General features: G+C 41.7%; 2 protein-coding genes across 15 annotated transcripts in view; one reads left to right on the plus strand and one right to left on the minus strand.

Moving 5' to 3' along the window:
* The first annotated feature begins 30,491 nt into the window (after positions 1 to 30,491).
* LOC136830818 (serine-arginine protein 55-like) lies at positions 30,492 to 118,526 on the plus strand. Of its 9 annotated transcripts, none has more exons than XM_067090759.1 (10): positions 30,492 to 30,582; positions 44,811 to 44,956; positions 57,470 to 57,540; positions 57,715 to 57,792; positions 67,760 to 67,832; positions 70,646 to 70,719; positions 89,493 to 89,681; positions 90,144 to 90,188; positions 99,924 to 100,043; positions 115,256 to 118,526. In XM_067090759.1, the coding sequence occupies exons 2-10, from the start codon at positions 44,831 to 44,833 to the stop codon at positions 115,347 to 115,349; spliced, it is 870 nt and encodes a 289-aa protein (XP_066946860.1). In that variant the 5' UTR covers positions 30,492 to 30,582; positions 44,811 to 44,830; the 3' UTR covers positions 115,350 to 118,526. The 9 variants fall into 9 exon arrangements, with proteins under 9 accessions (XP_066946860.1, XP_066946863.1, XP_066946867.1 ...); XM_067090762.1 differs by having other exon boundaries at positions 90,147 to 90,188; XM_067090760.1 differs by lacking the exon at positions 30,492 to 30,582 and adding an exon at positions 30,673 to 30,764.
* A 15,868-nt stretch (positions 118,527 to 134,394) lies between these two features.
* LOC136830820 (serine-arginine protein 55-like) overlaps positions 134,395 to 144,179 on the minus strand; it is a 193,762-nt gene continuing 183,977 nt past the window's right edge. For all 6 annotated transcript variants that reach the window (XM_067090769.1, XM_067090771.1, XM_067090773.1 and 3 more), the window contains 2 exons: positions 136,232 to 136,324; positions 134,395 to 135,866 (listed from right to left, as the gene is read on the minus strand). In XM_067090769.1, coding sequence (XP_066946870.1) covers positions 135,770 to 135,866; positions 136,232 to 136,324 — 190 coding nt within the window. In that variant the 3' untranslated portion in view covers positions 134,395 to 135,769. The remainder of the gene's footprint in view (positions 135,867 to 136,231; positions 136,325 to 144,179) is intronic.

A 144,179-nucleotide genomic window follows, 5' to 3' on the forward strand; every position in this document is an offset into this window, starting at 1 on the left:
CAATGGGCAACCCTTTATGGCCCCTACTCCTCTCAAACTTGTACATGGAATTCTTTGAAAAACGATATATACCTCATATCATTTATACTCCTTTAAAGTGGTATAGGTATGTTGACGATATTTTAGTTGTTTGCCTGCTGGTATTGATGTAAATGATTTACTCTGTAATTTGAATAACCAAGTACCATCCATTAAGTTACGTTAGAATTAGAAAAAGACAATTGCCTCCCTTTCTTAGATGTTTTAATACATAGAGAACCATTTCAATGTAAATTCAGTATTTATAGGAAATCAACCAACAACTTAACTTATGTCCATTTCTTATTCAGGCCATCACCTCAACATCAAAATATAAATTTTTTCCTCTATGTTTTTACGAGCCGTGCGCATTGTCAGTCCCCAGTATTTGGATAAAGAAATTGAATACATAAGAAAAATAGGGACTGATTTATGTTATCCTTCACATATACTAGATATTTGTTATAACAAAGCCCACAAAAAGTTTTATAGTGAAAGTAACATGAAGAAAGAAACTCCTAAGAACATTCTTAGCTTGCCTTATTTTAGTGGTTTTGAAAAAATAAAATCATTATTAAAACCTTTTAATGTAAACCTCGTTTTTTCTTATAATAACACACTCAAAAGAATGTGAATAAAAAATAGCCCTAAAGAAAACAACAACATAATATATAAAATTCCATGTTTGGATTGCCCCTCTTTTTATATTGGCCAGTCTAGCAAAGTTTTAGATGTACGCATTAAGCAACATAAGTATTCAGTCAAAACTGGACAAGCATCCAATGCTATATTCATTCATTTAAGTGAAAACTCTCACAGGATAAATTGGACTGAAAGTTCAGTGATTGCCAGATCGAAAGATTTCTCTTCAAGAAATCTATTGGAGTCTGCTATTATCCAGCTTACTTCCAGTTGTAATTTTAATCTTAGCCCTGGCATGTATTATTTGGACCCCTGTATTAGAAAAATGTTCAAGAATGACCTACAAGATAAAATCACTGACTTAATTACAAGGTAGCTACTTGATATATATTTTCTATATATCCGTATGTTTAATATAATTTTTTTATTTGTAAAAATGTTCATCTTGCAAAAAGTTATTGTTTAAAAAAAAAAGAGAATTATTATGATGTACTAAAAATTTTTAGGTGGTCAGTCACGAACCTGTATAATCTTTTAATTGTCCTGTTCCTGCTCCTGAACGGTTGATCCTAATCCTTTGTAAAAACCTCTTAAATATTTAATCCTGTTTTGGCAGTTGTACTAATTCTTCAATTGTGTTGGATTCCAGGTACATATGTTTCCTTTATAATCCCCATCTGTCATTTATATGAACTTTCTTTGTAAACATACTTTTATATTTCTTCATTCTGCTAAGTAAAGGACTAGTGTCGAAAGGCCTCGCAGCACTCCAGTGTTTCCGTTTCCTTCGTGGATTTTATCTTTATTTATATATTCATCACGTTCCATATTTTCGTGATTCAGACATTATATATATATATATATATATATATATATATATATATATATATATATATATATATATATATATATATATATATAGAGAGAGAGAGAGAGAGCTAGCTTTATATATATTTTTATATATTTAGATATTTTTATATATATATATTTATATGATATATATATTTTTAAATGACTATATATATATATATATATATATATAATATATATATATATATACAAGTACTTGTAGTGTTTACTCTTAAGAGCTCATATTATAAGTTTTCAGTGGATAGTTTTTATGGTGACAGTCCGAATTTTTAACTGCAACAATTTGCCTGGTGGGGAGGGGTAATGCCGTCAGTGCACCTAATGGTGCAATGTAGGCATTACTTAGAAGTGCTCTTTGCAGGCGTCCCCTCGGCCCATAGCTGCAACTGATTTCACTCCTTTTACTGTACCTCCGTTCATATTCTCTTTCTTCCATCTTACTGTCCACCCTCTCCTAACAATTGATTCACAGTGCAACTGATTTGAGGTTTTCCTCCTGTTGCACCTTTCAGACCTTTTACTGTTCAATTTCCGTTTCAGCGCTGAATGGCCTTAGTTGCCCCAGTGCTTGGCATGTATGCCTAAAATCTATAAATCAATCCATCAATCAATCAACAATTTGACCTTTAGCAACATCTGTATGGTTTGCGATTATCAGCTTCTTTGGAAGTTGAGAGATTGATGAAAGTGATTTGAGAGAGAGAGAGAGAGAGAGAGAGAGAATTACAGGTGGGTCTGCCGCGTATATGTTAGACTCCACTTATGAATTCTTAACGATTCTATTGGAATGACGTTGCTATCCCTTGTGAATGCAGAGCCTTTTGAATGTCCTATTTTTTCCACTGCTCCATATCAGCCATTCTCTCTCTCTCTCTCTCTCTCTCTCTCTCTCTCTCTCTCTCTCTCTCTCTCTCTCTCAAGGCTTTTCGTTGATTTAACTTTTTGTTTTCTCGTTCTCTCTACCACGTCCATTTTTGAAGATAGTGATTTTGATTATGATATTAATTATTATTTCATTCATGATGTATTGTTTGTATCCCGATGCTTTCCGCAGGTTAGCTGTTTGGATAAATTTGATTTTTTTTATTTACTGTATTAACTTATTCATTATAGACTTTTTTTTTTGAGCTGACGGTAAACATTCGCATCTGACTTCAGTGAATCTGACTGACTTTGGCGGAAAGGAGAGACTTGGCCGAACTGTTTTTGTAAAGTTCAACCTTTGTTTTTTCATCCTTAGTTCTTGACTTTTCACTGCTACTTGTACTCGTCCTACTGGACGAGGATTTCGTTTTGAAGAAGACGATGATTCATTAATGATCGTGATTCGTTTCTGGCGATGTGTCTTGGATTCATTTTTGAAGTGTTTTCTTTTTCTTTTCAAATTTTTGTTAGTTTTCCTTTTCCTCAGTTTAAATTGGTTCGCTTGATTGCTTTTTTATTTATATATATATATATATATATATATATATATATATATATATATATATATATATATATATATATATATATATATATATATATATTATGCTTAGTGCATTTGTACATGTACATAATGTAATCTTGCTGTTTTCAGTTACAAAAAAAATATTTATAATTGCATGCTTTCCTCGTATTTTAAATCTACAGCGTAAGAAAATTCAATGAAAATTTGCAAGTTGGTTCTTCTTATTTGTGAATGTCATGCAAATTGAGATTGCCTTTGACAAGTGAACTTTTTCACTTATTTTGTCTTTTAAAGTTTGTGATACCTTCTTGAGGCCACATCGGACATAAACTTTGTCTTTCAAAGTTTGTGATACCTTCTTGAGGCCGCATCAGACATCAGTTTTGTCTTTCAAAGCTTGCGACACCTTCTCGAGGCCACATCAGACATCAACTTTGTCTTTCAAAGTTTGCGATACCTTCTTGAGGCCGCATCAGACATCAGTTTTGTCTTTCAAAGTTTGCGATACCTTCTCGAGGCCACATCAGATGTCAACTTTGTCTTTCAAAGTTTGCGATACCTTCTTGAGGCCGCATCAGACATCAGTTTCATCTTTCAAAGTTTGCGATACCTTCTCGAGGCCACATCAGATGTCAACTTTGTCTTTCAAAGTTTGCGATACCTTCTTGAGGCCGCATCAGACATCAGTTTTGTCTTTCAAAGTTTGCGATACCTTCTCAAGGCCACATCAGATGTCAACTTTGTCTTTGAAAGTTTGTGATACCCTCTTGAGGCCACATCAGACTTCAGTTTTGTCTTTCAAAGTTTGTGATACCTTCTTGAGGCTGCATCAGACATCAGTTTTGTCTTTCAAAGTTTGCAATACCTTCTTGAGGCTGTAAGGTGTCAAAGAAACGAGCAGGTAAAGGTTACTGCTACTTTATTACAGATCCAGGCAGCTTATATTGCGGCCGACTGACGCCGGGCCGTGAGAGACAATGGAATTGACTGTGACCTGAGGTCGAAACAATAAACAATAATATGCAGTGAACGAGTACAAATTACAATACAAAACATACAGAGCTACAATATAGATACAGTCTTGATGCCTGTGAATGAAGAAACATGTGATACACAATGTGTGACATTCGTATAAATACCATAAAGTAAAAATGATTAAAATCGTGACCTGGCAGCTTTTAGGCGTGACTAATTGAGCTTGAAGAAAACGGGAAGTCACCAAAGAAAACAAGCTCAGCGGAGACTTAATTAATGGCGCCGCCGAAACACTATCCTGGCGCCGAATTGGTGACTTTACAAATACTCCCCCCCCAAGACGAGGGACGCATCTGATTAATCCCTGTACCTGGTGGGACGCTGAAGGGTGCCGCGGCTCCTTGAAGATAACTGAGGGGCCTCCCGCCTGTGAGGCTGCTGTTTGGGCGGTCCCTTCCTGGGCGGCGCCTGCGGGGTGAGGGCGTGCTGGAGTGCGTTTGGGCGGAAGGGTGCTGCGTCGTTGCCGGGACTCTCCGACAGGAAGGCGGGCTTTAGCCGGTCTATGGAAACCCAGTCGTTCTTGCCTGGGAGTGCCAGCCGAACGCCTTGCTGTTCCGCTCCAGCACGCGGAAGGGTCCCCTGTAGGGCTTAGTTAGTGGTGGACGGACGGCGTCGACTCTGGACGAAGACGTGGGTGGCGGATGACAGCTGTGGCGGCATGAAGGTGGTTGCTCTGTCGATGTATGAGCGCCTGCAAGGGCGAACTTGCGGCCACGTCGCGGAGCCTCTGCAGAGATGGGAGTGGCGATCATCCGTCACGAGCTCTCCCGGCACCACGAGGGTTCCCCATAGGTTTGTTCAGCTGCGGATGGGGTGCCGTCGGCTCTGGGGCGGTCCTCAACCCGAGGAGGACCCACGGCAGCTGATGTTTCCAGTCCTCAGCGGTGCAGCGGGCCATGAGGGATGACTTTAAGGACCTGTGGAACCGTTCAACCAGGCCGTTGGCGCTGGGTTGTACGCTGTGGTGGTGTGGTGCGTGGTTCCCAGCAGTTGAGCCAGGGCAGACCACAACTCGGAGAGGAAAGCGGGGCCCTGTCGGTTGTGATGTGGTCCGGGACGCGGCGGCTAACCCAACTGGAGAGCAGGGCCTCGGCGCACGCGCGCTGGCGGTGGCTTCTTGCATGGGCGTGGCTTCGGGCCACCTCGTCGAACGGTCTACCACCGTGAGGGGAGGTATCTGGATCCGCCTGATGGGGAAGGGCCCGACGACGTCGATGTGGATGTGGCGAAGCGGCGCCCTGGCTGTGGGAACTCGCCTACCCCCGACTGTGTGTGACGACCCACTTTACTGGTCTGGCACTGCAGGCACTGTTTTGCCCAGGCTGTGGCGTCTTTTGCACCCCGTGCCAGACGAACTTTTTGAAAGCAGTTTGGCGTGGTCCTGCCGGAGGGTGTGAGAGGCCGTGAATGATGTCGAATACCTGGCGGCGGCGTGAGGCTGGAACCAAAGGGCGGGGCTGGCCTGTGCTGATGTCACAGAGCAGGCTGGGGCCTCCGGGCGAGGGTCACGTCCCGCCACTTGAGGGATGTGATGGCGGTGCGGTATGCTGGGGTTTCTGGGTCAGCGGCCTGTTCTCTGGCAAGGTCCTGGTAATCTACACCAAGCTGCACTGCGTTCAACTCGACTCTGGAGAGGGCGTCTGCTACGGGATTTTTCTTGCCGGGAGGTACCTGACGGAACAGGTAAATTCGGCTATGGCTGAGAGGTGGCGCTGCTGTCTGGAAGACCATGCGTCCCCCCTGCTTCGTGAAGGCGTGAACCAGTGGCTGGTGGTCTGTGAAGATTGTGAAGGGCGTCCCCTCCAGGAGGAACTTGAAGTGCCGAACTGCTGGCGGTACATCGCGCAGAGTTCCCTGTCGAAGGTGCTGTAGCGGGACTCTGCGGGACTGAACTTCTTGCTGAAGAAGGCGATGGGCTGGGGCGCCGTTGATGATTTGCTCCAGAACAGCACCGCAGGCAACGTTACTGGCGTCTGTCGTCAGCTGGAGGAGCCTTGGGATCCTGGTGTGCCAAGGCGGTTGCCTTGGTGAGGCGGCCTTCGTCAGGGAAAAGGCCTGCTGCTGGCTGGGTCCCCAAGACAGGGACTTGGTTGACCTTTTAGGACTTCCGTCAGGGGGGCCGTGGTGTGCGCGATCCCGGGGATGAACCGCCTGTAGAAGTTTACCATCCCAAGGAACTCCTGGACGGCCTTGATGGAGGTGGGTGTCGGGAACTTGGCTACGGCTGCCACTTTCGATGTAAGAGGGCGGACGCCTGTCGGAGACACCTCGTGACCCAGGAATTCTGCTTTCTGGACGCCGAAGGTACACTTGTCAAAACGGACGACGAGGCCGTTTTCTTGGAGGCGCTGGAGGACTGCTTTGATGTGCCTCTGGTGTTCGCTGTGAGACCTGGAAAATATGAGAATGTCGTCGACGTAGCAGACGCAGAATTTTAGGTCCCCCAGGATGCTGTCCATGAGCCGCTGGAAGGTGGCCCGGCGTTCCTCAGCCCGAAGGTGGAGAAGGCGAACACATAGGACCCGAAGGGCGTGATGATGGCTGTCTTTGGTATGTCCTCTGGCGCAACAGGTACCTGGAAATAAGATTTAAGAAGGTCCAATTTAGTGAATATTTTGGCCCCGTGAAAGGAGGCCGTGAGGTCTTGCATATTGGGCAGAGGGTAGTGGTCGGGCTCCGTTGCAATGTTGAGCCGCCTGTAGTCGCCGCAGGGTCTCCAGGAGCCGTCCGGTTTCTGCACCATGTGGAGGGGAGGCCCATGGACTGGAGGCTTTCCTGCAGATGCCCATCTGTTCCATCTCCTTGAATGCTTTTTCGCCTCCTGAAGGCGCTGAGGGGAAGCCTGCGGAACCGCATGTGTTGGGGCCCTTTAGTCACTATATGGTGGTATATGCCGTGCTTGGCTGGGGCCCGGGGACTTGGCGAAGCTCGGGCTTAAACACCTCAGGGAACTCCGACAGAAGGTGTGCATACTGGTGGGGCGACGGCGCTGATGGTGGGTCTGGGTCCCGCCGTTAACGGGAGAGACCGGCAGGAGTCGGTATCGGGCGCTTGCGCCCCACGTCGACTAGCAGGCCGAAGTGCGCCAGAAAATCGGCCCCCAGGAGTGGGGTTCCTACGTCCGCGACGATGAAGTCCCAGGAGTAACTCTGGCCAAGGATGGAGATCGACAGGAGCCTGGTGCCGTAGGAGAGGATGGGGGTTCCGTTGGCGGCCGTCAGGAAGGCGGCCGGGTCTGGTGTCTGGTTGCGGTCCTCTCTGGATGCTGGGAAGACCGACTTAAAGGCTCCTGTGTCGACCAGCATCATCCTGCCGGAGACGGTGTCGCGGCCGTAAAAACCTACTGTTTTTGAGGCCCTGGGTTCTTCGGCTGCCATGGCGGCCTGTCCTGCTGGCGCCGCCCCTGTTTTTGAACGGTTGAGCGAGCAGGGCGGCAGGCAGTTTCGGGCGTCCTTTCCGAACCACTTGTGGTAGCGACAGAAGCCGGGGACCACCGTCTGCTGTGGTTGGTGGACGTCTGTTGGCGATGGCGTTGACGGGCTGCTCTCGTCCTCTTCAGGCTGGACGGAGCTGACCGGCTGTGTGGCCGGTTTTAGCCGCTGTGAAGCCTTGACGGAGTCTGTGAGGTGTTGTGCCGCCTCTATGAGGTCCTCGACAGGCATGGTGTAGGGGTGAGCGATCTGGTTGCGTACTTCCGGGAGGAGTTGGCGAAGGAAGATTTCCGTATGAAGCTTATCTCCTGCCGCTTGTTTGTGCCACCCAAGACTGGTATTGACAGGAGACCTACGACCATGCCCCCCGCGTCTCTTGGATTGAGGTCGTGGCGTGGATTATTGGCAAGGTCGATAGCACGGGCGGCCCGCTCGGCGATGGGCAGGGAGCAAGCTTCGAGGAGGAACTTTTTTGTGGTGCTGTATGTGAGGGTGTGTGTTTGGTTTTCGCGAGATGAGTTTGTTGTACACGTCCTCCGGAAGGGCGTTGAGCACTGTGTCGGCCTGTAGGATTTCGTCCGTGAGGTCCGCGATTCTGAAGTGGCTCTCCACCCTGCGCAGCCACATCGATGGGTTCCCCCTGCGTAAACGGTGGCAGCTTTACGGTGAGGGCGGCCCGCGATTGTGTTGCCCGGCCGTCGTGTGTTCGGGCGCTGGTGTGGAGTTGTGGGAGGGCCTCGATGCGGGGGGCGCGGCTGTGATGGGAGGTAGGTAAACCTCGGAGTCGCGGGGTCCGCGTTTAACTGCATGAAGGAGGATATCGGCGTCCATGCTCGCTCCTTTGACCCCTTACTGGAGTGGGGGGTACTCGCGTCAGTACGCACTTTCGTGCGCCGTGTGGTTCCGCTAGTGACGCTGGTGGGGTACGCCGACGACGAGTCAGCACGCTCAAACGCTGGTTACAGCGCCGTGTTTAGGCCGCTAAGAGCGTTTTGGAGAAATCCTGGAGCCAAGACTGAGTCGCCGTGTGAGTCGCTAATGGCTCGGGATACTCCGGGGTCACCACTGTAAGGTGTCAAAGAAACGAGCAGGTAAAGGTTACTGCTACTTTATTACAGATCCAGGCAGCTTATATTGCGGCCGACTGACGCCGGGCCGTGAGAGACAATGGAATTGACTGTGACCTGAGGTCGAAACAATAAACAATAATATGCAGTGAACGAGTACAAATTACAATACAAAACATACAGAGCTACAATATAGATACAGTCTTGATGCCTGTGAATGAAGAAACATGTGATACACAATGTGTGACATTCGTATAAATACCATAAAGTAAAAATGATTAAAATGCGTGACCTGGCAGCTTTTAGGCGTGACTAATTGAGCTTGAAGAAAACGGGAAGTCACCAAAGAAAACAAGCTCAGCGGAGACTTAATTAATGGCGCCGCCGAAACACTATCCTGGCGCCGAATTGGTGACTTTACAAGGCCACATCAGACATCAGCTTTCTCTTTGAAAGTTTGCGATACCTTCTTGAGGCCACACCGGATGTCATTGAGGAAAAGGACATTTTCCTTCAAGGTAAATCCATCAGAGTTGGTAAAAGATTCTGGTGCAGTTTTTTCTTTAAAGTTTATGATGGCCTTTTGAAAGGTTGTTTTGCTGCTTGGTGAATTATTATTATTACAGGCTTTATGTGCGTGCTACACTGTGCTGGAACTCGGCACTGCATGTCATGTCTCCCCTGCCCTCCCGATCCTCTACCTACCCTGCCCCCACCTGGTGTGGACAAACAGGTTTGCAGGAGGAGGGTGGATGTGTCATGTCTCCTCTAACCTCCTGATCTCCTATCTACCCCGCCCCCACCCAGGGTGGGCAAACAAGAAAGATCCACTCAGATTTTATTATTATTATTATTATTATTATTATTATTATTATTATTATTATTATTATTATTATTATTATATACTGTAGTAATAATAATAATACTGATTCCCTTCTCTAGATACTTAGAAGGCTTGCCCGAAAGACTTGTTCTTAAACAATTGGTGAAAATTGGAGGAAGGTTAAGTTAAAGAAGTTGAACAGCTAAGTGGGAGAAACCAAAAGAATCAGATATAAATTAAAAGGTAGAAGTCTGTTCCCCTACCTTGTGAACAAAACATGGTGCAGACATTTAACTGCCATCCTGCCACATGCAAGAGTCTTCCGATTAGCATTCCGGGGCACTAGACAGTTCCCCACCTTGATAAATCAAGTTGCATTGCCAAAAAAAAAATAATTTAACCAGTAGCAACCTTCACATTCATTTGCGTGTTAAACTATTTCAAGGCCATAGGCTTTTCAGATTCAGCAATTTGCTAGGCATTGTCTAACTTTATTGCACGTTGTATGCGCTTGATTGCTGCTCAGTCACCCCCTTCATATTAATTTCTTGATTGCTTCATTTGTAAATAAATTCAGTTTAAATTAAATAACTGGTTAAATTTTTCCCATGGTGACCTCCAATTCTCTGTTTACTTAGATGTGATAACAAAGGTAAGTCAGTTTATTCATTCCATTTATAAACACATTCTGAGCGCTTTGTGTTGGCCCCCCAAGGCAGTTAATAAAAAACCCCAATTCCATTCTTCCAACTGGCCTCAAAATGTAACAATATATATATATATATATATATATATATATATATATATATATATATATATATATATATATATATATATATATATATATATATATATATATATATATATATATATATATATATATATATATATATATATATATATATATATATATATATATATATATATAAGCATTAAGCTACAAACGTCCTTTAATATCCAATTCGCTCTACTTCGGAAATAATATATTTTCATATATGTTACCAAAGGGAATTTTTAGTTGATAATAAAGTACGCCGTCCTGTGGGGTCGAACCAGCGAAGGACAGGAACTCAGGACTACAGGGACGCATTAACCCAGCGTGGCCACAAGAGAGGTATAAGTGGATATCGGCTCCCATATACAAATCACCTGTCGAACTCAGGTGTTTGTGTTTGGAGACGATATCCACCACCTCTGCCATGTTGACCGTGTAATGCGTTTGTCACACGCAGCCATATTATGAAGTTTTTATCACATCACCGTGATTCATATACATGCATTAAGCTACAAACGTCCTTTAATATCAATTCGCTCTACCTCGGAAATAATATATTTTCATATATGTTACCGAAGGGAATTTTTAGTTGATAATAAGTATGCCGTCCCGTGGAGTCGAACCAGCAAAGGACAGGAACTCAGGACTTGTGGCTGTGCGGGTTAATGCGTCCCTGTAGTCCTGAGTTCTGTCCTTCGCTGGTTCAACTTACTGACGACGGCGAACACTTATTATCAACTAAAAATTCCTTCAGTAACATATATGAAAATATATTATTTAGGTAAGCGAATTGATATTAAAGGACGTTTGTAGCTTAATGCTTGTATATGAATCACGGTGATGTGATAAAACTTCATATATATATATATATATATATATATATATATATATATATATATATATATATATATATATATATATATATATATATATATATATATATGTATGTATATATATGCATATACATATAATACATATATATATTTATTTTTTTACGAATTTCCCTTGGGTTATACGATTTCCAGAGATTTTTACAGGCCAGCAATGGAAACTTCATTTATCTGGCCTTGGAGTTCTGACTTACGTAAAGGGAAATCGTAAAAAACAAAGAACAAGGGATGATTTTAGGAGCTGAAGGCTCTACTTCATAAGGAGATGTTACATAAACACTTGGGATAAATTAAGGAATTATATTTACAAAGAAGAGCATTAGAAGGAAAATGGGTAACTGAATTGTTAAAGGGCTTGCAACACCTGAAGATCCTCCTACTGGAGTCTTGAATAAGGGCAAGGCACAGTCCAAGATGAGTCCACTACGAATAGGTCCCTCTGCAAGAGAGAGTTACACATTACACGCCAATAAAGGAAAATATAACACAGAATATGACTCGAGTCTGCACTGAGGGTGCCATGGACTCAAGGAATAACTGAACACTTTACACTGGAACACGAAACACTGCAAAGGCACTGAACAAATGACGCAACGATGAGAAAACAATACTGGCACTCGGTAACACTTCAAAGGGCAAACGTTCGTGACTGAAAAGGCCTCCACTCGTACTTGACCTTAAAGGTGGGGAAGTTAGTGGGGCTCTGGTGTAGAATGGCGGTGGGTGTTTATACACGTGACATCGTACTCAGGTTCCTGGGTAGGTCCTTTTGAGGATGACTGTAGTACTGGGTTCGTGTCAGGAGTCTGGTGTGGACATCAGGGTGGAAGGGTGTACGGCTAACTGCTAACTGCTAACGGCCCAACTGTATATTGCCCACCAACTGCCCCGTGATTGACTGCCAAGATCTTCCTACTGGCTCCTTTTAAGGCATCTGCCGAGAGTAGGGGCCTTGATGTCAGACCCGTATGGCGACCGTGCCCAAGATGTGTCATCTTCCAGGTGTCTTGACCATCTGCTTGCATCTCCTCAGGTGTCCTATGGGAAGACAATCCAGCCAACTCAATCTGCCTTTAGAAAGGTTGTTTTAAGCAGCTCAGTTGGGCTAAGCTGCTTAAGGGAGTGGCACCCAGCCTCTCATCTTTGCCCCTTTCGACCATGCCATCTAAATGTCTGTTTCAGGTAAAGGAAAGGGACAGATCGAACTGTTGATAACTTTAATTGTTCTGATATCTAGGTCCACTAGGACCGGCTATGTAGCAAAGATTCTACTCTCAATAACTAAGGGCAAATTAAGGGTCGGCTGTGCAGCGACTACTTGTACTTATAATAGCTCCCCACCAAAGAGAACATGTGCACCTTCATTCAAGTTTTAATCCGCTAACTTTAAACCAAGCTAATTTTATGCTTTCACAGCCCATAACTCAGGCAAAGGCTATAAATAGATACTTGCTCAATGTTATGACGGGATAAGCAGACAAATGACGAGGGGTCTGGGACAAAATAGAGTTCTTAGAAAAAAAAATAAAAACAAAAGGAATAATTAACAGAATGATACAAGTGAGGGGCGTGACCGCATACAAAAGGGCGGGACACGTCTCTCAGATTTACGAAGGTGGCATTAAAAATCACACGGGCAGGAGTTTATGACTCGCGATTCATTAGAAGTAGATACACTGAAAAATAAATAAGTTAATAAAAGTGTAAAGGATATGCGTAGGAGAGCCAATGATAATAGCATGAGGTATTTATTGTTTCATGCAGGAATTTATCGCCCTTCGCCTGTAAAGTACGGCCCGGACTATCTCTCAGCCCAAGGGCTGGAAAAGGGAACATGAAGGGCTCAACCCCTTCAGGAAGAGCTGACACGCATGCCCTGTGCCAAAGTATGGGCGCAAGGGCGTGCCACTTCCCACTCTGCTATTCTTACTGCTTTATAACAAAATGATTTATGCATTTTAAGGAAATGGCCATCGCTGAGTTCACCTGCTCCATCAAGTACCTCCCGGGCAGGAAAAACCCCATGGCGGACGCCCTCTCCAGGGTCGAGTTGAACGCAGTGCAGCTCGGGATCAATTACAAAGACCTCGCCAGGGAACAGGCTGCCAACCCAGAGATCCCAGCCTACCACACCGCCATCACGTCCCTGAAGTGGCGGGATGTGCCCCCTCGCCCCCTGGGGCCCCAAGTCTCCTCTGCGACGTCAGTACCGGCCAGCCCCGCCCCTGGTGCCAGCCTCCCACCGCCGCCAGGTATTCGGCGTCATCCACGGCCTCTCACCCCTCCGGCAGGACGATGGCCAAGCTACTGTCAGGAAGTTCGTCTGGCACGGAATGCAGAAGGACGCGAGGTCCTGGGCAAGGCAGTGCCTGCAGTGCCAAACCAGCAAGGTGGGGCATCACACTGAGTCCGGGGTAGGCGAGTTCCCGCAGCCAGAGCGATGCTTCGGCCACATCCACATCATCGGGCCCCTTACCCCATCAGGTGGGTCCAGGTACCTCCTGATGGTGGTAGACCGCTCAACGAGGTGGCCCAAAGCCACACCAATGCAAGAAGCCACCTCCAGCCCCATGAGCCGAGGCCCTGCTCTCCAGCTGGATCAGCCGCTTCGGTGTCCCAGACCACATCACAACTGACAGGGGTCCTGCTTTCCTGTCCGAATTGTGGTCCACCCTGGCTCAGCTGCTGGGGACAACGCATCACACCACCACGGCCTACAACTCAGCGGCCAATGGCTTGGTCGAGAGGTTTCATAGGTCCCTGAAGGCGTCCCTTATGGACCTCATTAAAACTAGATGGTATCTAGCAGAGATATTTATTCAGGAAAAGTTACAAGCTTTCTAGGACTGACAGTCTTCATTGTCAAGTATCTGTAGAATGACCAGACACATAGTTCAGCTATATTTATGTCTGGGGGAATGGATTAAAGCCCATGTTTTTCCAGGTCTGTGTGATGGCTTCTTTAGTCCTTTGATTATCCTCCTTCTCCTGTGTGTCCACGCCCTTGTGGTCCTGGCCTTTCTCTACCTATGGCTTCTTCCAGGTGTGCATTGTCCATGTGGTCTCTTTCCATCGTAATGGGAAAATGGGTGGGTTTAGCATCTGAAGGGCATCTAAAACATAACATGAACCTTATAGGTGAATTATCTAAAATTAACATAAAAGATTGTAAATTTGTGAGTTTGGATGCATTATTGATTGAGTTACCCTTACAGCATGATTTGAGATGAGTCAGCTGAGTTGTTTTGGTGTATTTGCTTCGCAAGTTATATTATACTGTTATTATTATTTTTTTTTAATTTTTAACAACCGATTATCAACTATATTTTTGGTACTTCCACTGACTCTTGCAATAAATTCATACAAACTAATTGAGTTTGATATATTCCTAATATTTAATTTAAGCCTGTAGTTGGACACTTGTGAATTGTGTGAGGCCTGGGATGGAGGTGGTGGTGTGAGGCTCCCAGGGGTAGAGGAAGAGTGCGGGAGGGGCCCAGTTTTTATGCAAGTACCAGGGCCTCTTACCTCTTCCCCCTCTACCGACTTTTTGTTGCTAACTATTTTATTCCTAAAGGTGTTTTTGTAACTGCCTATCGATTTGAAATTATCTAGCTTCCTGTTGATGGGTGTAATAGTGTTGTTGTCCAGAACTGTAATTATTTCCTTCCCCTTCAAATGTTCCTTTTCTATCCCTTCTCTCCCAAAATAGTTTTTCTTGCCTTAATGTGTGCCTGTTCCCACCAATACTTATGGTATCCTAATTTCCTAAACTCTTCCTCAGGTATTCCAGCTCTTCATCTAGAATTTGGGACTGCAAATGGTTTCCCACTTAAACACATTGACACTGAGGGCCACTGTCGACAATTTTATCAAAACGTCATGCTCTAAGTCACATGTGTAAACCCATATTCTTTTCTATTACTTCTATCGTCTTCTTGACTGGTACGTTGGTAAACAGGAAGTTACATCCAAACTTGCAAATTTACAATCTTTTATGTTAATTTTAGATAATTCATCTATAAGGTTTATGTTATGTTTTAGATGCTCTACAGATACGAAACCCACCCATTTTCCCATTACGCTGGAAAGAGACCACATGGACAATGCACACCTGGAAGAAGCCACAGGTAGAGAAAGGCCAAGGCCATGGCAGACGGGGGTTGCCACACAGGAGAAGGAGGATAATCAAAGGACTAAAGAAGCCATCACACAGACCTGGAAAAACATGGGCTTTAATCCACTCCCCCACACATAAAATACAGCTGGACAATGTGTCTGGTCATTCTGTAAGAGCCCATCGCCAGACGCCGTCTCTTCCAAAAACACGTGTGTGTTCGTGTGTTTGTCATCCATCGGAGGGGACAAGACAGAACAAGAGCATCTTGTTTTCTTTCTCTGATGGAACGCGACTTCAACCATACAATATTTCAGTCTGTTTCTCCCTAACCATTGTTGTCTTGATGTATGTATAATCACCATTACTTGCATTGCCATGCAAGCATTCTAATCATGTACTCATAATGTTCCAACGAATCTTCTGTATCAAACTGTGTGTATGTTTCTGTTTGTGAAGACGCCAAACGTCTCGCCATTTCACATATATTATGCTACTGCATTGTATTCATTAATCTCTCTCGAATCTCAGGCAATCGCCATCTGTTTGTCTGCCGACAAACACAGATGTCTGAATCTTTACCTCTGTTTTGTTTTGTCTGTGTGGAGACGTTACTTTACCACCCGCACACGCCACTAACATCTTCGAAGATTCTGTACATTATTCAGTAAGGAACCAACAATAAACCAGTCAACACCCAGCCAGTATGTCACTCAATCTCTCGTCCTTACAATACTACAGATACTTGGCAATGAGGACTGTCAGTCCTAGAAAGCTTGTAACTTTTCCTGAATAAAAATGTAAAGTCCCCGCTCAACGCGTTCTCTATAGTGAACATCCCGTTTTCTGCGGTGCCTTCACATAGACCTAGGGTCGACCAGAACATATGTTTATCACCATAATTGTAAACTGTATATTTATTGTCTTTCCAAATGATCATGCTTTTATGTACATGTAACGAAGTATTTATGTCATGCATCAGACATTATTGATCACTATGTTTTCTGTATGAACCTGTCCTGTTTTTGTATAGAATTAGTTTGACCTCAGGTCACCTGTAAATCTTTGTACCCGCAGTCTCTGCAAAGTATGCAGACGTCCGCATCCCACTTTATAAGCATCTCTCTTCATCAATAAACGGCCCCCCGACGCACGCAAAGTTCCGAAGGCTTCCCCCGCAGCGCCTTCAGGAGGCCAAAAAGGCCTTCGCTGAGATGGAGAGGATGGGCATATGCAGGAAGGCTCCCAGCCCTTGGGCCTCCCCCCTTCACATGGTGCAGAAAGTGGATGGCACCTGGAGGCCCTGCAGCGACTACAGGCAGCTGAACCTTGCAACAGAGCCCGACCACTAGCCCCTGCCAAATGCAGGACCTGACGGCCTCTTTCCACGGGGCCAAAATATTCTCAAAAATGGATCTTTTAAAGTCGTATTTTCAGGTACCAGTAGCGCCGGAGGACATCCCCAAAACCGCCATCGTCACGCCCTTTGGGTCCTATGTCTTCTCTTTCTCCACCTTTGGCCTGAGGAACGCGGGCGCGACCTTCCAGGGTTGATGACAGCATCCTGGGTGACCTGGACTTCTGCGTCTGCTACGCCGATGATATCCTAAACTTTTCCAGATCCCAGGAGGAACACCTGCAACACATCCGGAAGGTCCTGCAGCGCCTGCCTGAAAGTGGCCTCATTGTCAGGGTCGACAAGTGCACCTTCGGCGTCGAGAAGATGGAATTCCTGGGCCACGAGATATCCCCCGAGGGTGTCTGCCAAATGTCATCGAAGGTCGAAGCCGTTGAGAAGTTCCCCACCCCTACCTCCATCAGGGCTGTACAAGAATTCCTTTGGATGGTCAACTACTACAGAAGATTCATCCCGGGGATTGCTCACACCATGGCCCCCCTGACAGAGGTCCTCAAGGGACATCCAAAGTCCTTCGTGTGGCGCCCTGACCAGCAGAAGGCCTTCCTCCTGACGAAGGCCACCCTCACCAAAGCAACATCTTTGGCCCACCAGGACCCCAATGCTCCCCTCCAGCTGACGACGGACGCCAGTGACGTCGCCTGCGGAGCTGTCCTGGAGCAAGTCATCAGGGGACCCCTCAGCCCATCACCTTCTTCAGCAGAAGGCTAAGCCTCACCGAGTCCTGCTACAGCATCTTTGACCGGGAACTCTTCACAGCATACCAGGCGGTACGGCACTTCAAGTTCTGTGGCGGAATTCAAAACCAGAAAAAAACAGTACACAACACTCACCCTGGTCCTCGGTTGCTGGAAGATGGAGTAAGGCGTCCACGGTCGCCAACACAGCACACAAAATCACACAAACCCAACCAAAACAGAAAAACACACGACTCACGAACATACAGCAACAAGAACAGCACACTAACAAGGAAAAACAACAACTCTGAATCAGCACACAAACAAACTGTTTAAGACCAAAAACGACTGACCAGCACTAGCTCTGACTCAAAACTGCCTCCAAAACCGAAAAATCCTCACATATATTCCACAGACAGACAGCGCCGTAAACAAACTAACGACCTCACCCCTCTTCCAACAACGAAGCACTCACTAACGACAATTACACTCTCTCTCTCTCTCTCTCTCTCTCTCTCTCTCTCTCTCTCTCTCTCTCTCTCTCTCTCTCAAAACGTTGGGAAATTCTAAATAAAAACAAATTTATTCATCCCTCTATAGTTCCTCCTGGAGGGGACGCCCTTCACAATTTGGACCGACCACCAGCCACTGGTCCATGCCATCATGAAGTTGTGGGACGCATGGTCCTCTAGGCAGCAGTGGCGCCTCGCGGTCATCGCGGAGTTCACCTGCACCATCAAATACCTCCCCGGCAGGAAGAACCAGGTAGCTGACGCCCTCTCGAGTATCGAGATCAACTCAGTACAGCTCGGGATCGACTACGAGGACCTTGCCAGTGAACAGGCTGCTGACCCTGACACCTCTGCCTACCGTACAGCCGTCACGTCGCTGAAGTAGGAGGACGTGCCCTTTGGCTCAGGAGGATCAACATTACTGAGCGACGTTAGCACCGGACGCCCCCCCGCGCCCTGGTGCCGGCCTCCAGACGTCAGCTGGTCTTCAACGTCATCCACGACCTATCCCACCCCTCCGGAAGGACAACAGCCAGGCTGCTGACGGAGAAGTTTGTCTGGCACGGCATGCAGAAGGGTGCAACAGCCTGGGCAAGGCAGTGTATGCAGTGTCAGGCCAGCAAAGTAGGACGGCACACCAAATCTGGAGTGGGCGAGTTCCCCCAGCCAAAGAGATGCTTTGGGCAAATCCATGTCGACGTAGTGGGTCCTCTTCCCCCATCAGGAGGAGCCAGATACCTTCTAACAGTTGTCGACTGCTCCTCCAGGTAGCCCGAAGCTACGCACATGGAAGAAGCCACCTCCAGTGCATGCTTGTGAAGCCATCCTCTCCAGCTGGATCAGTCGGTTCGGTGTCCCAGACCACATAACAACAGACAGAGGACCCGCTTTCCTGCCCGAGCTGTGGACTGCCCTGGCATGCCTAATAGGGACCACTCACCACATCACCACCACCTACAACCTCACAGCCAGCGGAATGGTGGAAAGGTTCCACAGGTCTCTGAAGGCACCCCTCATGGCTTGTTGCTCCTCTGAGAATTGGAAATACCAGCTGCCCTGGGTTCTCCTCGGGTTGAGAACCGCCCCAGAGCCAACGGTGACCCCTCCTCAGCGGAAAAAGTCTACGGGGAGACCCTGGTAGTCCCGGGGGAACTCGTCACAGAGGACAGGGACGACATAGGGACGCAGAGGCTCTGTGACAGGGTTGGAAAGTTCTCCCCCTGCCAAAGGACATTCACCGACAGGCCGTCCCCCTTCATGCCCCATGGCTATCCTCTGCCACCCACGTCTGTGTCAGGGACGACGCCATGCGCCCACCCTTCACTAGACCCTACAGAGGACCTTTCCTTGGAATGGAAAGGAACAAGAAGGCATTCCAAGTAGCTGTCCACGGGTGGGAAGGCTGGATATCTGTGGATCATCTCAAACCCACATTCCTGGAGGAGGACATCAGAGGCGGACCCCAAAGCCTTCCGCAGGGTGTGGCACCCACTCAGACAGCCCTGTGCACAGGAAAGAGGCGTGGACATTCCCGGAAAACCCAGAAACCAGACAGGAAAGCACCCCAACAAACTGCTCCAGAGGGCGCCGAGGAAGGCAACCACCCTCTCCAGTTGACATCGAGGAAGCAAGACCCCCTTCGTCGCCCCAGCAGATACCTGCTTTGATCAGACATTACCTCCGTCTTGGGGGGGAGTATTGTAAAGTCCCCGCTCAAGGCGTTCTCTATAGTGAACATCCCGTTTTCTGCGGTGCCTTCACATCGACCTAGGGTCGACCAGAACATATGTTTATCACCATAATTGTAAATTGTATATTGTCTTTCCAAATGATCATGCTTTATGTACATGTAACGAAGTATTCATGTCATGCATCAGACATTGTTGGTCACTATGTTTTCTATATGAACCTATCCTGTTTTTGTAGAGAATTAGTTTGACCTTGTAAAGTCACCACATCGGCGCCAGCGTAGTGTTTCGACGGCGCCATTAACTAAGTCTCCGCTGAGCATGTTTTCTTTGGTGACTTCCCATTTTTCTTCAAACTCAATTAGTCACGCCTAAAATGTGCCAGGTCACGCATTTTTAACCATTTTTACTTTATACGTATTTATACAAATGTCACACATTGTGTATCATATGTTTCTTCATTCACAGGCATCAAGACTGTATCCATATTGAAGTTCTGTATGTTTTTTGTATTGTAATTTGTACTCGTTCACTGCATATTATTGTTTATTGTTTCGACCTCAGGTCACAGTCAATTCCATTGTCTTTCGCGGGCGGCGCCAGTCGGCCACTATATAAACTGCCTGGATCTGTAATAAAGTAGCAGTAACTTTTACCTGCTCGTTTCTTTGACACCTTACAGTGGTGACCCCGGAGTATCCCGGAGCCATTAACGGACCGACACACGGCGACTTAGTCTTGGCTCAGGATTTCTCCAAAACGCTCTTAGTGGCTAAAACGGGCGCTGTAACCAGCGTTTGAGCATGCTGACTCTTGGGCGTACCCCATCAGCGTCACTAAGCGGAACCACACGGCGCACACAAAGTGCGTGCTGACGCCGAGTACCCCACTCCAGTAAGGGATCAAAGGAGCGAGCATGGACGCGGATATCCCCCTCCTTCATGCAGTTAAACGCGGACCTCACGGACTCGGAGGTTTACCTACCTCCCATCACACCCGCGCCCGTCCCCGCCCCCCGCATCGAGGCCCTCCCGCAACTCCACACCAGCGCCCTGAACACACGACGGCCGGGCAACACAATCGCGGGCTGCCCTCACCGTAAAACTGCCGCCGTTTATGCAGGGGAACCCATCGATGTGGCTGCGCAGGGTGGAGAGCCACTTCAGAATCGCGGACCTGACGGACGAAATCCTACAGGCCGACACAGTGCTCAACACCCTTCTGGAGGACGTGTACAGAAAACTCATCTCGCGAGTACCCGAAACACACACCCTCACATACAGCACCACAAAAAAGTTCCTCCTCGAAGCTTGCTCCCTGCCCATCGCCGAGCGGGCCGCCCGTGCTATCGACCTTGCCATAAACCCATGCCACAACCTCAATTCAAGAGACGCTTGGAGCAAGGTCGTGGATCTCCTGTCACTACCAGACTTGGGTGGCACAAAGAAGCGGCAGGAGATAAGCTTCGCACGGGAAATCTACCTTCGCCAACTCCTCCCGGAGGTATGCAACCAGATTGCTCACCCCTACACCATGCCTGTCGAGGACCTCATAGAGACGGCGCAACATCTCACAGACTCCGTCAAGGCTTCAGCGGCTAAAACCGGCCACACAGCCGGTCAGCTCCGTCCAGCCTGAAGAGGACGTAGAGCAGCCCGTCAACGCCATCGCCAACAGACGTCCACCGAACCACAGCAGATGGAGGTCCCCGAGCTTCTGTCGCTACCACAAGTGGTTTGAAAAAGACGCCCGAAACTGCCTGCCACCCTGCTCGTTTGCCCGTTCAAAAAACGGGGGTGGCAGCGGCCAGCAGGACAGGCCGCCATGGCAGCCGAAGAACCCAGGGGCTCAAAAACAGTAGGTTTTTACGTCCGCGACACCGTCTCCGGTAGGATGATGCTGGTCGACACAGGGGCCTTTAAATCGATCTTCCCAGCATCCAGAGAGGACCGCAACCAGACACCAGACCCGGCCGCCTTCTGACGGCCGCCAACGGAACCCCATCCTCTCCTACGGCACCAGGCCCTGTCGGTCTCCATCCTTGGCCAGAGTTACTCCTGGGACTTCATCGTCGCGGACGTAGGAACCCCATTCCTGGGGGCCGATTTTCTGGCGTACTTCGGCCTGCTAGTCGACGTGAGGCGCAAGCGCCTCCTCGATACCGACTCCTGCCGGTCTCTCCCGTTAACAGCGGGACCCAGACCCACCATCAGCGCCGTCGCCCCCCACCAGTATGCACACCTACTGTCGGAGTTCCCTGAGGTATTCAAGCCCGAGCTTCGCCAAGTCCCCGGGGCCCCAGCCAAGCACGGCATATACCACCATATAACGACTAAAGGGCCCCCGACACATGCGAAGTTCCGAAGGCTTCCCCCTCAGCGCCTTCAGGAGGCATAAAAGCATTCGCGGAAATGGAGCAGATGGGAATCTGCAGGAAAGTCTCCAGTCCATGGTCCTCCCCCCTCCACATGGTGCAGAAACCGGACGGCTCCTGGAGACCCTGCGGCGACTACAGGCGACTCAACATTGCAACAGAGCCCGACCACTACCCTCTACCCAACATGCAGGACCTCACGGCCTCCTTTCACGGGGCCAAAGTATTCACTAAATTGGACCTTCTTAAATCTTATTTCCAGGTACCTGTTGCACCAGAGGACATACCAAAGACAGCCATCATCACGCCCTTCGGGTCCTATGTGTTCGCCTTCTCCACTTTCGGGCTGAGGAACGCCGGGGCCACCTTCCAGCAGCTCATGGACAGCATCCTGGGGGACCTAAAGTTTTGCGTCTGCTACGTCGACGACATTCTCATATTTTCCAGGTCTCACAGCGAACACCAGAGACACATCAGAGCAGTCCTGCAGCGCCTCCAAGAGAACGGCCTCGTCGTCCGCTTTGACAAGTGCACCTTCGGCGTCCAGAAAGCAGAATTCCTGGGTCACGAAAGTCATCGAAAGTAGCAGCCGTAGCCAGGTTCCCGACCCCCACCTCCATCAAGGCTGTCCAGGAGTTCCTTGGGATGGTAAACTTCTACAGGCGGTTCATCCCCAGGATCGCGCACACCACGGCCCCCCTGACGGAAGTCCTAAAAGGCCAACCGAAGTCCCTGTCTTGGGGAACCAGCCAGCAGCAGGCCTTTTCCTGACGAGGCCGCCCTCACCAAGGCAACCGCCTTGGCGCACCAGATCCCAAGGCCCCCTCCAGCTGACGACAGGCGCCAGTAACGTCACCTGCGGTGCTGTTCTGGAGCAAATCATCAACGGCGTCCCCCAGCCCATCGCCTTCTTCAGCAAGAAGTTCAATCCCACAGAGACCCGCTACAGCACCTTCGACAGGGAACTCTGCGCGATGTACCGCGCAGTTCGGCACTTCAAGTTCCTCCTAGAGGGGATGCCCTTCACAATCTTCACAGACCATCAGCCACTGGTTCACGCCTTCACGAAGCAGGGGGACACATGGTCTTCCAGACAGCAGCGCCACCTCTCAGCCATAGCCGAATTTACCTGTTCCGTCAGGTACCTCCCCGGCAAGAAAAATCCCGTAGCAGACGCCCTCTCCAGAGTCGAGTTGAACACAGTGCAGCTTGGTGTGGAATACCAGGACCTCGCCAGAGAACAGGCTGCTGACCCAGAAACCCCAGCATACCACACCGCTATCACGTCCCTCAAGTGGCGGGACGTGACCCTCGCCCCCGAAGGCCCAAGCCTGCTCTGCGACATCAGCACAGGTCAGCCCCGCCCTTTGGTTCCAGCCTCACGCTGCCGCCAGATATTCGACATAATTCACGGCCTCTCACACCCCTCCGGCAGGACCATGGCCAAGCTGCTTTCAAAAAAGTTCATCTGGCACGGGGTGCAAAAGGATGCCACATCCTGGGCAAAACAGTGCCTGCAGTGCCAGACCAGTAAGGTGGGTCGTCACACACGCAGTCGGGGTAGGCGAGTTCCCACAGCCAGAGCGCTGCTTTGGCCACATCCACATCGACGTCGTCGGGTCCCTTCCCCATCAGGCGGATCCAGATACCTCCTGACGGTGGTAGACCATTCGACGAGGTGGCGAAGCCACACCCATGCAAGAAGCCACCGCCAGCTGGCGTGTGCGAGCCCTGCTCTCCAGTTGGGTTAGCCGCCTGGCGTCCCGGATCACATCACATCACATCTCCGAGTTGTGGTCCGCCCTGGCTCAACTGCTGGGAACCACGCATCACACCACCACGGCGTACAACCCAGCGGCCAACGGCCTGGTCGAACGGTTCCACAGGTCCCTAAAGTCATCCCTCATGGCCCGCTGCACCGCCGAGGACTGGAAACATCAGCTGCCGTTGGTCCTCCTCGGGTTGAGAACCGCCCCCAGAGCCGACGGCACTCCGTCTGCAGCCGAACAAACCTATGGGGAACCCCTCGTGGTGCCGGGAGAGCTCATGATGGATGAACGCCACTCCCCATCACTGCAGAGGCTCCGCGATGTGGCCGGCAAGTTCGCCCCTTGCAGGCGCTCATACTTCGACAAAGCAACCACCTTCATGCCACCACAGCTGTCATCCACCACCCACGTCTTCGTCAGAGTCGACGCCGTCCGTCCACCACTAACCAAGCCCTACAGGGGACCCTTCCGCATGCTGGAACGAAACAGCAAGGCATTCCGGCTGGCACTCCCTGGGAAGGACAACTGGGTTTCAATAGACCGCTTAAAGCCCGCCTTTCTGTCGGAGAGTCCCGACAGTGACGCAGCACCCCTTCCGCCCAACCGCACTCCAGCACGCCCTCACCCCCCAGGCGTGGCGCCCAGGAAGGGAGGCCCAACCAGCAGCCTCACAGGCAGGAGACCCTCCGTTATCTTCAAGGAGCTGCGGCACCCTTCAGCGTCCCAGCAGATACAGGGATTAGTCAGACGCGTCCCTCGTCTTGGGGAGTATTTGTAAAGTCACCACATCGGCGCCAGCGTAGTGTTTCGACGGCGCCATTAACTAAGTCTCCGCTGAGCATGTTTTCTTTGATGACTTCCATTTTCTTCAAACTCAATTAGTCACGCCTAAAACGTGCCAGGTCACGCATTTTTAACCATTTTTACTTTATACGTATTTATACAAATGTCACACATTGTGTATCATATGTTTCTTCATTCACAGGCATCAAGACTGTATCCATATTGAAGTTCTGTATGTTTTGTATTGTAATTTGTACTCGTTCACTGCATATTATTGTTTATTATTTCGACCTCAGGTCACAGTCAATTTCATTGTCTTTCGCGGGCCGGCGCCAGTCGGCCGCTATATAAACTGCCTGGATCTGTAATAAAGTAGCAGTAACTTTTACCTGCTCGTTTCTTTGACACCTTACAACCTCAGGTCACCTGTAGATCTTTGTACCCGCGGTCTCTGCGAAGTACACAGACGTCCACACCCCGCTTTATAAGCAGCTCGTTTCATCAATAAACTTTTACGGGCTCCTCTATGAGCAAGAGCCCGTGCTGGCACAAGGCCAGCTAAATCTGAAACAACAAACAACATCAATAAACTAGCAGTACTTGTCTTCCTGCTCATTATTTCGCACCACTCTCACAAACATCTCCGCTAGATACCATTTAGTTTTAATGAGGTCCTCTAAGTAAATATATATAGGCTATACTGTATATATATATATATATACTGTATCTTCTTCTTCTTTTAACGTGTTTTTTTTCCCATTTTTGTATGGGGTAAGCATGATGCCTTCTTTTGAAGGACTTTTGATTTGGCTTTGGGGTAGACCGTAGTCTCGATTGGCTGCCCTGCCTGACATCGCTTAGACCCCGGTAGCGTATGTTACATGTATCATACCCGACCCAAGGCCCTTTCTTCCCAGCAGCGAGAAGTTGTTGCGGGTAGGGCGAGAGTTCAAGACGTGTGAGATGTTTGTTATGTTTTTAGAAGGTGTTGTAGTGGCTTTGTTTTTGTGTGTGTATTTAGTCTGTAACACCCATTTGCTTTTTAAGCAAACTTATCAGAATTGATTACATATATAATCCCGGGATGTCTACACTGATAGCAAAGTGTCGCCTCTCTGATCAGTCGGCTGCGGATTTGAACCGCGCATACAGACCTCTACAAAGTCGAAGCTGCTGCTGAAGTTCGACTGAGCCATCGAGGCTCTATATATATATATACTAGCATATATATGTATATGTATATATATATATATATATATATATATATATATATATATTTTATATATATGTATATATACATATATATATGTATATATATATGTATATATGTGTGTATATACATATGTATATATACTGTATGTGTATATGTATATATATGTATAATATGTATATATTGTATATATATACTGTATATATATATATATATATATATATATATATATATATATATATATATATATATATATATATACATATACAGTATATATACATACTTATAGAAACTATATACCTTCAGGCCAGCCCTAGGAGAGCTGTTAATCAGCTCAGTGGTCTGTAAAAAGCTCGTATATATATGTGTGTGTGTGTGTGTGTGTAATATATATATATATATATATATATATATATATATATATATATATATATATATATATGATTATTATCACTTTTGTACGTGATTCATTTATCACACATTACCACAGGTGAAAAATAAAAGCGGGGTGTAGGTCTGACCGGTTTCGACTTTATTTCCAAGCCGTTGTGAAGGACTGATACAGAGTGTGGGAAGTCACAAATATATATACTACAAGAACAGTACTGACGAACATGCACAACCGTTAGAGCTCCATATCCCCACTCAGGCCAGTGTCAGGTAGGAGTGGCCTTTAAAACTCATTTGGCTAAAAATCACAATAGACTCTCAGGGGACATTGCTGATAAACAGACCATACCCACCTCAGATCCACACCTGACAGGTGTCATGGAGGCAGTTTGGAAACTCATTAACATTACTACCCTCGTACTGTGTTTACAAATATGATAATCCTATTTTCATATATCTCTACTGCCTACCTTAAAGTTTAAACAATTTACAAATTTCTTTTGATATTAAAGGATCAAGTTTATACATCCCTTGACTGATATTCATATTATGGTTGTAACTTTTCTTTTATGAAGCTAGATTCAATGATGTTCCTTTCCAGTGCATTATTAGAATATACAATCCTTTTGCCCCTTCCCAGTTGATAGCATGATTGTTCTCACTAACATGTACAAATATACCACTGTTCCCTTGTGCATATCTCACACATTTCTTATGTTGTTCAATTCTTTTTTCCAGTGCTTTCCCAGTTTGGCCAATATAAAAGTTGTCACAAGACTTACACGGAATTTTATATACACACCCTTTAATATTGTCTGGGAGTTCTTGATAAGTACATTTTCATTGTTGTATTGTTCTTAAATGCGACATTAACACCCAAAATTCTTAAGAAGATGAGGATATCTTTCATACTATTATTATAAGGCAGAACAAGCAAATTTTTTGTGTTGTAAGGTTCTTTCTGGGTTTGATACATAGTCTTTTTGCCGCTTCATATGCACTGTTTAATACACTATCAGGATATTTCAATTTTTGCCTGCATTCCTAATCTTATCTATTTCATCATCAATATATTCAGGGCTACATACCCGTAATGCTCTTAAAAACATAGATGAAAACACTGACTTTTAACCTTATTGCTTTGTCCAGAATAGAAATGCACATAGGAAGAAATATTAGTGGGTTTTCTATACACACTATATTTAAACCCACTACTATTTCTTCGTATGAGGACATCCAGAAACAGTAAGCACCCATCATTTTCCATTTCCATCGTGAATTTAATTGATGGTACTAATTGATTTAACTTAGCAAAAAGTTTTTACATCTTGGTTCCCTGGCCATACACAAATTATGTCGTCAACATACCTAAACCATGTTACATTACGTGGGATTATGTTGTTTAATATCAAAACAAAAAAAATTCCATATATAAGTTACTTAACACTGGGGATAGAGGGTTTCCCATTGCCATACCAAAATTTTGTGAGTAAAATTTACCATTAAATTCAAATTCTCTGACGGCCGACGCCCTCACTCAAGCTCATACCAACAAGGAACACCTGCGGTTTTTACGTGAATGTCGGGATGAACAAGTGATACCAAGATCGTTCATAACCAATTCCTTGCTGAAATTAGAAGACCAACCCTTCGGTGAAATACAACGTGCCATATTGGAAAAACATATCAACATCAAAACATTGGAAACCAAAAAGAATTTTGAAGATCTCACGAGGAAAAGACGACATTTTGAAGTCTCAATACCACCAGATTGGAGAGATTCCCTCCGTGAATATTGTCATGTGAAGATGAGGAATCAAGTGTATCGGAAACTGAAACGGAAACACGATAATAAAATGAAACTGTTGATTGAAAGAAGCCCTTGGACCAACAACGCCAATCATGAATGTGTCGTCAACTTATCAAACAAACAGCTGGATAGAAATGTAACTAGTGCCTTAGGCTACGGTTTAAACTTTGCTTTATCTCCTGGCGGAAGGAACAGTGTGGAAATAACTAAAGGACTGTGTAATTTGGAAAAATATAGTGATTTAACGAATGAAGAAGTGAACATGGTTAAGGGAGTGATTTATGGAAGTATGAAAAAATCAGACACCACAAACGTCCACAAAAAGATTTATGGTTGCTATTAATGAACTGAAAAAAGATAAAAATATACACATGACAAAAGCAGATAAATCAGGCGCCCTTGTAATTTTAAATAAAAGTGAATATATAGAAAAAATGCAAAATCTTTTAGGTGATGATAATACATATAAAGAATTAAATAAGAACCCGATAGACAATGTGAATAGTGGTTTCAATAAGAAAGTGAAAAACCTGTTAAAAGGTAACGAAAGCCTTATAAAAAAGTTGTGTGTGACCTCTCCATCGCTACCATACATGTATGGTACAATAAAAACTCACAAAGCAAACTTTCCTGCCAGGCCAATTATCAGTTCAGTTGGTTCCGCATCATACAAGCTAGCGAAGTACTTAGTAGATATTCTCAACCCATTAGTAGGTACCATCTCAAATGCAAATATCAAGAATAATGTGGACCTGATAAATAAACTAAATATTGTAGAAATTAATAGTGAATCCAGGCTTGTAAGTTTTGATGTTGTATCACTATTCACAAAGGTGCCAATAGATGATCTGATGGCGTTTTTATCTGAATTGTTAGAACACACAGCTGGATATCCCATTTTCTAAAAGTACTTTAATTGAACTGATTAAATTATGTGTAAAAGATTGTAAATTTGAATTTAATGGTAAATTTTACTCACAAAATTTTGGTATGGCAATGGGAAACCCTCTATCCCCAGTGTTAAGTAACTTATATATGGAATTTTTTGAAAAGAAGATATTAAACAACATAATCCCACGTAATGTAACATGGTTTAGGTATGTTGACGACATAATTTGTGTATGGCCAGGGAACCAAGATGTAAAAAACTTTTTTGCTAAGTTAAATCAATTAGTACCATCAATTAAATTCACGATGGAAATGGAAAATGATGGGTGCTTACCGTTTCTGGATGTCCTCATACGAAGAAATAGTAGTGGGTTTAAATATAGTGTGTATAGAAAACCCACTAATATTTCTTCCTATGTACATTTCTATTCTGGACAAAGCAATAAGGTTAAAAAGTCAGTGTTTTCATCTATGTTTTTAAGAGCATTACGGGTATGTAGCCCTGAATATATTGATGATGAAATAGATAAGATTAGGAATGCAGGCAAAAAATTGAAATATCCTGATAGTGTATTAAACAGTGCATATGAAGCGGCAAAAAAGACTATGTATCAAACCCAGAAAGAACCTTACAACACAAAAAATTTGCTTGTTCTGCCTTATAATAATAGTATGAAAGATATCCCTCATCTTCTTAAGAATTTTGGTGTTAATGTCGCATTTAAGAACAATACAACAATGAAAAATGTACTTATCAAGAACTCCCAGACAATATTAAAGGGTGTGTATATAAAATTCCGTGTAAGTCTTGTGACAACTTTTATATTGGCCAAACCAGGGAAAGCACTGGAAAAAGAATTGAACAACATAAGAAATGTGTGAGATATGCACAAGGAACAGTGGTATATTTGTACATGTTAGTGAGAACAATCATGCTATCAACTGGGAAGGGCAAAAGGATTGTATATTCTAATAATGCACTGGAAAGGAACATCATTGAATCTAGCTTCATAAAAGAAAGTTACAACCATAATATGAATATCAGTCAAGGGATGTATAAACTTGATCCTTTAATATCAAAAGAAATTTGTAAATTGTTTAAACTTTAAGGTAGGCAGTAGAGATATATGAAAATAGGATTATCATATTTGTAAACACAGTACGAGGGTAGTAATGTTAATGAGTTTCCAAACTCCGCCTCCATGACACCTGTCAGGTGTGGATCTGAGGTGGGGTATGGTCTGTTTATCAGCAATGTCCCCTGAGAGTCTATTGTGATTTTTAGCCAAATGAGTTTTAAAGGCCACTCCCTACCTCGACACTGGCCTGAGTGGGGATATGGAGCCTCTAACGGTTGTGCATGTTCGTCAGTACTGTTCTTGTAGTATATATATTTGTGACTTCTCACACTCTGTATCAGTCCTTCGTCAATGGCTTGAAATAAAGTCGAAACCGGTCAGGACCTACACCCCGTTTCTTATTTTTCACCTGTGGTAATGTGTGATATATATATATATATATATATATATATATATATATATACATATACATATACATATACATATATATATATATATATATATATATATATATACATATACACACACACACACACACACAGATGGGAGCTGGAGAGGGATTTTTCGACAGGGGATGATATCACTGCGCAAGTGTCAACGAATTTGCGTGGTTGCGCAGGGAGCAGGACAACCAACCGCATGCTGCAATAAACATTAATTCTACCAATAGTATTGTTTTCAGAGTAAAAAGTTTTGTATGATATCTGAATATTAAAGGAATTTGAAAGTTCATTTTGACGTAAGTTTCCCAATAAATATTAGGACGATTTGTTTGGGAGCAGGAAGTTCTCGCATGTTGGTACTTCTTCTTCATTAGCAGAAGACGGAAAGGTCTTGTGTGTAAATATAAATAGTTTCCTAAATACTAAGGTAAAACTATCCACCGTACAAGTACACATTTATTGAATCTTCCAACCATGTTGCTCATAAGTGAAGTCCTTGTCGTTGTTATAACGTTTTCCCGGGTAGTTAAACTGAATTTATAACTTGGAATTCGAAGAGCGGTCACATCCGTCGCCATTAAGCAAGGGTTTGGCTTCCATAACATTGAAGTTGGTGTTGCAATTTAGTTGTTACTTGAATTATAGCAGAATTAATGTCATTTGTGGTATCATGTTTGGATGAGTATAAGGTAGTCTATATTGTAAACCTTCACAGGTCAGCGGCATACGCTTAGGCTTTACGGAAGGACAGCCAAGCTTGATGTAGTCCTGACTGTCATATAGGCTATACCTATTTCCTTTCGGAATGTGCATTAAACACTCGTGGTTCATTTCGTTGGCAAATGATTAGTTTTCGAGGTACTGGACCCTAATTGTAGGATTAGCCTAAATCCTACAATTCTGGGAAACAGTGGGAAGTCATGGTTTTAGGCAATGTGGCTGGTAAACACACTGAACAGGTAAAATGCAAGGATGGATTAAACCCAACGTAAGGTTGGTTTCTGGGTCCCTGGATCCCCCAAACCCGATTAGAAGGCTGCCTGGCTAAGAAAGACCCCAATCCTAAGTTTTGTGGGTCATGGGAGTAAGCCCTAAGCCCCTGACCCGAATGATAGGTTAGGGGCGAGCATCAACAACGGGACAAGTTCTGCAGACATAAACAAACCTAACCTTTCCTAGAATGTTGGGTCCTGACCTAACAGAACTTACCTACTAACCTCACTTTGGGTGCCATGCCTGATCTGGCTGGAGGGTGAAGCCCCAAGTAACACTAAAATGTCAGAGCAATGGGCGTAGCTTCTGTTTGGGTATTATTTTAGAAGTTGCCAATACACACTATGAAATTGTAACTTACATTTTTGAAAAGAGCTCTTCATTCTCATTATTTTGAACCCCATAAACACTATTCGCAAATGACAAATAAAAAAATTAGTAAATTTACGACTCATAAGGTAAGAATACCCCTCCCCTCCATAGCTAATACGGCAAAATTGTAACCAGTGAACACCCGTTGATGAAGTTATATTGGTATTTTAAGGTTCTTTTAGTGCCCTATTATTTCATAGTCATTTTTGCATGAAAGACTCAAAATGGTTTTTCGTGCAAAAATGGCTGGCTGGAGTCTTATTGGCAACTTGTAAAATTTTACCTCTGTTTGGAGGTTATCCCGTCAATCTGCAAACTACCCTGCTAACCTAACTAAAAATTAAAATACTAAGGGTGTGGCCTATTCTAACCTAGAGCAGCAGGGCCTTATCCTACCTAGCTAGGGAAAGCTTTGGCCCCTCCTGGGGGCCTTCATACCTCATCTTCACTTTATATTAAAATAATAAGGTTGCCACTTATCCTAATCTAGTGTGCTGAGGAAACGCAACCCCAGCTTAGGTTGGGTTAACCTTTACAGCTCGGGCTAGAATATATGCTTTATCAAGCACACCCTAGACTGGGCAAACTTTAAGGTTGGCCAATTTAAAATGAAGCATATCAGTGGGAAGAGGAAGATATGCAAATTCACATGGTTTAAGAAAAAAATTAAAAAAATTTTTCTGTACCTTCCATGGGATGTTTAAAGTGAATATTTCCAACCCTCTTTTTTAAGACACTCGTGAAGATGTGCTAATTTTACCAAGTTATACATTTTTTTCTAATACTTTTTTATTTTATTTATAATTATGGCTCTCATAATAATATAAGTGATAAGGACTAAAATCATTAACAGATTCTGAGTATACTTATGATAAAATATTTACGATTGTGGGATCCAGTGCCTTTCACCGATTTAGATACATATTTTTTCTAAGATACATATTTTTCTAATATTTCTTTATACTCTAGTATACAAAATTACAATTATAGCTGTGACATACTATCATAAAGATAAGAACTAAAACCAACAGCAATCCTGGGTATATTTATGAGCAAATATATGAAAAGACATCTTGAGATGGGGAGGTGCAGTACATCGGGCCCCCAGGAAATCTCAAGTCACACTGATCTCTCTCTATCCTGTACTGAGCTACCTGTGTTGCCATAAGTCATTTATGGCCCATTGAAGTGATTTGAACATATTTCCCGCAAAATTCGTTCAAATTATGCATAAAATATTGATTCTCAGCTGAGGCAGTCCTCCACTCCTCTTTCTATAGGTATATACTATAATGCCTCACATGATCATGCCCATCCAGTAAGGATTAAATCCGTCCTTGTATTTCATTCTTATTGTCTTCCCACACGTAAAAATCGTGCTTTCCCATTAGTGTCCCTCAAATTGTAGAATAGAAGGGTGAATCCAGTATCTAAATCTGCTTTTGTTCCTACACAAATACAAACGTGCAGTCTTTACATAGGGATTTTGCATGCAGTGCGAGCTGGAATGGTCATTTAATTTTCAAACAAGGTAGTTAACTCCCAACGGTAGAGGGTGGAAGCCCCACCCACCCACTCATCGGTACACACTCCACTTTGCTTTCGGCCGGCATCAAGTTTAGACGTCTTCTCTGACCGTTTAACTTTTCTATTCTTTTGGTATGTTTGTGATTATTATATGAGTGTTTGTTGTTGTTTTGCTTATATACATATAATGCAAACCCATGACTTACCCTAAGGAGAGGAGACTGTGTGTCATGAGGTGTTGCCCTGGCACTAACAAACCCTGCAGTCAGTTCCTCTCCTCTCATGAGATCGACCCTCATACCCTGTGCACTTTGTGCAGGAAGCATGTGTGTAGTCAATCAAGCCCTTGTCCTGAGTGTCATGTTTGGCCATCTGGACAGTGGATGCAGTTTGCCCGGAAAAGGAAGAGAGAGAAGAGGGTTTCCCTGGTGTCATCAAGTTGCAATACGCCGCTGGTGACACCAAGGGTTCTCTCTGGATCCTTCCTACCCCCAGCCAAGCTGCCTTCTGCTGTTACCACTCGTAAAGGAACGGTCTCCCCTCCACCTTCTACTACTTCGTTCGAGAGATTCGATGTGTGGGGGCCAGTTGCCCAGTATGACTCTTTGCCAGCAGTCTCTGTTCACTCGGTGAAATTTCCCCCTTGGAGCAAATGGAAAGTGCCCCTCTTAACCTGACTTGTGTTGCAGGTGTGGTGGAGCCTGAGCAGCTTAGGGAGTTATGGCCCTCGGCCTCCCAGGGGAGCCTTCTTTGTGACTGCTGCTACTGTGACTATAACTACATCTACAGTTACAATGTCTACCAGATCAAGGGCCACTACTACAGCGGTGGTTCCTACGATCTTGCCTCGCTGTAGTGTGCCCTCAACTGCTCCTTGACTTCCTCCCCCTTGGGGGCGCCCTTCTCCACTACCTGTTCTCCAAGGCTTGCCACGACTCTAAAGAGGTCAGAGAAGGAGTCAGAAGTCATCATCATCAGTGTCTTCATTGTGTGCTTCCACCCCCTCCCCTTTTTCTTCCAAAGCTAACAAGCGGAGGAAGAAGAAGGCTTCCTCTCCCAGCCATAAGATGTTCTGTAGGGCTTCTGATGGTCAACCTTCTTTCCGGAAAAGGCTAATATATCTCATTTGCACTCCCGCCCTGTCTATGGACACAGGAACAACCACTGCATAGAGTTCCACATACCTCCGTGGCACGGTACCAGTCCTGCAAAGTCACCTTCTCTGGCGGTGAGGTCCTTCTACCATTGTACTGGGTTCCACAGACCCGTGGCATCGACAGTGACTTTCCAGGCCAGTAAAGGCGTCCAGTCTACAGACCTGGCCCAGCGAGAGTGAGCTCTGGCGTGCAGGCGCTCCCTCTCCCCTTGCACAGGAACGGTGCCAGGGTCCCAGAAGGGTGATGCCGGCCTACCGGTCTGCTCACCTAGGAGGGGCAAGAGGTGGTCCCCGTCCAGTCTTCTTCTACTGTAGAGGTGCCAACCTTTAAGAAGACTGTAGCATGCCTTTGGGACAGCCCCAACCTGTACGGCCGTTGTCACTGTGGGTCAACGACTGCCCACGGCCTTCCTCACCTCCCCAGGGCTTCAGCCTCCGGCAGGTCCGTGAAGGGTGCTAGGCATCTCTCACCTGTCCCCTCCACCTCTTCGGGGATTACCTGGAGTTGGACAGGCTTAGCATGTGGGACCAGGAACATTTGCTTTCCCATCCCAGCCCATCCACAAAAGCTTACACTCTAGGGATGGTCCTCAGACCAGACCATTCGTTTGCTCAAGTGGTGGAGAGACCGCCAGGGGGTTCTGGTGAGTGTGTCTCTCCAGAAGGGAGAGTAACCCGGGGAAGACCGTGGCCTGGAAGGGCTCAAGGGTCCTATTCCCCAGGACTTGTACACCCCTGAGTTGCAGAGGACCTACACAGAGATTGTTTGTTTGATTCGTCAGTACTGTATAACGATCTCAAGGAAGAGACCATGGCTGCTTCCGTGGACTGTTCGTCAGTACTTGAAGTCTTTTAGGGACCCCAGAAAGAACCCAAAGCCTCAAAGGGCTTGCCATGGTCAGGACTTGCTGGTGGGGTCTTAGACCAGGTGAATTCTTTTGTGTCGGGGCAAGAGAATTCTCTTAGGTTTAGCCAGTTGTGCAAGACACTTCGTCAGCCTTTCATTCACCAGAAGAAATATTACCTATCCTTGGAGAAGGCATTGCCGACTAAACAGGTTGACCTGGACCTAGTTCGCCTATGCCCGGGCCTGTCACTGGACCACCTCTGTGCAGAAGGAGTCTCCCTTTCACAGCAGGAGGTGGTGGCACTGGAATCGACTGCCATGGCAGCTTTCCAGACAGTTTCCTGGATTGATCTCTGGTCCCTGTCAGTGACCAAGATCACTTGCTTTTCCTCTTTGGGTTCTCATAACTCCGAGGAGGAATTCTGTTGTAACCTGTGAGTCGTGATAAAGTTCGAGAAGTCCGATCTCATACCCAAGCAGAGGATAAAGTATCTGGGCATGCTGATAGATAGGGAAGCAGCAAGAGTGAGTCTTCCCCTCAGACTTGCGTATCAGCAAGTTCAAAGAGGCAGCCAGTTGTTCCTGTCTCAACAGGCATAACCAGCTCTGCTTGTCAAGTCGTTCTTGTCACCTGTCATTTTTGGAGAAGCTGGTTCCTTATGGGCGGCTTCACCTTCACTCCCTTCAGTGGAGAATGAAGGGGTTCTGGTCTCCAGCAAGGGACGCCCCATTCTTTCTGATTCCTTTCTCCGAGGAAGTGAGACAGGACTTCGCCTGGTGGCTACATGATAGGCACCTCATAATAGGAGTGCCATTAGACACTCCCCCTCCTGAGATGCTTCTGTTTTCAGATGCATCGACCGAGGGATGGGGTGCACACCTGGAAGAGTTGTTGGTCTCAGGTGTGTGGGAACTGAACGACATACACCCCCACATCAATATCCTGGAACTCAAGGTGTCTTTCTTAGCTCTTCAAGAGTTTCAGGATTGAGTGATGGGGGACTCCGTGGTGTTGATGAGCGACATTACCACTGTAGTGGCATACATCACCAAGCCGGGGCAACTGGTGCCCATTCAACTCCACATGTTGGCAGTGCAGGTGCACAAGTGGATGGTAGCACACTCGGTGAAGCTGTCATCCAGGTATGTTTTGGGGAAACATAACGTGGTAGCTCAGTGGTCAGGGTAAGGTGATAGGGATAGTGGTCCCTGCACCCAGACATTGCTGAAAGATTGTTCAATCTCTGGGGCCTTCCGACAATAGACCTCTTCGCAACCCGGCACAAAGGAAGCTACTGGTGTTCTGTTCTATTGTCCCAGACCCATGGACAGCATTAGAAGATGCCTTCCAGAACTCATGGGACAATCTCGAGGCCTACGCCTTTCCTCCATTTTGTCTGATTCGACAGGTGATCAACAGGGCGGTGATCACCCCAAATCTCAGGGTGACCCTGGTGGCTCCCAAGTGGCCATATGCTGAATGGTATCCGGACATGCTAGCTCTACTTTCTGAGGTGCCGAGAGAGATTCCCCCATGGTATAATCTGCTTTGTCGTCCGCATGTAGAGAGGTATCACCAGGCCTTGGTGATACTTCACTGCTGGAGACTGTCCAGCATCTCTTGCAAGCGAGAGGCTTTTCTTGCCGCACAGCAACAGAGATGTTTGGATATCTTCACAAATCCGCAGGGGACCGTCAACAGGATGTCTCCCTTGTCGGAGCTACTCTTCAGCAGGTAGTGGACTCTCGTCTTTCTTCGCCTTGAGAAGCTTCCCTCCATCTCGGCTAAATGCATCCTCAACTTACAGCACCATTGATGGTGCTAACAGCAAGAATAGGCATCAAGTTAACGGCACTTACAGTGCTGTAACTTGATGCAACATCAAGTTACAATGGTTGCACCAAGTTACAATGCCAAAACACAAGTTACGGCATCATTAAAGCGCCGATAACGGCGAAAAATCTACTTATGGTGGAAATCAACTTCCAGCGTGGCGCTGGAACAGATCCCCCACCGTAAGTTGAAGATGCACTGCCCTGGGCCAAATTCTTCATTTGAAAGGTATTGATCTCTCTTCCTCATTGGAGATCTCTATGCTGTTGAGAGGCTTTGAACGGTCTTGCCCTCCCAGGGAACTCAGGCCCCCTAAGTGGGATGTGACTTTCGTTTTACGGAGCCTAACTTGTGCACCCTAAAAGCCTTTGCAAGAGTTGTCAGACAGGGAACTGACCCTCAAGTCTCTGTTCTTGCTTGCCTTGGCATCGGCTAAGAGAGTTGGCGAACTTCATGGTCCTTCCTTTGATGTTAAGCTGTCAAGGGGATGGGAATCTGTCACGCTTGAGTTTACCCTGGAATTCATAGCGAAGACTCAGAATCCTTTGGTCCCTGATACCAGATTTGAGTGATGATCAGGATGAGATGCTGCTGTATCTAGTTAGGGTGCTGCAGTATTATCTTAAGAGAATTCGGCAGTTCAGGCCTGAGTGTTGACGACTCTTTGTTAGTACTGCACTGGCTCAAACAAGAAAGAGGTGTCCAAGGACATGATTTCTTTCTGGCTTCGAGAGACGATCAAGCGGGTGTACTTTACATCTAACAAGGTGGACGGGAGTACGTTGTGGGTGAGAGCTCATGAGGTAGGAGCATTGGTCCATCCCTTGCATTCCAAAAGAACCTGTTGGTTCCACGGGTATTAAGGGCAGGAGTGTGGTCTCAACAAACTACATTCATGTCCTTCTACCTTCGGGACATTGCCTATCTGTCCTTGGACACGTTTTCCTTGGTTCCTGTGCAGAACCAAGACTGCATTGTTACAGTGAGGGAATTTACATGAGCCAATTAGTCAACTTCGGACACAGTAATATTTTCCCTGCTTCAGTTATAACGCAATGGGTGATCGTTCTCGTTGCTCTATCGTAAGCAATTCGAGTATATTAAAGACTGTTCCTCTTCCAAACAATGGTATGATCAGGTTCCAAGGCTTGCTTGAGTATTACTTATGATTGACCTCTCCCTAAATCCTACTTACTGCAAGAGAAATATCTTATGCAATCTTACTAGGCAATAATGGTTATACTTCATCTACTTGACTTCATACAGGAAATATAGTTCCACCAGGATCTCTAGTCAGTGGCTGAGGAAGGGGGAAAACTGGAAATAAAAGTACAGTGGAAGATATACCAGCCAGTCGGCGAATACTTGTCAATTCAGACTTACCTTCCACGTAGGATGCATGCACACTGCAAGCGGATGCCGGGAGCTGGAACAACGTGTAACGTCGATTCACTTAGTAAAAAAGACGTAAAAAGGAAAAAAAAGGGACAAGGGACAGAATTTGCCAGAGCACGAACATGTGTGTGTGCTCTGTAAGGCGGCTGTGCTCTCTCTCCCTGACTTTCTTGGGTCAAGTTGGGCCACTGTATTCTCGTAAACAATGCTCCTTCCATAGCCTCCGGCAGTCTGAAAAATGACAAAGCATCGTTGATACATAGTACAGAGAAAAGGAATGCTTAAGAACACCCTCACTAGAGGTGACCTGGTGAAAACCTCCCTGTTGGATAGGTCTCTAATACTAACTTACAAGCTGTCAGGATCAGTTAATTTTGAAAACAGAGCCTAGCCCACTTCCCTCTGCTTTTCCCAGAGAGTTCTTCTTGTCTTTGTTAGGAGTATATTCCTACTAAAATAATGCAGGAGGTCGAACAGCAGAATATTATATAATATATATATATATATATATATATATATATATATATATATATATATATATATATATATATATATATATATATATATATATATATATATATATATATATATATATATATATATATATATATATATATATATATATATATATATATATATATATATACACACACACACACACACACACACACACACACACACACACACACAGGCAGTCCCGGTCATCGGTGATACAGTTTTAAGGGCTTGTCTTGTGATGGAAATTGGCAATTTTTGGCGCCAAAATCACCTATTCCGCTTATCAGCGCTGATAGTTGGGTACTGGCACCGATATATACCCAACAGAGGCGCGGATAACTGTTTTCGGTTATCGTCACTCCATCAGAACGGAACCCTGTATGTATACAGTATACTGTATATACTCGTATATAGCTCTTCTTTTTTCTTTGTGCTAGATGTATACGTGGATGAAACATGGGTCAATCAAAACAAGTGTGTGAACAAATGTTGGACATTACCCGATGGAATCGTTTGTCCAAGAATGATAACGGGAAAAAGAGCTAGATTTATCATAGTGCATGCTGGGGAGAAAATGGATTTGTACCTGGAGAATTGCTGAATTTTTAATCTAAAAATGGTAGTAAGGGCGATTACCATGACAGTATGAATCATACATGCTTCTTATCATGGTTTCAAACACAGCTACTGGCAAACATTCCAGCTTGGTGTTTCATTGTCTTAGATAATGCTTCATATCATTCCAAAATATCAAACAAAGCATCTATCTGCAGTTCAAAGAAAGCTTAAATTGTCTCCTGGTTAACCCTTAAACGCCGACTGGACGTATCATACGTCGACTAAAATTGTCTGTTGGGTGCCGAGTGGACGTACCGTACATCGACTACAAAAAATTTCAACCTTCAGTCAACTTTGACTCGACCGAAATGGTCGAAAAACGCAATTGTAAGCTAAAACTCTTACATTCTAGTAATATTCAATCATTTACCTTCATTTTGCAACAAATTGGAAGTCTCTAGCACAATATTTCGATTTATGGTGAATTTTTGAAAAAAAAACTTTTTCCTTACGTCCGCGCGGTAACTCTGTCGAAAATTTCAGAAATTCTTTCGTCATTTTGTCGTAATTTTTGCACTGTTTTATATTAGTCATTACATAAAGTTTTATATATGAAAATGTGCGCAATTTCATGTAAAATACAGCAAAATACAACCCATGGTTGTAGGTTTTATCAGTTTGGAAATATTTTCATATAAATCACGATAACTGCCAAAATTTCAACCTTCGGTCAACTTTGACTCGACCGAAATGGTAAAAAAACGCAATTGTAAGCTAAAAATCTTACATTCTAGTAATATTCAATCATTTACCTTCATTTTGCAACCAATTGGAAGTCTCTAGCACAATATTTCGATTTATGGTGAATTTATAAAAAACTTTTTCCTTATGTCCGCACCAGAAATTCTTTTGTCACGTTTTCGTAATGTTTGCACCATTTTATATTAGTCGTTACATAAAGTTTTATATATGGAAATGTGCGCAATTTCATGTAGAATACAACAGAAAATAACTCATGGTTGTAGCTTTTATCAGTTTTGAAATATTTTCATATAAATCACGATAACTGCCAAAATTTCAACCTTGGTCAACTTTAACTCGACCGAAATGGTAAAAAACGCAATTATAAGCTAAAACTCTTACATTCTAGTAATATTCAATCATGTACCTTCATTTTGCAACAAACTGGAAGTCTCTAGCGCAATATCTCGATTTATGGTGAATTTCTGAAAAAAAAAAACTTTTTTCCTTATGTCTCTTGCGATAACTCGGCGAACATCTCAGAAATTCTTTTGTCACATTGTCGTAATGTTTGCATCGTTTTACATTAGTCATTACATAAACTTTTATATATGAAAATGTATGCAATTTCATGTAGAATACAACAGAAAATAACTCATGGTTGTAGCTTTTATCAGTTTTGAAATATTTTCACATAAATCACAATAACTGCCAAAATTTCAACCTTCGGTCAACTTTAACTTGAATGAAATGGTCAAAAAACGCAATTGTAAGTTAAAACTCTTACACTCTAGTAATATTCAATCAAATAGCTTCATTTTTCAACAAACGGGAAGTCTCTAGCACAATATTTCGATTTATGGTGAATTTTTGAAAAAATTTTTTTACATCTGCACGTTACGAATTCATACATCATTTTGTGATAATATTTTCTCTGTGTTGCTTTGATCGTTTTACAATTTGTTATATACCAAAATCATCGCAATTTAGTGTACAATACAAAGAAAAAAAAATAACCCGTTAGCTTTAACCGTTTTGCTCACAGCGAGATTTGTATAAAATTATATATGAAAATTTTTTTTGGTGCTGTCAAATATTTCAATATTTATATATGATAATGATATTTTTTTCATTTCTGATAGTTGCATACTAAACTTCAGGCAATAACAAAAAAAAGAGCCAAAAATGAACTCTTAATCTTAAAAACTAAGCGTGCTGTGATTTTTTGAAAAAAACTTTTTTTCCGCTTCGGCGCTAACTCCTGAACGCCGCCGGCATACAGGGGACGTTTTTGTAAATAGAGGCTCGGCGTTAGAGGGTTAACCAAACACAATATAGCTCATGACCCTTCTTTTACCAAATGCAAACTTCTTGATGTGGTAAAGCAGCACAAGTACCTACAGGAGTATGAAATTGACAAAATCGCTCAAGATGCTGGCCATAAGATACTTAGACTTCCTCCTTATTACAGTATTGCGAATTCAACCCCATAGAATTGATTTGGGCACAAATAAAAATGAGGTTAAGAAATGTAATTCACATCAAAATCAGACTTACAAATGTTGAACATATAACTAAACGTGCAATAGACAGAGTAACAGCAGAGGACTGGAAGTCATGTATGCGTCACACAAGAGAAGTGGAGGATATTTATAGAAGTGATATAGCATGTGACCATCTAACTGAAAAATTTATTATAAACATCACCAGTGACAGTGAGGAGTCAGAAAGCGATGATTGAAGTAATTGCTGTACTTGAATGAAATGTTTATAGTACCAATGATGAATGAATTTGTTGTTTTGAGGTATTGTTTGATGTATCCAATGATGAATCAATTTGTTTTCTTTTGTTGAGTCAATTAAATGTTTGAGGTATCAAGATATATATTTATTTTACCTAAATATGTTTACATATAATTGCAGCAAGTTTCCGATCTAAAAAGATTGTTAGACTGGGTTATAACACACTGAAACTTATAGTTATCTGTAGCAAAATATAAAGATGACAACACTGACTTACTCAGTCAAGTTGTCTACGATGTGCAAGCTGTCAGAATCAGTTGATCACTGAGTGGCTGTTTATCTGGACATTTCACCTCCCCACTGCCATCATGGATATTTTATGGTGTCTTATGATTCTTATAGTCATATAGCATATTTATAGGTATGCAATCTGCAGTATATAAGTTATTATGAAACTTGGCTTGTATTATGTTTTTATTCAATTCATATATAACACAATGCCCTGAAATAACGAATTGTTTACATTTTCGACAATAATTTTGTTTCTTCGGCTTCAATTTCCTGTAACATATATAAATTCTTTTTACCTACTCTGAATGACATTTTAATTCTGTGAAAGAATTTCTAACTCTAGTTCTCCAGTAATTAACATTTCACATAGGAAATGGAAAGAGGATTATATCATATCAAAATATTTTCTATGAAAATACGGATAAGGACTCAAACTAATGAAGTGGGCAGGCCATCACTGCCAACAGCTTGTGGCAAGTATAACCCTCTTCATCCATCCAACACTGCATCTCCACCCCCTCCCAGCATGGGAAACATATTCCCCAGTTCCACCCACCTCTCAAAACAACACCTTTTCTAAGTGAGTTCCTCTACACAGCCTTACTGCCCCTCCTCTCCCATGGTGTGTAGCCATCCCCCCTTGAAACTTCTCTAGGCCTCCCGCAAACACTTACACACTTAGGAGTTTAGGCAGTGTTATCAAGGTTTACCGTAGGCTGCACTGCATCGCCAACCATCAGAGAGCTGTTTTTTCAAATTATTTGAAATTTATGCATAGGCAGTCCCCGGTTTACGACGGGGGTTCCGTTTTTACTCCATGTCATCAACCAAAAATCGTCATAAACCGAAAAAAACATCGAAAATAGTAAAAAATTCTAAGAAAACCTTACTTTTAATGCTTTAGGTGTATTGAAAATGATGTAAACTGCATTTTTATTCAGTTTTCATATAAAAAAATCCAAATTTTGATTATTCTGCCGTTTTGGAGCTATATGCCTTCCGTCGGATTGGCATACAAGGCGTCTTAACCCTGGAACTTGCTTTGTAAACCAGGAAATAATTTCTGATGAATATATTTGAAAAGCGTCGTAACCTCAGAACATCATAAGTCGGACCCGTCAGAAACTGTGGACTGCCTGTATATATCTTTGGGGCCTTGGTCCCTGGTCCAGGTGTGTCGGATAATGCCAAGTTCTGGATAATGGCGATCCGGATAAATGAAGGATTACTGTACTCCTATCTAAAAGGCAGTGGTTTGTATTTATGTGAGAACAAAGCAGGTCTTAAAGATTACTGTATTTACTTTTTTCTTAAATATGTATGAACTTGAAGTATTCATCATAATCTTGCCCCTAACCAACCCTGCATATGCACATTACAAAGGAAAGGTAACGCTGATAGTCATATGATCAGACAAGTGCCCCATGCCCTCACTCTCCAGTAGCTAATGACCTTGCTACCACACTAAACTAACAACCAGGCCAGCTTTTGATGGAGGTACTGAATATGATAATAATTATCCAGAATAAACAGTATGTATTTGTTAGTAGGCTACAGATATAATTTATTTGAAAGCTGGTCTGGTGCTTATTACAAATGATGAGGATAGTACAGTACAGTACATGTTTTAGGAAGAATCATTTACTCATGAGCCAACCCTTTTTGATCATATTTGGGTTCATGCACATTGAGAACAACTTTTAAGGAAGTTAAGTGAAAATATTACAGCTTTGATGGCTTCTGGTAGGCTGTTCAAAAATTGTACTCTTTCGATAAGAATATGATGGTATTGAAAGTGTAATTATTGTACCATAAATACAACAGTGCTATAAGAATGAGTAGTTTAGTACCTGATTCCTTATATAGTAAGTCTGCTAAGATGAAGTGAAATTACACATAAAATCAGTAAAAGTTTGAGGTTGGCTGCAAATGGCTTAAATGCTCATTGTCTACAACAGGCCATTCTTTAAGTATCTATTGGGTGTAGGATCCAAAGTTATTTATTCTACCATTACTGTGTACTGCAAAAATGGTATGAAATTTCATTTTGACATGTGATAAATAGTGGTTTAGTTTTGGATTTTTTTCATGAAAGGGGGCAGGAAAGGTCATTCTGATTTCATCCAGTAGTTACCACATGCGATTTTTAGTGTTGATAACTGTTGTATGTAGCCCACTGTACCAAGTACTACAGTTTTTATTTTCATTCTAATGATTAGGCTAGGTGATTAGTCTGGATTGTTTATACCTCATCCTTTTATAACAGTTTGTAAGTCTGCCTTTGGACCAAACACATGTCTACCAACTTAGGAAGTGTTTCTAGTTTTATCATACTAATCAAACAACAAAACCTTCTTAAGCTTGAGGTTATTTGCTGTATAGTATTTGCTATACAGTAATAGCAGTAATTGTTTGCAGTCTAAGTGTAGTGAACTTTGAGCCCTGAATGCTTGTTAAATTTCCTTACCAAGTTGTTGCAGATTGGGAAGAGTTGAATTGCTTTTAAGAATTAAGATTTGTCTTTATTTCCAGTTCCTTTAAGATTTCATTATACCTGCAACTGTTTTCTCAGTTATTGTTTGTGCATTTTTCTTACTAGGTACAGTTGTATTTAGCTTTTCAGAGGGTACTTTGGTCATATGTGAGATTTTTATAAGTCAGCACCTGCTTTGATTTTTAATCCATGGTCTTTAATTCCAGGTTCATTTTACTAGGAAGAAATGGTTGGTACCAGAGTTTATGTTGGTGGTCTCAGCTACAGAGTTGGGGAAAGAGATCTTGACAGGTTCTTCAGATCATATGGAAAACTTAGAGATATCGTCATAAAAAATGGTTTTGGTTTTGTGGTAAGTATAGGCTTTGAGCACATATGTGGATTCAGAGATTATTTGTATCAGATACTGAAAAAATTTGTCAGTTCTGACCTCACAACTAGATATAAGGTGCCAGAATGAGTTAGGATTGCCCCCTTTATTGGGTCATTGAAGTGACTAGTGGCATTTCCTCTTGGCTCATTGTGCAAGATATCACAAAATCTGTTTATTCTTAAATATGTTTGCTGGTGAACTAGCAACTGTTGACATGCAGTGAGGGAGACTATTCAGTGGGTTGGAGAGTCTGCAAGCTTGAATGGTAATGCCTAAGTGATCATGGCTGAATTTTGTTTTAGTTTAGGTTGTGGTAGAGAGCATCTCAACACTGGTTCTAAGCTTGTGGAGTGCTGATAAATTTGAAGCTACACCTGCCTTGATATTGCAGCTGTAAAATATTTCACAGCATTCTTGCCAATGTTGGAATTAGAGTACTTATTTTCATAATTTCATATAAGTAACTTACCAAGTAATTTACATAGCTAATGTTTCTACTTGTGTGGCAGCCTTTTAAAAATTCATGGTAGCCCATCTATTGTTTTTTGTGTAGGTGACAGGCTCCGCCCCCTGTTGGAGTACCCGGGGAAAACAGCCGGCAGGTCAGCTCAATTTTGTTTCTGCCAGCTCCTCGTACACATCCAGCGCATTGCAGCAGCTTTGTTCACGGTTTTCAGATGTATTTTGGTGATGCACAATTGCTTTGTTTTGGTAGTAAACAAGTTTTTGTCAGTGTGTTAGCTTTTTTGGATAGTTAGCATAGTTTTTTTCAGAATTATGTCTGATTCCAGCACTTCTAGTTTTGCTATTGCAGGGAAGGACGTAAAACTAAGTTAAGAAAATCTTATGATCCACATTCAATATGCAGTAAATGTATAGGTCAAACAGTAGTAAGGAGAAAACGTGTGATGAATGTTCTTCTTGGGATGATAAGCAGTGGAAAGTGCTTAATTCGCACTAGATAAATTAGAGAGGGATAGGAAGAGGAAAGTGGCTTCTAGAGCCGAGAGACGGTCACTTAGCCTAGAATCTACTCCTAAACCTAGTTTAGTAGCTAGTCCTGATCTTCTACTGCTATTCCTGCTTTTTCTCCTAATACTGGCTCTCCTACTATTCATCTACCTACTCCCATGCCTGGCTCCCTTGCTTCCGACCGTAATACAGTACAGTCATACTCCGAACTTGCGCGAAGTTAGGTTCCAGAACCTCTCGCGGAAGGCGAATTTCATATAAGTTTGGCACGGTCCCTAAAAATGCTAATAAATGCTTATTTCTAAAGTTTAAATACTAAACATGACCCTAACCATGCTCCCAAATTATTAAGCTGACTTTTAAATGAAATTAAAGTTACTGTAATTTCATTTAAAAGTTAGCTTAATACATTACCCTTAAAGAAAGAAATAAATGGTTGACAAAAAAAGAGAGTTGGAAGAGAATTTCTCTCCCTCTCCCTTCTGACCGATTTATGTTTAGAATCTTCTCAACCTCATTTTAATAACTTCTTTATTCTGCATCTTTCTCTTTGTTCTGAAATGATTTTCATGAACAAACTGTTTTTATTTGGACTAATACAACTCTTAGTTATTATGTCTGTGTTTTAGAACGTATTTGCCACACTAGTGTATTTACAGTTCGTAGATGGTACAGGTAAAATTATATTAATTTGAATATCTACCATATAGGTAAAGATGTACAGAGAAATAATAAATTGTAAAAATGTGTCTCTCTCTCTCTCTCTCTCTCTCTCCTTTCTTCTTTCTTTTCTTCTTTAACTACATGAATTACCATCTTTTGAGAGAGAGAGAGTGTTGTCCTTGTACTTAAATATCTCTCTCTCTCTCTCTCTCTCTCTCTCTCTCTCTCTCTCTCTCTCTCTCTCTCTCTCTCTCTCTCTCTCTCTCTCTCTCTCTCCTTTCTTCTTTCTTTTTCTTCTTTCCTGCATAAATCATGAATTACCATCTTTTGATATGTAACAAAAGAATAACTCCTCTTTCTCTCTCTCTCTCATGTCTCTGTAGTAATTCAGAAATAATTTAACTTGATATTTTAAGGAAGGAGAATCTCTCTCTCTCTCTCTCTCTCTCTCTCTCTCTCTCTCTCTCTCTCTCTCTCTCTCTCTCTCTCTCTCTCTCTCTCTCTCTCTCTCTCTCTCTCTCTCTCTCTCTCTCTCTCTCTCTCTCTCTCTCTCTCTCTCTCTCTCTTCTTCTCTCTCTCTTTCCTTCTTTCTTTTCCTTTTCTTCATAAATCATGAATTTCCATCTTTTGATATGTAACAAAAGAATAACTCCTCTCTCTCTCTCTCACGTTATTCTCTCTGTCTCCGTAATAATTCATAAATAATTTAACTTGATATTTTAAGTAAGGAGAATATCTCTCTCTCTCTCTCTCTCTCTCTCTCTCTCTCTCTCTCTCTCTCCATAATAATTGATAAATAATTTCACTCCCTTAAGTAAGGACAATCTCTCTCTCTCTCTCTCTCTCTCTCTCTCTCTCTCTCTCTCTCTCTCTCTCTCTCTCTCTCGTTTGTAGTTAGCGCTCACACATTTTTACAACTTATTGTTTCTCTTTACGTCTTTATCTGTACAGTAGATAGTTGAAATTGATCTAATTTTACCTGTACCGTCTACCTCTACGAACTGTAAATGAGCTAGTGTGGCATATACATTCTAAAACATAGAGACATAATAATTAAGTGTTTTATTAGTCCAAGTAAAAAACACTGTTTGTTCATGAAAAAGCATTCCAGAACAAAGAGAAAAAGACATAGAATAAAGAAACAAGGTTAAGGGGGTCAGCTGGCTATTACCATTTTTTAAGGGCAGGACTTTAACATTCATACCACTTAATAGGGGGGCTTAGGACATCTCCAAACCGCATATGATTTTTGCCTCTGACCTTTGGTTTTGTGGCGCCAGCGTGATTTATCCTGAAAATAACCATTTTCAAAATCTATCTCCTCCCTGGATACTTAATATTAAGACCTGAGATTACTGCCATATATAGATCTGATGTAGACCTCCAATAAAATGAAGAGTTTTTTTATAAAAGTAATTTTTTGCTAGATATGAATTTTTAGTTTGGGTAAAAAAAAAAAACTTGAAAAATCATGCAAACAATCACATAAAAAAATTATGATAAAAAATTTTAAAAAGGGCTTCAATTTATTGTTCTAGAACGTCTTACGAAGCTATGTACCAAATTTCAATGCTATAGCTTTAAAACTGAGGAGGAGATAGATTTTGAAGGTCAAAAGTATAGTTTTTGAGATATGGGCGTTCAAAGTTTTTCTTTGTATTTCTACAAAGACAATGTTAATAAATCATGACAATTCTGAATGTTATAATCATTTTTGGGTATTAATAAACCAAAATTATGTTATTTATCATAATTTAATCATAAATGAAGATCCATTTGCTAAAAATCTTGCTTCTTTAGGCTCCTGGTCCACCCCCTGCCTTTTCCTGCTGCAGGGTATTATTCTCTTATGAGAGGGTGTCATAGCTGCCCAAGCTACTCACTCACTGTGGCAAGGTTTTATTTTAATTGTTGTTTCAAAACCATCGTTTTCATATTGCACTATATAATTTTTTGTACATGTGCACCCAGGCAATCTTTTAGCACAAATCTCTCACAATCTTTTTCTACTTATGAGAACGAGTTCATTATCTTCCTCATCAATATCTTCGCTATTGTTGCTACTTCCTTCGTTTTCCAGCAATGACGTGCGTATACCAATATGAGTCTAGTACGTGAAAGCACCAGCAGTGGATGTAGAAGGGAGTGAGTTCAAGGTCAGGCGTAGCCTGGCACCGAGGCAAGCGAGCTGACCCTCCCTCCGCAATAGTACTCCACTCTCTCTTTCGCTAATTCCACTAATATTATCGGTTCTTGAACTCTTCTTGGAGCTAATCTTCTTCTCTTGTAGGGATAAAAGATGTTTTGCTTGTCTTTTCCTCTTTGGCATGATGAATTTTTGCCAAAAGAAAGAAAAACAGACGTAAAAGTAATCGAATGACATAGGTGAAAAAATGACGTACACCCCTTATGACTCTTCTGATCACACTGAGGAAGGTAGCTGCTGTGACTCTGTTATGATGCGTGGAGTTGTGAGAGATGCCATTGCTCACAATTTGTTTGATATAAAATGTAATAATTATAAAAATGTACGATAACAGAAGACATACTACATTTTCTTGTAGGGATCGATGTTTTTGGCTCACGGAGTTACTTTTACTAAATACCCTGTAACTACGAAACTAAAAGGAATTTTGGCAAAATATTTCGTAGGCACATTCTCCATTGCCATACAAAGCGCATATATTTTTTTCAGGAATTTGCAGTTTTCGTCCTATACCTCCATATATTGTAGCCGGCCGACCTCCTTAAGAAGACTTCTAAAGATAGATCGGTCGGAGGGGGAGGGAGAGAAATTCTCTTCCAACTCTCTATTTTTATCAACCATTTATTTTTTTTAAGGGTAATGTATTAAGCTAACTTTTAAATATTAACTAACTTTTAAATGAAATTACAGTAACTTTAATTTCATTTAAAAATTAACAATATTTTGGGAGCATGATTAGGGTCACATTTCATGTTTAAACTCTAGAAATAAGCATTTATTAGCATTTTTAGAGACCGTGCCAAACTTACGCAAAAGTTTGTCTTACGCGAGGTGTTCTGGAACCTAACCTCACGTTATTCGGGGTATGACTATATACACAGTCGACCTTCGGTAAACTGGACCCCATTAATCCGGATATCAGATAAGACAGACACTGAAGAAGGTCAGCTGATTTAAAATACTGTTCCTCCGCTTGTCGTGTACCGTTTTCCTTTTCATTTTCCAAAAGTAAATAAAAAACTTTTCATTTATATTTTTATTTTATGTAAACTGTACTAATCTGAAATGCTTTTAACTTGTAACCAATTTAACTTGCGCACAGTATGTAACGTCATTAAGAAATGCTATTTTCTGGAACGGTAGGAAGTATCGTAGCCAACCACTGAGCATCGACAGTTTTACCTACCTGCTGCCTGACTGGAAGCTACAGTAAGATGCTTTGAATATTTTTTAGGAAAGAAAAGACACGACAAAGGTGAACCTTACGAAGACAAAAGCTGAGTTACTAAACAATACTTGTGTTTACATGGCAAATGACATGAGGGAGAGAGAGAGAGAGAGAGAGAATTGCCAGTTCCCTCTATGCAGCGTAATTCTATCTGTTTCCATGGCAAATGACATGAGATAGAGAGAGAGAGATAGAAAATTATTGCCAGTTCCCTTTATGCAGCGTGATTCTGTCCTTGAGAGATTAAAGAGAAGAACTTTGTTTTAAAGGTATGTCAACGCAGTGTTGGTAAATATCTTCTGAAGCAAATATATATATATATATATATATATATATATATATATATATATATATATATATATATATATATATATATATATATATATATATATATATATATATATTGTTGCTGAAGAATCTCTTAACCAACAATTTTGCACTCAAAGTAATAAGAAGGAATTCATTCTATTCTTGAAGTAATCAGTAAAATACATACACTATTAAAAACTATGTATTTTATTCAAAACACGCACTTATGTCATCATCATACTCTCTAGGCATAATGTTATTTCTCAGACAGAGTACAGCTAAACCCTGATTGGCTGGCTGGTTGCCATGGAGATCTGTTAGCCAGTGGCAGCCCTTTACTTCTGTCCTATTTATAGACATACGTCATGATGGCACTAAGTTTGAACTTTGCCAGGATCGTGATTATTTGACTGCTGATGGCAAAAATTACTCAATAATTTGCTTTATATAATTATTTCTTCTTGAAAACAAGAATTCAACAATAATTTTAACTTTAGTAATATGAAAAATCCCACAGCAGCCTGTCATGGTGATGCATCATCACTTATGAATCCTATTCCTGGACCGTCCTCAGATTCACACTGCAAACTGATGACGACATTATTTTGATCATGTATATTTTTGCATTTTACGGAATGTTTTTGTTGAAAACAAATGTATTAGTGAACGTATGGTCTTAATTGTCCGACCATTTTAGTACTAATGATCTTAATTATCTCACATTCATTTAATATATTAATATAAATAATAATAAAATGTTTTTGCTGCAATAGTGATGGTTGATTATGCTCCTGACCCCGCAGTTCCAAAATCCAAAAAATTCCAAAAACTGAAACCATCTGGCCCCGAGGATTTCGGGTAAAGGATTGTGTACCTGTAATCTAACTTTCATTATCTTGCTTCATTTTAGAGACTCCACTTCTGTTTACTTAACAATTATGTGTTCACGTCTTGGCCTAGGCATCTACGTGTGCGACTTAATTCTATAATTTTTATCCTGTTTTATTCTTCATTTTTCATTTTTTACCATGAGCTTTAATTCAAACGTTTCTACATTGGTTCATTATTCATACTCTTTATAAAAATAATGAAATACTGTATATTTATAGGTATACATATAGATATCGCCGGTTAAACCAGACTATCAGCTAAGACGGACACCCTACCCCCCATTAGTCCTTAATGAGGGTCAACTGTGATACAGGTATATATATATATAAATATATATATATATATATATGGCGCTAGGTCAATTCGTCCCCGGCTAATTCGTGCGCACGGTCAATTCGTCCCCGCCAATTCGTCATCAGCCAATTCGTCGCCAATTCAATTCGTCGTTGAACAATTTGTCCCCAAGTTAACTCGTCGTTGGGCATTTTGTCTCCAATGAAGACACTAGGTTGTTTGTTTTTTTCTTATTATTTTCCTGTTTTGGACAGTTGAAAACAAAAGGTTTTTTACTTAGATCGAGTTATTTCTAAAGAATACACCCATCCAACAACATGGCTACCTGCAAGATTTTAACGTCTGAGAAAGGAAAAAACAAAGTGGTGGATCAAGAGAATTATATATATACTAAGAATAAGGAAAGTGCTGATAGACTGAAGATCTACTGGAGGTGTGAAAATCATGCATGCAAGGCGAGACTTCATACTGATGAAAACTATACAGAGATTAAGAAGGTTGGTATCCACAATCACGCTTCAACTGCCATGAGAGGTAAATGCGAGGACTGCAGTCTCAAATATTAAAGAAAAATCAATTTCATCTCGTGACGCACCTCGCTCAATAATTGCTGGTGAAGTTGAAAAGTTAAACGAATGTGCTTTATCACAAATTCCTCGGGTGGAACAACTCGGTAAGTATATCAGACGTTGGAGGCAAGCAGATGTTAATTATCCCTCAACCCCACACACAAATGTTGGGTTCTCCATTCCAAGTGAATATTCTCGCTTAGACACTAATGAAATTTTTTTACAGTATGATAGTGGAATCGAAGATTCAAGCAAAATTCTGATATTTGCAAGTGATGAAGCGCTGAGACATTTAAAAGTGTACAAGAATTGGGCGGCAGACGGAACATTTAAATGCTGTTCTTGTATATTTTTTCAATTATATATAGTGCACGTACAGATCGATACTTTAAGTGTACCACGATTGTTCGCATTGCTATCAAACAAAAGCCAAAACACATATAATAGACGTTTTGCCAAAATAAGTGAATTGCTGCAGGACGAAGGCCCAGATTGCATGACTATGGATTTTGAGAAAGCAGCCCATAATGGATTTCTTGAATCGTTTCCTGCGTCAAATTTATCATACTGCTTGTTTCATTTAGGGCAAAATGTGTACAAGCATATCGTTCAAGAAGGAATGAAAAGCAGATATCACCAAGATGACAGTTTTAGTCTTAAAATGCGCTGTTTTGTTGCCCTTGCCTTCTTGCCGGTAGATGATGATGTCGATGGCTACGAGGAACTTGTAGATGATGATGATATTCCACAATCGGTAGTTTCCTATTTTGAGAATAATTACATAGGACCCCTTAGAGGAAGAGGAGAAAGGAGGCGACGTCTTGAACCACCATATCCATTAACTATTTGGAATGTTTGGGATAGATGCATGTCGGGATTGCTAGAACTACAAATAGTTTAGAAGCTTACCACAGTGCACTAAAAGACACAGTGAATATGAGTCATCCAAATATTTGGAAGCTCATAGATGTTTTGAAAAGTGAGGAAAGGTTTGCTAGTGCCAAACTGCAGAAATTTATTCAAGGAGATGATCCAAGGCAAAAGAAAAAATACAGAGACATGAACTTGCGTATAAAAAATGTCATGGAAAAATATGATCCCAACCAAAAAATTACCTTTTTGAAAGCAATCGCACATAATCTTAAATTTTAGAAATTAAATGCTTAACCAATTTTTTTTTAGAATTTTATTGTAACTACTTTTTTCATTTTATAGTATCTTGTACGTTGACTATAAATTCAACTGAAAATAAACATTATTTCCACATTTTTTATTGTATTTATATTGTAGCTACCTCCCTTTCCTAAAAAGATACAATATTCGAGCAAAGTTTCTAAAAATTAGTTTTGAACCAAAATTGTCGTTAGACAATTTTAGTAGCTAATGAAGGTCAGAATGAGAATGCGAAAATAAATCATTGAACTTAACTATTTGGCCAACAACGCATTGACTTGGGGACTAATTGGTCAACGACGAATTGAATTGGCGAATTGGCGTCGATGAATTGGCGGACGATTTAATTGCCGGCGTGAATTGACGGATGCCATATATATATATATATATATATATATATATATATATATATATATACCGGATATATATATATATATATATATATATATATATATATATATACACACACACACACACACAGAGCGGCTCTTCAGTATATGAATTTAATTCCTTCCAAATTCTAAGTTGAATATAAAATGTTCATAGATCAGTACGAATATTCCCATAAGGAATAATGGGAATTCATTTAATTCGTCCCACACTCATGAATTTCCCCCATATCCACCCTTTGTACTCACTTTAACACAATTATTTTAAGTGCAAGCATAATTTATAGTTCAATGATAACCGTTTTCAACAAAACAAATAAAAGAATAAAGCATTTCACAATAAAATTCAGCATAAAAGATGAACAAAATCATATGTCACCGCTGTGACGCACAGCTGAGTTGAGATGGAGGGAGCGTTTATACTGTTGAGGAGAGAAAGAGAAGAGATAGTAAAAACATTGCTGTATGTACAGTACATAAAAGCAGTAACAATTCACATAAAAAAATATAAGAAGGAAATTTCACAATAAATTTAACATAATGATACAGTATAAAAACAATCAAATGCAATACAGTAACAATAAAAAATCAAAAGTCTTACTTGAGCAGCCGTTTTGGACTGTGCTGAATGAGAGGGTAGAGAGGAGAGGGTGGGGATGGTGGCAGGTTATTGGGTGGGAGATGGGGGTGTGCTTCCCACTGACTTCCCAGATGGGGCCGGGCATGGATGATTTTTCTCTCACTGCATTTCGCCTGTTTCTTTCACTTACAGTCGATTCACCCAAATTACTTCTTTTTGTCATGGCAAAATACCTATCAAGTGACACTTGCTTTTTACGATTTTTTAGCACTGTAAAAGTAACTCATCCCCACATCACGAAGCACGGGCGCCACCTTCAGCTTCTGCACCCCTTGGATTGTTTGTTTAAACAGCTTCCTTGTGAAAAGTGATTTGATCTCTCTTTTTCTCTCTTACTTGCAGTCCTTACTTATTACTTATTATTTGTTTGCAAAATCCTCATGTTTATAGGATTATAATTTTAAATTTGCTGTTTCTCAACAGTAAGTTAATGTGTTGTGGCATAATTAATCTCCTTGCACTCAAGATCCAAGTGTAAAACACACGTCAACAGTCATACATGCATGAAGGATTTTGTCACATCTGCTGGATGCTGATGATTACTCTCTCTCTCTCTCTCTCTCTCTCTCTCTCTCTCTCTCTCTCTCTCTCTCTCTCTCTCTCTCTCTCTCTCTCTCTCTCTCTCTCTTCTAACATACAAGCACACACACACTATTGATTCCTTTGATTATCCTTGCAAATTGTGAATAAAATTGATTTCGTTATAAACCTTTGACTACTGTGGCCATTGCAGTTTTCCTGAGAGGATGCCATCTCTCCTCCCTTGATTCCAGCTGGCCCCACACGATTTTCCACCAAACAGTTTGTATCGAATTTTTAGCCCCTACACAGAAAATTTTTTTTTATTTTACTTTGTATAACGAAAATACGAATAACAAATCATTCATATGCTGAGGGACCTATATATATATGTATATATGTGTGTATATGTATATAAATATATATATATATATATATATATATATATATATATATATATATATATATATATATATATATATATATATATATAGGCAGTCCCAGTTTACGGGTTCCATTTTTTTACACTGCGTCGTAAACTTGAAAAACTATCGAAAATCGTCAAAAATCCTAAGAAAACCTTACTTTTAATGCTTTGGGTGTATTGAAAACGATGTAAAGTGCCTTTTTATCGAGTTTTTCATAAACAAAACTAAATTTTGATTATTCTGCCATTTTGGAGCCATATTTCTTCCGTCGAATCGGCGTACAATGCATTGTAGCCCTGCAACACGCATCGTAAACCGGGGACTGCCTGTATATATATATAGCCCTGCAACACGCATCGTAAACCGGGGACCTGTATTTATATATATATATATATATATATATATATATATATATATATATATATATATATATATATACAGTGGAACCTCGGTCTTCGAAACTCAACAAAATCGGATTCCGACACGAAATGCCGAGTAAACTTTGCGCGGTTTCGAACAACAAACCGAATCCGACCCGGCGCGATCCGACCCGTCGGCGAAACATAGGATGTTTGTAAACAAAAGTGTTTCGATAACGCTAGTTAGCGTTGTTGGTGGCGTTCTTCCACGCATTTAAAAGCACTTACAGTAGACTCTGAATGGAATTTACCATAAATTAATACAATCCTGAATGTACACAATGTTTATGTAATTACAGTAGTACCGCGATATGCCTGCGCTCTGGTTTGTTTACATTCGCGCTTGCCACAAGCTGCCGATGCGGCGTAACTTAAGGCGTTTTTCTTAATTTTTATAACAGACTCTACAGTACATTCGGCTTATTTTTAATATTGTTTTATTAATTTAATGTAATGACCAGGCTTGTTTTTCATTGTATTTATCATTAACAACAGTTTTTGTGCGTACCCGTTACAGTACATTCTGGAGTGCATATGGGCTGCCTAGCCTAGCCTGCAGTGCTCGGTCTACCACTGGTAGGCCAATTTTTTTGATACAGTATGCATTTAAAACTGTAAGAAGACTTCTAATAAGTTAAGTTATTTAACTCTGAACTTATTTAATTGTAATGTGTTTAGTGTTTTGTATAAAAAGACAAGGTTGGAGTAGTGACTGGTGGTCAGGAACGGATTAATCCATTTTCAGTTATTTCTTATGGTCGAAATTGATTCGGAATTCGACAAAATCGAATCTCGACATTCCTTCTAGAACGGATTAGCGTCGGAAACCGAGGTACCACTGTATATAGAGGCAGTCCCCGGTTTACGATGCGTGTTGCAGGGCTACAATGCATTGTACGCCGATTCGACGGAAGAAATATGGCTCCAAAATGGCAGAATAATCAAAATTTAGATTTTTTTTATGAAAAACTCAATAAAAATGCACTTTACATCGTTTTCAATATACCCAAAGCATTAAAAGTAAGGTTTTCTTAGGATTTTTTATGATTTTCGACAGTTTTTCGGTTTACGACGATTTTCTGTTTACGACGCGGCGTAAAAACGGAACCCGTCAGTAAACTGGGGACTGCCTGTATATATATATATATATATATATATATATATATATATATATATATATATATATATATATATATATATATATTGTGTATATAAATACACACACAAATATATACTGTATATACAGGCAGTCCGCAGTTATCAGACGGGTTTCGTTCCGACAGCATGACAATAAGTGAAAATCTCTGATAACCGAAAATTGGCGATTCCTTCTATACTGTAGAATGATTCTTGATCATAGTGGACCAGTTATATTGGTATCATTTTGCTTCCTAAGCTGCAGTATTTGTGGTTGATTTAAAAAACTATTTATTGGATTGCATTTACACATTAGTGCTGTATTCTTGCTGCTATGAATTATGTAAGTTTGATTTGTTTTTGTAGGGAAGGTTGAGGCACGGGAAGGGGCCTTAGTTTAGGGGATGGAACTTGCCTAGATCAACTCTGAAAACCCCCTCCCACCACCGCATGGTACTTAGGTCATATTTTCAAGGATTTACTGAAAAAGAATTTATAATTTGTAAAACATCCATCATGGTGTTTTTAGATATTGTGAATTATATATGGAAGTGTTGTTCATATTAGGAATTTTTAATGTACAGTACATAAAAAGTAGATTTTACATAACAGTGGATTTGTACAAATATGAATGCGGCTTTGTATTTTTGTACAGGAATTTGATGATGACAGGGATGCTGATGATGCTGTGTATGAAATGAATGGCAAAGAATTGTTAGGAGGAAGGTGAGACTTGACTTTATCATATTTGTTATAATTAAATGTGGAGTCAGGTTGTAATGTTTTATATGATATTTTCAAGTGTTTTAAGCAGCTGCTGCTTGAAACATTTACATATTGGTAGTTTGATTTAATAATTGATATACTAAATCACTGTTTAAAGTACTCTTCTTCATGCAGAGTGACAGTTGAAAAAGCAAGAGCAGCACCCCGTTTACGATGGCCCAGAGCTCCTCCTCCTCGAGGATTCCATTCCAGGTAACCTGTCATGATCCTCCTCATAAATGTGTTTACATTCAATTTTTCTGCCTTGAAGTTAGACGTGAAATGAATTTTTCCTCTATGTCCTTTGTGTACAATTTTTGGTCAGATTCCAGTCTGCTCTAGGTCTTCATAAGATTTTTTGTGCTGTGATATTAATCTTCAGTATTTTGCATTCATAATGAATTTCATGATTTGTTGCTCATCATCCCTTCTCATTGCATGTCCAAACCAAGTTGTATTCCAGCTGCTGGACCCCTCATCTCTCTGCAACTTCTTCATTTTTAACACTCGTCTCACGCACACATACTCCAGCTCTGAATCGTAGCATTATATATATACTTATACCCTTATAAAACCACCTCCATTTTTTGTTAACATTGCCCACATCTGTACAGTATTTGGAAAATTCACTGCCTAACGTAGTCAGCACCAAGCAGTTCATCGCTAACCTTTTTTTTATTACTCATTTATGCAAATAGCTTAACAGTCTCCTCACTGTGATTTTAGTGTCAAACAACTCACCCCAAGCAGTTACTACTTTGGTGTTGGAAAATTAGCTACAGAGATTCTTTGGAAAGAGCTTCTCAGTTTATTCAGACTGAGAAAGTGCATAGGCTTTTATTCTTATATTAGGAAAAGTTTATTCAGTTAGAGAAAGAAAGAAAAAATTGTATATTGGTAATTATAAGATTTACAGAGAGAAAGAAAGTGAAGAAAAATACTTGGAAATATGAAGTTTATTCAGTTAGAGAAAGAAAGAAAAAATTGTATATTGGTAATTATAAGATTTACAGAGAGAAAGAAAGTGAAGAAAAATACTTGGAAATATGAAAAATACCATTAGACGAAGTGTTGAGCCTGAGTGACCAAAGATTGTGACAGATTTGTTAAGACTGAATAATCATGTTGCAGATTGTGTCAGCATTGAAGCAGTAAGAATTCGTGAACAGATTCGAAATAAAGCAAAGACTTTTAACTGATTTTCCTTCTATAATATTATCAGTTGCCTTGGCTGGGTGCAGTCAAGCAGTAGCAGGGAAGCTTCCAAATAGAGATACTTACTTTTGAAAAGAACAATGTGAAACATTAGACCAGCTCTTCCACCTAATGGTGAAAATACAATGTTTCTTGAAGGTTTTACAGCTGTACCTAATGGTGATGAATTCTTATATTTTGATTCAGGAAATGTAGAAAATCACACAGTAATCTTTAGCACTCAAAGAAGTCTACTATTATTAGTTGTAGCCAACATTGGTATGCTGATAGAACATTTAAAACCATATTATTTTTTTATCAGTTATACACTAGTTATGGTTTAGAGAAAAATGTTGCCATTAGTTTTTGCCTTATTACCCGATAAATTTTAAATACAGGACATGTCAGATATTGGTTCCGACACGATATACAAACCATCAGTCCTTTACATTAGGAATTACTCGGCGAAGCTGGACACGGCCGTTAAACTCTTGAACAAGGTGGTTAGGCAGTAAATACCATCAGGTAGGCGGGAATACCCACCTGCCAGGATGTAAACATTCCAGTTTGCTTTCGGCCATCATGCGTTACAGACATTTTTTGGATCTCTTTGCCTGACTGTCGTTAAGCTCTTTATTATCCCGGTGGGATCTTTTTGTATTTTTGTGTATAGATTATGTGTGTTTGATATTTATTAGTATACAAACCCACGATTTGTGATAGCCTTGCATAGTCTGTCATTTCCCTGCATCTGTGTCTTGGGTTTGACGGCCAAGAGCGTATTTTTTAGAGGGGTGTAACTGAGTGGTAATGCTTCTCTTCCAGTAGCCTTTTATATAGATGCTGAAGGCATTCCCTGTACGTTCGGATATGTTACATTGGGGCGTAATATCTTTGCTCCCCTTCATTGATCGGGAGGTAACAAGTTCGCTCCCCTTCTTGGGCTCCCTCTCTCCGTGTACAAGGGCATGACTACTTCCTTTCTACTTGTGCTGAGTGTTGTTTTCGCCACCTGCACTATGGAGAGTTGGGGAGGGAGAGGTTGTAGGCGTCGTCAGTAAGTTTCACTTCCATGGCACCCTTGGTGACCTCCCCTCCTTCCCTCTCTCTCCCTGTAGGTTCTTCTATCTCTCCTTCACCCTCTTCACTTGCTTGTTGGGCGAAGACTGCGAGGGGGGTGGGGGAGCAGGCAGTCAGGCAACTGCTTCTCAGGGGCCTCCTCTCGATGCGTAGGGCAGTTCCCCTTGGGGCGAGAGGAGTCTCCCTCTACTAATCATCTTTGTTTTTTCTTTCAGGTTGACAGTGAGCATCATAGGCACAGCAGTACTGTAGTTGGCTGGATATCTCAGTTGGGATATCTTTGCCTGAAGGAGTCCCAGTGTTCATACAGTGTTTGCTTCGGTATCAACCACAGTGCCTGGTTGGAATGGCATAGATCCATATTGGGATCGTTCCAACTCTGTTCCTGCTGACGTGGATCAATCGCTGTCATTGCCGGCCTTCATGTATGCTGTGGCACTGCCTCTGGCGTATTTGTGGTCCGTCTGCTTCTGCTGTGTTTCCTGTGTTATTGCTCCTGTTGACTCGGTGACAAGTCTCTGGGTGGCTCCTCCTGGTCTCCTGCCGCAGCTGTCCTGATCACTCCTGTCACTGCTGGTGATGTTCATGTGACATTCCTGGCCATTGCTGTAGCTCCTGTCTTCTGAACTGCTTCTGTGGCTCCTGCATCGGCTGCCTTGATCGTGCCTGTTGCCTCCCCTGGTGGTCGTGTCCTGGGCCGCTTCCATTGTGATCCTGCCTAGCTGCCCTGGAGGTTACGATGATTTGTGTCGGCGCGCAGACGTAAGTTTCCACTCCTGTTCCCAGTCCTAGAGGTTCTGCCTCTTAAGACGGGTGCTGCTTCGGGTGCTTATTTGCGAGCCGCTCCAAGTGCTCGAGATTCTGTGGAATATCCCTAGCCCAGTTCGGGAGCAGCGCAAGAGAAAGGGCCTTGGCACCCAGATGTCTTAGCTCTTCCTACCAGCACTACAAGCTCTCCCCAAGTCCTTACCAGTGCTTGGTTGGGTTCCCAGCTTGGTGTCTTGATCCTGTCGGTTTGAACACCAAAAGAAGCAGGGAAGAGGTTCCCTTCAGGAGTCCTGCACAACTGCTAAGGGACTGCCTCTCTTCTGGGAGGCAAGTTTCTCTCGTTGGCTCTTCCCACCCTCAGGTGGGAACCGATTCGCATGCTCCTCTGGGGTCTCGTGTTTCGTGGGCTGCAAGAGTGCGGCCTTGAGAGGCTGCACCCTCGTTGCCAGTCTTAGAAGTCTGCATCAAAGACTGGTTCTGTGCCTGGCGCATTTCGATTTCTTAGGAAGCCGAAAGCAGCCGCTCCTGACTTTTGGGAGTCTTGTAAGTCACTTGAATTCTATGAATCTCAAGCGTTCTCATGGTGAGAGGCACAGGATGAGAGAAAGTGCTGAGACCCAGGTGTCTCGGTGCCGAGATGCCCAGTTGTCTCGATGCTGCCAGCCAGCTGCTTCGGTTGCTTGGCCGAGTTTCATCCTCATGTCTTGAACCTTAGGGTTCGAGCATGCAGGATAGCAGACACAGAATTCCCCTTTAAACCTTCTTCTTGAGGGGCCTCGGCCTCGAAGGAGTTTTAGAGTTCGGGAAATTAGCGCTAGTACACAGCACGGCAGACATGTTCCGCCCTGTCCAGTTCCGATTGTGTTCGCGTGATTGGCTTGGCTCGCTCCGCTTGCTCGCCCACCCAGCCCATGGTCACATTCACGAGACTGGCTTGCCTCACCCCACTTGCCTCCCAGTCCATTGCTTACCACCCAGTGTGGATTGCACTCACGTGATTGGCTCGGTTTGGTGCGGCTCGGCTCGGCCCCACTTGTTTTTTGCAAATCAGGTTCTCGGCACTGTTCGAGTGAACTTTCTGCTCTTACCAGGAAAGCACTTTGCCACAGCACAAGTGCTCTTCTTCACCTGTGTGGCAGTAATCTCCTTCAGTTGATTATCGCTCATGGTCCGCCTCTCCTGCTGGTCTAACTGGCAGGACAGGTAAGGGTACTCTTTCTCCTCACCTGTTCTCTTTTCCTCTCAGTTGTTCTGAGAGGCGCGAGACAGACAGAGAGCTCCGATGAATTTGTCTTTCTTCGGATTTCGGCTGCCTGGTGTGTTTTGGGTGTCGGTTCCCCTATTGTCTCGTAGTACAACCAGGTAGCCTAGGAGGGTTTCTTGGGATCTGTCAACATCTCCCTCCAGGAAGAGAGGTACAGGAGTTTTATGCTTCGGAAGCAGTGAGGGTCTTCCTCATCAAGTTGCGAGCACCCTCATTTCTCAGAGAACTTCGTGCTGATTCATCAGCGCGAGGACCCCCGAGACAGGACCGTGGCTCCCCCAATGAATAATCTTCATCACTTGCAATCCTTGCGGTTCCTGAAGGGGCCGAGAGTTTCGGAGGCCACCGCGGTCCTTGCTCACAAGAGTGTTCTCGACCAGATGAATACTTTTCTTTGGACAAGGAGGTCATTCAGGTCGAGACACCAAGCTCCTCCCCTGCCTTGCAGAGTACAAATTCTTCTTGCCTCAGAGGGATCTTGCCAACTGCAGGTTGTTTTGACTCTGCTTCATCCGGACTGGGTTCTCTCTCTGCTTCTCCTTGTTGTGAAGGGTATTCTCTTCTGCAACAAGAGGCGGCAATCTTGGAAGACACCTCCTGGTTCCCTCCAGACAGTCACCTGATGGATCCATGATCCTTCACTTTTAGACTTTCTCCTCGGATATGACCCGGACTCACCAATCGTGGACTAGGTGCATACCTGTAAGACTTTGTCTTGAAGGTGTGTGACTGGGACGATTAGTACCTTCTCATAAACATCCTGAACTCAAGGCAGCCTTTTGGCCTTCCAAGAATTCAGGATGAGTTTTGCAACACTCAGTGGTTTCGTTGAACAACAAAACCACAGTAGTGACATATGTCGACGAACAAGAGGGAATCGTTTTTTCCTGCTGTTTCATCTGTCGACATTTGCAGGTACTTGAGTGTTCTGTAGTGCACTCGACAGCTCAGTTAGCCAGATACATTCCTGGTGGGGATGTATTAGTAGGCAAGCTTGGCCTTGGGTTTGAGTGATTGGGACGGAACGTGCTCTTCACTCTTTTCTTCACGAAGATTCACAAAGAGACTGCTTGACTGAGAGATCCCTACCGTCTTTCTGTTTGCCTCCCGGCACAACAAAGTCGGTAGTTTTCTCGCTCCTTCATGCCAGACCCATGGGCCGCTACAGTGAGGCATGCTGTCTTTTTGGGAAACATCCATATCTACGTTTTTCCCGTCATATTTGTCGTTTTTGCTAGGGGTTCACGAGCATTGCTCACCCTGAGTTACAGACAAATGCTGGAAGACTTCACCTTTCACCTGACCTGATAGCTCTGCTTCTGAGGCATCAAGAAGAGTTCTCCTTGACCCAACATCCTGTAGCAGCTACACAAGAAGTGGTTCTTCTGTGTGTGTTCAGGACTGGGAGACTTTCCAGCTTTCTTTGCAAGCATAGGCTTTCTCGCTGAGCGGCAACAGATATAGTTGGATATCTCTTGAAGTCCTCTGCAACACTGTTCCTGGGACTGGATCTGTCGTCGCTGGTTAGTGTCATTGATGGAACTTCTTCTCGGGTCAGAGTTGTTCTTCAAGTCTGGACTTCATCGTCTTCTCTGCTGAGGGTTGCTTCTCTCCGATTCAGTTGTGAAGAACATAGACCCTTGCGACCTAGGCTTCTGTCTGAAGTAGTCTTTTTCTCCTCATTCGAGATTTAGCCACTGATGAGAAGCTTCTTCGGTCTTGCTGTCCCAGGGAACTGTTCACTAGGTGGCATGTGGCTTTTGTTTAGGGTTCCTGTCTTGTGCTCTGCACACGCCCTTATGAGAGTCGTTGGACAGAGATGTGCCCTCTTAGGAACATCTGTCATCTCGCTCCGGCCTTGGCATAGAAGATGGAAGAACAGGTGAAGGGCATAAATACCTCGACTCCTTCTCAGACGTCATATTAGTGAGCTGCAGTACTTTCCAAAAGGCTCGACATTCCTAACTTGGATGTCGTCGACATTTCGCTAAGTACAGTAATACTTCGATCTTACACGATTCAAGTTGCTCGAATTCACACACACACACAAACTTTTCACTGGAACCTAACTAATGGGCATACGCGATTTTTTCACAGACACACGAAATTCTCGAGAAACCCTGCAGAAGTGGGTGTTTAATTTTTTAAGTAATGTACAAGTTTTCATGCTTTTATGTGTAAAATTGTATGAAAAATGCATTTCATTCTTTTATGTGTAAAATCTGTATGAAAAATGCATTTCATGCTTTTATGTGTAAAATCTGTATGAAAAATGCATTTCATGTTTTAATGTGCAAAATCTCTATGAAAAATGCATTTCATGCTTTCATGTGTAAAATCTCTATGAAAAATGCATTTCATGCTTTCATGTGTAAAATCTGTATCGAAAATGTATTATTTTTATTTTTGTACATGCATAAATATGATGCAAAGGTAATTTCAGCACATTCACTTAGTGTACTTTTACAAGATGTGATACCCATTTGCAAAGTTACTGCACTTTTCAAAGATGATACCCCTGCAGAAAATGCTTGTTTAATGTTTGAAGTACATTTATAAGTTTTCATGCTTTTAACTGTAAAATCGATATGGAAAATTTATATTTATATTTCTGTACATAAATATCATACAAGTATTATGTCCATTTGCAAAGTCTTTGTCACAAGGACTTTACATGACCTTGAGATGAGGTTGTTCAGTCGTTAATGTAATATCAGAGATGTAACTAAGAGTTGTATAAGTGTCATTCTTTGAAAATTACTCTGTTCACCTCTGAGAAAAGTGCTGGTGCAATCTGTATGTGCATGTAATTACAGCACGTTCAGTTGGTGTACTTTTACAAGATGTGATACCCTTAGTTACTGCATTTTTCAAAGATGATAGCCCTGCAGAAAGTGTGTTTAATTTTTAAGTTTTCGTGTTTTTAGGTGTAAAATCAGAATGAAAAATTTGTATTTATATATCTGCGCATAAATACGATACAAAAGCAGTAGAGTTACTTTATTACAGTATCTCTCTCTCTCTCTCTCTCTCTCTCTCTCTCTCTCTCTCTCTCTCTCTCTCTCTCTCTCTCTCTCTCTCTCTCTCTCTCTCTCTCTCTCTCATTCGTAGTTTGCGCTCAAACATACTTTTACAACTTATTATTTCTCTGGTACGTCATTACCTGTACAGTATATAATTTTAAATTGATTGAATTTTACCTGTACTGTACTACCTTCTACGAACATTATGTACATGTTTTCGATGTTTTATGGAATTGTACTTTGTCGACTGGGACGTTTTGCCTAGTGACGCAAAGAAAACGGCTTTTACTCTAAGTGACAAAGAAAATGGCATCCCATGAATTAGGGGTAACATTAGTATACGTACGCACCTAATGTAAATGCGCTATTATGAAACTGTGTAGTACTCAGTTTTTATGTCAACCATTTACTGTATTCCTTTTTTAAGGGTAATAAGCTAAATTTTAAATAAAATTACCCTAACTTTAGTTCATTTAAAAGTTAGCTTAATACTTTGGGAGATTGGTCATATTTAGTACTTAAACTCTGGAAATAAACATCTATTAGCAATTTTAAAGACCATGCCAAACTTACGCGAAAATTCACCTTGCACGAGGGGCTCCGGAACCTAACCTCGCGTAATTTCGAGGTATGACTGTACTATTTTTTCCAGGGAAGAAGTGTCTGGGACACATCTTTCTCCTGGCTTCGTGAAGCAATCGAAGGAGGCACTCGGCAACTGGCGATGATGATACCGTTACTTTCCACCTGAGAACTCACGAAGTCAGTGGCTTGGTCCATCCCTCGCATTCTGGAAGTTTCTGTCGGTCTGGAAGTAAGGTGTGGTCTCATAGACCACTCTCTTGTCTTCTACCTTCGGTCTTGCCCACAGGCCCTTGGAACCTTTTTTCGTAGGTCCTGTGGTGGCTGCTCAACAAGTTGTGTTTTCTTACCCGACTCCTTCAAGAGGACAGGTAGCATCTCGCCTAAGGTGTTGGTTCTGGAAGTGAGAAGGATACCGAGAGTGACTGGCCTCTCTTCCTCCTGCTTCCTCGACCTCCTACTTCTCCTCCTTCGGGATGAGAATAGGGCTCGAACCGACACTTGCTGGATCTGGCGTCTGATGCGGTAAGACCACACACCGAACACCCATTCTGTTTTTCTTCTAGAAAGGGGAGAAAGGAGAGACTTGGCAATAAGGAAAACTGTATCTCAGGTTTTCCTTACTGCCTCCAACTCTTAGATTCTTCCCAGCCTATTTCGTATGAGTTACGTTTCCCCTCTCATGCGAAAAGGTCCAGTATCTGACATTTGATCTTGCAGTTCCTACACTCCGATCAATATGTCAGAAGCATGGTACTACTCCTCGCTCTTTCGACCAGGAGTAGCAGCCCAGGTGTGCAGAACTCCAGTCAGTTCAAGAGACTCACTCAGATTCATTCCTCCAACCAGTGAGTCTTCCTAATGGAAAGGACCGATGGTTTGTATATCGTGTCAGAACAAATCATAATTTTTAAAAGTGAAATGTTTTTCATAACTATACAAACCTGAGATCCTTTACAATACATTTTTATGCCCGCCTCATGCCACCCCTCAATCTGAACCTGGGCCAAAAGGCAAACTGGAATGTTTACATCTAGGCAGGCGAGTATTCCCGCCTACCTGACGGTAGTTACTGCCTAACCACCTTGTTCAAGAGTTTAACGGCCGTGTCCAGCTTCGTCATAAGTAATTCTTAATGTAAAGGACCTCAGGTTTGTACAGTTAGGAAAAATACAATTTACTTTTCAAAATTGTGATTTTTGGAAAAGGTTCGGAACTTTCACGTCAGTATCCCTGCTATCCATGATGAATGATTTTGAAAAAGCAATGATAAAAGCTTGTAAAGAAATATTTCCTCAAATGAAACAGTGTAAGTGATTTTTAGCTTTCCTCAGTGCATCGTGCAATAGATTCAGTTACAATAGATTCAGTTACAATAAAAGGTATGAATCTGGCACAGATTTTGCTTTAAGTCTCATATAATACCTGCAGTAGTATTTTTTTTTTTTTTTTTTTTTTTTTTTTTTTTTTTCCTGAGGCTTGAGAAGTCATCGATTATTTCAAGACTACATGAATCAGATGTCCAGGTAGAAGGCAACTTTGTTGAGCACACTACTGTCCACATGAAATTTGGAATGTTTATGACTTGATGTTACAGACTTGCTCGAAGCAAACAATTCTGTGGAAGTTTGGCACCCTGCATTTCAAGAATAGCTATGTGCCATCCCAATATTTGGAAATTTGTTAAGTGGATTAAAAAAGAACAAATATTAAATGAAATTACAGTAAAATTGATCATTATACAGCTGGTCATAAATCTGCTAAAACAAAAGCAAAAATATTATGTGCCTAATTCAGAGATTTGTTGAGTTGTTCTGGTACCCTTTTCATGTAATACCCATTTGATTGCCTTTTGTGGCATCATCAGATGCCTTCTTAAAATTCACAAATATTTGGTATAATCTCTTCCTCTCTCATGGTACTTTTGTTTAGTTGCCTCCTTTCAAAGAATACCTCTTCTTTTCTCCATCATGAATTCAAATAAAAAATTTAAAAAGATGATTTCATTCCTTCCTATGATTTCATTCCTTCCTACGGCAGCATCCCCAATATATTCATAACATTCAACATTGTTGGTCTTACTCCACAATAATTTTCACACTATAGTGCATGGCATTGTCTCTACAACTTTGTCATCATGAAATATTATGATATTGATATGATAAGTTGTTTATAATACTGTACCTTTCTTGCTTTATCTAGAAGTTTTGTAATATGATTATTTATTGACTTGCATGTTCATAAAATTTACTTTTTGTCCAACATACAGTCGATTTGGTATGGCAGCCCGCACAGATTATCGCCTGACTGTTGAAAACCTCTCCAGTAAAGTTTCTTGGCAGGTAGGTGAATGTTTTTATAAGCTGATTTAACAATTTTTAGTGTTATTGAAATTCATGATATATATGGAAGTTTTGTCATATCTATCCTATTATTAATTTGTTTTTTATTCTGATTACCTTTGATGTATCTTAGTCTTTTATATTTTTAATATTGATTTGTTCCTCCTTTAACTCTCTCATAGATTAGATACAGTATGTAACTCCTTAACACTGTTGGAATGTAGCAAGAATAATTGCAGGGGTTCTTTTGCACATGTTGGGCTATTAGCCAACCTGCGGATCTAACAACATTCCTCCTCCGATATTTCGCCTAGGTAACAATCAGGGAAAAACCCTCATGTAGATTATATAAAGCTATCATACACTTGTTGGTGTTGAAATTGGTGGTGAAACAATAACATTTGGAAGACATTAGGAAACCTGGGTATGTAGGATGCCTTAATTTATATATCTGACCACTTGACTGCTAGTTTAAATGTAGAATAGTTAGATGGTGTATTTTCATCAATTTAGTTATTATTGTACGTATATTAATGATCATGTTTACAGTACTGTATAGTAATGAAGTGATGCTGAAACTAGCAGGTAGGTCATGGTTCTGTATAACCTTGTGACCTGCTGTTTATATTTGCCTTTGATTACATCCTTTCTCTCAGTCGATGTTTATGATTCTGTCCTTACACCGTACTTGATTTGCAATGTGAGAATTTTGCAGTTTTTCGTTTTACTGGCTGTTTTGTTAATTTGCTTTCTCTCATTTGTTTTTTGAGAAAGGTTTCAGTGCAGTTAAGAGGTTTGTTTGTGTGTATAAGTGTTTTATCTGGCTCAGAAATATATAGGTGCTTATCCCTGCTTCCTCCTTAGTAATGACTTTTACACTCATTTTAAGGAATATGGGTCTAATTAATAAATACAATACTCAAGTTTGATTTCTGAATACTGTATTTAAAAAATGCTTGTATAGTTACCCTGATTACATTTTTACTGCACCTTACAAGTGTCCACTATTAGGTTGATATGAGGAGGATTAGTGGAATAACATAAAGCACTTTATTTAATTTGGTTTTGCTTGAAGTATTGGTGCTGCAGAACCTTTCATGACATAATTTGGTAGTCAAGTATTATTTCTTCTTAATAATATTTCCATGTTTTCATTAGGAAGACAAAGATGCTCCAAGCAGAAGTACTGTTGTACTAAAGGGGGATATTTTACAGAGTGAAAGACTTTAAGAGTTTAACTGTGTTTTCCACTGCATTTAAGATAGTTGTTGAGTGGTCAAAGACTACTGCATAGGGTATGGGAGTAGGTACAGTATTGTATTTATATTGTCCTTTTTGGTAGGATTTATTCATAGGGCAAAAGGATTATGTCCAGTTCAACAGGTGTAGGCAGTATTTGTAGGAAATGTTAGACTAATTTTTTTCAAGGAAGCATACACTTGAAGTTTTGTCTCACACGAGTAGATTTGATTGTTTAGGAAAATGATGGTCGAATTGGATTAAGGGGTAATGCTTCTTTTGTCATGCATGTTTGTAGTTTTATTAGAAGTTTAGTTGAATAATGGTAAGTATAGTGGGTGGTTTGTCCAAGAATTATTCTGGATTTTTTTTTTCTAGTAGCATTTCATTATATTTTGTTTTGGGCTCTTGGGAGCATGAGAAGTAGTGCCAGTAGAGGAATATAATCTTCTTGAGGGTACTTGAAAATGTAGCTAAGTAGCAGAGTTGCTATTTCATTGTTCAAACAGACCCTAACTCTTTGCCGATGTCTTTTGAAGACAACGTAAGAGAGGGCAGGAGAGATAGCTTGAGGCAAGGGAGAGGAGGAGGGACGCGCAAGGTCGCGCAGGAAAGGACGAAGGAGCGTCGTAATGGGCCGATGATGATCATTCAGGCGAGACGTTGGGTTTCGTCTTACGATCGAGGGGGATCATCCGGACCCGTCCGAACGCGGGCCCGGGTGGAACAGTGGACGAAAGTGGGGGACGAGGACGTGGGACACATTTTCCTTCCTGCCGCATTTCGTAGGTGTGAGAGGAGAATGAGGACTCCTCAGAGTGGTGGAAGGAGCTGGTAGGACATCCACGGTACTACCCAGCCTTTCACCTCCAAGGCTACCTTAAAAGGGGTCTGTGCTAGGCATGGTGTTGGAGTCGAACAACTTACTTCTGTTCAGAACTTTCTCATCATCCATGCCCTGACTTGCTGGCCGGGTTTGAACGCTTAAGGACAAATCTGAAAGGCTTTGTCAGGTCAAAAGTTTTTGCCATAGAGGTATAATAGGTGACATGTAAAAGCCCATATTCAGTTTGTAAAATAAAAGTAACGAAAAGAAAAAATACACTATGCGCATCAACCTTTAATGGTCTTTCTTCTGCAAGTATTAGTACTTCTTTTTTATTAGTTATCAGTTTTTTTTGTCATTTTTATCTCATATTTTATTTATTGTAATAAGAAAATCTTTGGCCTTTTTTCAAAAGTTTATAGGTTGATATGGGCAGTAACATAGTTTATAAAAACTTCTTTAATATCTTGTAATGTTCTTGGAAGCTGAGAGTATGAAGTTAGTCCAGCAGACCTTCATTATGGAAGATTGTTTGTGTGTGTGTGTGTGTGTGATAGTGCAAATGTATGTATGTATGTATGTTTTTTCTAATTGAAAATATATCCTTCTAAGGTACCTGGTGGGGACTTTTGAAGGACCTGGTGGTCAAGGTTGTTGGGAATTTTTGGTTTTGGAGAAAATGTTATTGCTTTTTATTTTTAATCCTTCATTTAGAATTATTTTGTTTAACTTTATGATTTCTCTACAGGATCTCAAGGATTTCATGCGTCAGGCTGGGGAAGTGACTTATGCTGATGCCCACAAATACAGGAGGAATGAAGGGTGAGACTGTAGCTTTGTATGCATTTTTGTTTATGAAAGTATTTCATCACCTCAATACATAATTTTATTGCTTTTTAAAGGCTTTGTAATAAATTGATTGTTGAAAAGGTGTTGAGTTTGGGCCTTGAATTCTTTCATTGTTTTGATATTTTTCAAGTATAGATATTAAAGTCCAGAAATTTGAAATTGATGTGGTCTTGATAGCGGAACAAATTTATCAGATCACTATTTTGTGGATTCACCCTTTTTAGGATAGCATCAGTTGCTCAGTTATTTCAAGTGACTGTATTAATATCAGAAATAACTACATAATGAAAAAATCTCTCTGCTGCAAAATGAAACAAGATTGAGTGGTCTCCCATGAAAATTGTCAGAGCTGCCCTTCTTTGAATAAAAAGGGTATACTCGTAAACATTTGTATGCTTACCGCTTGAGTCACTGCCACTTCCCAGAAATGTAAGTGTTATGAGTCATAAGTGAAACGGTTAAATTGAAATGTATTTTTTCAATATAAAAGATACATTGTTTTTTTAAGTTCAAACTCATTACTTATACAAAATGTCCCTCCTTGCCTCACATTCTTGTGTCAGAAGTTAATGAAAACAAATATGAACAGACTTGTCAGTTAAGACCCAGTGGACCTCCTGTGCAAACTCACTACCCACTAGACAGTACTGTAGGGGTTCCCAATCTTTTTAAGCTGATGAGCACCCACCTGTTTCTGGATAACTGTGAGAGCACCACAGTAATATTATAGTTTGGGAATTAAGAAGCAGTCCAATTAGTAAGTGAACGGCTTGATCTTTGTTTATTTAAAGGTAACAAAAATTTTAAATTACTTGCATTGAAGTTGTTGATTCCAAGTAACAGATATTCACCAATCAGGCATATTTTACATAACTGTCACAGATATTATAGTACTTTAGCAGCGCACAATGATTCGCAGGTACAGTAATGTGTTGACCTCTTAAGTCAGATTATATTGTTGATATCCAAAATGTAACAAATGAGTTATATTGTTCAACAACAAACTAAAACATACGTTTGCTTAGTATCAGTTATATTCCTCATTACATTAATCATATTGTGATATATGTGGAAAACTACGAAGAAAAAAAAGAGAACAAATAAAATTAATGAGAAGCATTATTTCCTGAATACTGATATACAAGCTAATTATTTCAAATCTTGGACATTAGAAAAAAAAATAATAATAATAATAAAATAAATCCACTTCTCCGCAAGTGTATGGATTCAGTGAGAACCCTGATGCTGAACCGCTTTGGCTAGCTTTTCTATATTTGCCTCATCAGTGTTTGTCAAAGCAACTCACAAGCAGTGTTCAAGATGGTCCTGGCTGAGTCTAGCATTTTTCTTGTTCTTCATATTGTTCATGAAAGAAAATGTAGACTCACAAACATACTGTAGGTAGATCCAAATAAAGGCAACACTTTCTGAGCTTCAGCTCGAATGACAGGAATCCTCTTTGTATCTGGAGTTTTCCAGAAATCTTTACAACACAAGTTCTTGTGTAAAAGGTTTAGTGATGTGGATGACTGGATTTCACACATCTCCATTTCAGCAACTGGAAGGTCATGCTGAGAGAACTCATTTTTTAATTTCATTTTATCAAATTGCATTGTCCTCAAACACAGTTGAAATATGTCAGCATGAACCCCCAAATTTTGAAACCTCTTCTCAAATTCCTGTCTGAGACTTATTATGATGCCTTTTACATATGCTGGGCATGAACACTGACTGTCACTGTACTCTTGTAGCATTTTGTGAAGTTCAGGAAAGTGATGAACCAAAAATGAAAAAGGCGGAAGGGTATTTTAAATTTGGCAATTAGGCTTACGAAGAATCTGTATTTGTGAGCATGATTTTAACAACTTTGAAAGAGCACTGCCAGACCATCAGAGAGCACAGAGGTGCTCATGAGCACCAGGTTGGGAACCGCTGTGGTACGGCTACTTTTTATATATGTAACTTACCAAATAATTATGTAGCTGCTGTTATTTATACTTTATGTGGCAGCTCAGAATTTAAAAATTGCTTTTGTTTTGGGTATAGGTAGCTTGCTCCACCCATATTTGGGGAAGAATAGGTACAACACAGCTAAAGAGCTCAGTTTGTTTCTGCCAGTCAATGACTAAACATTGGTTGCTGAGCAGCTCTTAGGATTCATTTTTCACCAGATGGTTTGATTTTCTTTTCATTTGGTGAAGTAATCTGTGTTTTTGGTAGCATGCTAATCTTAATTAGCTTAGCTAATATTCAGGTCTTTTCTGAGTGTGACTTTCCCTATTTTGACTTTGTTTTTGACCTACAGGTTGACCATCACTAATCCGGCAATCAGTAGTCCGGAACAATCAGTAATCTGGCACATATTTTGGCTAGAGTAATTTCTAATGTTTCCGCACTCATTTTCAAATTTCGGGTCGCTCGCTAACTTCGCTCGCCGGCGCCGATTTGGTGGCGCAGGGTGTGCTGCATCAACAAACTGGTAGCCTAGCCTACATTATACTGAACTCTATCCACATATTAACAGTATTATACAAACATCAACATAACGAATGTGCATCTTTTTCATGGATCTTTTAAAAAGTTATGCTTTACTACATTGTTTCCAATTGCGTATATTCTCATATTGCTTTTGAATTATAAATTGCGATCTATGTTTTGTTTTGGGAATCGATATCGTGGTGTTTATTTCGACGCATTTAACTAAGTTCAAAGCACTTTTCTTGCTTCTAGTTAGCGTAAATGAATATGGATACTTTATTTATTTGGGACAAGGATTTTTTTGTTATATGAAGTGTTTTTAAGTTGAAATATAACTTAAACGTCTCGTTGTGAAATTGATTTAACTATTTTTTTCGTTAATATATGACGTTCTCGGAAATCGCGGCTGGCTGTTTTGGGGACATGTTTGTTTTGTGTAAAAAAAAAAACTAGATTCCGTTCACTATTTTGTCTTGATTTCATCATAATACGAGCTTTACGTATTTATCTTTTATCGGCGTGAAAACAGTAGTTTTGATTAAAATGCATTCTCTCCAGTTTTATTTACGATCGAGTTTCATCCATGTTGCCGATGAACGATAATTTATAGTCATTAGCAGCTTGAACATTGTTTTCTCAGCTTCAGCTACAACTTGCAGAGTTTAAAGTTACTGTAGCAGTATATTTCCCTGCCGATCTTTTCTCCAAAGCGAATAAGGGTATAGTGTAAAAAATATATCAGTCCTGTTGTACAGTACTTAACGTCATTTGTAACATAACTACAGTAATTGTGTATTACCGTACGATGGTTGAAATACAAGCAAAACAGTTGTTATCCGATACGATTATTAGCAAAACAACAGTTTCCCGTTTGGTTGTTTATGGCTGTACGCATTTACGCAAGAGTATAACGTTACTAACAATACTTTTATCATTCTCTTTTACTTTTTTTAACTAGCAGATGGAATAAAGAGATGGAGGAAAAGAAGTTGGTTTATTGTAAGTTGGTCTCTCTCGCTGCCTGCGCCTGCGTGAAATCTAAAAATATTTCCTAAATATTTTCGTATCGGTATTAATTGCTAACCCCATCGTAAACTCAAAATATCGTAAGTTGAATTATCGTAACTCGAGCACTACCTGTATTTGATAATTGTCTTCTTTATTAACCAACTTGTACTGATTTGTGGGATATTTTAATTCTAAGATGAGGTGCTTAGCTACTAGGTTTCGTGTATTCTAGCCTAATAAATGGCTAATCTGGCAAAATGGCTAATCCGGCATCCTCCAGGTCCCAGTGATGCCGGATTAGTGATGGGCAACCTGTATTATGTCGGACGCTAGCTTATCTAGTGTTAGATACTGCAGTAAAGGCTGCAGGACCAGACTCATGTCAGCTAAATATGACAGTCACCATTTGTTGGTCTTTTAGAGAGCAAGTTTGCTGACCAGACCTTAATTGTGGTGAATGTAAAGAGTGGGATAAAGAAAAGTGGAAGATTTTGAATTCTCATTTGGAAAAAACTTCAGTGTGGCAGATTGAAGGCAACCACTTGAGCTTTCGCTAGTCAGGATAATTCTCCGAAAGTAGATGTTACTGATTTACCTGTCCCTTCAACACCTGTGACTGCCTTTTCTCCTATCTCCAGTCCTCCAACTTTTCCAGTTACTCCAATCCTTGGCTCCCATTCTTCCGACCCCAATGCCATTGCCAGCTTAGAAGTACGTGTAGATCAGAAGTGTGATCTATTGGTTAATAACGTTTCCCAGATTGGGAATTCAGCTAGAGTCTTGGTGGACAGATTTAACAGTGTTGGTGTTGGTGCAAGTGCAGTGCTAGTAGAGAGGATGGCTATTTGTCCCACCGACGCTCCTAGACCAAGGTCCCTGCTAAATTTCCCTTGCTCACCTGGGAGGAAGCAAACTGGCAGTCCAAGGGAGGTCAGTGGGGTTTGCCCACAGGCAGTCGCTTCCTCAACCGAGCCTGTTGTCTATAAGTCCCAGGACTCGGTGGACCACTACTGGAAAGGCATCCTCTTGGATGTGCATACTTTGTCATGAAGTAACTCGGACTCTAACAGGGCCAAAGAAGTGCAGTTGGCGCTATTCTAGTGTATCGAGGCCATTGAAAGGACCTGGCTCCTCGGTGGAAGTTGACTCGCCTCCTTTCCATAAGCGAGCTATGGAGAGGGCTCACAAACCGCTCCCCTTCTTGCAGTTTTTGGGAGTCTCCTAGTCAAGCTCTTCAGGTTCCTTCAGTGTCCACTGAGCGCCAAAAGTCCAAGCAACCAGGTTCTAAGTGCCCACTGTATGACAGTCCTGCATATGATCGTCCAATGTCCTAGCGCCCAGAGTCTGAGCGCCCAGTGTATGAGCGTTCAGTTTCCAAGAGCCCAATGTCCAAGTGTATAAACGCCCAGTGTCCGAGCATCCAGTGCGTGAGCGCCCAGAGTCCGACCACACAGTGTATGAGCGTCCAGTGTGTGGGTGCCCAGTTTCCAAGCGTCCAGTGTCTGAATTCCAAGTGTCCAAGCATCCAGTGTCTGCAAAACACTTCGCATCTGTTAAGTGTTCAGTGTCCGATCGTTCAGTATGTGAGCATTCAGTCTCTGAGCATCCCGTTCCTGTGAGTGCATCCGTTGAAGCACATCCACCTGCCATCAAGCATTCAGTGCTCCAGGTAAGACAGCCAATATTTAGCGTGACAGGTGTGATTTCTCCTGTTACTGAGGACCCGTCTTTGGCACCTATACAATATCAGTTGGACAACATTTTGAGTCTCCTTCAGAAGCCAGCTTCGATGTCAAAGGACCTTCCAGACCCCCCTATGTTGCCTATTTCCTCAGACGAAGAACTCTTGGATGAGGAACAACTGAACGACAAATTATTTGGGTCTTTTGAGATTCTTTTTAGTATGTTACCTATCTTTCTCTTCGGCGACACCGTCTTCTCCGGGCTCTGCTTTCATGATGCGTATACCTGCAGGGACTCCCAGGCTGCCTCAGACGATACTTTCCTCTTCCTCTGGGAAAGCTTTGGCCCACATCGACAACTGGTTGTCAGAGAAGAGAGATGTGGGCAAAGCAGTGTTTTGCACACCCCTTCTTGGTTAATACGACAAAAGTATTTGTCACACTCCACTGGAGAAGTTCCTTCCTTGGGAGTTTGTGCCTCCTCTCAAGGGGACTTCTCCAGCCTCATCAATGCGACATGTCGTTCAGCGTTTTCCTCAGCGGGGATTTTGTTCACTGCTTTGGAGTTAGATCACCTCATCAGGGATATATTCAAGGTTTTCGAGGTCCTAAGTTTCCTCTATTGGACTGTAGGGGCTTTGGCCAAAAAGATCAAGGATTGCACCATTCTGCAGGAGAACTTCACTGCAGATTGGTTAGGGGTGCTTTCATGCACTGACAGAGCAGTGAGAGATGGTGCCAGTGAGTTAGCAAACATTTTTACAACAGTGTTTGAAGAAGCTGGACTTACAGTGTTCATTCACCACTAAAGGGGTCACTCCCTCTCAGCCATCATCCCTCCTGTTTGTGCCAATAGATAAGACTAGTCTGTTCCCTCAAGCAACCTTGGAATGAGTGATGGCCAAACTTCAAAAGAAGCCTCAAGACCTTCTCGCGCAGTCCACCAAGAGGACTAGAGTTCCAGCACAAGCTCCTTCAACTTCTGCTGCTGTTAGGATGGCTTCCCCTCTGTCTCAGCAGCCCTTTTGAGGAAGCAGAGGCCGCTTTCAATCCCGACCACGGACCAATCTTCGGTCAGTACGACCGTCCAAGAAAACTAATATCAAACCCACCCCCCGCAAGTGAGAACCCTGTCCTCCGTATCCCGGTGGGAGCAGGGCTCCACCATTTTTGGAGCAGATGGAAGACCAGGAGCATAGAATCTTGGGTTCTAAAAATGGTGAAAGGGGCTATGTGATTCCTTTCAGGGAGAAACCTCCCTTAGGGACCTCACCCATTAACTTGACGGCCTACTTGATAGGCTCGGAGAGGTTTTCAGCCCTGTCTCGAGAAGTATCAGCCCTACTCGAGAAGCAAGCTGTGGAGGTGGCGAAAGATCTAAGCAGAGAGGGGTTCTGCAACTGCCTCTTCGTCATTCCCAAGCCATTGGGAGAATGGAGACCTGTCCTGGACATCAGTGCTCTGAACTTCTTCATTCAAACTACAAAGTTCAGAATGGAAACGAACCAATCAGTCCTGTCAGCCACCCATCAGGAGACTGGTTGGTGACAATTGATATGCAGGACGCTTTACTTCCTTGTTCCAGTACACCCAGACTCCAGGAAGTATCTGAGGTTTGTATTCAGAATAGGGTCTTCCAGTTTCGGGCACTGTGCTTTGGCCTCCCACAGCCCCTCAAGTTTTTACCTGTGTTCTCGCCCCTCTAGCAAAGTGGCTCTATCCATTGGGAATAAATGTATGTCTATATTTAGATGACTGGCTCCTATGCCCCCCCACGAGATCTCAGTGCACGGAGGACCTTCAGAAGATGCTCCAACTTGCCTAGGGTTTTGGGCTTTTAATCAATTTTAAGAAATCCCAACTAGATCCCATTCAGTCGATTCTGTATTTGGGGATGAAGATTGATTCTCTGAATTTCTAGGCTTTTCCGTCCCAGCAAAGAATCCAAAACTGCCACAGGAAAGTCCGAGACTTCATCTCACCCCTCTTGCTCGGCCAACAAGTGGATGAGCCTCCTGGGAACGCTGTCTTCCATCAAGAAGTTTGTACCATTGGGGAGATTGCACACCAGAGTGTTGCAGTTCTTCCTCAGGGCCAGCTGGTGTAGGAAGAACTTCCTGGACTCATTTGTCTTTCCCATCACTTCCGAAATCAAGGAGGACCTTCAGTGGTTGCTGATAGAGGACAGATACTCAACAGAAAAGTCACTGTTTCCACTGAGTCCCAACCTAACATTGTATTCAGATGTGTCAGATCTGGGTTGGGGGCCCTACTCAAGTACACGGAATTTTCCAGGATGTGGTCTTCAGCTGAAAGGAAACTTCACATAAACGTGAAGGAGCTGAAGACGGTACGTTTAGCGCTTCAGTTCTTTGCAGTAAAAACCTTCAACAGAACAGTCGCAGTCCATTTGAACAGCATGACTGCACTGGCCTACATCAGGAGCCAAGGGGGGGACACATTCCTTTTTGCTTTACGAAGCAGCCAAGGACGTCCTCTTATGGGGGCAAGACAACAGTACCAACATTGTGACCCGCTTCATTCAGGGCAAGCTGAATGTCCTTGCGGATGAATTAAGTCGCAGCAAACAGGTTCTACTGATGGAGTGAACACTGAATCCACAGGTACGCACTGACCCGTGAAAACAGTGGGAAAGCCGTCAATAGACATGTTTGCAACGTCAAGAAACCATCGTCTCCCTCTTGTTTTGTTCCCCAGCTCCAGATCCTCAGGCATGGGCGACGGATGCCATGCTGCAGGATTGGTCACATCTAGATGTTTACGCTTTTCCTCTGTTCAGCATGGTGAGGGAAGTGCTGAAGAAGTCCATCACCCACAACAACACTTTGATGACTCTAGTAGCTCCCTTTTAGCCGCACAAAGAATGGTCCCCGGATCTTCTCGGCCTGCTAGTAGCTTTCCCGAGACTGTTACCCTCTGAACCTCAGAGGAAAAATCTTCTCAAACAGCCACATTTTCACCGTTTTCATCAAGGCTTATCCACTCTAGCTCTGACAGGCTTCAGACTGTCAGGGAGCTTGTCAGAGCGAAAGCTTTTTCAAGAAAGGCTGCAGAAGCAGTTGCGAAATGTAGGCACCGATCTTCTGCTGCAGTCTACCAGGCTAAGTGGGCAGTCTTTTGAGGCTGGTGCTGAGAGCATCATATCTCCTATCTCAAATGACTTTAGCCCAAATTGCAGATTTTTTTTACTGTTTCTGAGGTCTTCAAAAGGATTGGCTACATCCACCATCAAAGGGCAATGTTAAATTCCATTTTTAATCATAGGGGAATAGACCTGTATTCAGATCCAGATATTAGTGATTTGATTAAATCATTGAATACATTTAAGCAAAAGAAATCTACCACGGTCACAAGGAACTTGGATGCAGTTCTTAAATGACTTTCAGGCTCTCCATTTGAACCCTTGGACTGCTCTTCTCTAAGGAATTTGACGAGGAAAACCTTATTTTTAATGGCCTTAGCTACAGCCAAAAGAGTTAGCGAATTACATGCCCTTGATAAGAAGGTAGGTTTTTCTCAAGGGAATGCAGTATGCTCTCTGACCTTAGGATTCTTGGCAAAGAATCAAGACCCTTCTAACCCCTGGCCACATTCGTTTCCGGTCAAGAGCTTGGCTGATATCCTGGGCCCAGCAGATCAGGAGAGTGTGCTCTGCCCAGTAAGAGCACTGCAGGTATACTTGGAGAGAACTAAAAGAATTGGAGGTTCCTCACAGAATCTCAGGTGTTTGGTTAAGGATCCTGGATATCCATTATCCAAAAATGCCTTAACCTTCTTTTTAAGGACTGTGATTTCCGAATCACACTTGGGAGTTCAGGAAGATATCCTGCCTTTGTGTAAAGTTAAAGCCCATGAAATAAGGGCTGTTGCCACCTCACTGGCCCTGAAACGTAATCTGTCGCTTTCCATGATCTTGCAGTCCATGAATTGGAGATGCAAGTCAGTTTTCATTTTGTTTTACCTTCGCGATATTGAAACTGTAAGAAAAATGCAGTACATTAGGCCCATTCTTCGCAGCTGGCATAGTATTGGGAGACAAAGGATTGGAGGGATGCCTTCGATTTCCTCTATCCACTCTCCTTGAGTAAGGATTGTTATGTTTTCTTGGGAAGTCTGAGGGCATTGTGTTGTAAGTACCTGTCAGTCATTGGTTTTACCTATTGGTTGGATTAATTTTTATTGATGTTGGTTAAAATTTATCTGGTCATATTTTGTTGTACTGCACCCAGGGCAAGGCACACATACGTGTACAGCATATGTATATGTTTGTTCCGACACGATATACAAACCATCGGTCCTTTACATTAAGAATTACTTTCAGCAAAGCTGGAAATGGCCATTGAACTTTCAGACAAGGTGGTTAGGCAGTTAACTACCATCTGGTAGGCGGGAGTCCCACCTGCCCAGATGTAAACATTCCAATTTGCTTTCAGCCATCATGCAGTACTGAACAGACGTGTTTCTTCACTCTCTGCCCTGATTTCCGTTGAGCTGTTTTCCCAGTGGATCTTTTCTTTTTCTTGTTTGCCTTGTGTTTTCCTTTCGTAGTCATGAAAATTCATGAAGGAAATAAACCTTGTAAGCCCTCCTTCCCCCAGCATGTATGTCCTGGAGTTTGTGGGAAGAAATGTAATAGTTTTAGATCGAAAGTTGGTGTGGACCCTCATGCCCTTTGCTCTTCTTGCAGGGGGGCGTGTGTGTTCACAGGAATCTCCATGTACTGAGTGTTGCTCCTGGTCGGCTGAGCAGTAGACGAGGTTTGAAGGGAGGAAACAGTACCAGAGGAAGCCTTCTAAGGCGTCATCTGAGGATTACATGCCCCTGATGACTTCTTTGGTGGCTAACCCTTTGGGATCATTTCTCTCTCCCAGCAAGCTTCCCCTTCTGGCTGCCTCTCTTTCGGGAGAGGACTCCCCTTTGTCTCTTCATTCGCTTTGTCGGGCTTGGAACGACATGGGGAAGCAGACGACTATGATAACCTCTTCTCGGGGGCCTTTCCTCGCCGGGAGGGGGGGAATTTTTCCCCCGAAGCAAGTGGAGTCTCCATCCCCTAACCCAACTTTGTCTGCAGGTATGGTGGTAGAGGTTTCTTGCGGGGGCAGGCTTCAGATCTCGACTCATTCTGGCTCTACCTGGGTTTTCCAGGTATACCATCACTGGAGGGTCTCCTGGCTCATTTGTCTGCCTCCCTGGTAGTGACCCAAGCAATGGCTACCGCTACAACCAGCACCATAACAATGACTGGTTTTGCTAAGATGGCGGTGACTGTCTCTTCTCACCATGGTACCCAGTTGACTGCCACGCTGGCATCCCATCACGCAGTGCGGCTCCCACCTGGCTTCCTGGTCCAGCTGTCTCAGCCAGGACCCTCCATGATGGTGACTTCATCCGTGCCCCATATTATGGCCCCTGTTCTTGGTGTTGCTGGCTCCTGGGCTTTCCTGGCTAGTCCACCTGGCCCTGGCTATCCCAGTCGCCCCAGTCCTGGCTCCTGGCTTACCTGGCTTTCAGCCCGTACTGGCTTCTCCACCTGCCCATGCTGTTTCAGTCACCCCAGTCGCTGCTCCTGGCTTCCCTGGCTCCCAGGCTGTACTGGCTGGCCCGGTCTCCTCTCTTGACGTTTCTGCTGCCTGGGGCGCACCAGCTACCTTAGCCACCCCAGCTGCTCCGGTTACTTCTGCTGCTCCCTCCTGGATGGGGGACTTGACCGTCATCCTGAAGAAGATGACAAAGAAGTCGAAGAAGAGGTCTAGGGAGGTGTCGTCTTTGTCTCCATCATCAGAGTCTTCGTTGGCTTTGTCTGCTACCTTCTCCCCTTCTTCCGAGGCTCATCAGTCGAAGAAGAAGAAGGCTGTTCATAGAAACTCACTCAGATTCCTCCCTCCAACCAGTGAGTCTTCCTAATGTAAAGGGCCAATAGTTTGTATATTGTGTCGGAACAAATCACAATTTTTTAAAGTAAATTGTATTTTTCGTAAATGCAGTATGCAAACCTGAGGTCCCCTTACATTACATTTTCATGCCCACATCATGCCACCCCTCAATCTGACATCTGGGCCAAAAGGCAAATTGGAATGTTTACATCTGGGTAGGCAGGACCCCCACCTACCTGACAGTAGTTAACTGCCTAACCACCTTGTTCAAAAATTCAACGGCCGTTTCCAGCTTTGCTGAAAGTAATTCCTAATGTAAAGGACCTCAGGTTTGTATAGTTAAGAAAAATACACTTTAAAAAATTGTGATCTTTATTGGACTGTAAGCTTTGGCAACCTGCTATGTACTCTATGTTGCAAACCCCCACTAAAGTAGAGGTGACTCTTGGCTCTACTGCCACGCCACTACAGGTCAAGAGGAGCTCTGACCAGAGGCAATATCTACTGGTGTACCTCCCGCACCATCATCTCCATCTCTGAGTGTTTTTGAGTAGTATATGTCCATGTATCCCACTCCCTCTCAATGTGGAATTAGCCATATAATTATTTGATAGTTACTTATATAAAAATGACATTTTGTTCATGAAACTTACCTGTCAGATATATATATAGCTGTATTCTCCGAAGTCCGACAGAATTCACAAAACTTACGACACACGCAGTGGGGAGTCCAGGTGGTTAGTACCCATTCCCGCCGCTGGGAGGCGGATATCAGGAACCATTCCCATTTTCTATTCAGATTTTCTCTGTCGCCGGTGTTGTCAACACCTGTTGTCTGCACCTCCGTCATAGGATTTGCTTTTTGCTTAAGTATCTGATTGTCTTTTGGTATTTTGACTTTGGATCGGTAGATCGGCATACGCTTTTTTGACTTTTCTTTGGTTTTGATTTGATTTGAATTAGACTATCATTATGTCTGGGTCTAGCTCTGCTAGTTACCGTGTGTGTGTGATGTCTGGAGTGTATGAGGCTGCTTTAAAGCTGCGGTTGACCCTCACTTGTATGTTCTAACTGTAGGAAGCATATATGCATGTTGAATGATAGGTGTGATGAATGTGCTTCTTTTGACTGAAATGAATGGAAAATGCATGATGTTATGTGAGAAGCTGGAGCGTGATCGACCGAGGAGTGTCTCTCCAGGAGTGCTTCTTTGGTGAAGTGTTGGATGTCGGCCCTAACTCTGTACCTTTAGAACCTAACTCCTGTGGTTTTGTCTCCAGCCCCTGAGATCGTACAGTGGAGACTAATATGCTTTCCGCTATGATGGAATCGATTCTGCATTAGAATCTAAGGTCAGCTCTCCGGGAAGAAAAGTGGGTTAGAAGTGACCAGTGCCCCAGTGTGGTGGGAGGGGCGCCAGACTGCCCCATCATGCCTCTAGGCCTGGGACCTCTGCTGACTCCCAGGACTCAGGAGAGCATGTCGAAGTCGGGCGAGGGTGACGGGGAACCCCACCGGTTCAAGGCCCTTCGCAGGTCCCAAGACGTTTCCTGTGTTGCCCAGGCGCGTAGCTCATGCTCGTGTCCTGAAGGACTGCTTTCTCGCCTCTGACACGCCCTCCCCACGCAGGGTTGGAACCGCCAGGTAGACTCGCCTCTAAGAGTAGTGCTTTAGGAGGAGGACGCCACGCCCTTCTCCTACTCTGTGCTCCTCGCCAGAGTTTGCAGGGACATGCCTCTCGGCAAAAGAAGCACAGGACGCCAACCAAGAAGACGTGTTTGGTTTTTCCAAGTCGCCTCCAGAGACAGAGCCTCCCTCCTCAGGAGAAGAGGATTAGGACGCCCCTCGTCCCTCTTCCTCTCCAAGTTGCACTTCCAGAGAGAGGCGCCACCAACGAGGACCCTTATTGCCTCCATGCAGCAGCAACTCTCCTCATTCATTGCAGAGAGTCCAGGTCCCGCACTGCCGGAAGGATGTTAGACTTCCAGTGAAGTTAGGGACCAGGCGCTCTCCTCTGCTCGCTCGTCACCTTCGCTCGCTTCGCCGTTCGCCGGAAGGAACTCTGAGACTCGGCCCCGGAGGGTGTTGAGGGGAGGACCGCCTTGACGCCAACCCAGGACGCCCTCCTCTCCCTTCTCGCTCTAGACGCCACGCTCACCTTTTGTTGATGACGCCAGTTCCCATAACGTGACGCCTAAGGGACGATCCTGACGTCGCCATGCCGCGCCAGACGACGCCTTGGCGGACGATCCTGACGCTCGCCATGCTGCCAGACGTGACGCCTCATTGACGCTCAAGAAGCCTGCCATGTTGCCAGACGTGACGCCCCGATAGACGTTCATGACTCCCTTCAAGACGCTCCACCTGCCGTTGCTGTCGTCTCTCGTGTGGTTCCTGGTTCTCCTGCTGCTTTGTACGCCAGTTCCTCTTCCAAGCAGAGGTCCCTGCGGCGTGTTTCCTCTCCAACTTCTCTCTGCACTTCCCCGCCCGATGTTGGAGATAGACTCAAGGACTCGGAGTCTGAAGAAGAGATTAAGGATCAGTCCTCGTCGTCGGACTACCAGATTCGCTGCTTTTGAAGGAATTGTTTCGACAAGTTTCTGGCCGGCAGTACTCTCTCTCTCCTCCTTCCTCAACTGACTCGACTAAGTTCAGGGAAAGCCCGGGATTTCTGAAGATGACTAAATCGCTTCCACTAAGCGGCCTTCAAGAAAAGTCCATTTGTGGATGGACTCTCGCTGGCTCAAGGAAAGCTTTTTCGCCCTTCCCCTTCAAGACTCTCGGTAAAGCGTGTACATGTGGTATGAGACCGAGAAGACTCGTAGGCCACGCCTTCCTTCCTCATTCAAGGGAGACTTCGCCTCGCTGATTCGAGTAGGAGGTCTCATCTGCTCCACGGCCAAGGTTCCTGGACTCTACGGAGATGGACCATCTTTTGAAGGGCCTCTTCAAGACGAAGTTTTCAACTTCTGACTGGTACCTTGGAGCTTTGGACCTAAGTCGCTGAGTCAGGACTCGATCTCCTTTGTCGGACCTTCGAGCATCTTGTCTTGCATGGACAAGGCGGTCCGAGATGGTTCTGGATTTAATTGTCGTGACTTCATGGTACTGGAGTGCCTGGCAGAGGCCACTCTTCTGCGGTTTCGCCACGAAGTCCTGGCTCTCTGGCACAGAAAGGAGAACTGTTGTTTGCTCCCCTTTCTAGTCATCTTTTCCCGGCTTCGATGGTAAAGGACATCGCTGCAAGCTTGCAAGAGAAGACCACACAGGACCTGTTGGCACAGTCATCGAAGCTCCCTGCGGTTCCCGTGATCTCGACGACGCCAACCCGCCAGCAGTCCCAAGATGAAGAAGCCCTTTCGCGCCGGATCATCTTCAAAGCCTTTCCGTGAAAGAACCTCTCGAGAGGAAAAGCCCTGCTAGAGGAAGTGTTAGTTACTATGATGTGACTCTCCCTCCAGATACCGTGGGTGCCAGCTTTACGCTGCCGAGGCCTGGAAAGTGAGAGGGTGATGGTTGGTCCTTTCGGTTTTAGAGAAAGGATACAGATCCCTTTCCTTTCTCCTCCTTAAGCCTTCGCCTCCTTGGACCTCTCTCTCCGCTGCATTTGTCCAGAGAAACAAGAGATCCTGTAATACCTGCTGCGGCAATGCTCGGCCAAGAGAGCAGTAGAACAGGTCTTAGACCTGATTCTGGCCGCAACAGGTTGTTCCTGGTCCCTAAACAGTCGGGAAGTTAAGACCTGTGTTGGATGTCAGCAGCCTGAACTGGCCTGGCCGTGAAAGAAACTTTCAAGATGGAGACGGCCCAGTCTGTTCTAGGAGCCTTAAGACCAGGGGATTGATGGTGGTCCCCGACCTTCAGGACGCGACTTCCACGCATTCCGACATCCTCAGTCAAGGAAGTTCCTGAGGTCTGCCCCTGAAGGGAAAGGTGTATCAATTCAGAGCTCTTTTGTTACCTGTCCACAGCTCCCATGATTTTCACCGCCATCATGAGGAATGTAGCAAGGTGCTGCATCTGACAGGCGACGGGTGTCGCCTACTTGGACGATCAAGGATTCGAAACGCCATCGAGGAGAGGTGTCTGAGGATCTACAAGCAACTTTGATCCTGACGAAAGAACCCGCCTGCTGGTCAACTTCGGCAAGCCACCTGACTCCCAACACAGTCCATCGTGGTATCTGGGGATCCAGATGGACTCAGTGGCTGGCTTTTCCGTCTCCTCGAACGCCAACAGCTGTGCCACGGAAAAGTCCCCATTCTCTAGGGAAAGAAACATGTTCGGGTGAGGGAGTGGGATGAGTCTGCTGGGGACCATTTCTCACTGGAAAAGTTTGTTTCCCTAGGGAGACTACATCTCAGGCCTCTTCAGTTCTTCCTGCAAGACAACTGGGAAGACAAGGAAAATCTCGAGTTGTCTCTCAAACTTTCCCTCGAGGTGAAGGAGCATCTCAGGTGGTGGTTGATCCCTCAAGCTTCTGTGAAGGCGTGTCTCAGCCTCCTCGAACCCCCGACCTAGTGTTGTTCCTCCGGATGCCACAATGTCGGGGTGGGGAGCAACACTGGGGGAAGAGAGAAGTGTCAGCACCTGAGAGGGGAAACAGGTGACCTGGCATATCAATATGAAAGAATTAGGGCGATTCTTCTAGCCCTTCGGGACGCCAAGACTGGTGTCCGGGTCGCACAGTCCAGGTAAACGCTGACAGTCACCACAGCTCTAGCTTACCTGAAAAGCAGGGAGGCACTCATTCTCGCTCCCTGTCTGCCCCATGAAAGAGATCCTGTTGTGGGGCTGAAGTTCCAGGAACGCTACGATCCTGACGAGGTTTGTAGCAGGCGCTCAGAACGTGAGAGCGGACTCTAAGTCGTCGCTATCAACTGCTCCCGACAGAGTGGACTCAACCAGGAGGTGTGTCAAAATCCGGGGTTTATGGGGCTTTAATTCCTAGTAGACCCTGTTTGCAACATCGAAGAACAACAGGCTTCCGCTACTGCTCTCCTGTCCTGATCCAGGAGCATCAATAGACGCCTTCTTGGGACTGGTCTCGCCTTGGACCTATACGCTTTCCTCCCTTCAAGATCCTGGGAGAAGGGTCAGTAGTTAGCTGTCAAGAAGACACAAGGATGACCTTGACGCTCCTGCATTGGCCTTACAAGGAGTGGTTCCCCGAGGTAATGTCGCTACTGGTAGATTTTCCGAGGGTGCTGCCTCTTCATCCAGATCTACTCAGACAGCCCCACTTCTGAACGATACTATCAAAACTCTCCGCTTCTCGGGTCTGACTGCTGCCTGTACTATCAAATGCTGGCGAGCGAGGTTTTCAAGCAGGTGCAAGAGCGTATCGCGAGCCAGGAGAACATCTTCAATCGCGTTTACCAGTCGGCGGGTCAGATTGGACAGTGTAAACGCAGAGGATTTCTTCCACTCACTGTGAGCCAGGGATTGCAGACTTCCTTTTTCTTAGGGAAGTCTCAAGCTGGCAGTCTCCACTATTAGCGGGATATAAGAGTATGTTGTCGGGCGGTCTTTGGTACAGAGGAATAGATATCGCTAACAATACGACCTGCATGACCTCATTAGGTCGTTTCGAGATCACTAAGGTGCATCAGTGTTTCGTTCCATTCTGGAATTTGGACGAGTTCTTAAGTTCCTGATGCAAAGCCCTTTGAACTCCTCTGGCGCTGCTTCTTTGAGGGACGAATAAAGAAGATTTATTTTTAGTTGCTCGCCATCGCAAAGAGAATCAGTGAGATTCATGCAATATCCAAGTTAATTGGTTTTAAAGGATAATGATGCGTGTGCTCTCTTCAACTGTCAAGCTTGCCAAGAATGAGAACCCGTCTCACCCTGGCCCAAGTCCTTTGAAATGAAAGGTTTGGCGGTATTCTGGGTCAGGAACCAGAAAGATTGCTATGCCCCGTTCGCTCTAAAGTTCTAATGGACAAGACGAAAGAGTCAAGAGGTCTTATGGATAGGTTGCAGTGCTCGTGAGAAGACCTGACGCCCCCATGTCAAAGAATGCGCTGGCTTTCTTCTTGAGGTCCAATTATCCAAGAAGCGTGATAAAAGTTGTCAGGAGAGTGACTTCAAACTTTTTGGAAAGTTATACATGAGGTTCAAGGTTGCAACGTCAGTAGCCTTTCAAAAGAACATGGCTCTGAACCATATTATGAATGCCACTCATTGGAGAAGTCATTCTGTGTTCGCTCATTACCTAAAGGGGACGAAGAACAGTGTATGAGTCTTGTTGTTCATTGGGACCCATGCTTCGGGCTGGTACGATCTTGGGGAAGGAGGCAGTACCCATCCTATCCTGTAATGTTGGTTAGGAATAGTTTAAAAAAATTTGGTTGTGTTTTGGGTAGACTGGGGGCAGTCTTCCCTTTCCTTAGTTTTTTAACTAGTCACGATGTTTGCAGGCCGTGGTTATTTTTGTCTCTCTTGCTTCCTTCTGGAGGGCTATGATCTGGTCACAGTGGTCACGCCCTGGCAAGATCATCTGGAACCTCCAAATCATAGGTCTCTTACCGTTGGAAACTCCCCAGTAAAGCAGACGAGACTTGGGTGACAGTAATCACGAAGTCAGCTGGTGCTAAAAGGTAAGGAACCAAGATGTGTAATCATCTACATTGTTTTGTTTCTCAATCCTATGCTGTCTCTGCCCACCTCCAATGGTGCGACTAGTTATATATATATCTGACAGGTAAGTTTCATGAACAAAATGATATTTTAATGGTAAAACAAGGTTTGTTCATACTTACCTGGCAGATATATATTCGTAGTGCCCACCCTCCTCCCCTCAGGAGACAACGGCACTATGAAAATCTGAATAGAAAATGGGAATGGTTCCTGATATCCGCCTCCCAGCGGCGGGAATGGGTACTAACCACCTGACCCCCACCGCGTGTCGTGAAGTTTTGTGAATTTGTCGGACTGGAGAATACAGCTATATATATATCTGCCAGGTAAGTATGAACAAACCTTATTTTATCATTAAAATATCAATTTTTATAATAAGATAAAGTTTTATATATATACTTACCAAATAATTACATGGTTGGAGCCCTCCCCCATCCCTCTCTTGGACATAGGTCATAAAAGAATTGAGCTCTTTACCTGTGTTGTACCTATTCTTCCCTGAAAGTGGGCAGGTGAAGCTACCTACACCCAAAACAAGAGAGTGCTACTGCAATTTTTAAATTTTGAGCTGCCTCATAAAGTAGGAACTAATAGCAGCTATGTAATTATTTGGTAAGTGCACATAAAACTTTATTTCATTATAAAAATGTCATATTTCTCTTCTCTCTTTGGATAATTTTTGTTTGCAAACATCCCATGACAAATAAAATAGGCACTAAAAAATGGGTTTGTCTTGCCAAAATAATTGTGTTATGGAATATTAGATTTTTTGTTACCAGTAGATCCATTGTTTATACCAAAAATTAAAAATAATGTGCATTAATTTGGGCTTAGTAATTAGAAATATCAAGAAACAGTACTGCACCAGATTTAGTATACATGTACTGTTGTTTACAGTATTACTAAAGTTTAGTGTCACAGGTGTAAGATCTATGAAGTTAGTATGAGTATTTTCCAGGATTTGATGTCTTGGAGTTGAGAATTGATGCTTTGGTATTTAAATTCTTTTTTTTTTTATTGAATCCGACCTAACATGTTACAGGGTAGTTGAGTTTGCTACTTATGCTGATATGAAAAATGCTATGCATCGGTTAGATGGGAAGGACTTGCATGGGAGACGGATTCGTTTGGTTGACGAGTCAAAGTCTCGCTCTTCGCGACGTTCAAGAAGATCGAGATCAAGATCATCATCTCGATCAAGATCTCGTTCTAGGTCACGTTCCCGTTCCAGGTAAGATTGTCTGTGTATATATTGGTTTGTTGGTGTTTTTCTTGATCACAGTTCATATTGTTGTAAACTATAGTTTGCATTAGTTCAGGATAAAGGGTATTTATATCAGAACAGATTAGGAACAATATTTTTTATATTCTGAAGCTCCTTATTTTAGAACATTGCCCAGTGTTTTACTAAATGTTTGTTGAATACAGTAATATCATGATTGAAGAAGACAAGTTTCACTTAACTTTTTGTTTTGTTTTGTTTTTTTGTATGTGAGTTATGGTAGTTTCAGAAAATTGTTTTACTTCACATTCTTAAAAGGCAAATTATATTTCATTAGTCACATAATTTATCCTTTACCCTGTGCTCAACCATATGAGAAACTTCCTAGCTCAACCATATGAGAAACTTCCTATATATGGTTTGTAGTGAAATGACTCTGTAATTTTTTTTACGAATCTTCATTACTGTCAGCAGGTCCCGATCCCACACCAGATCCCGAAGCCGTTCACGTTCAAGGTCAGTACATTTATTTTACCCAGTTGAAATGAACTTTTTTTCTTGGCTTCATCCCTTGAAATGTAAGGATACTGGATATTTTGTTTTTAGGTTTTTTTGTTGCCAGCTTGAATACTTATGATAATAATTAATTTAAAAGCCTGTAGTAATGCCAAAATTAGTAAAAGGTGTAAAGCAAAAGTTTAATGTTCAAGAGATTACAGACACCAAATCAAACTTTTTAAAAGAAAATAAATTTTGCCTTAAATAATTTTATCCTTAATAATAAAACAGACAAAATTAGGAATCCCTTCCTTCCCTATACAGGCAGTCCCTGGTTATTGGCAATCTGGTTTTACGGTGCTTGTCTATTGACGACGATAACCGGATTTTCGACACCGAGCCCCGGTTATCAGTGCCGATCTCTGGTTATTGGCACTGATCCCCAGTTATCGGCACTGGTCCACACTTATTGGCAGTGCTGATCCTATTATCGCTGATTTTCGGTTATCATCATGCTGTCGGGAATGGAACCCCGCCGATAACCAGGGACTGCTGTAATGCTAACCAGTAGTTGTGCATTTGAATCTAAATTTGTTCCAATTTGATACAAACTTACGCTTTCACAAATGGTGTGTCTTTTTAAAGGCATGCTAAACTCCATTTATAAAAGCTTAAGTTTGCATCATAGGAAAAATATAAATTTAAACATAGAAATGTTATTGAGAAGATATCTCGCCTTGAGATTTATTGATCTGCTATCATTTAACCCTTAAACACCGAAGACCTATTTACAAAAACGTCTCCCGTATGCCGGTGGCGTTCGGGAGCTAGCGCCGAAGCGGAAAAAAAGTTTTTTTCCAAAAATCACAGCACGCTTTAGTTTTTAAGATTAAGAGTTCATTTTTACTCTTTTTTCTCATTGCCTGAAGTTTAGTATGCAACCATCAGAAATGAAAAAAATATCATTATCATATATAAATATTGGAATATATGACAGCAAAAAAAAAAAAAACTTATATAATTGTATACAAATCGCTGTAAGCAAAACGGTTAAAGCTAATGAGTTAATTTTTTTAGTTGTACACTAAATTGCGATGATTTTGGTATATAACAGATTGTAAAACGATTAAAGCAGCACAGAGAAAATATTATCACAAAATGATGCATGACTTAAACGACGCGGACGTAAAAAAGTTTTTTTAAAAAATTCACCATAAATCGAAATATTGTGCTAGAGACTTTCCAATTGTTTCAAAATGAAGGAAATTGATTGAATATTACTAGACTGTAAGTTTTTTAGCTTACAATTGCATTTTTTACCATTTCGATCAGTTAAAGTTGACCGAAGGTTGATTTTTTTTCTATTTATCATTATTTATATGAAAATATTTCAAAAATGGTAAAAGCTAAAAAGCATAATTTATTTTTTGTTGTATTCTACATGAAATTGCGCACATTTTTATGTATAACACTTTATGTAACGAATAATATAAAACGGCGAAAAAATTACGAGAATGTGACTCAAGAAATGCTAGGATTTTTAGCGGAGTTCGCTCGCAGATGGAAGGAAAAAGTTTTTTTCAAAAATTCACCATAAATCGAAATATTGTGCCAGAGACTTTCCGTTTGTTGCAAAATGAAGGTAAAGGATTGATTGTTACTAGAATGTAAGAATTTTGGCTTACGATTGCGTTTTTCCGAGCATTTCGATCGAGTTAAAGTTGATCGAAGGTTGATTTTTTTATTTATCGTTATTTATATGAAAATATTTCAAAAATGGTAAAAGCTAAAAGCATGATTTATTTTTTGTTGTATTCTACATGAAATTGCGCCCATTTTGATGTATAACACTTTATGTAACGAATAATATAAAACGGCGAAAAAATTACGACAATGTGACTCAAGAAATGCTAGGATTTTCAGCGGAGCGAAGGAAAAAGTTTTTTTCAAAAATTCACCATAAATCGAAATATTGTGCTGGAGACTTTCCGTATGTTGCAGAATAAAGTAAATGATTGATTGTTACTAGAATGTAAGAATTTTGGCTTACGATTGCATTTTTCGAGCATTTCGGTCGAGTCAAAATTGAACGAATGTTAAAATTTTGTCAGTTATCGTGATTTAAATGAAAATATTTCAAAACTGTTAAAAGTTAAAAGAATGATTTATTTTTTGTTTTATTCTATATGAAATTGCACACATTTTGATGTATAACACTTTATGTAACGAATAATATAAAAACGCCGAAAAATTACGACAAGGTGACTCAAGAAATGCCAGGATTTTCAGCGAAGGAAAAAGTTTTTTAAAAAATTTACGGATGCCCTTCAGGACACCCGATGCTTCCTAGGGTCGTAAAGGCACAGGATGTGGTCTTTGGTCCCCTTCAGTCACACGTGGCCGCACAACACGCCATTGAGAAGCTGGGTCATCTTGGGTGCTTGGTCCCTCTCCAGCATCCCAGTCTAAAACTCGTCTCACGCTCACTACCGACAGGCAGTATACGCCTTTCACGGTCCTGACGACGTTGGGACATCTCTGCAAACGTCCTGTTGCCTCACAAATACGCAAACACTCGCCAAAGTTCTGCAAAACACGGATGCGTCAAAAAATCGCTCTGGGACGATGCGGCGCTGATGCTTTCTGGTACGGGAAGGAGGGAATTCGCGCATGCGCGTCTGGGTAACGCTTATAAACAAAACAACAGCTTGATCCGTGAACTCCCAGCATCCCTCAAGGCGCGTGATTTAAAACCTTTCGCAAACTAGACCTATAATTATTTTTCCGCGAATATTTAAAAAAAGCATTTTTAGTCGACGTATGGTACGTCCACTTGACACCCAACAGACAATTTTAGTCGACGTATGGTACGTCCAGTAGGCGTTTAAGGGTTAATAATAGGGCATTCTATTTGATATCTGTACTGTATACAGTATTTTAGAGTTATGGTTTCTAACGGTACGCAGACACGTATAAAATAATGATCCTATGCAAAATTATACAAGTCATGAAAAGGAAAGAACAGAAACAGAAGTACTGAATCATACACTGTTGAATTAATACTTTGTAGAACAGATGTGGGAAAGGGGAAAGAGAGCAAAAGCTTATTTCAAAAAATTTCTTGAAGAAAGGGATTTGGCAGCAATATAATGGAAGGGCTTATGTTGTTATGGAGTAGTATTCATGTTAAATATGTAAAAATGACTTATCCAGTAATTACATAGCTATAGTATTAGTTTTCTTCGTACGCCAGCCTAAATTCAAATTTCATGCGTAGCACTTCGGTTGCTTAGTGTAGGTGCACAGTACTGCCCCCTAACAACAATACTAGGAACGACTTAGTTAACTACCACATTCTGTTTTATGCCTAATGTCCATCAGAGGGGAGGAGGGAGGGCTCCGATCATGTAATTACTGGGTAAGTACAGTATATAAAACTTAATTTATGAAAATGTAATTTTTATACAGGTTACTTACCTAGTAATTACATAGCTGATTCCAAATTGATAGGAGGTGGGATCATGGACATATTGTACTCCAAAACATTAAGTCATGAAATGAATTTGAAATAGAAAAGTTGCTAGCATTGAAAACAATGCTTGTCATTTCCTATCAGTTAAGAAAGCTACTGCAGGTGGATATTGCCTCTGGTTGGAGCTCATCTTAACTCATAGTGGTGTGGCGGTATAGCCAAGGTCGCTAGCAAAGCGTGATAGGTGTCTGCCCTTGCCCTGGGCGCAGCACCAAAATAAAAACAAGCAGATAGCACTGACACCTACACTGAAATAAAACCACAACCCATCCACTGAGAGTGGTGGGTGCTTCAGGTACGTTGTATTCCTTGGCTCTCCAAACTTGGTACCTTACTGAAAAGGGAAGAGATAGCTGGAGAACATCCTGTGCTTCCTTCCTCAGTGCCATGCCAGTCACTGAAAATGGTCTCGAGGTATTGGAAAATTTTGACACTTTAAGCTTACATAGAAGTAGTGAGAAGCAAAGATCACTTACACTTTGAGTAGGTTGATAGTAGAATGGACCTAAAGAATATATAGCATCTGAAAGCTAAGGAGGTAGAGGCTGTTCTGGCGTCCTTAGCTTGGCTTCAAAGTTGGCAAAATGCACTCCAAAAAGGATGGATGACAACAGGTTTAGACAGAGGAAGAGATGGGTTCTTGCCATAATTCCTTAGGTTATGGATGGTCCTCTGATTTCTGGTTCAACTCGGGGAATATCTGAAAAAACTCCAGCCGGACAGAGAGCTCTCTGTACTACTTCTGAGCTGGGGAGCACTACTGGGTGCTTGTAGCAAGAGTGGAGCCAGACAAGCTGGGTGCCAGGCAAGCTCGGGGGTCGGGAGCTGGCAGACACTTGGAGCATGAGATGGCTCAGAGGAGCTGAGCGCCGGACAAGCTAGGAGTTCGGGAGCTGGCAGACACTCGGAGCATTAGCTGGTGCCAGAGGAGCTGGGTGCCCAGGTGAGCTAGGAGCTTGGGAGCTGGTGGACACTCGGAGCATGAGTTGGCAGCTGGCGCCAGAGGAGCTGGTGCCAGGCGACCTCTTGAGTTCAGGAGCTGGCAGACACTCGGAGCATGAGCTGGCACCAGAGGAGCTAGGAGCTTGGGAGCTGGTGGACACTCTGAGCATGAATTGGTGGTAGGCGCCAGAGGAGCTGGGCGCCAGGTGAGCTCGGAGTTCAGGAGCTGGTGGACACCAGAGGAGCTGGCCGCCTGGCAAGTTAGATGATGAGATGTCGGGTGCTCCTGGAAATCAAGGGAGTCCGTAGTGATCTAAAAGGAGAAAGAAAGGATCCAGGTCGTGGGTAACAAACAGTCCAAGTCAATTTCTTCCTTGCTCGGATGGGTAAAGGACTTGAGGAGGGACGGAGATCTCTCTGCTTAAACCTGAGTTAAGCATAGCACTATACTCGTAAATGGAGGAACACTAGGGAACTTAGACTTCCTCAGAAGAGGCAAACTACCATTGGGTCACAGATGTCTCAGAAGGGGAGACGAAGTGTCTGAGGTAAAAGTTATGGAAAATCGGCCCCTTAGTTTGGTAGATGTAGCTAAAAGATTGATTGTTTGCATGCCATAGTCTTTGTGACACGTTTCAAAACCTTTTCGACTGACAAGCCTCCGGATCGCCTGAAGCCTGTCCTGGCAAGAGAGGACCATCTTTGGCAGTATCTCTTTAGGGAGGTTGACGGAGGAGAAACGGTTGGGGAAGGAACCTGGAGGGTCCATCAACAACTGTCGGAGATTCGGGGTCATTCTACATAGGACAGAGTGGGAAATGAGGGTCCTCGTAATGTAACAACGAGCCTGAAACTTATTTAGGACCTCCCTGAACCATAAGAATGTGTGAGGCAAGGAGAACCAAGAAGGATTGGTCTGTATATGGTGACTGTTGCCCATACTAGAGGGTTTGGGATTGGAGAATCCAAGGGAGAAGGCGAAGGGTCCTTGTAGTGACAGGCAGACCCAAAGTCGTTTCACCCCAAAGAGTCCACAGATCCCAAGAGACCAGGGGATTGAAGGCCCACTCGGAAGGAAGAACTCTTTTAGCGGCTCGATATGATTGCCAGACCTTAGAGCCCTGAAAAATTCCAATGACCAGAATACTTTATTGATTTGCCCACCGAAGAAGTTCTTTTGTTGTTGGAGGATCATAGTGCGAACTGCGGACTCTCTGTTGACTCTGCGGCCCACGTGGACTTACTACCTCTTACAGCTTGAAGCATATGCAGAGCTGGACGTGGAACAGAACTTATATCTGGCAAATTTAAAAAAGGGCTGCAAAATACATAATCCATCAAAATCTAGGCACAACAAAAAACAGAGGCCTAGTCCAAAACCAGGTTGTTACCAACTCTGTAGGTCAAATACAATATTCTAAAAAAGAAAAAATTACCCTGTGAGCGGGCGTTTGGTGCTCAGTGGTGAAAGTCGAGCACCAATGGTGCCAAATGCTCTGGAAGAGGGAGAGGGTGTTCAGTTAAATCCAGGCGTGAAGTCAGACCAAAGGAGTGACAGGGAACCACAGTGAAAATGTAGGAAGGCTTCTGAGAGATGAAGCTAGCCTCCCTACCTCTTGACAGGAAGCAGAGAACGGCAACCGTAATTGCATGATGAAACAAAAACACGTTAGAGTGTTTGTCTGCACTGAAAACCTCGGAACTGGATGAAAAAGTAACACTCTCATATGATGTGTAATCTTGACTAACGATGGTGGACGACGAAGTCCTCAGAGGTTTATCCACAAAATTTCCGAGCTAAAGAAAATTGCATACCATCTGAAAACTCCCTTGGCAGATGGAAAGAAGCTCGAAAATTCCGAGAGTTGAAGCTGAAAACCAAAACAGAGGACTCTGCGACGATGGTTCTGCAGAAGAGGTGATGAAGATCTTTGAGCTCCCGATTATGGTCTCCAAGCAACAATAGGCTTCAAGTAAGCACCCTTCTCCTGCTAAGCGCTCTCTTTGGCTTGCTTGGTGCCCGCTTCGCCACTTCAGACTTCTGCACCTGACCGCTTGGCGCCAACTTCTGGGCACTCGATGCCAACTAAGGAGCATTTGGTGTGAACATCTGAGAACTCAGCACCAAAGGTAGGACACTCGGTACCTCTTCCTTCTTCATCGGTTCAGGAAGACTCTGCTTTAGCCCTGATTAAGACAGTTGTTTCCAAGAGTAAGGACACCTCCTTATACCCTGTCTCTTCAGACATCTCCATCAGGATGCCTTTCCAGTGGCTAACTGACACTACACCTCCATCAAGACAGCTTTCTAGTGGCTGTCTAACACTGCACCCCCATCAAGAGGCCTTTTCAGTGGCTGTCTGCCGACGCCTGGGTATAGACTACAGGTTCGACTGAGGGGGCAACCCCCTCGGACTCCCTTGGACCGCCAGCATATCCTCTCCCCAGTGCAGGGGAGCGGGGCAGTGACTTTAGTTCTAAGAGATCCTAGGGGCCAGATAGTCACCTCCTCCACAACACATCGAGTAAGATGCCTTTCCAGTGGCTGTCTTGTCGATGCATGGGACCGGCAACAGGCTTGACTTAGGGGGCGTCTACCCATCTGTAAACCCCCGGCCTCCCTTGGACCTCCAGTATGTCTTCTCCCCGATGTGGGGGAGCGGGATAGGGACCTTCATCTAGGAGTATGGGGGGATGAGTAGCTACCTCCTCCACTGCTCAACACTTCACTGTTACAATGGTTAAATTTATGATAATCAAAATATAATGCTGGCAAAGGCATGGGAGGGAAGCGAGGGAGCCAGGCTCAGGAGCAAGTGGATAATATAGGAAGGCTAGTAGCAGGGGAGAATTGGCGCCAGGTGGACATGAGCTGGAACCAGGTACTGCATGCTCTGAGCTGGGCCTGGGAGGTGGGAGGGGGCAGGAGGCGGGTGGAGGTAGGTGGCATTGGTGGCAGTCGCTCCTGTGCGTGCGGTGGCAGGAGGAAACAGGAGACAGGTGGAGGCTAGTGGTGGGCATTTCACAGATTTTTGGTAATGGCAGTTACCGATTACTTTCATGAAAAATGATTGATTAGTAATTGATTACTAACTACTTTTTTTATGGCTTTATAGCAATTTCTGGTATCTGGGCATAAAAATATGCATAAAATGCATGAATAACATGAGCATTTTATGGGTTCCTGGATTTGATCACTGATTAGAGAATAAAAAAACATTTTCTACAATATTGGAGTCGAATTTGCTGTGATAGTTTAATGCTAAAACTCTATTTTGATATAAATTTATCATTTATTTTAGAAGATACTTGTACATTTGTTATCTTAAAATGATCACTAATTAGAGAATAAAAAATCATTGTTCTACAATATTGGAGTCGAATTTGCTTTGATACTTTAATGCTAAAACTCTATTTTGATATAAATTTATCATTTATTTTAGAAGATACTTGTACATTTGTTATCTTAAAATGCATACTGAACATGTATGCATTTTAAGATAACAAATCTACATGTATCTTCTAAAATAAATAATAAATAATTTGACTCCAATATTGTAGAACAGTGTTTTTTTATTCTCTAGTGATCAAATCCAGGAACCCATTACGCCCACCACTAGTGGATACAAGTGGCCAGCGCTGGAGGCTGGGAGCTAAAGATGTGGAACATTCGCGATTGCGTAATACCAGGAAAAACACCTCCGTATGTCGGGGCCATTCAATCCTTTTCTGTAACATTCCAAAGTACTGCCGAAGCAAGAATCGGTAGCCGATACTCGGCTGTCGAGAACATTTTCTCCTAAGGCTCACCTCAGCCAAACATTCGCACCATTCTCTCCTTAATATGTTCCAGCCCCTAAACTTTCCAGTTCCCTGCAAAGGAAAGGGTGATGAGTACCCCAGGCCCGGTAAACAAAACAAATTACAAAAGTTTAGGCCTAATGGAATAGTGTAACATTTAAGAATTACTTTAAAATAATTTACCGGAGGCTTGCAAGATGCCTAGGCTGGATAAACAAAAAATAATTCGCAAATGTTTGGCCTAAAGGAATGGCATAGCATTCAAGAATTACTTTAAGGTAATTTACTGGCGGCTTGTGAATAGCCAATGGCCAGTCAAGAAATCTTAAAAGCAAAAGTTTGGCCTAATGGAATGACATAACATCCAAAAATTACTTTTAAGGTAGTCACTTACCAGTGGCTTGGCACAGCCTATGCCTGGTAAACAAATCATGAGTGCAAAGGTTGTTGGCCTAATGGAATGGCATAACATTCAAGAATTGCCTTTAAGGCAATTATTTACCGGCAACTTGCACATTGCCTAAGCCCAGTAAGCAAAACATAAATGTAAAAGCTTTGGCCTAAAGGAATGGTATAACATTCGAGAATTACTTTTAAGACTAAACTATTACTGGTGAATTGCAAGTACCCAGCTTGTTGATGAATCTAAATCAAGGTTATAAAAAAAGATAAGACTCATCCTGAAAGATCTCTGCTTGAAGGCTATGAAGTATGCGTTCTGGTGGTTGTGTAATACTGCCGAAATGCAGTGATATAACCAGAAAATAAGAATAAGCTGCTGGAAACACTCAATGTTTAGTCGAGTATGGCAGAAAACAGGTGGTGGTGGTTAGCTAAGTCGTTCCTAGTACTGTACAGTATTGCAGTTAAGGGACGGTACTGTGCACCTACACTGAGCAATCAAAGTGCTACCTGCAAAATTTGAATTTAGGCTGCCATACATGGAAAACTAATAGCCATGTAATTACTGGGTAAGCCACTTATATAAAACTAATTAAAACTGTTCATGAGCAAAGCAGATGCAAAGTTATGTTGATGAAATCTTGTCAAATGAATTTGCAGTTAAGTGTGGGGTGCTACAGGGTAATGTGTTGTCACCCTTGCTGTTTGCTCTTCTCAGTAATTTTAAATTATTGTGATTGTGAAGTTTAATCCATGAAGCATAGTACAATTGTGTTTATATGGTGGTGTAAGTGTGTGGATGAGAAATTTTCTTTTGGGAGAAGGGACTCACATTGCTCTTCTTAGCAGTGATTTTGCCTTTTATCTTTCCCAAGCCTTGATAGGGAGGGTTGAAGTTAGGAACGGTACCTGTCAATACAGCACCTGCCAAAAGAAGTTATGAAATGGGCTATTCAGTGAGAGTTAGAAGCACCTGGTAAAAGCTTATCAAAAACAACATTCCCAATTGGGGATTAAGCTTATAGGAAGATTCATATTTCAAATTTAACATATTGTAATTTTCATTTGATTCACAGGAGTGGTGGTCACAGTAAGAAACGTCGCTCAAAGTCAAATTCTAAATCAGCTTCTCGCTCTAGATCTCGTTCTGGCTCTGACAGATCCAAGTCCAGGTCAAGGTCCAGATCTCGATCCAGGTAATATTTTATTGTTAGTAGCAACTTTTTTTTTAGTGTAACTCATGATATCCTAGGTTTATTTGTATGAATTGTATCATATTTAGGAGGAGGTATTCTTAGTATTGTATGAGGCTAAAGGAGCATATTAATATAGTATAAATAGTTCTCTGTAAAGGCATTTGCTATTTTTTGTGTAATTATATTTTTGGATGGATGGAAGCAATTGAAACAGTCCACCATAATAAGGTGTAATTGGAAAATATTTAAAATTAAAAGTTAATAAAAAATGACATACTTTTTGATTTTTTAATTTTGAATGAATGCTGATTAGTTAATTTTTATTGGAAAGGAATACAGATGGCATTACATTTAAATAAAAAATTTGACCTTAATTGATGGTTACTAAATGTCATAATTCACTAAACTCCAGTGGACAAGAGTTGTTTGATGGCATATTTCCAAATTAAAAACTTAGGAGGAAACATTATTGCTGACATTAAATCTGATAATACCAAGTCAAACAGATTAGAGTCAATGATGCATTGTTGAATTTTATCTCAACTTTGAATTGGCTACACTTGTTTAACCCCTTTATTTGTTTCACAACAAATACATTCACATCAGCCCACACTTACAAACGTCTATGAATCCTAGATACTTCTTTACTTCCGAAGATGGCCTGCTGGTGGAGTAGTCATACCATTCATAGCCAGCAGGAACTTCATTTTGTGTTTATGTAGTCTGTTGACAACATGCTGTAGAATCTTATTCTTTTTTCATTATTTTATATATATAATCCTATTTCCCTTGGATCATGTAATTGAGTTAATCCCATTTTCATCAAATTTTTTGGTATGCCTTTATTGAAGATTTAATATCTTCTATGTGATCTGTAATCTACAGATCTTGAAATCCCAAACAAGTAGAGACCTGTATAAAGTTGGCAGAGTTAAAGAGATATTAAAGTCAAGAGTAATAAATTTGCAACTAAAATATGTTATAAAGAAGATATTTCAGATTTGATATACTATAATATTTAACATTCTCCCTTAAAATAGGTCTTCACCACCTTAAAACTAAAAAATAAACTAATACTGTCCTGACAAGTAAAAAAAAATGATGCTCCATTCCAGTTATGAAAATAAGATGATAACTGTAATCCTAAATCCACTAAACAACAAGCTATTTAAAATCTTGTGAAAAAAATTAAGTACCGTCTTCTTTTGACCTTATTAATCAACTGTATAGCAGGGTTGGCCACTCCAGTCAACTTTCTCCATCTATTTCTATTCCTTGTATCTGCTTCCCCCAGTCCCACCTCACCCATATCCCTCCTCACCACATCCATCCCTCTGATCCTCTGACACCCCACACTCCTCCTCCCCATCACTGGCATGTTCTTAGCTCTCTTGATTGGTTCCACCTCTCTTCTTTATTACATGGCTATAGTATCTCAGACGAGCTTCCCTAGCCTTCTCCTTTACGTTACATATACCACACATTCTTCTTATACCTTGACTCTCCCTCCTTTCCAGTAGTAATATTCCAGCAATCCATCTCACCATCCTCATCTCAGTTCTTTCCAACAGTCTCTCCTCTTTCCTCTTAAGTGCCCAAGTTTCTCCCCCATATAATAGTACAGGCCTGATAACTGTCTTATAAATTTTCATTTAGACCCATAATGGCATTTTCTTGTCTAAAACAACTCCAGTTACTTCCCTCCATTTCCGCCATGCTTCTTTCACTCTGTCTCACTGCTTTCACAGTACCTCCCTCAGCTGCTATTGTTGATCCCAAGTAGTTAAACTTATCGTTCTGTTTTAGTACTGCACCATCTTCCACTTGAATGTTACTTCTTCATGTCCTTCTTTACTACTAATCATTAGCTCTGTCTTTCCAATGTTAACTTTGTCCTTTCTTTTCTAGGGCTCCTTTCCATGCTAAAAACCTTTCTTGCAGTTCTTCTTCTCTGCTATGACTAAATCATCGGTAAACATCAGTTCCCACAGATCTTCGTTGTTCCTTAATTCTGGTGTCAAAATGTCTGTAAAGACGAGGAACAAGAATGGACTCAGAGCTGATCCTTGATGGAGGCCAACCTCCACAGGGAATGCCTCATTTTATATAAGTAACTTACCAATTAATTACATAACTATAGTTTCCTCTTGCACGGCAGCTTAAATGCAAAAATTCACGGGTAACACTTCAAAGTTCAGTGCAGACGACTGGTCCCACCCACCAACGGGAATACCAGGAACGACTTAGCAGACAATCTCATTCTATTTTCTGCCGCACAGCAGACAATCTCATTCTATTTTCTGCCGCACCCGAGTAAACACCCGAGTGTCGATGGCAGCTCTGTTCTTAAATTTGCCGGTTGGAAACTGGATTTCAGCGAAATATTATTGCTGATTTCAGGTAGCCTTCAAGCCTACAGCTTTCAGGATCAGTATTTTATTGTGTTGTTATTAAGATCTAATTCAAGTTTATCATATTTCACTACAGTAGCGATTTTGCAATCAAATGGTTTAACTCTGGTAGAGTAGTTTATCGTGCTACCACCTTTACTGGTTAACGTAATACAGTAAGGCCCCCGTATTCGCATTCTCACGATTCACGGATTCACCTATTCGCGGATTTCTCTTTGGAACATATACAGGCAGTCCCTGGTTATTGGCGGGGGTTCCGTTCCCAACAGCGTAACGATAACCGAAAATCGGCTATAATAGCGCCGATCCCTGGTTATTGGCGCTGATATTCGGTTATCAGCACCAATAACCGGTTATCAGGGCCGATAACCGGAGATTGCCACCGCCAATAAGTGGGGATCAGCGCCAATAACCGGGATCAGCGCCGATAACTGGGAATTGGCGCCGATAACTGGAGATCGGTGTCAAAAATCCAGTTATCGTCGTCGCTAGACAAGCGCCATAAACCAGATCGCCGATAACCGAGGCCGCCAATAACCAGGGACTACCTGTATACATATTCACGGAAAATTCTCCCATTCGTGGTATTTTCACTGAGAAATATTCACTAATTACTGTATTTTTATATTTTCATGACTAAATGCACTTTTTGTGATAAAATTATTAAAATACTTAGGTATAAGCATTTTTAAAGTTTTTTATTTGTGTGTGAACTGTCAAAATAGGTAGTTCTAAGTGTTTTTAGAGGGGTTTTAAGTATTCGCAAATTTTAGCTATTTGTTGGGGGTGCGCATCCCCCGCCAATACATGGGGTTTACTGTACAGTGAACCCTCGTTTATCGCGGTAGATAGGTTCCAGAACTGGCCGCGATAGCTGAAAATCCGCAAAGTAGGGACACCATATTTACAGTATTTATTTAACATGTATTCAGACTTTTAAAACCCTCCCTTTACATAGTACTGTTAACAAACCACCTTTTACAGTAATGTACAGATATCTACAATACTTACATACAGTACACAGGCACAAATGATAAGCAATAAAACAGTAAGTGAACATAAAAAAATAGAAAGATTGTTATGGTGCGTACTGTACAATTGTACAGTATTTTACTCACCACGATAGAGTTGGAAGTTACAATAAAGCCCTCCTCGTATGTACTGTTAACAAACCACCCTTTAATGTACAGAACACTTAATGCATGTACAGTACCCTAATCTAAAACAGGCACTAATATTAAAATGTTAGAATATTAAAGTATATAAAGAAATAAAGATTGTTACTGTACCCACCATGAAAGAAGTTGAAGAAAAACTTGAATGATGATGGCGATGAATTTGCTGCACAGTAGAAATGATGATGATGAAGCTGATGATGTCTTCTACTGTGCAGCCAATGATTGTATTTTACGTCTCTTCAGACTGAGGTGTCTTTTCCTGGGACACCTCTTCAACTTCTTCCTGGGACACTTCTTCAATTTCTTCCGAAGGCATAGTAGCAGGAGGAACTGGCTCTTTTGCGAGGCTGGAAGAACATTGTGATCGGAAGTTGCTGCCGCTGCTTCTTTTTCGATCGAAGAGCATCCTGTAGGGAGTCATGTCTTCATCGAATTTGTTGCAGAACTGCAGAGAACGAACCATATCCTCGTCCCATTCTTGTGACAATTCTTTCAGCTCCTTCGCTAGGTTGCAGAGCTTGGCAAGCCGTTCTAATGTTAAGCCTGTTTCTTCGACAACTTCTTGGGTCTCTTCCTGTGGTTCATTATCTTCCTCACTGGCTGATTTTGTCAGGTCTTCGAGGTCTGCGTCAGTTAGCGGCTGGGAATGGCAGTCCAACAACTCGTCAACGTCTTCCGTCGTTATGTCGCCAAACCCATCACCTCCAATTATCGCAGCCAACTGCACAGATTTCCGTACTGCAGAGTGTTGAATCTCGGCAGGCGTAAATCCCTCGTCGTCGTAAACAATCTCGGACCACAACTTCCTCCAGCTCGTGTTAACGGTAGCAGGTTTCATTTCTTGCAGTGCCTTCTGGATGTTGTGAAGGCACGCGGCAATGTGTACTGCCGCCAGTACGCCTTCAAATTGAATGTTTCATCCTCATCTTCTTGGGCGGCATCCACACACGCAACGAGGTCCGCCAAGGTATTCTTCGTGTAGAGGGCCTTGAACGCCCTGGTAACCCCTGATCCATCGGTTGAATTAAGGGCGTTGTGTTGGGTGGCAGGAACTCAACCTGAATGCCCTCATGCGAAAGATCAGTCGCGTGTCCACCAGCGTTATCCAACAGGAGAAGGATCTTAAATGGCAAGCCCTTCTCTAAGAGATATTTACTGACTTGTGGGATAAAACACTGGTGGAACCAGTTGGAGGTCAGCATTTTCGTAATCCATGCTTTTGGATTATGCATCCAATACACAGGAAGGAGATTCTTATTTTTATTTTTCAAAGCACGAGGGTTTTTCGACTTATAAATAAGCCCTGGCTTTAGCAAAAAATCCCGCAGCATTGCCACACATCACGAGGGTAACACGATCTTTGAATGCTTTAAAGCCAGAGGCTTTGGCTTCTTCTTTGAACAGGAAAGTTCGCGATGGCATTCTCTTCCAAAACAAACCTGTCTCCTCTATGTTAAAGACTTGTTCGGGCTTGTATCCACCTTCAGCGATAATATTCTTGAACGTCTCATTCGCGTAAGTTTCAGCAGCGACCGTGTCAGTGGAAGCAGCCTCGCCATGCAGGGGAAACGCTTTCAGGCCGAGCGTTTCTGAAACTTGGTGAACCATCCTTTGCTGGCGGTAAAACGCGTCGTGTCTGAGGCTGGGAATCAGTGGATGTCCCTGCTTGAGGTTCATCTACATCATCTTCGCCGTCTTCCTCTTCTTCTTCAGCGTGGTCGCCATCATCTTGAGGTTCCTTTGCCGCGAAATTCTCATACAACCTCAAAGCCTTGGTTCGGATGGTGTTCGTATTCAAGGCTATTTTCTTCTTCCGCAGTCGGCAATCCAGATTGACAAAGCACCTTCCATATGGGCGATCGCTTTATTACGAGCCGTAACAACTCGCTTTGCTGACTTGCTAAAGGTGATGGCAGCCGTCTTCCTAATCTTCGCCTCATCCTTCTTAACGTAGCGAACGGTGGATTCGTTCACTCCAAAATGGCGGCCACGGCCGCAGAACTTCTCCCTTCCTTCAACATATTGAGAAGTGTCACCTTCTCAGCAATCGTCCTCATTTTCCGTTGGCGTTTAGGCTCAGTACCAGCCTTAGCAGAAGCAGAACGCTTGGGGAGCCATTGTAGGGTTAAACAAAGTTAAAAAAATTCAACTTCAAACACACACTGTCACGCACAGCACTGGTAATGTAAACAGCATCTATCTACCGAGAGAGCGGGAAACGGCGTGGCCGCGAGAAGATGCTGCGGGTCAGAGACAAGGGAAGCTGCTGTGGGTCGGAGAAACGGTCAAAACACCAATCACAGGCGAGATTACAAAACTTGGGAGCTGATTCGTCATCTATCACCAATGGAACCAATCACAGCCCATCTTACATGCTAGTTTCAAATTCAAATATACTTTACGCTATTTTATGCTTTTTTTGTTGTAGTAGTATAGGTTTATTCGAGATGTGATTTTTGCAGCAAACAATATTATTGGATGCAGTACAAAAGATTCATGGAAAAGATGCACATTCATTACATTTGTATTTTATAATTAGTATATATGTAGCCATCAGCACCCTTACACCATTCAAATATGACAATGTCAGACTGCATCTGATTAGCGTTTCATGTTCAGTTTAATTTTACTAGTACTATAATGAATTATCGTATGATCACATTCTCTTTTTGTTTAATTTCATTTTGTACTGAATTATATGTCATAATGCAATGAACCAACAGTACTAGCAGATATTAATAATTATTAATGGAATTAATGAAATATTTGGGTCTTCATATATCGCGACTATTTTTGAAATTTCCGGAAAATCCGCTATATATTTTCTCATAATATACATACGTAATGGAAAAAATCTGCGAAGTCGTGAATCCGCGATAGTCGAACCGCGAAGTAGCGAGGGTTCACTGTAAACATAAACATTGCGTTCGTTGCTGAACCAATATTTATTGTTTTGAATTACCTATCTGTAAGTTTCAATTGGTGTTTTTTAGGATTTGAGACATTTCTATATGATGATACTCCATGTTCAGCTATTGTCGGTAAAGGTTAACTTTCCTTTTCTGAATAACATAATATTGTGTTCACTACTGGGCCGACTTTTTTGGTAGTAAATACACCACGGGTTATATTTACTACCAGGGGGTTAAGAATACAGATGGCTAAACGTTGGCTTTAATGGTTATAGTGCTGTAAAATCTTGCTACAACTTGACAGAGCTTCCCCAGTCCCAAACCACCACAACCCACAATGCACCAGTCATTAGGTAGCGCCCGAGCTTCCACAGAGCTTCGACATGCGCTGTATAATACGCAAGATTTAATACATAACAGTCTCAGTGTTTGATAGGATTTGAGATATGTCTGTATGATGGTACTCAGTGTACTTTGAACTATGTCAGTAAGTTTTCTTTTCCCAAGCAGTGTAGAAAACTTTAATATTGTGTTCGCTACCACGTTTACCGATTAGTGTAATATAACATAAATTTTGCATTCTCTACCGATCCAGTATTTTGCGTAATGAATACATATCTGCTATCTCGAATCATGTTGTTAGGCTTTGAGATATATTTGCATGATGGTATTGTGTACTTGTTAACATTTGTTCATATACAATTAATTGAACATGCTATTATTACACTTTCCTTTGCAGAGAACTGAAAAGTGTAAGGGCAGGAATGCAGTAGGAGAAAATTGTGCTTAATGTTTTGGTTACGTTGAGCTTTAGCAAAAGAAAAAGTACTCGACAGCCAAGAACCGTGCTTTGGTACCTGCTCTAATAGCTCATACTAACAGCACCCAGTAGCACTCACCAGCTCCCAAGCTACTGGCTCGCCTGGCGCCAACTGCAGAGCCTGAGCGTTATCAGGCACTCTCTTGGCTCCAGTTCTGAGTTCCTGGCACCAACTCACTCCTACTGCTGGCCCTCCTGCCTTTTATATCTATTTGCCCCCGCACCTGGCTCCCTCGCTTCCTTCCCATGCCATTGCCAGTCTTGTGTCTGGGTTAACAGATGTTGACCTTCTAATAATAGCGAAGTGTTGTGCAGTGGAGGTGGCAGCTACTCGTTCCTTGGTGCTCCTAGACAAGGGTCACTTTCAGACTCCCATGCATCAGGGAGGAGGCATACTGGAAGTTCAAGGGAGGTCAGGGGGTTTACACTCGGGTAGTCACCCCCTCAGTCGAACCTGTTGCCGGTCCCAGGTATTGACAGACAGCCACTGGAAAGGCATCTTACTGGATGTTTAGTGAAGGGGTAGCTATCCAGCCCCTCCGATCTCCTAAACCCAGTCCCTGTCAGACTCCCATGCACCAGGGAGGAGGCATACTGAAGTCCATGGAAGTCCTGAGAGGTTTGCCCCTGGGTAGTTGCCCCTCAGTCGAACCTGCTGTTCGCAGGTGTCAACAGAGAGCCATTGGAAAGGCATCCATAGAGATGTACTTTTTGAGGTTTTGCTAGCCTTTGGTTAATTCCTTCGCTACAAAACTTCTAATTAGGCTTTGCTAGCCATTGGACTTCTCCTTTGCTCCAAAGCTACCACTTAAGTAGCAGACACTCCTGGCTACAGCGTCATGTCACTACAGGTTAAGTGGAGCCCCAACCAGAGGCATGTGGAACGCCAGTATTGGCGCCAAGCGGAATATGAGCACCCAGTAGTGCCCAATAGCTCCTGAGCTTCCAATAGCGCCCGAGTGCCCTATAGTGCCAGAGCACCCTATAGCACCAGAGCTCGCCTTCTTACAGAGCTTCCTGCACCAGCTCTCATGCGTCTGGCACCAGCCTACTAGTGGCTGACACCAATCTCTCCTTAGCTCGGCACCTGTCTCCTCAAAGAACATACTGTTGTTCTTTTTTGAGCGCAATTTCAAATTGAATGCCTCTTCAAGTGGCCAACTCTAGTCTCTGATCATTGGGTGTCCTTCTTCAGTATTGGAATCCCTCCTTTGAGTACCGTACAACTGCTCTCAGGCGGTTCTCTTTTCAGCTTGTTTCACCTTCGCCTAGAGTTCCAGACGGGCCAAATTGCTCCCTTTTGTGACATCAATTAGTGTCTCAAAGCACTGTCTTTTGCAGACAGGGACTTTTGTGTATGAATTTATGAGCATGTTGAAGAAGGCTGTCACCTCTACAGGGAGTTGGGAGTCTGACTTGGGTTTTGTAAGGGAGCAAGACAAGTGTTTTTTGTCCTTCCCTCCCTCTGATGCTTAGACAGAATAGTTCTCCTGGTTGAAGTTCTTGTCAAGATTTTGAAGTAAGGGTCTTTCTTGATTAACATCAGGAGCAGGGACTAAAAAGGTAGGAGTCTCTCAAGTGTTGCCAAGGGGCATCGCTTGGCAGTTACTTTCAGATGGCATATATCCTTGGTCCGTTTTTCCCTTTGGCATTACGATATCTTCCCCTCTTGACTGTTCTTTTATGGAAACTTTTCTTGGGTTCCAGGCAGAAGGAAGCGCCGTGAACCCTCACTCTAGTGGTTGGAAACTTCAGAGCTTCTGACTCCAGCTTTATGGCGCCTGGCGCTGAATCCCAAGCGCCCAACACCTGTTCCAGAGAGCTCGGCTCTTGCTAGCCATACTAGGCTCCCATCGCTGAACTCTTAGTTTCCTTTCACATTTTTTTTATTTTTATTTATTTATGTATTTATTTATTTTATTTTTTAGAGCATTGTGTTGGACTGCAGCAGAAGTCGTCACTCCTGGTTTTGTTCAAGACCGTTGTTACCCATGGCCGGACTTTTGTGTATCTTATGGACTTTCCAAGTTCCTGTAAGCGTGTCAGATATTAGTTTTTAACCAAGTACAGTCCCACATATGTTGTCAGTCTGCACAAGGTGTCATCAAGTCCATGCAAGGCATTATCACGCCAAGAAGTTGATTGCGGCCTGATGGCCATGTGTCCGTGGCTGTCAAGTATTGACAGGGTCAGCAACTATCCATTTGGTTGTCTGCGAGTCTGCACAAGGTTCTACAAGTTTGTTCACTTGCAGAGATCAACCGAACAATCCTGTTGTCTATTCTCCAGGGCAATTTGGTGGAGTTCCTGGATATGTAGGATACTTCATTTCATGTCCACATACAAACTCCGAAGGATACGTCAGATCCGTCCTGCAAGACAGGGTCTTCCAGTGTGAGAATTTGGGCTTTGACATCTACGGCATAAGACTTCTCTTGAGTCCTCGCTCTGCTTGCTTTTGTTTTTCTTTCTGACCATGAACTTCAGCCTGTCCCACAAGACCAATAGGGACAAAGAATCATAACCGAACTGTTTTTTTTTTTTTTTTTTTTTTTTTTTTCCCAAAGACTTGGTTTTCATCGGACTGACAGTACCACTGGTATCTGTCCGAATTTAGAATTTTGGAAGAAGTCCCTCATCATGAGATTAGTCTTAGACTGCTTCTCACTCCTTGCTCTAGTAGAGGGAGCCCGTTCAGGGAACCAGGAAATTTCTGGTACTCGTCCCTTGGGGAACGAACCTTCACATGTATGCCAGAGAGCTGAGAGCCATTCATTGAAGACTTCAGTTCTTCTCAACCCTCACTCACTCCTAGGCTGTGGTATTCCTTTAGACACGATCGCAGTCCTTAAACTTTTTTACATTAACTCTCAGCACCAAGTGACAAGGGTTTTTTCTGTTGACGACCAGTCAAGTTTTTTCTAGTCTGACTGGAATTTCTGTCAGTTAAACTGAGCTGTCAGAAAATCACTCTTGCTCTTGAGTGGACCTTGAACCCCCTGAACTGTCGGGTTATGTTCCTCTTTGGGGCAGGCCAATCTTGACTGTCTGCCACCTTAAAGGAATCTTCTAGTCTGGGTAACAGACACCTTACTGCAAGATCGTTCCAACCTAGACCTCTAAGCTCTTCCACCATTCGACATGGTCAAGAAAGGGCTGAACTTTCTCAGGCTCGTCAGAATGTTATGACATTCCTCGTAGCCCCATTCTGAACCACAATTTATGGTTCCTGAATTGCTACGGTTGATTGGTGGACTCTCCAAGAATCCTTCCACTTTTTGTTTCTTCTTGAACAACCTCACTTCAGGAGACACCAGATGGTGGTACGCTCTTATGCGGACAGGATTTGGGCTGTTCTGGTGCTTGTCAGGAAGTAGGTGCTTTTTTCAGAGGTGCTACAAGAAACATTTGAAAGGTTCAGACATCATCTTCTAGCTCAGTCTACCAATCTTAAGTGACTGATGTTCCGAATTGGGTGTCTCAGACTATTAGGTTTCTTCTTCTGAGACACTTATGACTCGATGGCAGCACTGCCTTTTTTTTTATTGGAGAGGATTTAGAACCTCTAATGTTCCTCTTTTTAGAGGTATCGAGCTATGTCTGACTCATTAACACAGTTTGCTTGTTTACCCTGGGGGTTTTTAACCGAGAACAAGGACGCTTTTGTGACCTGGAACCGTTCTTTCCCTCTCAAGAACTTAATGGAAGAGAAGAACAGTCTTGACAGCTGGGGACAGTGCTCTGGGCTCCCAGGAGCACCCTCCAACCCGAGCCTTTACCTCCTCTGACTTCCAGCTTGCCTGGCACCAGCTCTGCCCCAAGCTCCTAGGGGTGCCTTCCAGCTCCCGACTGATTAATTATCTGGCACCCAGCTCAGCTGCCGCCAGCTTCTGATCGTCTTGACGCCAAATCTCCCCACATCCTTGGCTCTGGGGAAGAGTAGAAAGCTCACTGTTACGTTGGAATTTTCAGGTATTACCTGAGCAGAATAGGAAGCACAGAGAGGGGCCATTCATAACCTATATTGTTCTGACAAGAACCCTTTTTTTTTTTTTGCCCTCTAAGAATGCATTGATCTTCTTCATGTATAGACTTGGTTTGTGAGACCATTCTTAGTTTCTGGAGAGCATTGGGCCTACTTTTAAGTGAAAGCTAAAGACATCAGAACAACTTCTACCTCATTAGCCTTCGTGTATATATGCCCCTTATGTCCATCTTCCAATCGACCTACTGGAAGTGTAATCGATTTTCACTTCCCACCTTTTCAGAAAAGTTTAAACAGTGTTAAAAATTTTTTTATTTGCAGTAACTTGTGATTGTTAGTAGCTGGCTTGGCATTGCAGAAGGAAGCATAGGATTTTCTCCTTCTGTCTCTTCACCTTGTAGTAAGGTGCTGAGTTTTGTGAGAGCTGGGGGTAAAATGTACCTAGCTTAAGCCTCAGTGAAGTGCTGTCCTGAGGAGAACGTAGAGGTTCGCACAAGCTGAGCTGAGCTGATCGCGTTCGGGCTGGGCGAGGTCGAACGCACGGCTGGCTGGCAAGAACTTGCACTGTTCTCTTGATGTGCCCCAGTCTTCTTCAAGGACGAAACCTTGAGAGAAGAAGACTGGACAGGGAACCGCCTCTCTGTCTCTCTAGGTGTTCGGACCCTTGGTACCGAGACACCAGGCTGGGAACCTGGCCGAGCACTGGTGGTAGTGCCAGCAGTTAGAGCCAAGGCACCTTCATGACTCGGCTCTTTCTCTCACCCTGTGCCTGAACTGGGACGGTGAGAGGTCTCTCCAGCACTGGTTCGGGATACTTGATATTCCTTAGAGACTTGAGTACTCGGAGTGACTCACGAACGAGCATCTGACAGCACCAGTCTTAGAAGCAGACTTCTTAGGACTGGCAACAGGAGCGCAAACCGAGGACTGCGCGCCCACAGCTCCCGAAACACAAGACCCTGATGAGGTAAGCAATTCGGTTCCTGAGCCCAAAGGCCGGGAAGAGCTGACGAGAGATCCCACTGCTTCCCCTGTGGAGGGAGGCAGTCACTTAGAAGCCCCATGGGACTTCTAAGGGGGAGGGAGAGGCAGCCTTCCTCTTCTTCGGCCAACGAGCCTCGGAAAAGGAAAGGGGGGGAGGTAGCAGACGACGAGGATGAAGATGAAGACGATGACGACGACAACATCTTATGGGACCTCTTCCTCAAATTCTTCTCCATCTTCTTCAGGATGACAGTCAAGCCCCCCATCCAAGAGGGAGCAGCAGACATCACAGGAGCAGCTCGGCAGCCAGGGCAACAGGAGTGGCCCGGGCAGGAGGAGCATCGGTAACAGGAGCGGCCAGGGTAGGCGAGCAGCAACAGCGGCCCGGACCACAGAGATCACAGGGCCACCAAGGGCAGGAACCATCATATGGAGCACAGAGGAGGTAACCATCACTGACAGTACAGCAAGGGACGGTGGGACCACAGTGAAACTTGGAGGCAGGGGCACCTCATACTGGAATGCCAGGACAGAAGTCACTTGGGTAGGGAAGTGTGCGAAGAGACAGTCACTGGCGGCTTAGCAAACGCTGTCATCGTCATCATGGTAGTTGTGGTGGTAGAGGCAGCGTGGGTCACCACTGGAGTGTTCACCAGATGAGAGAAGGGGCCCTTCAGGGATGGAGGGCCCGAAAGACCCAAGGATTGCCAAGCTGCATCCAAGTCAGTCACCTGCCTGCCAAGGAACTGCTCGACCACCAAACTGGAAGGAAAAAAGGTCGGGTTAGTGGAGGGAGGGTCCTCCCACTCTGAGGGAAAAAAAAATTCCCCCCTGTCCCCCGGAGCGAGGAGAGGCCCCCCAAGAGGAGGTCGTCCTGATCACCCGCTCCTCCCCCATCGTTCCACGCCCAACAAAGTGAGCGAAGAAGACGAAGAAGAGTCCTCTCCTGAAGAAGAGACAGCCAGAAGGGGAAGCTTGCCACGAGAGAGAAAAGAGGAAGAAGGGTTGGCCACCAAGGGTGTAGTCGTGGGTGTAAAACCCTCAGACGACACCTTGGCAGCCTTCCTCTGATACTGTTTCCTCCCTTCAAACTTCACCCACTGTTCAGGCGACCAGGAGCAACACTCAACACAAGTTGAATAACATGAGCAAACACGCTCCCTGCTGGAGGAGCAGAGGGCATGAGGATCATCCTCATCATACGAGCAGAAACTACAGCATTTCTTGCCACCAACCCCAGGACACACTGAGGGAAGGCAGCCTTACGAACAGGCTTGTCAGATTTGTGGGTTTGCATATTTAAAATCACAAACACATACACTCAAGCAAAAACAAAGAAAGAAAGATCCTGCCAGGAAAAAACAGCTCAGCGACAATCAGGGCAGAGAGGGAAGAACACGTCTGCACCACACGATAGCCGAAAGCAAATTGGAATGTTTACGCCCGGGCAGGCGAGACTCCTACCTACCGGGCATTAGTTAACTGCCTAACTACCATGTTTGAAAGTTCAACAGCCATTTCCAGCTCTGCTGTAAGTAATTCCTAATGTAAAGGACCAATGGAACAAGATATACTGTATTTGATTGTAAGAATTGTTTTGTGTAGCTTAAACCAACAATAATAATTTTTTCCAGAATTATTATTTACAGTTTATCTGATTATTACTTTTTAGTAGTTCAGCTTATTACATCAGACATAGTTTATCCATTAAAAAAAACCCTTTGTGGCTGCCATAAGAGTTAAAAATTTTAAGGTAATTGGACATACAGTATATTATTTCTGAATTTTAAGGTTATACATTTCATACATTTCCTGCTGCCATTTGTACCCTTTCCTTGTTCAAATTGTCATAGTTGAGGAGACTGTACATAACACGCTTCTCCTTCCTCCTGGAATGGTGTTTGTTTAACCACCCCTAAATTTTGTCATTCCTCCTGTTGGCTTCTATGTACATAAAGCAAGCAGGGTAAGTGAATACATGTGTGCAGGTGAAGGTTGAGTGCTCATAAAACATTCAATTCTAGTCCTTTACGTTTTCATAAGTCCACATTTACATTAATATGTTGTATTTGACTGCTATACTGTAGTTTTCTTTTGTATGTTGTAATTTGATTGAGAGAGAAGAAAACATTCTTTTCTCAAGAAGATAGGTTGTGACAGATATCTCATACATGGAGAAGGCATCAGGTTGTGACAGGTATCGCTTACATGAATGTGGCATCTTTTGGTTAATGGATTTGTATTGAAAAACTTTTCTTTCTTTTTTTTCAATATATATTTATTTATTGTTTCTCTGTCTTTCACCAGTCTGTATTTACATCACAGTTAGTTAGTTAGTTATAAATGATTTGTTTAACCAGACCTCTGAACTCTTTTAGGGTTCTTCCTGGGCTGGAAAAAGAAGGGGGAAAGCGTACATAAAAAAATTAAGTAATTAAATAAATAAATAAATAATAAAAAAGAGGGGGAAATTAAAATTAAAATAAAAAATCAAGAGGAAAGAAAAAAAAGGAAAAGAAAGGGAGGGAAAAAAAGGGGGAGATTATATTCTATTTATCAATTTAATTTTGTTGAAGAAGAGAATGATATTATTAATTGAAAAGTTATTACCTTCTACTAGAATATCCTTTATTGATTTATTTTGTAAATAAGTATTTCTTTCATGATGCCATCTGGGACAGTCAATCAAGATATGTTTGATTGTTATTGGGATGTTACATCTTTCACAAGTTATTGGATTTGTGTGCAGAGAGTTAACATCAGATGACCATGTGTACTGTATATACAAAACATTCGAAATACATGGGTTAAACTAGCCCGGGAAATCTTGATTTTGATTCTTCATTTAATTAAAATTCTTGATTCTTGACCAAATTTAATATGGTCTTAACAAATGATCACATATTCTTTTCTCTTTTTCAGATCAAGATCTCGAAGTCCAACACAAGAAAAGAGCAAGAGCAGAAGTAGGTCAAAGTCTGCAGATGGTGATTCTGAATCTGATGATGGGAAGTAAGCCTCATATGAAAAGAAAATACAGGTTTGTTGCTCGTCTTGAAGATCTTTATATATTTACAAGAGGAGACTTCGGACATCACGATGGTGTTACACAAAGCATAATTTTAGATCCTGAAATTGCTTTCCCCAGCTGCATTGATAGAGCTAATTATAACCCCATAATTCTAGTAATTAACACTGGTTTGAATACTTGGCCAATGTTAGAAGTCCCTCACTAATATGATCCTGGGCTTGCTTCTGCTTTGTATAATATCATGAACACCACTACATGATTGGAAAATTCGTTTTCCTCCACCAGTGATCATCCTACTGATGTTGCTATTAACCAGTGTTTGTGATAAATCTCTTCAATTATTACTTGATGTGGAAACCTGTAGTTGTACAGTGCTAGAGTATATAGGGTATACAAGGCTGAGAATGAATAAGGATTTATTAAATGGCATTTGACGAAATATGGTTTATGACAATGTAAATGACAATAGGCATTAGATGAAATAGGGTCTGTGAAAATGTAAATGGCAATAGACAAAATATGTCTATGAAAATGAATAAGTGATGGATAGTGCTCATAATAATAGGAAAGAGATTGTTGAGCTAATGATGTTTATCCAGTGACATGCATACAGAACATACACAATTTACTGTTTCTACCTCTTTCATTAGGTATTTGAAATTCACTGGTAATTTATAGTATACATGATGGCATTATTTTTACAGTACTTCATGTGGTATTTTTATATTTTACAGTACTGGGAAAGTGTAGTAAACACAGTTAATTCACATTTAAAGAGCCTCTGCATGATTCTTGAGGGATTAAGATTTTGAAGTTCCCACGAATCCAGCTACAGTACTAGTTTACGTGAAGGTTGTAATGTTACTCCCTTTTTACCAAATCTAGATATTTTCAGAGTCTTGAGTTTAGTAGTAAATGGTTTAGTTCAAATTTTTGCTTTGAAGATCCTTATCACATCACCTTGCTTGCTTCTTACATTATGTAAATTGTATAGTAATTTTCAGTTTGTTTTCTCATGAAGTGTTTCTTGGCGAGTCAGCTTTATTCTTGGTGAGATGTTTGGTGCTTAGTGAACTCAGTTAAAAGAAAAACCTTTGGTTCTAAGTGCAATCTTAGTTATCATCTACTGTCAGCAGTAGTAATCATATGTGGTTCACTTGGTTACCATAACCATAACATTTCTAGCAAAGAATAGTACTGAATGCAAGTTTTCTTTGTGCTTTAGGCAGTATTTTTCATCCACAGCAGCATTCTAAACTGTTGTATGTATAAGAATGTATCTAAAGTGTTGTAAACAATTTTTAATGTGCTGGCCATAGTTTACAGAATTCATATCCCAACTGAATTTTGAGTTCAGAGTCACTGCTGGTTTTCTTTTCAACAGTTTGGTATTAGATGACATACCAGTAGATGGTTTGAATAATTCATGTACAGTAATTATGGGAAAAATTAAGATTGTGTGTTGGGTTATCATCTTGGTCAACATAGGTTTTATTTTGCCTTTTGTGCACTTGGTTGCTAAAAGATTTTGTACTTAAAACATCTAAGCAGTGTTGTGTGTACCTAATGAGATAAAAATTTGGGTGAAGTAGACATGTATGGAAGTTTTTTCATGTATTTAAATTTATAGAAATGTACTCTTATCTGTTTCTGGTGAATGTAGAACTGTATATAATTAGGTGTTTATGTGTAAATGTTAGATTGATCATCTATTAAATAATCACCTATTATGGTACTTCACTGAGTTATAACCCAAGCTTAAAATGTACCTGAACATTATAGGAAATAATTTTGATTGTTTGTGTGTTAATGTGATTTGCAAATTTTGAGGTTATATTAATTTAAAAATATATGTTAAGTGAGGTACATTAATTAAAGCAAGCTAAATACTATATGAAGCTGTTATATTTTGTTCATCCATGACCCAATAAATAAATGTACAGTAATAGGAAACTGGTAATTGCATTCTATCTGAAATTGAAGTTAATCACAAAAAGTTTCATCAAATTATTGTGCCTAAAAATTAAGTACTTTGCACAACAGTTCAATTTTGGGTTAGAAATTGACTTTGCGAAACAAATCTGATTAAATGTGAGAATTTGGTTTTGTGAAGAAAGTCTACCAGACCTGAATAGTTAATGTTTCAGGCTAGATAGGCAGTGGCTGAACTGTTAATAGTTGAAGCATTCTTAAAAAGTGTTTCAAGAAATTATTTTATATTTGACAGGTTTCCAGAAAGCTATAATTTATAAATTTTTCACTTTCCTGCAGAATTGTGTCATGCCAGCTCTACAGTTTGGTTGAACTTTTTTTTTTTTTAACAGTGCGAGTAAAAGAAATCTTCCTTGTAAATGCACTAGATGGCATATTATTGATATTTGGTGGTCTGTTTAAACTACTGAATAATAAAGGTTCACTTCATTAACGATTTATAAACAGAAAATACCGTACAGTACCTGCTGAAGTGAATGTGAAATTTTCATTCTGATACCACAAGTTTTCGGATTAAAAAAATTTTACATAAGAATTGTGAGCTGGGTCTTTGAAGTCATGTGCTTTACTGTAGAATTTTCCTTATTAGCGTATTCTATTGAATTAATTCCTTCCTTTACCAAATCTTTTATGTACATTATGGAGAAGTTAATTTTCACATTCAGACAAGTATGTTATTTCATTTAAATTTTCACTTTCAGATTTTGCTTACAAGTATGTTATTTAATTTAATCTAGAAAGAACCTTTTTGGTACAGTATTTAGTTTAATTACTGAATGTATTTCAGAAGGCATGAAGTATTGTGACAGTAATACAATTATATGCAATTTAGTTATTCTGAGTACTGCTATTTAGATTTTTATGACATTCCACTGTGTAGGTTTTGAAATATTTCTGCTTTCATTTGCATTACTATGGGGTGTAAATTGTTCCTGCCACATCCACAAAAAGATAAAAAAAAAAAAAAGATGCTTTCTCCATCCTATCCCTTCACATAGTTTTACAGTATTTTTTTTCTTTACATTAGGCTGTCTTTTTTTCTGTAAGTAATGTTTTTAATCTATAGTTGACATGTTGGTCTGTAATTGTCCAATGGAATAGGAGAAAGGAACAATTTTGAATGTAGAAAATGCCAATATTTGTAATATTAAGAAATAAAAGTTTTAATATGACATTGACTATCATTTTGGTGTGGTAAATTATCTTTTATTCAGGTACATCCATTGCCTTTCATAAGTAGAGTATCCTTGAAGCTAAGCTGGAACAGATGTTGAATCTTGGTAACAATGTGGAGTTGGAGGGGAGAGAAGGGGTAATCCCTTGCCTGCCTCACACTCACCAATCCATTCTTTCTTTGACCGCTTATTGAATTTTTTATGTGTAGCCCACTACCATTATTCCTTTTAGCTAGTTCTTGCCCTTTGCATCATATGATTAATTTTTTATTTGTTGTGCCATTTGGTCCAGTTTTTCTCAGTTGTGGAGAATAAACACGACCAACACTGGAGGGGTAATGGGCAACCATGCATTCATTTCATGTACCCCCAGATTGGTTGACCCACAAGTAGTTTGTCACACTGAGGAAAGTGGTAGCAGCAAGGAGCAGAGCCATGGGTCATATCAGTCCTCTAAGACAAATGGATTCTTTTGTTCAAGGACTTTTGTCCTTCTCTCTCCATGACACCAATTCTGTTCCTGATTTCCTCTCCAGGTTTGTGGAAATCTTGAGCCATGTTGGTGGAGGGGTGGAAGCAATGATGGAGAAGGTGCTGTCTAAGTCATTGATTGACAGTCTCTGGGATTTTACAGCAGCCTTTTCCTTGTAGAAAAGGCAACTTGGGGTTGGAAACAGGTTATAGACACCTCTGCATCAAACAAGTATTTTCAGCAGACTCCATTCACATGTACCAAGTTAAGTGGGCCATCTTTTGCAATTGGTGTTTTAGAAGGGGTTGCTCTCAGGTCAAAGCATCTACTTAGCTGATTGCAGATTAAGTGTTAGATTCCATCAGAGGGGGCAACTTCAATATTTCAATAGACCTTCCATGGTGGTTAGGTGATTGAAACATCTTATTTGGAGTTTCTCTGGGCTCACCCTTCTGGAGAGACTTCTGTTTTTGGATGCATTAAAGGAGGGATGGGGCGCACAACTGAGAGGCAAGTTTGTTACAGGTGTGTAGATGGAGGACTTAATGGATCTGCACATCAACATTTTGCAAATGCAAGTGGCCTGATAAGCATTGCAAGCACTCCAGAACACTAAAAGAAAGCACTTTGTGTTGATTAAAAACAACATACTGTAATTGCTTACATAAACAAATGGGGAAACAGCATCATGGATCCTGTGCCAGTTTACATTGCAGATTCACAAGTGGGTGGCTCTCCAAGCTCAGCAGGCAGAATGGGTGTCATAGAAGAGGGTGCCCTCTGGTCAGAGTATCTGTTCAGCTGATCATAATTTCCTCATCTACCTTTGACAAGACAACCACCTCTCAGTTCCAGCAGTACAGGGATTGCTCAGATTTTCAAACTGAAGGGAGATCCTTCTACACTGGTAGAGTTATCCAAGCTTACGAGAAACTCTGAGCAGTCGTCCTCTTCCTGGGAGCTCATGCCCTGGGAGTAGGACATGTGGTCAAGTTATTTAGTGTTAGATGGCTACCTACAAACCTGTATCGTGTTCATCGGACAGAGGTCTAACATCAGCAACTGTACATCTTTTAAGTTTGGCCTCAGTAAGAGAGTGGGGGAATCGTACAGCCTGCCTTATTTTATTCAGCACTTGGAGGGGTGAAGATCCCTCTTGAGGCCAGAGTGTAAGAGACTTTTTATTAGTACAGGTTGACACAGTGAGTTGTCTACTCGTAGGAACACCCTTTCCTTTGAGTTCATCAAGCAGGATTACAATTCCTTTCTCAGGGAGTCTGGCCTCCCTTCCCACTCAAAAGTAAAAGTTTCAGCAAGGCCCATCTCTCACCTTTTGGAAGAACTTTTCAGTGTTTCAGGTAATGTGTACAAAGCCAGACTACCTTTACCTCATTCCACTTTAGGGATGTCACCCACAGGTCCCTGGACATCTTCTCCTTGGGATCAGTGGTATCTGCTCAACAAGTTGTGTAGTTACTGGGTCCTGACTGGGTACTCCATGTCTCATCCAAACATGTAAGCTTGTTATGTCCTTGTAAGAAAAGTGAATGAATGTTTGTCCTTTCCTAGCATGTCCGGACCAAAGTACACTCTGGGGTCAAATGAAATTACAGTAGTTAAGTACACAACAAACAACAAGCACCTGTGTTAAGTAGCATAGAATGATTGCCCTTTGTCCCCTATCTTTTAACAAGGGGGAGGAAGGCAATTGCAGAGCTTTTTTCTTTTCACCAGACTGGTAGTAGGTTACAAGAGTCATTGCATCCCTTAGAATAGAGAAGGAGCATGACCAATATTGGTGGGCTGGCCATGGACAACCACTTGGTTGGTTGTCGCTTCTCTGTTGGTAGGCCCAGCAAGCATAATATAAACAGGTTGCACAAGCTACCCAACCTGTTGTTCTATGCATGCTTGCTCTCTATATAATGCACATTCAACACATTCAAGGAATAGGACAAGTTCTGACTCTCTCTTGCCTTTACAGGGCATAGAGGAGGACCAGCATCCTCTTCTCACTCAGTTTGTGTGAACATTCTGGGCACTCTGACACAAGGAAGAAATCTATAGTCTCTTCTGCCTCATGTGGGGTTTGCCTCATTAGCCTGAGGCATGCGAGAGGGGTGGTGCAATTTTTCTGTGTTCCCGTATGTCATCGTACTCAGTCGCGACTGAGTGTAGGAGCCAAGGTCTGAACTCCTCCTGGATCTCATCTGCCTTCTCTGGCAAGAGCGTGTCTGGTTCTTTGTCTGAGGGGGGGAGGTTATCCCTTAAGGGCTCCCCTCCTACGAAACCCCTACAGGATAAGCTGGAGCAGCAGTCCAGGGAGGTTATTTTGCCCATTTGTGAGCATAACAATCTCAGATTTTTCAGCTGCCCATGATGATGTCTACAGGGCTTTCCTTAGGGAAAGCACTGGAAAAGCGGACGTCATACAAGTTCCCGTGGTCTTGGTTAGTTCATGGTGTTTTGGGGGAGGTGAATGCCCTGATCTGTGGGTCAGAGCTCTTTTGCCTCCAATGGAGGATTCAGAGGCTACTCATCTGCAGTATAATAGAAAGTTGCACATGAAAAGGCTTGGATTGTATGCCAACACCACAGTGACGATGTGTATCTCACCAGGAAACATATTTTAGAGCAGTATATCAAGCAAATTTAAGGAGTTTAAGACCATGAAAAGGACAATTGTCTACAAATCATAATGATATTGTCTCCGTACGAGTATAGTACCACCGTTCAAGAGATGTGGGAGTCAACCAATGTAGTATATACATTTAAATATTCCAAACGGACATGTCAAGCCCTCAACAACTGCTACATAAGTCGTACCACTACCACTCTGTGAAAGGATTGTAAGACAACCACAACCAAGGAGTTCCTCGTTGGGCGAGTTGGTAGTGTTGTTGGTTAGCACTCTGCTACGCCCGAGTTTGCGTCTCCGGCTGGCCAGTGAAGAATTAGAGGAATTTATTTCTGGTGGTAGAAATTCATTTCTCGCTATAATGTGGTTCGGATTCCACAATAAGCTGTAGGTCCCGTTGCTAGGTAACCAATTGGTTCTTAGTAACGTAAAATAAATCTAATCCTTCGGGCCAGCCCTAGGAGAGCTGTTAATCAGTTCAGTGGTCTGGTTAAACTAAGGTACACTTAACCACAACCAAGGGGCAATATTTCAACATAATGTAGAAGTTCATGACTGTAAACTGACACTGGATGAATTATTAGAAAGTACAGAGATTTTGCATACAGAAGCCCAGTTCCACAGATTGCAAATAGCATGCAAAGAACATGGACTTCATCCTACCTTCTTCAAAATTCTAAGAATCTGAAGGGGAAAACAGGAGACCGAACACCCCTGAATATGACAAGCTACAACAATGAAGCCAATCAAAACTGTCGGCTAGACGAAAATCACACCCTTTGTTTCACACCTTGGTACTGTCACTAACCTGGAAGAAAGCAGAATAGAACCAGAAATACCCTAGCTGCCACATACACAGTCAACGAGTTAGACTCTCTAACCAATAGAAATTCATCACTCCTTTGAAGAAATCTTTACATTTGTTCTGGAGCAAATACGAACCTACACTTTCATAAATGGAGTACTTAGCGCAAAGTGCGCTGCAGCTGTCTGCTGACTTAAAATGCAAATGGCTATATTCCAAATGGCTGTTGGCTGTTGGTATCATGAAATGTTCATAAGTTGGTCTTCACGCCTATTTAAGTACAATATGATATAAAGTTAATAAAGTACTGTAGCTGTAAACAAAGATTAGGTTACATATGCAATATTACAATGTGAAATGGGAACTCAATGATTTCAATAAAACAGAAGATTAATATTACCTTTTTAATACATTTCTTAAAAACCAACATACTAAGAGTCTAGTCAACAGCACAATGTGAATGATGCAACACTTGTTAATTTAAAAAGGCAAGTTTGCTGAAATATAAGTAAAACAAAAGAATATATGTAGTAATTATTGTAAAGAATGATAAAGTTACTGCATAAAAATATATTCATGGTAATAAAACCATGGTAAGCTATAGGAAACAGGAGGTAGGCTATGGGGTAGCCTATATACACCTATAGACTGAACTGCAAACTGATTTACATCAAAATTAGACTTTTGACATGCATGCAAGAACCTAACCCCGTTGTAACTCAAAGCCTGCCCATACCATTTAAGTAAATCTAAATGTATCCACCCACTCCAATCTTGGGAGACAACACTAGAAACCTTTTTGAAAAAACAAAAAGAAACCATCAGTATCTTCTCCATCCCAACTATCAAGATTATCAAGAATTTTCTTAACATCCTTAGAGCAAAATGCAAACTTTGTAATAGGTTCAGGATGACAACTGTCACAGAAGCAGTTCAGCCTTTTCCTTAGGGCTAGTCACCAATCTACCATCATCTCTTAGTAGTGGTGGAATGGAGAAAAAAAAAAAAAAAGTCTAACCCTAAGACAGATGAACCCAATTTGGTCCACCACAGATGAATCTGAGTAATTCCTTCATGTTTCCTCTTTAAGGAATTATTGTAATATCTCTCAGCTATGCTGTTTGGTAAATTCTATTCGCACAGTGAGACTCAACAAAAATGGTGTAATTTTTATGTGAATGATTTCGGCTCCACGTGTTGAATTTGATATGGTAAGATTTATTTAATGCTAAGTGTTATTTACAAAATCTTCAGTCAGCACAGGTTAATTCTCTAAATTCCTGCAAACAATGCCTTCCTAAACAAAGCTGCCTAATCAGTAAGTAGCCCTCCTAAGAAAAATCAATAATTTCCCTGCTATTTAAATTGTGATGGCCATCATGCTTACCTTAACCTAAAGGTAATTTTCTCATAACTAGAACAGCCAAAAGACTTCAGTCCGTGACCTTATCACCCAACTTGTAAAACCACCCTATAAACCTATCTCAAGCAAATTATGTTGTAACAATCTTATGATAGTTCATTTGGGTTGCAGTAATTTGCAACTGTGTCAATGCAAGTGCTTATAAAGCTAACATCAATATTACTGCAGAGAGCATTTGTATGAAACCTTAAGTTCAATCCATGAATTTGATGTTCAAGCACTGCAAGCAAACTATCAACCATCCAATGTGTCAACACTTGCAGCTTGCTGTAACACCTCAATAATTGTCAACACTTGCACCAATATAGTAACAACTCATGCTTGTTCACAAGCACTGCTACACCTGACTGCATACCAAGTTCCACCAACAGTTCAGCCCTACACTGCATTTTTTTTCACAAACAATGGTTGAGCTTATGCTTCTCCAAACACTGCAGCCCCCATCTGAGTAAAGTAAGTGTGCACTTGTATCAAAACCTTTTTATCACTCTCTCATCAGGCACCCACTGTGCCTGTTTAGTTCCCACACTCTTCACCTAAAGCACTTTCCTGAAAATGCAGCCAAACTTTTACATCAGAATGATCCCTCTCTTCACATCATACCTCCATTGTTTCCATTAGTACTACACCTGAGTGAGAAAAATGACTCAAAAACATTTTTAATTCAGTATTACATTTAAAAAATAACAAACACAGGCCAATATACAGCCACCACAAAGGAAGGGCAAGATGCTTCAGTGAAAACAAACAAAGGGCAAGAACACAAGACACACAAAAGCAAATCTCAACTAGCACGAGACAGCTGGGAACAAAATGGGAGAGGTAACGCAGCTCAAGTTACAGGTGACTCATAGGCCTCCTTGTTAGCCATTTGTTTTTAAGTCGGCAGACAGCTGCAGTGTGCTTTGCACCAAGTACTCCATCTATGAAGGCACAGGTTCGTATTCAAAGGACAAATGTGAAAGATGTCTTCAAAGGAGTGATAAATTTCTATTGGTCAGCAGGTGTCATTCTTTCGTTGTGTGTGGCAGCTATGGAATTTCTGGTTCTACTCTGCTTTCTTCCTGGCTAGTGACAGTACCAAGGTGCGCAACAGAGGGGCTAATTTTCGTCTCTAACTGACAGTTTTGACTGGCTTCATTGTCTGTAGTTTCTGTCATATTCAGGGGTGTCAAGTCACTGGTTTCTCCCTTCGGATCCTCAAAATGTTTAAGAAGGTAGGATTATGATTTGTAAACTATTGTCCTTTTCATGGTCTTAATCTCCTTGAAATGACAAATTTTTAAAGTAAATAGTATTTTTCCTAACACACAAACCATCTGTCTTTACATATGAGATTTACTTTCAGCGTAAGCTGGAGCTGGCAGTTTAATTTAGAACAAGGTGGATAGTGGTAGTTGGCTACCAAAAGAAGGGAAGGAATCCCTCCCATCCAGATCATGTGCATTTACTTTATCTTTTGGCCCAGGAAGCAGGGGTGGCTAGAGGTGGTCCATTTACATAAAGACCTCAGGTTTGTATGCTAGGAAAAATACTTATTACTTAAAAAATCTGTCATTTGTTCCTACAAGTATACAAACCCTCGGTCTTTACATATGGAAGACTTACTCCTTGGTGGGAGGATTCTGAGCAAATCTCTAAACTGACTGGTAGTTCGCCTCACCTGGGGCCCCATTCCTGGTCATGTAAGATCAAAGGAAGGAAACCCATGCCTCTGATCTGTTGAACATGTGTTATGTTTACTGATTTGAAGGTAGGCTTGGATGAACCTGTATTGCTGGAGACAATAGAGCTGAAGATAACAACCAGCAGGTCTGTTCATTGCCAGTTCCTCTCTCACCTTGCTAGAGAGAGGGTAGGAGTTGCAATTATTAATCTAAAAAGAGCTAGATTACAGAAAGGTACTCAGTCATCCGGAACACCTGCATGCACACCCGACCAGCAAGACAGTTTGCTAGCCGTCCCTTAGAAACGTATAAAAGAGAAGGTAGGACACACACCACCTCTTTGCAGCCGTACACGTTAGGCAAGATGCTACCTGTCCTCAAGAGCTGGGAGATCCACATGACTGTTGAGCAGCCTCCACAGAATCCAAGGAAAAAGTCTCAGGATCTATGGGTAATGTGCCAAGGGTAAAAAGGAGGCGAATGTGGTCTGTTGTGACCGCATTCTTGTCTTTAGCACAGTACCTGTCTGATGGGTTCTTCCTGAATGCTAGGGGGCAGACCAATGCCCCTGAACTTATGAAATCTCGCTCAGAATGTATTGTTGTCTACCATGTCAGCTGTGAAGTACATCTGTTTGATCATACACAAAGTCAAAAGAAATGGAGATCCTAGACACCACTTCTTGGCTGAGTCAGAATCATACAAGTTGTAGGCGCTAGTTTGGAGGTGAAATCATAAGTAGTAACGCAAAAGGCTTTCGGGCACGTGGTAGCCTTTAGGGTCCTTAGAAACAATGCTCATATACTGTTGATCTGATGAATCAGGCAGAACAACGGGAAGTTGTAGGCCCAAGACTTGAATCATGGATGTGAAAGACGTCCCCTAGACACCAACAGCATCTGAAGCTCCTGGGAGGTTACTTATCAAAGTACTGATTAGCCCCAACATTTCTAACCATGGATGCGAAAGATTCCTCCTAGACATCAACAGCATCCGGTGTCCCCAGGTCACCTATCCAAGTACTGACCGAACCCAATCATTGCTAAACTATGCTGACTGGACGAGAAGCGTTTTCAATGTTATGGTCGATGGCTGTTATGCCCATGCTCCATAAAGACAGAGCAGAACAGTAACAGCTTCGGTGTGTCGAGATTGAAGGACTAACCTGACCATCTTCCTAGATCAAGCAATTCTTTGAAACATCTAGGTGTCAAGACCAATTGTCACTAACACTGACCCTACTGACTGAACTTGTCTGTCATTCATCCATCATCCTGGAATGGCTCTGGTTGACCGCTGTGCTATTGGACACTCATGTACCCACACCATCAATTGAGATGATAAGACACTAGCCCGCCCCCCATGTTGACTAAGGAATTTCTGTGGTACCGTTCCTTAACAATGCTACAGAGTCCCTATCCTCAGATCCTGAGGCTTGAAGAGCTAGTTAGATCCAGGTTATTGGGGTGCAGATTAGGCTTGGTTTAGTTTAGGCTAAACTAGGTTGGGTTAAGTACCCAACCTAACATAACCCAACGAAGCCCCTCGAAGAGCAGGTGACTACCTTCCAGTTGATGCCATGAGGCACAAATTCCAGGGTATTGAAGTGCAAGTTTGATAAGGTTAGGCTAGAATTAGTTAGGCTAGGCTTTTAGGTTAAGTACCTAACATAACCTCTTTAAGTGCAGGCGACTGCCTTCCAGTTGATGCTTGAAGCAAGAAGTATCCCTGGATGGGAAGTGTGTAACAACATTCCAAAGAGATATTTGTCATCTAACCATTAAGCTAAGTCCTGCCTCACCTCTCTGAGAGGATGGGAAGGAATAGGGAGACCCTCTTGAACACCCGAGCTCCCTCAATCTGCATGACGGGAATGAAGGAGAAACTGCCCATGAAGGACTGGCCTCCCTGGTTGTGACAGGTGATCAAGCAGGACTTGCAACTGCTGAGCTGGTTGCCCCTGCCAAGAAAAAGACAACCTAGCTACTAGATCTGTTAGCCTTGCTGATACTATTCTTGCTTGGGTGAGAGATCGGACTTCTCTGGAAATATGTAACTCTCAGGGTGTGACCAAAACCAAGAAGTCTGCCTGTCCTAGAGACTTAAACATCAGGAGACATACCCTACATGAAGGTGCCCTAGTTGAAGCCAAGGTGAAGTCAAATGAAAAACTTGTGGAGAGGCTGGAAGCAAACAACAGTTAAGCACAGAGCCGTCTGCTCTGAAGAGGCGTGAAGACTCCCCGGAAATGAAGCAGAGGAACTTGAGGAAGGATTGATGGTTAAGTATTCGGAAATACTCGTCCCTCAAGCCAACAAAGTAATAAAGTCTGACTCCTTGATGGCTGCAAGAACAGAACGTCATTTCTGTCTTGAACCTGGGCTGTTGAAACAGGTCAGGCAAGAAAGATCTACGACTGATTTCTAAATACCTGTCACCCTACAGGTGTAGAAACCAGGAACCAGGTTGTACAGTACAATTGCCAAAACGTTTTCATACAGTATAACCTTTTAACTTCCCTGCAGGGGAAGAAATTTCAACAAGCTGGAAGAAACTTGTGGACCGGATTATTAATGGGAAGTGGTAGGAACTCGGAGGGAAGTTGATATCCTACCGAAGGACATCTACTATCCAGGATCCAGTCACAGTAAAATAATCCTTAAGTCTAACTGCACTCCCCACCAGATGCCACATGTGAGGAGGAAAGGAGTTTTAGCATCTTATTCCTCCTTCTTAGCCTCACTTCACATCCAGTTAAGGGGAGGAGTTGAAAGGGATGCCTAAGATGTTCTATGATCCAAAGGGACCAAAGAAATCATTGGCACCTTTCCAATCTGTTGCAAAACTTAGTTGAGCAAAGGCCATTGGCTAAGACTAATTCCAGAACATATTGTTCCAAGGGTGACTTGAAAAAAAGAGAGGACCGATCCTAGCTCTTACGTTTCCACCTGGCACAGTCTTGGTTCCCTATATATCCCACAAACCAATCGCTGGTCACAAGTCTCGAACACTTGATGCATTGACTTCAAATGACTCCAGCTGATGATACAACTAAGTCACTGAGAGAGGACAAGGGAACCAGAGAGGGAGGAGCAGAATATATTTGAGCCAATCCGAAGAATCGACAGTTGATGAAGGCCACAGATGATCTGTGGAAAGAGGAGACAACACTGTACAAGTACCGAAGGCTGAAGCTGCCCCTTAGACATGATGTCGAGAACGGTCTCGATTAGACGAGGTCAGCTGAAGCTGTTCTCAGACCGATGTCATCTCCTATAGGGCCATTGGTTCGTCTTCTCGTGGCTGTGGCCTACGTCTTCATCTTATGATAACACCAAGATTTAGTAGGAACAATTAGACTTTTATGTATGGGAATATTTTCCCATATGTATTTATATACATGTAGGAACAACCAACTTGAGTAGGAACAAACAAACTAAAATTCCTATCCTACCTGTATAATGTTGAAGTACATGTGGATGGACACAGTCGTGAAAGGATGCCACTCATTCGACAACAGTCGTAAGGGTCAGGGAGAACGATCCAGTTCATTTGCATGAGGTCATTCCTGGAAATGGACGTTGGCTGCTCCAGGATATTGCTGAGTCCCCATAGATGAACACAGTTTCACTCAGACATGACTGCAAACTCACAGACATGAACAGGAGAGGAAGACAAGCCCACTATTCACACAAACATAGGTGGTTGCTGTGTTCCAGATGTTCAAGGAAGTCCCACCAATGAATGATGAATGACCTTCACGGTGGCACCGTCGATGCCATTCGCCCGAACACGGAGGTAGAATTGCTCTCAGAAGGGCAATCTCGTTCACCAGGCGACTCTTCTTACAAGGTAGAGCTGTCTCGTTCTTCTCTAAACCTCCACATGAACGTGGATGGGGGCATGGCCCAAACGTGCCCTGCCGTGGCAACGTTTTCGAGCGGGAATGTGAAGTAATGAAGAAACATCCACATACTTGACACTCACAAAGGATAAGTAAAAGAAACTATAAGTCTATGTCCATAGACTGGGGATGGAAGAAAACAGTGAAAACATCCAAAGTGTTGTATCTTGATTGTGCAACAATTGTAGATGTCAGCAAAACATCTGCATGGACGTGCACCATCTGCACAGATGTGCAACATCTACAAGGACGTGCAACATCTGCATGGACGTGTATTTTCATCTTGCAGAGCGAATCTTGACTAAGGATACTGGGAAAACTGCAGTAACGTCAAAAAAAAAAAAATCATGGCCATGCAACATTGTGACAAGGGTAAGGCTACATCTGCTTAACCCAAGTCTGTCTCTTCTTCCTCGTACAACGCGAGGCAAAAAACTAGGTCATGCAACATTGCACAGCTATGAATTCATCCTTCCTTGGAGAGCGTATCTTCAGCTTAGACGTCCGGAAAATGCAGTGGCATCGCTGAAAATGGCAACCAGGAACTGTTCTCAAAGGAAAAAGCAGGGAAGAGAAGTCCTAGTACGCTAGGAACTACTCTGGCACTGAAGAAATGATTGTCCGTGTCCTGAAGGACAATGGAAGGAAAGGAAAGATGACGATCTGGGCATGAGGAGCACTGATGGTAGACGCATGGTGAGGGAGGAATATCTGGAGAGGACATAACTGTGGCCTACAGCAAAGACAAAGGAGAAAGCTTGACTTCTGCAAATACAACATCGAAGGCGCGGGGGGTGGGGGGTGAAGTAACTCTTGAAGCTATGACCCACAGTAACGAAGCACCCAAACCTGAACCGAAATGACTGGCTGAACACGGCTTGTTGGCTGCAGCTCAACGGTGAGTTGTCTTCCTCCAGAAGGGTAGAAAGAAGGCCAAGAAACTGTGATACATTATACGATGATGAAAAAAGTGAGGGAGGAGAAGGAGCTTCATCAAGGAAAGCTTCCTGGGACTTCTCATCCTTCAAAACAGGAACGAGAGGAGGGGAGGGAGCATAGAAACACCCAACTCTCCCCCACCCCTGAGACAGAGCAATAACCAGCTACTGGTCTTGGAGATGACTTGTTGAAATCGGAAACTGTCTAAAGGACCTGAAACATCAACCTCCATTCTTCCTAGTGACAACTTGACAAGAAAGGGGGATCCATGCTGGAAGGCAAGCAGAAGTCTCATACGATGGTTACGAAACCACCACACTGACGCGAGAGAACCCTCCTCCGTCTCGATGTTTCTCAGTCTCTACATCATCTTAAAAACTAAAACATTACAACTTTTGCAAGTAATTGTGTGGTCAGAAGAAAAATTTGGCTTATTCAGAGAAAACAATTGTAAACAAACAGAAAAAAGGAAGTAGAATAAGGATGTTCAATATAACGAGGTTGAGAAGATGTCTAAAAATAGAATAGTTGGTGGCGAGCAACAGGACTCTCTCCTTGGGAGCGTAATAGAAAAAAAATATAACAGAACAAATACCAAGGATAAGACCAAGCTGGGTTTGCAATATACCAAAAAGGCAAAACCAAGTTAGAGAGGGAATCAAAGAGAGGCTCATAGGCTAAAGAATAGAAAACAACTACATAGCGTAACTGTGTAGGAATAACTAAGCAGCAAGAAAGAGCAAAAATAGCAAAATGTAACAGATTAGAATTTGTTGCATTATTTTAATATAAGCAATATACTATATCTCAAAACAAAATTACCTTCTGAAATTAAAAGAATAAAGAATAATAACGAATTAAGCTGAACTGCAGGCAGTAGAGGAGACGCATCTGTCTCAGACGCAGCCAATAAGTAAAGTGAATGTGTACCATCTGGATGGGAGGGATTCCTCCCCTTCTGTCAGTAGCCAACTACCAATATCCACTTTGTTTTAAGTTAAATGGCCGACTCCAGCTCACGCTGAAAATAAATCCCATATGTAAAGACAGAGGGTTTGTATACGTGTAGGATCAACTGGCTATGATATACTGCTCTAAAACATGTTTCCTGGTGAGATACTGCAGACAAGTAGCCTCTGAATTCTCCAATGTATAGTACCTCGGCTAGTCTGAAAGCAGCTGGCAAACAGAGTACTCAATCTGTTGGAGACAAATGAAAAATTTTTAATTAATTTATATTTTTCATAGCTAACAAACCTGCAGTCTTAACGTAAAGATATAGTGCTATATTGGGTGTTTTTGTGTTTGTGTTTTGGCCTTTGATTATGAAAACCCAAAAGTCATCTAAGCCTTCTCCAAAACCTCAGAGAAAATGTCCTGGAGTTGCTAATTATCCTTCCTCTCATTTTCTTGCTTTGTCTGAGACTGATCCTCATTCTACTTGCAGCAGATGCAGGTCTACTGTTTGAACGTAACTAATCATTGCCCTGAGTGTTGTTCTTGGTCTCCTGAGCAATGGAGGATCTTTGCCAGTTAGAGGCAGCATAGCAGGAAGTTGGAGGCGCCATCTTGGGAAGGGTTCTCTCCTCCTCTCCTCCTTCGATGGATGCTTCTCAAACTCCTCATTGTTCTGCCTCTTCCTTGTCCAATCTTCCTCCAGTTGCTTCTTCTTCTTTGGAAGATTTTACCCCTTCCCATTCTTCCATGGTCTTGACCTTGGAAATTTTGGGAGAGGGGTCTGGGAATAACATCTCTTTGGCTGACTCCCGCTCTCTCGGATGTGTGCGTGCGTGTGCATGTGTCCAGTCTCTCGTCAGATGTTGGGGGATTAATAATTACTCATTTTCATCTGCTTGAAAGACATTCCTTTTAATGGCCAACTTGTTAATAAGGAATTATCATTATGGTAGCAAAAAAAAGGGAGTCAAATAAATCAGGGTTGGGTCAGGCATCTTATCTTCACATTTTTATATGCACAAGGTCAAGTCATACATGTGACCAAATTATCTGAATGGGGCAGGTCTCCAGATTTTCCATTTCCATACAGTAATCTTCAACATGTACATTAAATGTTTCTCTAGGGATTTGATAAGTTTGCCTTGAAAATATCCTGTGGCTACCATGAAGCTACATTTAAGTGATACACAAATCCCTCTCAGATGGCCCACCCTATAGCTTATGCACTGATATATGCAATGCTCCTGCTACCTTGAGGGTCATCTGCATCAAGATTGTAGCTGTGTACCCAGCAGCAGGACCAGAGCTTGATATCAGACTTTCACCTCACCTGACCATGTCAACTACTCAAATTTTACTGGTGCAGATGCACATCATCCAATCTAAAGCCCCTCCTTGTATTAAATGTCCAGAAAAATATTCAAGGTCATACAGGTGTCATCTGATGAGAGAGAGAGAGAGAGAGAGAGAGAGAGAGAGAGAGAGAGAGAGAGAGAGAGAGAGAGAGAGAGAGAGAGAGAGAGAGACTAGTTAATTTAGATCTGATCATCTAAGTAAGCCCAAGTTATGTAACAGCTCCGAGTAGGTGGTCTTAGAAGCCCGCAACCCAATGGAAAGGTCTTAGGAGTCTGTGGGGAAGATGGATTTTACTCCCAAATGACTTGTGTTCTTAAGTTGGATGCTGCCTGGGTGCATAAATTTTTCAACATATTTATACTAAACAATACAGTTTGAAATATTAAGCATTTTCCTGATTACAACAACCCAGTGATGTATGCTGTAAGCCATGTAGAGAATAGTCCCTTATCTGATAACTGGTTTGAATTTTTTAATTGAAATTATTATTATTCATAAGATAAACACCTATTCATATAGAACACACCTATGGGGGCCACTGATTTGAAATTCAAGTTTCCAAAAAGTATGGTATTCATTTGAAAGAATGGAGACTGAATACTGCAAAAACCATAACACTTTATGAACTTCCTTACCTGTAAAATACAAATGAGACTGACACTATGTATCTCAAAGCTATCTTAGGCAGCCAACTGGACCACAACCAGACAGAATCATCATGCATCCACAAGGATAAGTTAAGTACAGATATCTACATCCTAATCTAAGGCCTAGCAAGATTCCTAAGACCATGACGCACCTGGTTTTCAGGTAAAAATCTAGTAATGTACATAAGATAGCAGCAGGAAGAAAACAAATGGTCAAGACTAAAAATCATGGCAAATCAACAATAAATAAAGACCTAGGCCCTATGGGAATTCAGGCATAGACTGAATAAGATACATTGTGGATAACTCATTTTCTAAACCTGATAAAAATATTACCAAGATGACTACAAATCATATAAAAGGTTACTTGGAACCGATTATCTTTGTGGAGTCATACAAGGAAAATGCTTTTATTTAAAATGGGTAAAGTAAAAAAAAAAATCTATGAGAACTACAATACACTCACAGGGGTCAGACTTGAAGGATGAAAAGAACCACATTTTAGGGTATCCAACAGATATATGATAATGCATGCAACTTTGTAACTGTGACTACAATAATAATATTCATGAAAATTAAGTTACATTATAAAAATGTATAAAAACATAGTCTAAGGCCAAAATGCTAAAGAATTTACAAGAAAACATTTTCCAATTATTAAACTAAATACTCCCTTTCATAAATAGAAAAAAGTTCATGTCGTTTAACACAAAGCAAGATAGCGGCAAATGGGTATCTGTTATCCAGCTACAATGACACTCACAAGTAAACATTACTTCTGTTCAGTTTTGGTCAGAAAGGCACAAGTCAGAGCAGATGATAAGATCAGGATCTCTATGAAAAAAATATATTTAAAAAAAAAAAAATCCTTTACATAAAAAAAAGGGATTTGTCCAAATTCTATCCCCCATGACATTACAATCTAAGTACAGTAGTTTTCAAGAACATAAGTACAACAGTTCTGAGTGTTCTGTTTCTTGACAAGAGACATTAATAATAAAAACAAAATAATAAGAGGCTAACATCATTATAAAATGGTGAATAAATAACATACATTCTCCATGAACCATTTATTACTGTGACAAAAATTTCAAGAAAAAAATATTAACATTACCCACCCAGACAGTAAAATTGTGAAACTTTCATTCTGTAGTAGTAACAATAGTTGAGAAGAGGCGAAAAGCCTTTACAAAAATCATATTGAAATAGTTCCTAGTTTCCTTGAGACAAAAGTTGACTACCTTACAAATGACAATAAAAGGGGCCCATCAGTCTATATAAACAAGAGTATAAAGAATACAATATACACATGCTTATTTGGTTATCTGAAAATCACACACTATCCAACTTCCAGCTGTACACTTCAATCATGAATGAAAATAGACTCTCGACCATTTATCACACCTTTTTTTTCCCTTTTTGTTTTTTTTATTAAATGTTCAACAGCACACCTCCACCTCAAAATTATATTCAATCATGCCTCAATACAGCAATAAGCAATCATTTTGGCAACTAACTAAGGGTACTTAAACCTGGACAAAAGCTACAATGTAATGTATTCTCTTAACATTATGAAAACATGACTGATAACTGATTGGAAAAAAAAAAGCAGACTTCATTTGTACCAATATAAACAACATGGTATACAGTATAGAGAACTGTGTGCAATTAATATACCACATTTATACACAAATTCAAAAAATAAAAACTGCAAAAAGCCTGTTATTTCTAAATGTGTGTCTTTAAGCCATATTAATGTGTAAAGTATCAGATATCCACAAAATGCATTACAGAACCTGTGGCTCATAAAACTATTAAACTAAATTTTTGAGTCAGAAGCCTAAAGTATTTACAACTAACATACTTTAGCCTTAACTATTCTGGGTAATCTGTTCAAGTTATATAATCAATGACCAAAGTAAGTAGGTAAAAGCATAAACTTTTCCTTGAAAATATTGTTCTACAATCTTGAAAGCTCATCTACTTCTACAACATTTTATTAAGGTTCATCACCAATATGGCATTTTAATTTTGGAACACTAAAAAATGATGTACTTTAATTTATTCCACAGTTGCAACCTTGACTTCTCATGATAAAAATAGTGATCAGTGCCTTGGCTTCTCAAATAAAATGGAGGGATAATAATGCCCAAAGCTTTTGTTACATCCCAATATACTCAAAGTAAACATTAAATGCCCTTCATTATTAAACAGCACAACCTTCAGCAAACAAAACCCCTGTACTTAAGCACAACCCACAGCAACATATTTAACAAATGAAAGATGCCCTTCCAAAATGTGAGAACCTTCTCAACCACTTAATCCTACTGAATTCCTACATTAAAATAACTTTATACTGAATCATGATTTTATTTTCTTATTTCTCTTTCTACCCATACCTATTGATCAAAGACATATAATCCTACTAAACTAATTGTCTTCAGCATCCCCATTCGGAGTTCGTGAACGGGATCTGCTGTAGCTTTTTTCCCTGTCTGGTGACCTGCTACGGCTCCTTGAGTGGGACCTAAAGAAGAGAAAGTAAAGTAGGGGATAACTAATGCCTTATTCAAGTACAGATAATACCTCAACTGGGCATGTGATACATTATTTTTTAAAAATAAATGTTATTAGAAAAGATATTGAAAGCCAACAGTGACCTTCTAGTAACTGGAAATCAACTGGTAACTTTCTTAAAATACAGTAGTACAGTACATGTAGCTATAAAAAAATTATGATATGGTACAATACTTAACTGTAAACGATACCAAAAAACATATAAACACCCCTTCTAAACCTCACAATACCTGCCATTACTGCTAAATGTGAAAAAAAAAAAAATCCAGCAACCGTGAGGTAAATTAAAAAAATAAATACATTGTAACAGCTTACCTTGACTTAGACTTTTCCTTAGACTGGGATCGAGAACGAGGAGATCTGGATCTAGATCTTGATTTAGAATGAGACTTCTTCTCACGTTTTTCTCTGTCAATTTCACACAAATCATGCATTGTATTAGTATTAAATTTAATGAAATGCCAAATCAAAAAATAAAATCTTCAAATCAAAGGCAAACCTCAAAAAATTATGCTTTTGACATACTGTAAGTGGAAATATTAGTTAAAGTTCACAGACCAATGTACTATTCTATTTGCATTCTACAGTTCATACCTGTACTTCATGCACAATTATTAGCATCAATTCCTCAAGATTTAACAGTTTTTCTTATGTAACAGTAAACTTATTAAGTAATCCAAGCAAGCTTGTTTCATCTTCTCTATATATCTAAGAAAAATTATCTGCTTTTGGTAAACTTGAAATTTCCACGTGAATCACCCTAAATTTGGAACAAATTATTTATAAAATGATCAGGCCATCTTCACTACTCCATGATTATCCAAAATACTTATTCTATAAAATGCCTTAAAATCAGAAACATCCTCCACAAACTCCTCTTTTTTGTTTTTAAGTGTATAACCAGCTGGATGATTTTACAAAAGGAGCTGCCTTAAGATTTTAATTAAACATATAAGACTGCCTAAAAATGATATCTTGCTTGAAAATAATCAACAAATGACAGGAGAGAATAATAGTTCTTTCTGGAAGTTGGTTGACCATCACTTTTTAAAAATCATAAGTAACCTTTGACACTCGTCTCATAGACGCGGACAAAGAATGACGTAAAATATGTAGACAGCAATTCCAACTAAGAAACTCAACCAATGTCTCATAGGACTATATTCCAAAACACTGTCTCAGGTCACTGGATTAAGGGGAGTGTCAATGCCATAAAGCCCCATTATTAAGTAAATGACTGTTTCTACCTTATGACTGAAGGGATTTGCTTCAAATTTTTATTACTTATTCTACAACTAATAATAAAAAATCTCCTGTGGAGAAATATAGAAATCTGGCTTCTAAGTTCATTTGTTTTGCAGTTGAAAAGAATCATGAAGTCACTTTTCAAAATTAATATGTAAAATTAAAAGTTGCACAGAAATGAGATTTTCCCAACGAGAAAATACAGATAGCTATACTATACTACACTCTTTGGAAGTTTCATTGAATTTGGTTCAGTCTTCTTGGAGAAATAAGTTTTTAGTTTTGAAAAAAGTAAGCTTTACGAAAACAGCAAAAGAAAAATATTCTTCGACTTTCAAAAATCCTGAGAGAATCTGGACATCTAGAGCAAGTTATCCCTATATCATTATAACCCTCTCTAGCACTCCCGTAGAGAGGATGGGATATTCTAGTGGGTGACAATCATTTTTGAATAAATTTTTTTCACACTTGATTTATATGCTTTTTTATAATTTGTCATTCACAGTGCCATACAAGCGACGAACAAAATGGTCCATGAATCATCGACGAACAAAATGGTCCATGAATCATCGACGAACAAAATGGTCCATGAATCATTCTCTACATTTTTTTACATAATGACATTTCTAGATTTGTTTATTTACCCATAAAAAAGTCCAAAACAGTGTATAAATTACTTGATCCTATTGCGAATTATCCATACAAATCTTTTTACAAGTCTTTTTTACAATTTGTGGTTCACAATGTCATACATGTAATGAACAAAATTGTCAAAAAACCACTAAAAAAATTTTTTTTTTGCATTATTACTTGAGGATATGTTTATTTAGACATAAAACAGTTGAAAACTGTTAATAATCAAAATTCAATAATTCCTCAAATTCTGGCAGTTGGCACACTCCTCAAAAATAAAACTTAATTCTATTAAAAACAATTGTTCATATGCTGAAAACCCTGTAAGATTATATTACAGTAGCAAGCTAATTAATTCTGTTTATACTAAACAATCTTTAAGATACCATAAGAGTTGAGGAGTATGTGAAGAACAAGCATCTCACATTTAAGCTGACTGACCTGAGATAAAGTCTACAATCAGCATATATCAGTGATGCACATATGCAACCAAGTATGCGCCACTATTGTAACATGTGAGAATACGGTGGACAAAATGCTCCACTTACTATAAATTTGTACTTTAGGAACAACACTCCTTATGGGAACAGATGCATAAGGTTGAAACAATGACACTTCTTGCCATTTATTTGTCCAATAGTAATCCTTCAATTATCCATATTAATAGAGCCAAGGGTCTGTTGGATAATGGCGAAATCTGAATAATTGGGTGTTCAAGGGCAACTCTGTACCCTTCCTTACCTAACCATGTCAATACCACATAACTGTCAACACTCAGTATGCTTATAAACAACCACCATCACACTTCAAACCAAAAACTTTATGCAAAAGGCAATTATCGACCTTTTTTCTCTATATTTGTAACAAAATATACTGCATAAATACTTTGATAATGATGCAACCCCTTCTTTTTCTCTCTCTAGTAATGTATTTTTATACAGTAACTTCCTTATCAATCATTATCATACGGGCTTGATGGCAGGCACTATGCTGCTTGGAACCCAGCGCTGCCCATCATGTTTGCCCTACCCTCCAGATCCCCTACTTACCCTGCCCCAACCTGTGGCAAACAGGTTTGCAGTAGGAAGGTGGATGTGTCATGCCTTCCCTACCCTCCCGATCCCCTACCTACCCTGCCCCCACCCAGGGCGGACAAACAGGTTTGCAGGAGGAGGGTGGATTTGTCATGTCTCGCCTACCCTACCACAATCCCCTACCTACCCAGCCCAACCCAGGCCGGACAATCAAGAAAGATCCACTCATTTTTTATTATTATAGTTTGTATTTCCATAAACTAAATAAAAACGTGTAGGCTATGTGTGAACTACAGACCTAGGCTAGCCTAGGTGTTACACTCATGGTATCCACTTTTAAATGTCAAATAGGCTATTACAGCAGTATTGAAGATAAAGGTCATAGTGCTGAAACTGTTATTTCACTTAGAGAATCCATTTATACTGTATTATTGATATACAGTAATACCCTGAACTGTGCAACTCGAGTTGCTCGAATTCACAGACACGCGAATATTTCATTGGAACTTAACTAATTGTCATACATGAGTTTTTCACAGACATGCGAACATTTGCAAATACTGAGAAACCCTGCAAAAGTGTTTGTTTAATTTTTTATGTAATTTATAAGTTTTCAAGCTTTATGTGTAAATTAAATAACAAAAGTAATAATTTAAAGTCTCTCTCTCTCTCTCTCTCTCTCTCTCTCTCTCTCTCTCTCTCTCTCTCTCTCTCTCTCTCTCTCTCTCTCTCTCTCTCTCTCTCTTATTGAGATGAGACAATTTTTATGGTACATGTATGTTGATTTGTCTTGTCCAATAAATAAATCTTTACCTAATAATAAGTAACAATTTTCAAATATTAATAAGATTAAATAATAATAATAATAATAATAATAATAATAATAATAATATAATAATAATAATAATAATATAAATGTATGTGATACATATTTTAAGCATACAAATATCTTTCCCTCATCTTTTGTAACTCACTGAAGAAGCTTGACAGCAAAGCTGAGAGACATGTCAATTTAACATGACAAGAAGGGGGAGTGTTGCTGATAAGCAGGTTAAAGATTTCTCTCAGCAGGTTAAAGATTTCTCTCTGTAATAATTCATAAAAAATTTCACTCATATTACTGTTTCTCTGTAGTCTTTACCTGTACAGTAGATAATTTTAAATTGATATAATTTTACCAGTACCATCTACAATCTGTAAATGCCCCATTCTAAAACATGAGAGACAGCGCATTTCAAAGCAAAGAGACAGAATAAAGTAGTTTTTAAAAACGAGGTTAAGAAAACTTCTAAAAATACATCGGTCGAATGGGGAGAGAGAGAAATAGCTTACTAATCTTCACACTCTATATTTTTTTGTCAACCATTCATTTCTTTTTTTAAGGGTAATGTATTAACCCTTAAACGCCAAGCCTCTATTTACAAAAGTGTCTGCCGTATGCCAGTGGCGTTCGGGAGTTAGTGCCGAAGCAGAAAAAAAAGTTTCTTTTAAAAAATCACAGCACGCTTAGTTTTTAAGATTAGAGTTCATTTTTGGCTCCTTTTTTTCTCATTGCCTGAAGTTTAGTCTGCAACCATCAGAAATGAAAAAAAATATTATCATCATATATAAATATTGGAATATATGACAGCGCAAAAAAAAATTTCATATATAATTGTATACAAATCGCGCTGTGAGCAAAACAGTCAAAGCTAATGAGTTATTTTTTTTCGTATTGTACACTAAATTGCGATGATTTTGGTATATAACAAATTGTAAAACCATCAAAGCAACACAGAGAAAATATTATCACAAAATAATGCATGAATTCGTAACGCGAGGACGTAAAAAAAGTTTTTTTCAAAAATTCACCATAAATCGAAATATTGTGCTAGAGACTTCCCGTTTGTTGCAAAATGAAGCTAATTGATTGAATATTACTAGACTGTAAGTGTTTTAGCTTACAACTGCAGTTTTTGACCATTTCAGTCGAGTTAGTGTTGACCGAAGGTTGAATTTTTTCTATTTATCGTGATTTATACAGGCAGTCCCCGGTTATCGGCGGGGTCCCGTTTCCGAGGGTGTGATGATAACCGAAAATCGCCGCTAACCAAAAATTGGAGATTTTGGTGCTTTTCGGCGATTTTTGGGGGTTATCGGCGCCGAAAAGCGCCGATTTTCAGTTATCGGTGCCTCTATTAGGTATGTATCGGCGCCAATACCCAATTATCGGTGCCGATAAGCGGAAATCGGCAATTTTCGGCGCCGAAAATTGCTGATTTTCGTCACTAGACAAGCACCATAAAACTGGATGGCTGTTAACCGAGCCCGCCGTTAACCGGGGACTGCCTGTGTGAAAATATTTCAAAACTCATAAAAGCTACAACCATGAGTTATTTTTTGTTGTATTCTACATGAAATTGCGCACAGTTTCATGTATAACACTGTATGTAACACCTAATAGAAAACGGTGCGAAAATTACGACAAGGTGACTAAAGAAATTCTGAGATTTTCAGCAGAGTTACCTAGCACGGAGGTAAGGAAAAAGATTTTTTTAAAAATTCACCATAAATCGAAATATTGTGCTAAAGACTTCCCGTTTGTTGCAAAATGTAGGTAAATGATTGAATGTTACTAGAATGTAAGAGTTTTAGCTTACAATTGCATTTTTCAACCATTTCGGTCGAGTCCAAGTTGACTGTAGGTTGAAATTTTGGCACATCGTGATTTATATGAAAATATTTCAAAACTGATAAAAGCTACAACCATGAGTTATTTTTTGTTGTATTCTACATGAAATTGCACACATTTTCATATATAACACTTTATGTAACGCCTAATAGAAAACTGTGCAAAAATTATGACAAAGTGACTAAAGAATTTCTGAGATTTTCAGCAGAGTTAGGGCGGACGTAAGGAAAAAGTTTTTTTCAAAAATTCACCATAAATCGAAATATTGTGCTGGAGACTTCCAGTTTGTTGCAAAATGAAGGTAAATGATTGAATATTACTAGAATGTAAGAGTTTTAGCTTACAATTGCATTTTTCAACCATTTCGGTCGAGTCAAAGTTGACCAAGGTTGAAATTTTGCACTTATCGTGATTTAAATGAAAATATGTCACATTTGATAAAAGCTACAACCATGAGTTATTTTTTGTTGTATTCTACATGAAATTGTGCACATTTTTCATATAAAACTTTATGTAACTGCTAATAAAAAACAGTGCAAAAATTACGACAAAGTGACTAAAGAATTTCTGAGATTTTCAGCAGAGTTAGGGCGGACGTAAGGAGGAAAAAGTTTTTTTCAAAAATTCACCATAAATTGAAATATTGTGCTAGAGACTTCCCGTTTGTTGCAAAATGAAGGTAAATGATTGAATATTACTAGAATGTAAGAGTTTTAGCTTACAATTGCATTTTTCGACCATTTCGATCGAGTCAAAGTTGACCAAAGGTTGAAATTTTGGCACTTATCGTGATTTATATGAAAATATGTCACATTTGATAAAAGCTACAACCATGAGTTATTTTTTGTTGTATTCTACATGAAATTGTGCACATTTTTCATACATAAAACTTTATGTAACTGCTAATAGAAAACAGTGCAAAAATTACGACAGAGTGACTAAAGAATTTGTGAGATTTTCAGCAGAGTTAGGGCAGACGTATGGAGGAAAAAGTTTTTTTCAAAAATTCACCATAAATCGAATTATTGTGCTAGAGACTTCTCGTTTGTTGCAAAATGAAGGTAAATGATTGAATATTACTAGAATGTAAGAGTTTTAGCTAACAATTGCATTTTTCGACCATTTCGGTCGAGTCAATGTTGACCGAAGGTTGAAATTTTGGCACTTATCGTGATTTATATGAAAATATGTCACATTTGATAAAAGCTACAACCATGAGTTATTTTTTGTTGTATTCTACATGAAATTGTGCACATTTTCATATATAAAACTTTATGTAAAGGCTAATAGAAAACGGTGCAAAAATGACGACAAAGTGACTAAAGAATTTCTGAGATTTTCAGCAGAGTTAGTTGATGCTTTCTTTTGGGATAAGAAAGAAATTACAAGATGCGCAGCTGGGTCACGCTTGTAAACAAAACAACAGCGTGATCCGTGAACTCCCAGCATCTCTCAAGGGGCGTGATTTAAAATTTTTTGCAAACGAGGCCTATAAGTATTTTTCCGCGAATATTTAAAAAAACGTTTTGTAGTTGACGTATTTTATGTCCACTTGGCACCCGACAGACAATTTCTGTCAATGTAAAATACGTCCAGTCGCCGTTTAAGGGTTAAGCTAACTTTTAAATGAAATTACAGTAACTTTAATTTCATTTAAAAGTTAACTTAATTTGGGAGCATGATTAGGGTCATATTTAGTATTTAAAGTTTAGAAATAAGCATTTATTAGCATTTTTTGAGACTGTGCAAAACCTAGGCGAAAATTCACCCAGCGCAAGGGGTGCTGGAACCTAACCTTGCGTAAGTTTGGGGTATGACTATTTCTTCTTCAAGATATATTTAAAGGTGTCAAATTTAAGCCAATCTTCTCTACACCCTCGTTTTATTATTTCACTTACACTACTAGGTGGTTTGGTGTAGAGCAACATGGTATACAATTCACTCCATTGCAGCTGTTCACTCTCCAATGATCTTATGCAGCATTCAAATTGTGCTCTAAAACCTTGTAGTGATTCTGCATTTGCCTTTGGACTCTCAGTTTGGAAGAGTTTTCTAACTAAACACAACTTGATTTCATCTTTTCTGCCATAGGTTTCTTTTAACACGTTCACTGCTTGTATATATTTATCTCCTTTCTTTTAATTTAAAACCAGATATCAGTTCCAGAGCCTCACCTTCCAACAGGCCCTTCAAATAAGAAAACTTCTGTATTTTCTCAAAATGAGTATGCTGGTGTACTGATACTTAATAAAGTTTCCAAAATTAATTCCATTCCGATACACCACCATCAAAATGTTTGAGGTCTAATTTAGGTAACTTTACACTAGCTTTAACATGCAATATCGGTGCACTAGGTTCACCTTACAGCTAGAAGACTCGTGATGAAGGAGTTTAGTCTATGAATTTCAGTGCCTACCTTCAGGCTATATTCAGCTTGAGTCATGATTTTGTCAGGCTGTCCTCCAGGATCCATTAGATCCAATATTTCATTATCCAATTCCTGGATTTTCTGCAAATGTTCCTTCAAGGAGTCTCAAAGAAGAAATACTACTGATATCACCTGCATCAATAGTGGTTTCAACCTTTTTTGACCAGTTAGTTATCACAGACTTAAATTCCCCCCCCCCTCCTCTTTTCATTCTTCCAGGTCAGACATCTTAGCCTATAATTTACCCACACC

The sequence above is a fragment of the Macrobrachium rosenbergii genome, chromosome 47, assembly GCF_040412425.1.
Source record: "Macrobrachium rosenbergii isolate ZJJX-2024 chromosome 47, ASM4041242v1, whole genome shotgun sequence".
Classification (NCBI taxonomy): Eukaryota; Metazoa; Arthropoda; class Malacostraca; order Decapoda; family Palaemonidae; genus Macrobrachium; species Macrobrachium rosenbergii.

Bases quoted from the DNA above. Each gene is read 5' to 3' on its own strand.
- LOC136830818 (XM_067090759.1), top strand. From the start codon at position 44,831: ATGGTTGGTACCAGAGTTTATGTTGGTGGTCTCAGCTACAGAGTTGGG. The intron at 57,793-67,759 runs GTAACCTGTCAT...TCCAACATACAG, and splicing joins CCTCGAGGATTCCATTCCAG to TCGATTTGGTATGGCAGCCC. The intron at 70,720-89,492 runs GTGAGACTGTAG...AACATGTTACAG, and splicing joins AAATACAGGAGGAATGAAGG to GGTAGTTGAGTTTGCTACTT.